Below are 144,179 nucleotides of genomic sequence, written 5' to 3'. Positions count from 1 at the left end.
GACTAACATTAGGTGGATGCTAGCTTTACTGATTAATCTTACTTATGCACATGTCTCGTTTCTCCCTGAAGGTTTGCTGGGAGCATTTATTTCTGCTACACTAGGAACAAACTCACAGGCAGGTCTCTGGAGCATTGCATATTGCAGACTCCATCTCTTTGGCCCTCCACATTAATTTCCTTCAAACGACACCAAGGGGCCAATATCTTGCACGCACACCTTTGCTTTGATGAAAATTTTGCTTTCATTTCTAATCATTTGTGTAAAAAGCCCTGGTTTGGGTTTGTTTAGACCTTTTGGGCAGGGAATTGATCTCCAAACCACTTCCAAATTGCTTCCACTGCGGAAACTCGCTGAGCCCGGCATTTTCTCTGCTGGACCAAAGGCCTCAGATTCCTTTATCAGTCAGAAAACAACACATACCACACTGGCTGCGATTCCCAGCCCTCATCCCCAATGAGGATTTAAAATTTTTTGATTAGAGCCATGATCCCAAGGTGTTAAATGTTTGAGAAGGTTTTGCATTCTTTTCTTGAATATTGTTCTGTTCTACTGGGAGTTTTCCTGGGATACTTGCAGATTTCTGCACCCTGGCTCCGGCTTTCTACCTGCACCTTTCTGTGTTGACCCCTAGGCTAGAACAGCCAACCAGAAATAAAATACCACATTTCTCAAGTGGATAATGTGAAACTGTGACTTTCGGAAAAAACATTACCATTGGACGCCATGATGGTTATTCTGGTGAGCAAGACAGGCCGAGCTGATAGCAGGGAAATAACCAGGGGGTGGAGGGAAATGTAAGGAGAAGCAACATCAGCCACACTGAGGGAGCATGCTGAGGATGAGCAGCAGAGGCTGAGAGGTGCTTCCCCAGGAAGGTGGAGTTATAAGGCATGTGCCACCTGGTCTGGATCCTAGAGGCCACATCTCAGTGGGCACCAAGTCCCCAAGGAGCTAGAGAGACAGCCTCCTTCCTGACTCACCCCTAGGATTCTGGTTCCAGTGGTCTGAAGGGGGCCTGGGAATCTGTGTTTAACAACAACAACAATAATAAGAGCCAACACTTGGACAACAGCTATGTTCCAGCCATTGTCCTAAGAGTTTCATATATATCAACTTATTTAGTCCTTACAACAACTCTGTGGGGTAGGTGCTGGTGGTAGGCTGAATTCTAAGATAATCGCCAGTGACTCTCGCCCTTGTGTGGTCACCTGCTTTTGAATATGGGCAGAACTTCTAAACATAATCTGACTCCCATGATTATGCTAAATTATATGGCAAAGGGGTGTTGTAGATGTTATTAAGATCCCGAAGAAATTGACCTAAGGAGAGGGAGATGATTTTGGGCAGGCCAGACCTAATCAGGTGGGTCCTTAAAAGGGATTGGACTCTTCTTGATGAAAGAGATTTGAAGTGTGAGAAGGATTTGACATGAGAGAGATTCTGCATTACTCGCTTTAAAGATGGGGAGGAGGAGATGTGGTAAGGAACACAAATGACCTCTAGGACTTAGAGTATCTCTCAGCTGACAGCCAGCAAAGAAAGGGGACCTCCATCCCACAGCTGCAAGGAACTGACTTCTGCCACCACCATATGACCTTGGAAAGGGGCCCTGGGCTCAGATGAGGGTGCAGTGATGGCCAACATCTTGATTTTAACTTTGTGAGACCTTGAGCAGACAGCCCAGTCATGCTGTGCCTGGACTTCTGACCTACAAAGCCATGAGCTGATAAATGGTTATGTTAAGTGGCTAAATTCATGACACTTTGTTGTGCAGCAATAGAAACCTAAGACAGATTTTGGTACTATAGAGTGGGGCACTGCTGAAGCCACCTTTGCAAAAATTATGACAGTGAGAGAAATCTTACATAGCTTACTCCATCTTGCTTCTAATCTTACAAGCTATCTTTGCTCATTCCTGGGCATAAATCAAACTAACTATGGGAGGCATTTAGTGAAAAAGATGATAACAGTTCTTTCCAGAAACTAACAGTTCTTTCCAGAAATGAAACCCCTCCTGTCTTTGTAGGATTATGACTTAGGAGTCATGTAGCCAGAGGTCACAAGATTTGTAACTTCTCCAATTGCTCCTGTAGATAACATCACTATTATCAAAACCCAAGGTTGATCTTTGAGATATTTTTCAGACTTTAGCATTCTGGTGACTCCACCTGGACTTGTGACTCATACCATGGAATGAATTCAACCTCTTTTGTGACGTGCCCAGCCCCCAATCCAGGAGCTGCCTCAGTGCAAGGAGACAGGTTTGATCCCCCATGATTTCATCCCTGACCCAACCAATCATCATTTCCCATTCCCTAGCCCCCTTCCTGCCAAACTATCGTAGAGAAGCCCTGGCCTCTGAGCTTTGTGGGAGGCTGATTTGAGTAATAACTCCCATCTTCGGCTTGGCTAGCCCTGTGTTTATTAAACTCTTCCTCTGTTGCAATACTTCTGTCTCAGTGAATCAGCTCTATATGTGCAGTGGGCAAGAAGAACCTGTCAGGCAATTACACCAAAAATGTGGAAGTGATTCTGGAACTGAGAGTGGGCAGAGGCTGAAGAGAATTTGAGGAGAATTTTGAAGATCATGATGGAGAAAACTTAAGTCACTTTGAACAAACCTAGTAGAAATCTGGTCTTTAAGGGTGCTGCCAGTGAGAGCCATAAGGAAGTGAGGAACATTTTATTGGAAATTGGGAGGAAAGGAATCCTAGTTATGGAGTGGAAGAAAGCTTAGCAGAGTTGTCTACTCCAATTCTTTGGAAAGTGGAACTTATAAGTGATAAACTTGGATATTTAGCTGAGGAGATGTCCAAGGGAACTATTGAAGTGCAGTCTGGTTCCTTCTTCCTGCTTATAGTAAAATGCCAGAAAGAAAAGAGATAATTGAGGGAACAACAGTGAAACAAAAAACTTTGCTCTTGATGATTTGGGAAATTCTCACTTTATTCAGCTGGCAAAAATGCTAAAGAGAAAAGATTGCATGTGAAAGTCTGGCAGAGAGAAAAAGCCAAGGGTGTGACTGCACAAACTTTTACTAAAACCTCAGAAACACCAAAAGGTCAGAATATTCAGTCATGCAAGGGAGTTTTTCAAGTTGAGGTTAAGGGTGTGCCTCACGGATCTTCTGGGCCAAACCAGAGGGCTTCTAGGCTTAAAGGTGTTGTCCTTAGCTATCTCAGCAGGAGACAAAAACAGAGAAGGGATCATCTTCAAACAATGTGTGGGTGTGGGTTTTGTCTAATGAAAGGAACCCTAATGTAATACACAAGACCATGAAATTCTTAAGAAAATTATTTTGGCAGAAACACTACCAGCTTGGACTAAAAGAGTCCTAAAAGACAGAGAGTGCAAAATGAAAGATGCCTGCTGAACCCCTGAGACTCTCATGGCAGGAAACAGGGTGAGAAAACTGCAGCTGATCCTTGAACAATGTAGGTTTGAATTGCGTGGGTCCACTTACACCCAGATTTTTTTCAATAAAACTTACTTTGAGTGTCCCTGCCTCTCCTGCTCCCCCTTCTACCTCCTCCACCTCTTCCACTTCTGCCACCTCTGAGACAAGACCAACCCTTCCTCTTTCTCCTCTACTTCCCCCTGCTTAATCAATGTGAAGACAGTAAGGATGGAGACCTTTATAATGATCCATTTCTGCTTAGTGAATAGTAAATACATTTTCTCTTCTTTATGATCTTCTTAATAATATTTTCTTTTCTATAGCTTACTTTATTGTAAGAATATACTATATAATACATATAACATACGAAACAGTCGTGTTAATCAACTATTTACATGACCAGTAAGGCTTCCAGCCAATAAGCTACTAGTAGTTAAGTTTGGGAGGAGCCAAAATTATACATGGATTTTTGACTGTGTGGGAGGCCTGTGCCCCACCCCCAAAATTGCTCAAGGGTCAACTGCTGTCAGCTGTGCTACCTTTCACAACAAAGGATGAATGATGAGGGCTGAACCAAGAGCCCAGAGGGTCAAACCCATAGCAAGTAAGTTTTGGCCAATGGCCACCCCCAATGGGAGATAACATGAAGGAAAGAGCCATTTCAGGGTCTTTTAAAAAAAATTTATTTTAAGTTCAGGGGTACATTTGCAGGTTTGTTATATAGGTAAACTTGTGTCATGGAGGTTTGTTGTGCAATTATTCATCGCCCAGGTATTAAGCTTAGTACTCATTAGTTATTTTTCCTTATCCTCTCCCTTCTCCCACCCTCCACCTTCTAATAGACCCCAGTGTCTGTTATTCCCCTCTATGTGTCCATGTGTTCTCATCATCTAGTTCCCACTTATACGTGAGAACATGCTATATTTGGTTTTCTGTTCCTGTGTTAGTTTGCTAAGGATAATGGCATCCAGCTTCATCCATGTTCCTGCAAAGGACATGATTTGGTTTCTTTTAATGGCTGCATAGTATTCCATGGTGTATATGTACCACATTTTCTTTATCCAGTCTATCACTGATGGGCATTTAGGTTGATTCAATGTCTTTGCTATTGTGTCAATACTGCTGCAATGAACATGTGTGTGCATGTGCCTTTATAATAGAACGATTTATATTGTTGGGTCACTCTTCTACAATGGGTCACTCTTCTACAAATGGGCCACTCTTCTACAATGGTTGAAGTAATTTACCTCCCACCAGCAGTATATAAGTGTTCCTTTTTCTCCTCAACCTCACCAGCATCTGTTATTTTTTGCGTTTTTAATAATAGCCATTCTGACTTGTGTGAGATTGTATCTCATTGTGGTTTTGATTTGCATTTCTCTAAGGATCAGTGATGTTGAGCTTTTTTTAATATGTTTGTTGGCCACATGTATGTCTTCTTTTGAAAAGTATCTGTTCGTGTCCTTTGCCCACTTTTTAATAGGATTGCTTGAGTTTTTTTTTTTTTTTTTTTGTAAATTTGTTTAAGTTCCTTACAGATGTGGATATTAGACCTTTGTCAGATGCATAGTTTACCAAAATTTTCTCCTATCCTGTAGGTTGTCTGTTCACTCTGTTGATAGTTTCTTTTGCTGTATAGAAACTCTTAAGTTTAATTAGATCCCATTTGTTAATTTTTGCTTTTTGTTGCAATTGCTTTTCGTGTCTTTGTTATAAAATCTTTGCCCATTTCTATGTCCTAAATGGTACTGACTAGGTTACCTTACAGGGTTTTTATAGTTTCGGGCTTAACATTTAAGTGTTTAATCCATCTTGAGTTGATTTTTATGTATGGTGTAAAGAAGGGGTCCAGTTTCCATCTCTTCATATAGCTAGCCAGTTACCCCAGCACCATTTATTGAATAGGGAATCCTTTCCCCATTGCTTGTTTTTGTCAGCTTTGTCAAAGATCAGATGGTTGTAGGTGTGCAGCCTTATTTCTGGGTTCTCAATTCTGTTCCATCGGCCTATGTATCTGTTTTTGTACCAGTAACTGCTGTTTTGGTTACTGTATCCCTGTAGTATAGTTTGAAGTTGGGTAATATGATGCCTCCAGCTTTGTTCCTTTTGTTCAGAATTGCCTTGGCTATTTGGAATCTTTTGGGGTTCCATATGAATTTTAAAATAGTTTTTTCCAGTTCTGTGAAGAATGTCAATGATAGTTTAATAGGAATAGCATTGAATCTATAAATCGCTTTGAGCAGTATGGCCTTTTTTACTGATTCTTCCTATTCATGAGCATGGAATGTTTTTCCATTTGTTTGTGTCATCCCTGATTTTTTTGAGCAGTGTTTTGTAGTTCTCCCTGTAGAGATCTTTCTCCTCCCTGGTTAGCTGTATTCCTAGGCTTTTTTTTTTCTTTGTGTATTTGTGTATGTGTGTGTGTGTGTGTGTGTGTGTGTGTGTGGCAGTTGTCAATGGGATTGCATTCCTGGTGTGGCTCTGGGCTTGACTGTTGCTGTCCTGTATAAGAATGTTAGTGATTTTGGTACATTAATTTTGTATCCTGAGGCTTGCTGAAGTTGTTTTATCAGCTTAAGAAGCTTTTGGGCCGAGAATATGGGGTTTTCTAGATATAGAATGGTGTTGTCTGGAAACAGGTATAGCTTGGATTCATCTCTTTCAGTTTGGATGCCCTTTATTTTTTTCTCTTACCCGACTGCCCTGGCCAGGACTTTCAATACTATGTTGAATAGGAGTAGTGAGAGAGAGCATCCTTGTTTTGTACTGGTTTTCAAGTGGAATGCTTCCAGGTTTTGCCCATTCAGTATGATGTTGGCTATGGGTTTGTCATAAATGGCTCATTATTTTGAGGTATATTCCTTCAAAGAGGCCAGGGTCTTTACTCTCTGGGCAGGTTTGCCTCATGTTGCAGCTCCTATCAGGAAGTCCTCTCCATGAGGCTCTTCTTCCTAGCTGCAGCCCCACTGTGACTTCTCTGCCATTCAGTGACCCTTGGCCATGTCCTCTCCTACAAGGTCTGCATCTCAGCCTGAGGGACCTCTTCTCTGGCGACTACATCTCAGCCCTAGGGGTGGTAGCTGTTCTTTATAGCTGCCATTCTGATGTTATTTCAAGTTCTCTTGACTTTTTACCAGAGAATCCTTCATCACGCTCATCCTCTCATATATTAATAAATTTTTCTGTTGAATTTTTTCCTGATAAAATTACTGTCTGGTTTTGTTCTTCTGACTGGATTCTCACTGGTACAGAATGGATATCAGGAGTTATCCCAGGAGAGAGGCCACACAGGCAGAAATTGGCACTGGTTTGGTCAGGCCCTTGGGCTTAAGTGCAGTTCTGAGCTCCTTGCCAATGGGCAGTGGAATGCTAGAAACCCATGGCATGTGGCAGTGCCACACTGAATCAAGCTGTCACCTATGGCTGATTGTGATGAAGAACCAGCAGAAGCAAGAGTCTTGGGAACCCCAGTGCCACTGCACTGAACTGCGATGGCAGTAATGATGACTATGAGGACTGCGATGTGAGGCAGATTTTGTTTTTAAGCACACTTGGGCACTTACAAAGAGAAAATGGGAAGCACAGTTCTGTTCACTCTCAGCTTGAGTCACAGTCTGAAAACTGGAGAGCCCTAAAAAAATCTCTTATTTTTTGTAGCTGGACTGATAATGCTGAAAATAAAACACCAACTTAATTTTTTGCCGAATTGCACTGGAAATTTAGAACACTGATTGGTAAAGTATGGGATTCTGAAACTTTGAATGGGAGCTTCTGGTTGAACCCAGAAGAAACTGACAATCTTAGACCTCCAAGTCACTCTGATATTCCTTTACCCATGGAAGGAGCCTGCCCTCTGGTGTCTGAGAATAATAGCCTTCCTTTTCTTTGTGAATCTTGTGATAAGCTCACCTGAGGCAGATGCTTTGAAAGGGGATGCCTTTTCTCCTCAAGACCCAATCAAACCATATGCACATAGACCCATAACTAGTGTCAAATCTCAGCATGCTCCAGAGAACAGGTAGACACAGTGACCCAAAAAGAAGTAGCTTACACACAGAAAGAATGATAAGGTTTTGTTAATGTATATTGTCAGAAGCCTAGGATACATGTGTGGAAGTGCATTCTAAGGGCGTTACACCAAGGAGGGTGGAATCTAACACTAGATCAGCCCTGATTGTGAATATGGGTGCCCTTATTGGAGATTCTGGATTTAGTGTGTTTGCTCATGCTCATGCAGCTCATTAGAATCAGAAGGTGATTCTAATGGCTTACCTGGTTGGTTGACTAAAATTTGGACAAAATAGTGGCCAATATGATTCGATAAATGGACTCCAAAGGCTATGGAGATAGGAGTGTTGGGCTGGATTTATCATTCGCAAATGTGTATCTACCCCCAACCTATGTTCCAGCAGGAGGCCCAGAAGACACTCCCTTGACTAAGGCATTGAGAAATGCATTAGTAAGCAAAGCATCTGCACCCTTGGTCAGCTCTGCAGTAGATTTCTTCTGCAGGGCAGATATGACTGTAGGGGATGTTGCATTGAGATGGGCTCTGGTTTCAATAGGGTTGAAATCCCAGAGGATCATAGGCCAAGAGGCAGCACCTAACTGCCAAAGGCACATTCACTGTAAAGGGCAGCAGGGCTATGCAGGCAGTCAGAATGCCTTGACCCACAAAGATATTTGGCAGTGGTCAATTGATATGGCATTCCCAGGAATCAAATAGATGGACAGCTTACTACATTGTTTGATCTGTATAACAGGAAAAACTCCAGGTCTGGTAGCCAAAAGTCTGGCTTGAGTCACAGCTCCTCATCCCATTTCTAGACCTAAGGCAATTTATGTACTTAGCATGTCCCTTGAATAAAGAAGCCCCTTGAGGAGGGACCCTGCATCAGTATTGCAAATTTCCACTGTAAATCTTACTTTAAGTCTTCTCCAAAGCGACCTGTGGCTGTTTATTAGAGTGACTGCGTTTGGGAGAAGAGAACTCCCAGACCTTTCCAAGATTATGACATTGGCTCTGAGTTGACACTGATTATTGAGGACCCAAAATACCACAGTGGCTCACCAGTCAGAGTGGGGGTTTATGGTGTCAGGTGATGGAATCTTAGCCCAGGTCTGACTCACAGTGGGCCCTGTGGTCTACAGACCAAGTCTGCAGTTATTTCCTCAGTTAATTTTTTGTTTTGTTTTGTTTTTGAGACACGGTCTTGCTCTGTTGTTCAGACTGGAGGGTAGTGGTGGGATTCATCACAGTTCACTGCAGCCTTGACCTCCCTGGGCTCAAGTGATCCTCCCACCTCAGCCTCCTGAGTGACTGGGACTACAGGCATGTGCCACCCTGCCCAGCTAAAGTTTTGTATTTTTTGTAGAGATGGGGTTTCACCATGTTGCCCAGGCTGGTCTCAAACTCCTGGGCTGAGGCAGGCTCAGCCTCCCAAAATGCTGGGATTATAGGCATGAGCCACTACATGCAGCCCTCAGTTCTTGAATGTATAATGGTAATAGACACACTTGGCAACTATGTGGCCTTTCTAATTATGATTGGAATGCCTAAGAACTAACTAACTTCTAGTAAATCAGAAGCCATATTACATCCTTGGGAGAATTGCAGAGATTGATGACACTATAAAAGACTTAAGAAGAGTAGGGGTAATGACAGCTGTCACATCTCTATCTAATACATCAGTGAGGCCTGTGTAGAAGTCAGAAGAATCTGGAGAATGACTGTGGATTGCTGTAAACTTAAATGGTGACTCCAATTTCAGTTGCTGTCCCAAATGTATAGCTTTACTAGAAAAAGTAAAGTGTTCCTAGTACTTGGTATGCAGCTGTTGACCTAGCTGATACCCTTTTCTCCACACTTATTTGTGAGGACCACCAGCAAATCAGTTTGCTTTTCACCTGTCAGGCTCAACTATGCTCCTTCACACTCTTGCCTCAGAGCTAGTCAATTCTGCTGCTGTCTGCCACATTACAGTTCACAGAGGTCTGGATAATCTTGACATCCGATGAAACATCACAGTAGCTCACTGCATTGATAACATTGTGCTGATGAGATCTGAGGAGCAGGAAGTAGCAAGTTCTTTTGATGCCTTAGTAACACATATGCAAATTAGAGGGGAGGAGATAAAACCATTCAGGGTACCAATTCAGTATCAGTCAAGGCTCAATCAGGAGAGAGAAACCACACAATAATTAGAATGCGGGGAGTTTAATATAAATAATTATTAACTATAACAGAGGAATGGAGAGATCGGGCAGTAAAAACTAAAGAGAATGCTAAAGAACACAGTGGTAGCAGATACAAGGAACAGCCTGTACTTCTGGGGCTGACATAGAATGCTCGAGATAATAGTTCCTTAAAGCTGGGAGATCGTGTGTGATTGCAGGGGGACCTTCTTTCTGAGGACCTGGCCTCTCTTTCAGTCAATGGGTTTCAGGTCCCAAAAGTGTCTCAGGGCCAAAAACTGGGCAAAAGTTTATGTTAGAGCTTGACGTTTGTGTCTTCTACCTGCAAAGCCATATGTTGAAGCCCTAACCCAAATGTGATGGTATTCGGAAATGGGATCTTTGGAAGGTAATTAGCATTAGATGGGGTCATGAGGGTGGAGCTGTCATGATGAGATCAGTGCCCTTATAATAAGAAATACCATAGAGCTTCTTACTTTCTCCCTGACTCATGCAAGAAGAGTTCATGTGAACACATAGTGAGAGGTGGCAGCCTAAGCCAAGAGAAGAGACCTCAGAATAAAACCCACCTTGCTAGCACCACGATCTTGGACTTCCAAGCCTTCAGAACTGTGAGAAATACATTTCTGTTGTTTAATCTACCTGGTCTACAGTATTCCATCATGGCAGACCACACTATGACTAAGACAAATTTTGACTTTTATTAAAGTGGCTTTCCTCAGCCTTCTGCCCATCATCCTAACTTTCTTTTGATTGTATAGATTGAGCAATGCCTTCACTGACTTCCCTCCTCTCTTGTTCTTAGGAATTCAATATTCTATTGCCTCATGTCCATACCTTTCTGCAAGTCTGGTCACCTGTCCACACTATCAGCTTCTGTTGGTACATGGTGGCTAGGTCTTAAATTTCCTTTTCTTCCTTGGTCAACTCAGCACTCATAGCCAGGATATATGTTGTGCTTTCACACTAGTTCTTGGTCTGGTGATTAGGAGAGAGGGTAAGGGGAGATCCTGAAGAGGTCTATATTCTGTAGCAAGGCAGATACCTTCCCCTATTTTTAAGCAAAGGAGAGTTCTAGCCTTTAATAAGGAGGAGTGGGCCACTTCTGAAGACCCAGAGAGTTCAGGGGGCAAAGTCCTTAAATGCATCGATCCAGATGTCCCTGTCCCTCAAAGTCTCACTCCTTCCCATCTCAGGCTTTTGTCTTGGAACTGCAGACTTGCTGGGGGTGAGAATTCAACTTCCTTAGAATTCTACTACTTTTAGAGTGAGTCAACTCCCAGGCCTGATCTCAGCTTTTTTCTGCAAGAGATGAGAATCTCTTTATGTTGCCAAGAAGGCTTTCTGACTTTCACACCATGCCTTTAATTGATAATCAATCACTCTGAGGTCTTTCTTCGATGTATCAATGGCACTCAATAAGGGTCAACCAGTTTGGCTTAATAATTACTTTATGGTGCCTGAATCATTGTGCCTGCATTATCCCTTCACTGCTGTTCATGGCCCATTTCATGCTGTTCAAGTTCATGGCATGTGTGTTAATAGTTGCCCTGCTTCTACATGCTTGGGACTCTTGACTCCACCTGTCCCAGTTATGGGATCCTCAGTGTCAACCAGTGGGCGATACAACCTTGAAATCCCATTTTAGAGTCTACTTCCTTGAACTACTCCTGGCCTCATTTGTTTTAGGTCATGTTTCCTGGGAAACAGACTCTCAGGCAGAGGAAGTTCATTGGGAAGTGCTTTTGATAACAGTACAGTGTGGAAGGGAGGGAAGCTGGACCAGGCAGAGGGAGAAAGTTCCATTGGAATGCAGTTACAAGAAAGGCAGAGGCAGTGGCTGGGAAATCCTGCAGGTCATCTTGTGTGAAAAGAAAATAAAAATGTCAGGACCCCAAACTCACTATGTCAAAGGGAAAAGTTAGGCTTAGGAACTGAGTCACGCAAAACTGCCTCCCATTTCCTAAATGGATAGCTGCAAAGATAGAAGCCACACACATCCCCAGGGGCCTCCTCACAATTCGCTTACAAGGAAATTCCTGTGGGCCCAAGATTTTTACCCTAAAACCGACTTCTGTTGAATTTCACTCTGACAATTTAATCAACAGCCTATCTTCACAGGTACAGGACAGACAGGACTTGTGTTCGTCCCTCTGCCCGCCTGAGACAAATGCATATTTGACTGCATCTTTTACTCTATATTTCCTTTATTTTATGTAAAAAACACAGATTCGCTGAGCACAAGACCAGTGCATAGTTGACTGTTCCTTTACCCTCTCTTTTCACATGTGCAATGTGGATTCTGTGAACGCTGATCAAAGCCTGGCAAGAATGCAACCATTTGCCTCTTTTATCTACCCTCCCCTTTTTCTCTTTCCTCTGCTGCCTGCTCATTGCTCTTTCAATATTGAAGTATCCAAATCCTCTTTGGAAAAAACATGGATCACAGATATTCCTGTGATTTTTGTTCCTTTTCCCATGCACATCCTCAACCTTGGTAAAATAAACTTCTGAATTGATTGAGACTGACTTCAGTCATTTTCTTTGATTTACATGAGGAATCCTGCCTACCATGCTACCTCTGTGTTCAGGTCAGGCCTGGACTCCTACCTTCATGGCCACCCAGCCCAGACATAACAGCAGGTGGGAGAGTCAGGAAACCCTGGTAAGGAACACTCTTGAGCTTCCTTGAGAGGGTGCGGGGGCACAGAATGGGGGATAGGAGCAGGCAGCCAGCTGGGTGGAGGATTTAGACTGGGCCCATGTGCCCAGACTGACAAGCTGCTCCAGGGGCCCTGACATGGCTTCTCGATATCTCCTAGGACTTGAACCAGAAGTGAGGGGTTGATGGGGACTGGGAACAGGAGCAGCAGTGGAAGAATACATTCTCCAAAATCCTCTTAGCAGTTTTCCCGGCCATGTGTTGACATGAGCAGGGATCCTCTCAAACTCATCTGCCCAGTTCATCCATTTCTCTAACAAATATCTCTTAATACCTTCTAAACACACACACACACAGTTTTTCCAAAGTCAGTATAATGCCCTCACTGAATAAAAGGAAAGTAATTTATAATAAAAGAATATTGGCCAGGTGCGGTGGCTCACACCTGTAATCCCAGTGCTTTGGGAGGCCGAGGCGGGTGGATCATGAGGTCAGGGGTTCGAGACCAGCCTGACCAACATGGTGAAACCCCGTCTTTACTAAAAATACAAAAATTAGCTGGGCATGGTGGTGGGCACCTGTAATCCCAGCTACTTGGGAGGCTGAGGCAGGAGAATTGCTTGAACCCTGGAGGCGGAGGTTGCAGTGAGCTGAGATTGTGCCACTGCACTCCAGCCTGGGCAACAGAGTGAGACTTTGTCTCAAAAAAAAAATATTCATTTCAACATCTAAATATTCAGGCAGGCCTGGCCTTGAAGACAAAGTGAATAGTAAGATGTTTGTACCTGTGTGTAGAGTCAACATGAGTGGGGCCATGTCTGCTATAACACATTGCATCAGTCTCGGATGCAGACTGTCACAGTGTGCTATACCAGAGATGTGAACACTAGGAGGGGTGTTTCCATCAGGGATGTGGTTTTAAAAGTGCTGCCAGTCCCAGCTTACCTCACTCCACACAGTAGTTGCATTTCTAGAAAAATGGCTTGCATAGAAAACTGTGCAAAAAGGAGTTTATGTTACATGGAGTTCAGATCTAGGCCTAAATAATCATAAAAACATTTCTCTGCTGCATGAATGTCTGGGAAAGCATGTGAAAGTCCTGTGGGATGTAAGACAACTCTTTCTGCATCTTACACGTGGAGAATGTTAGAATTCCTCACCCCGTCCACTAAATGTCTATGGTGTTGCCCCATCCGTGTGTCCACTGTTCCCCTTCACAAGGACCATGACATTAAGAGGTGCCCAGAGAATGGGCATCCTGTGTGTGGCCCTGTCATCAATTTTTTTGGAAGGCCTAGAAAACGGAAACAGTTCCTGCAGAATGTATTAACAAGATACACCCAAATGGAGATTCCACCAACTTGCAAATTGCTACGGGTGGAGGAGCTCTCTACGGCCTCCTTTCTGCTGCCCTCACACTTCTGCTAAAGCACATCACTCGCTGGTGACACGTTCATTATTTACTTATCTCAGGCTCAAGAGCAAAGCAGCCAGGCTGGTCTCCACTCACTCATTCATTTTAATTAAACTCTCTAATTTTATTTATGCTGCCACAAACTGATTAACAATTTGCCAGCAGAGAGTAGGAAGCCTTAAAAAGCACCTTGAAGAATCTGTGGGTCTCAAAACACAAACCTCATAGAAATGAGGTGGGCTGTGGGTGGGGGCTCCTGCAGGCTGGAGGAAGCAAGTTGTTGAAGCTTCATCACTTCCTACAACCTTGGAACAGCTTCTGGCTCTGAGATCTGGGGCCACCAAGCTGATGGAGGGAGAGACTTTCTCTTTGTCTGACATCCCTGAAGCTGTGGGAGAGGGGTTGGGGCTGGCATGGTATCCTGTGTCCCTGGAGGACTGAGATTGTGGGTGGGGGCAGCAGAGATCTCAATCCCCAATCAGTGGGAGAAATGGACGTTGATCTAGCCAATTACAAAACACTTTGGTTAAGTGTTGAGGTAGAGTTGAGTCTTGGGTGTTGGGAAAGCTTAGAAAAGGGCTGGAATTTGAGTTAAATCATGGAGGACTCCTAGAATATCACCAGACTGACTAGCTGGAGAGGACATGAGCAAAGACTCAGACATTCATCCCTCCATTCTCCAAAGGCCAGGCATGCCACTAGTTCCAAATATTAGGGAGAGAAAAAGGAATGAGAGACTGTAACAGGCTGAATTGGGGAATTTTAATCCAGTAATGTGCAAATGTGGTTTCCTCCCCTCCATGCCCCTACAATAACCACTACTATCAGGTTTGCCTTTTCAGATTATTTTTCTGATCCTGAAAGTGGGACGGAAAGAAAACTTGATCTCTTGCCCAATAAGTTTGGCTAGTATTCTGATTCACAGTTAAAACCTTTACCCCCTTTCAGGCAAATACTTAGTTTACTTGGATGTGATGATCCTCTGCCCTGGTCTTCAGCAGTGAGCTGCTGGCAGAGGAGATCACGTGGCTTGCTCTCCCCACAAGCCTCTCTCTCCTCCCTCTCCTCTGTTCCCTGCCCTAGCCATACAGAATTCAGGGAGGCATGAGGAGAGTCTCGTGTAGGGATCACTGGCTGGTGGAGGAAGTGGCCATTGCTGGCTCATTCCTGCATCTCATCTGGATGCTGGTGATCTGTGCAGCCTTCAAAGTCCCGAGGATCTGCTTGCTCCATGGTGATTGTGCAGTGACCCATTGGCTGCCCCAGTGCTTTTGTGCAAATGGCAGGTCCTGTCTGGTAATGTAAGCCCTCAGAGGGAGCCAATTTTTTGTCCTCCACCTGTTTGGCAATGAGCATGTCACAGCTTTCTGGGTCACCTCCCATGTTTGTTAGCTTTTGCTGTATGACAAGGTATTAGAAAACAGTGTTTAATATAATTAATATGCATGAGTTCTTACAATTCTGTGGGTCAGCTAGGAATTTCTCTGGTTTGGGTCAGCTTTCTGACAGCTGAGATCAGCTAAAGGCTCAGCTGGGCCTGCATGGTCTAGGATAACTTCACTCACATGCCCTGAGTTGACCTGACACCCATGAGACCCATGTTGGACTTCTGCCTTACAGAACTGTCAGATAATAAATATAGGTTGTTTGAGACAAAAATAAAAAAAGAAAAGTATCCATTGCCAAACTCCAGGTTATAAAGACTCACCCCTAGGTTTTCTTCTAAGAGTTTTAGCACTTACATTTAGGTGTTTGATCCATGTTGAATTAATTTTTGCATACGGTGTGAGGTAGGGGTTGAACTTCATTCTTTTGCATGTGGACATCCACTTGTCCCAGGATCTTCTGTTGAAAAGGCAATTATTTCCTCATTGAGTGGTCCTGGCACACTTGTTGAAAGTGAATTGAGCACAGATATATGAGTTTATTTCTTGACTGTCAATTCTATCCCATTGATCTATATGACCATCCTTATGCCAGAATATTTTAAAAATGTAAATGTAATCGTGTCACTTCCTTACTTAAAACCCTCCAACAGATTTGATTTGCATTTAGAATCAAATTTTATGCCTAGGTTACAGAGCTCTAGGTATTTGGCCCCTTTCTATCTTGGCTTCAGCCAGAGTCCCAATTTCTAGTCTGAAAACTTGCCAACTTTGTGCCTTACCCCCTTCACACTACTGCTTCCTGTCAAGAATCTTCTTCTGCCTGATCCTTCTATAGCTATCTTCTTCCTATTATTTGGACCACAGTTGAAATGTCTCCTATTAAGAGACCACTTCATACCCACCAAAGAGGCACTTGTTCTCTGTTATTCTGTTTTATGTTCCTCAATAGCATTTATTACTTTATATATTTGATTTGTATAGTGCACTTTTAATTTTCTTCCTCTGCTAGAATGCAAATGCCATGAGAGTAGGGACTTTGTCTGCCTTGTTCATTTCATGTCCCCCACAACCAACAGAGTACCTAGCTCCAAGTAGCCACTCAATAAAATGAATCTGTTGAAATGGAAAATGCCCACATCCATTAGGTGGTATTCTGGTCTCTCTCACAGCCATTTGCTGAATAGCAATTCCTGAGAGTAGGCTAATTTTAAAGGGAGTGACACTGACAATTAAAGAACAAACAATTACAATTGCCCCATGGTATACAGTACAGTAAGATCATGTGATAGTTGATTTTAGGTCAATTTTATTGGATTAAGGAATATCTAGAGAACTGGTAAAGCATCATTTTTGGGTGTGCCTGTGAGGGTGTTTCCAGAGGAGATTGGCTGTGAGTTAGTGGACTGAATGGGAAATATCCCCTCTCACTGTGGGTGGGCCCCATCCAATTGGCTAGGGACCTGGCTAGAGGTAGAAGAAAGGCAAATTCTTTTCTCTCTCTCTCAGAGCTGGGACACACTTGGTCTTAGACATCAGAACTCCAGCCTTTGGACTCCAGGACTTATGACAGTTGCCTCCTGGGTTTTCAGGCCTTTGGCCTCAGACTGAGAGTTAAACCATTGGCTTCCCAGGTTCTTAGGCTTTAGGATTTAGACCTGTCCCAGGGTCTTCAGCTTGCAGATGGTCTGTTGTGTGACTTCTTAGCCTCCATAATCACATGAACCCATTCCCCTAGTAAATCCCTTCTCATACATCTCTATCTCTATCCCTAGCTCTGTTTCTATCATCTCTATCACTATCTCTATCTCTATGTCTCTATCTCTATTTCTATCTCTATCTCAGCTATCTCTATCTCTATCCCTGCCCATATCCCTCCCCCATCCCTATCTCTATCTCTACCTATCTCTATCATCTCTATCTCTATCTCTATCTCTATCTCTATCTATCTCCATCTTCATCTCTATCTCTCTGTCTCTATTTTATTGGTTCCATCTTTCTAGAGAACCCTGACTAATACAGATTATATGATTATATTTTCTTTCTACATATTTTATCTGGAATTAAATATCCTGAAAACATGTCCATGCCCTCAGGTTATTCTTTACTGTTGCTACATTCTTATTTATGTTTACACTTGCAGTCAGATTCCTCTGATATGAATAATAGATCAGCAATAACTTTTCCTCTTGTGTTCAGAATCATTACAATTTCCTTCAAAATCTCTTTCATGTATAACTGCACATATTAATCACAATGCTGGTTATTAATGATAAAATTACATTGAAACAGTGGAGCTGCTGAAATTAAGGTACTCTGAGATCAGCCCATGTCTTCTTCTAAAGTTTGAGCAGAATTTTGCTCATCCATCTTTTAGATCAGCTTTGAAGGTAAGATGATTGCTGGATGATTATGAAAATGACTCTAAAAATTACCAAAAAACAATGCCCAAATTAAGCAGAGAAGATCTTGACAAAAAGTCAGAGCAGAGAAAAAGTTGGACAGAATATATGAAACAATGAGAAAAAGAGTAAAAAAGGCACAGAACACCATGGTAGAGGTGGGACTAAAAAGTTAGGGGACTGTTCCTCATTCCTACTTTTCACCCTTCCACTATACACATGCACACACACACACATACACATGATTCAATGGAATCATATTTTTTTTTACTAATGAAAAACTGCATTTACTTAGAAGCATTCAGAATGTCAACAAAACTGAAACCACCTTTGCAAAATTATGACAGTAAGAGAAATCTGACATAGCTGATTCCATCTTGCTTCTAAGATATCCTTATTCATTCCTAGGTGTAGGCCAAGCTAACTTTGGGAAGAATTTAGTTTATGGTTTAGCTGATAAGAGCCCTTCCCAAAACTAACCTGCCTTTGTAAAACAAATAAAAGTCCACAAGATTAGGACTGTGAGAGTGGCCTGAATCTTGCTAAGATGCAGGCATAGTTAAACGATTACCAGCCATTGTTCTGGAGGTCACAAGATTTGTAAATTCCTCAATTACTCCTGTAAATAACATCACTATTTTAGAACCTAAGATTGGCCTTTTGAGATGTCTTTTCAGACTTTTGCATTTCTCATAACCAGATGGCTCCATCCAGACCTGCCACTCAAGACAACTAGTCCTACAGCCCCCGCCAGAAGCAGACTCAGCACATGAGGACCATTTTCCCACACCCATATGATTACATTCCCAACCAATCAGCAGGACCCAGTCTCTAGTCCCCCACCTGCCAAACTATCTTTAAAAAACTCTAGCCTCCAAATTGTTGGGGAGGCTGATTTGAGTAATAACAAAACTCTGGTCTCTGATTTAGCTGGGTCTACGTGTATTAAACTCTTTCTCTATTGCAATTCCCCTGTCTTGTTAAACTGGCTTCATGTGGACAGTAGGCAAGAAGAACCAATTGGCAGTTACAAATTAGCAGCAACTTCTTCTTTTTTCTTTTTTTGTAATTACAGAGTGTTATTCAGTTAACAAACAATTATTTCATACAAGCCACATCAGAGCAAACTGAAGATGAAGAAACCATCATTCCTATATGTAACTGATTTGTGCTGTGCACCAAAAGAACCTGCTTTAAATTTCCATGCCAATTTACAACTCCCATACTGTACCAGGCAAGGTTAGAGTCTATTGAAAATACCATCAAGGCTATCTAAAGACAAATTTGGTAGTGGGTCGGCTATACAAACAAAAGACACTGTATAGTTTAAATACAAATCTTACACATTTCAATTGTTTTCCTTAAAATGAGTGAGTTGTATACAGAGGGGTTAAATGCTTTATAGATAAGAAAAAAAAAGCTGGGCTAGAACTGATTTATTCATCATCATCATTTTCATCTTCTATCTTCCTCCTCCTCTTCATCTTCCTTCCATTTTCTTACTTTCTTCAGCCTTGATGACTCCCTTTTTGGCAGGCTTTCCTTTAGCTTGGTATGCAGTAATTTCCTTTTTGTATTCTTCCTTCAGCTTCTCAGCCTTCTTTTCCTAAGGCTGCTTGTTATCTGCAGCAGTATTATTATTCCTGAGAAAAGAAAAATAGCTTAGAGCATTCTGAGCTATGTGAAGTATGCAAAATTCATCCGGTCCACAGAGACGTAAGTATGGGACTTCAGTCATGTCCTCTACACCCATGCCCGAGGGCAATTGTTTAAAGACACCTTGTTCCTGACTATCTGCCTCACTCTTTATCTTCATGTTCTTGGAATCTGAATTATCTTCATGTTCCTACACACAGAACAATATATAGACAATCAATAGCTTATGTTATTTTAATGTAAATTCTTGGTAAACAACTTAAGAAGCTCCTCTTCTTTTCCTTTAAAAACCTACTTTTAACAGACCGTATATCTAGGACAACTTGAATCTGTGCTCCCAGGTTGCAGTCCTCAATCTTGGCCCACATAAACTCTCTACTTATATTAATTTTGCCTCAGCTGCTTCCTTTCAAGCCTACTCTGCTTCTCTCCAAGCTTCTTTGCAACATCTCCAAAGGATAGTCCAGGTGTTTTCCTTTGACTCTGGGGTGACGGAATAGAATAAGAAAAATCCCTGAGGAGTCATCTTGTGCACACTGAAAATCCTGAAGTTTTTATTTGTTTCTCCCTTAGGAGGAAGATAGGTTTTCATTTCTCTCTCTCTCTCTTTTTTTTTTTTTTTTTTGAGATGGAGTCTCACTCTGTCACCCAGGCTGGAGTGCAGTGGTGTGATCTCGGCTCACTGCAACCTCCACCCTCCGAGTTCAAGCGATTCTCCTGCTTCAGCCTCCGAAGTAGCTGGGATTACAGGCGCCTGCCACCACGCCCGGCTAATTGTTCGTATTTTTAGTAGAGACGGGGTTTCACCATCTTGGCCAGGCTGGTCTTGAACTCCTGATCTCAGACAATCCACCCACCTCAGCCTCTCAAAGTGCTGAGATTACAGGCGTGAGCCACGGCGCCTGGCCTTCATTTCTCTTTTATAACAGGCCTTGTCTGCCTTTGGCATGTCTTCAGATTTTTCTTTCCCTTTAACAGATATGGACTTCTGCATCTCTGATCACTTCTTAGTAAACTCTGAGAATCTGACTGAAGCATCTGGGTGCTTCTTCTTCTGCTTCTCCAGGAAAGCTTGCACAAAGAATGCATGATAACATTTTGCCTCTCAGCTTCTTAGGGTCTCCTTTGTCCACATTTAGTTGTTTTTTCTCCCAGTGCCCATCTGGCTCTCACTTGCCCTGGCTTAGTCTCTATGGAGCTCCATGTACTGCAATTGAAACTGCCTTTGCAAAAATTGTAACTGAGGCAATTACTACGGGAAAGAGATCTGACCTGATTCCATCTTGCTTCTAACCTCCAAGAAGTCCTTGTTCATTCCTGAGTGTAGGCCAAACTAATTTTTGGAGGAAATTAGTTTATGGTTTAGCTTTGAAACAAAGATGATGATAGCCCTTTCCCAAAACAAACCCCCTTCCTGCCTGGGGACTAGAGTGACTTTACAGGACTAACAAATTAGCTGCAAGATTAGAAATTATGGTTTAGGAGTCATCCAGTTGGAGGCTGCAAGATTCTAAACCTCCTCAAATTGCTCCTGGGGATAACATCATTATTGTAAAACCTGAAATCAGTTCTTGAGATATTTTGCTGTACTCAATGAATAAGCTGGCCCCACCCAGATTGATAAACTGGCTAATCTGGTCTTGTGGCCCACACTCAGGAACTGACTCAGCACAAGAGAACAGCTTCGACTCACTGTGATTTCATCTTTGACCTGCCCAATCAGAACTCATGACTAACTGGCCCCTACCCACCAAATTATCCTTAAAAATTCCCATCCCCAGCCGGGCACAGTGGCTCACACCTGTAATCCCAGCACTTTGGGAGTCCCAGGCAGGCAGATCACTGGAGCCCAGGAGTTCAAGACCAGCCTGGCCAACATGGTGAAACCCTGTCTTTACTAAAGACACAAAAATTAGCTGGGCTTGGTGGTGCTTGCCTGTAATCCCAGCTACTCAGGAGGCTGAGGCACGAGAATTGCTTTAACCTGGGAGACGGAGGTTGCAGTGAGCTGAAATCACAACACCGCACTCCAGCCTGGGCAACAGAGAGAGACTGTGTCTCAAAACAAACACACAAAACAAAATTCTGGTCTCTGAATTCTTAGGGAGACTGATCTGAGTAGTAATAAAACTCTGGTCTCCTGCATAGCCAACTCTGCATGAATTACCCTTTCTCTATTGCAGCTCCTCTGTCTTTATAAATTGGCTCTGTCTAGGCAGCAGGCAAGGTGAATGCGTTGGGTGGTTATGTCAGAGGTGTTTAAACCAGAGCAACTCTATCTTGTATAGGGTCTGGGTAAAATAAGGCTGAGACCTACTGGGCTGTGTTCCTAGGAGGTTAGGCATTTGTAATTACAGGATGAAACAGGAGGTCAGCACAAGACACAGGTCACAAAGACCTTGGTGATTAAAGGATGCAGTAAAGAACCCAGCTAAAACCCACCAAAACCAAGATGGTGGTGAAGTGACCTCTGGTCATCCTCATTGCTCATTATATACTAATTATAATGCGTTAGTATGCTCAGAGACACTCCCACAGCACCATGACAGTTTACAAATGCCATGACAACGTCAGGAAGTTACCCTATATGGTCTAAAAAGGGGAGGAACCCTCAGTTCTGGGAACTGCTCACCCCTTTCCCAGAAAACTCATGAATAATCCACTCCTTTTTTAGCATATCATCAATAAATAACCATAAAAATGGGCAACCAACAGCCCCTGGGGCTGCACTGCCTATTCTTTATTCCTTTACTTTCTTAATAAACTTGCTTTTACTTTACTGTATGGATTTGCCTCAAATTTTTTCTTGCACAAGATCCAGGAACCCTCTCTTGAGGTCTGGATTGACATCCCTTTCTGGCAACATCTTCCTGGTGAACCACAAAGGGACTATGCTGAGGAGACCCTGACCCAAATGAAATAGACTGCAGCACCAATTGGCTAACTTTGGGTACATGGTGGGGTACATTTTACTCAGGTAAAGGATGAGATTGGGTTAGAGGCCCAACTTTGGAATGTTAGAGTCTCTCCTAAGACAGAGAGGGTTAAAGGCCCCTCTAAATAAAAGGCAAGGATGCTTGACTGAACTTGGGTTTGAGGCCCAACTTAGGAAGGTTAGAGTCCTTCCTAAGATTTAGGGGGTTAGAGGCCCCTGTCAGTAAAGTCCTTCTTGGTTAAAAATGGATTTGGCCCTGCGGGATGTTAACTATTATTCTCTCTGGATTAATCTGTCTTGCAGTCTTTGCTGATGGCTGTGGGTGACAGAATTAAGCATGTACAGGACCATGGGACATGGGGAGCTTTTTCCTCCCCAAAGGGGGACAATTGAGAGCTGATGGGCATGCTGGAAAAGATCCCTTTGTGACTGACAAGTGGCCACTTGAACTTCTGATTCAGTGTCACTGCAATGGGTGGGTCTTTCTCTGGCCTCCATGAGCTCTTTGCCTTCCCTACCCCACTGCAGGCAATGCTTTTCTCCCTTCCCTTTCCTCTTTCTCTGCACAAACTGGTTGTAGGAATGGTAAAAATTACCATCTCTTGCACTATCTCTTGCAATTTTAGTTAATGAGAAAAAGGATTTCTGAGGCTAGTCTTAAGCTGTAGTGAATCTGATGTATTTTGTGCTATAAATTTGTCTTTCTGTATCATTCTGTCATAAAGAAGAGTACCTTAGGAGAGAACATGGGCTTAGGATCCCATAAAACCACTGTTCAAGACACTCCAGCAAACTGGTCAGTAACAAACTTTGCTGCAGGTCCCTGAAACAATGAAACTGGATGAAGTTTCCCTCTCATCTTGTTCTACATTCTTGGGAGCTTGATCTTGTAACTGCAGGGCAGTAGTTTCTCTTTCTCCACCATCCGAAGAATAGGAATTTTGGAATTCATGTCATAGCCCTAAAAATTGTCTTGAGCAGTTAAAAGTTTTTGCAAGCTAAGAATTGGCTGCTTCTAGGCTCCTTCTGGGAAGAGTAACAGAAACTGTCCAGTGCTGTAGCTTAGTGGCTAAGGCTTTGTCTTTTCACAATGGGGGCCTGGGTTCAGGGTTCAATTCCTGGCCTAGGGAATGAGTACTTTTTGGTTCATATCTGTGTGAACACTGCCATTTGTTGATTCTCTGCCCCTCTGTGAACAACTTCTGACTTCCTTCTTGAATTTTCCTTTCTCTGAGGTACCTTTGGAGATTTTAGATTTTGTAAAAACCGCTAACCATCTCTTTGAAAAAAACTCATTGACTCGTGGTTAAGTTATAACCTTAGTTAAGGCTTACTGGTTTTGCCTGAGAGGTTACTGTTGGTAAAATTCAAAAGCCAGAAATATTGGCCATTTGGCCTGGGTGAGATCAGTAACAAGAAATTTAAAAGGACTTTTTAAAAAGAGTGCTATAGTTAAAAGTTAACTTAATTAAAAGTGGATAGCCAAGCTTTACATATATTTAAAAGGACTTGATGTTTCTTCTCTTCTTGGAACGTGTTTTTCTGGAAAAAAGGTTTTTTTTTTTCCTTCTCAGTTGAATGAACTGTTTTTCTCCATTTTGTCTTCTTGCCACTCTTGATGCACACATGAGAGGACCTAAGAATTTCTAGCAGCATGGGACTCCTTGGGAAAAACACAGGAGGTGCCACAGACCTCATTTTGGGAAAAATCTCCATTTTCCTCATAAAACCTCAGGAATTGAAAGTGGATAGATCCCTCTAAAATATAAGGCTCTGTTCTCTTTTGCATTGCATTATCTGATGTTTTTGACTTTTGGGGGTATCAGAAATTTGCACTGTGAGAGAACTTTAGTGTACAATAACAAGGGAGGAAATGTACTTTTAGGGATGGTTAATGACAGTTATGGGGGGATACTCAACTCTTTGCACATTTGGATCAGAGAAACATGCTCTTGGCCCCCTGGAAGACATGGATACCCACTCAACACTGAGAGATAAGACTCCCATGGGAAATGGGCTGATTTCCTCTTTTTGGGATCCAGGATCTGGTATAAAAATGGGACCCTCAATTTTGGGGAATCTGTTTTGCCTTCCAGCTGTGCCTGCTTATTAGGCCCTAGAAATTGCATACTTTAAAGAGAAACTTAAAAGCTGGCAAATGAAAAATCTTACAACTACTAGATCTGTCTGTCTATTTAAATGTGTTGTATGTGTGATATGTATAAATGAAAGAGCTCTGGTTAATTGGCTTAAAAATAATAAGAGCTTAAATCAATCAAGCAATCTTTATTTCCCAAAGATTATTTGATTTACTCTTTGGGAAATAAAGACAGTTTTACAGATTATTGGTAAAATTAAGACATTTGGTCTAAATTACACTGGTTGCTGAATGCTTTAAGGTCAATTGCTTCTTTCACTTTTAAAAATTGTTCTAGTACCTGCTTTGGAGCCATTAGATTCTAAGTAAGGCCTGAGGACATGTGGAGTTAGCCATGCCTCCTGGCTATGATAGAAAGAGTCAGACCTTATCTACACTTCTGTCTGGTGTCTTAAGCTCCAAAGCTGGTACATAATTAGAATCACTTACTTACCAGGTTTTTCACCAAAAGTAAAAGTTGCTAAGAGTTAACATTGTAACATGTAATTAAGACTACTAGAGATATACCAGGCATATGGCTTATGCCTGTAATCCCCAGCACTTTGAGAAGCTGAGGTGGAAAGATCGCTTAAGCTCATGAGTTCCAGATTAGCCTGGGCAACATGGCTAAACCCTGTCTTTATAAAAAATACAAAAAGTAGCTGGGCATGGTGGTGATGTCTGTAGCCCCAGCTACTTGGGAGGAGGCTGACGTGGGAGGATAGCTTGAGCCCAGGAGGTGGAGGTTGCATTGAGCTGAAATTGTGTTGCTGCACTGCAGCCTGGGTAATAGAACCAGACCTTGCCTCAAAAAAAAAAAAAAAAAAAAAAAAAAAGGACTGCTAGGGAAACAGTTTTACATACAAGGTATGTAAGGAAAGTGAAATGTATTTTTGGTAAAATATTATAAGAAGGCATAGGAATGTGGACTTTTTTTTGGCCTAGTTTAGAGGGTTAAAGGATTGGTTTAAGTTAGATACGATAAAGCTGAAGGTTTGAGCAAGTGGTGGAAGGTTTGTGAAAAATGCATATTGTAAAAGAAATTCTATGTGTGAACATATTGGCTAAAGTTAAAGCGGTATTATTCAGTTTTTTCATAAATTGAACATTGGAATAAAAACACAACAGGTTTTTCTTAGAGTACTTATCTACTCTTTGACAAAAATTTGTAAAGGGTTATAAAAGATTTATGAGAATCTTACCTTATGGTCAGACATTAAAATTGGATAGATTCGTCTTTAAGGTTTTATTAAGAATTTGGTTTAACATCAATAATGCACAAATGCCATGGTGAAATTTGGCTTATTTGGTATAAAAAGCATACAGAAAGCACTGTCAAATATGAAATGGTGTTTGGCTTTCTTTGGGCTGTATTTTTATAAATATTTATTGGTATCTGTTCCAAAATTATGAGAAACTCCTATAATTCTTTTACTTTTTTTTTTTTGTGAGACAGAGTCTCACCCTGTCACCCAGGCTGGAGTACAGTGGTGTGATCTCTGCTCACTGCAACCTCCACATCCTGAGTTCACACCATTCTCCTGCCTCAGCCACCCGAGTAGCTGGGACTATAGGCACCCGCCACCACGCACAGCTAATTTTTTTTTTTTTGTATTTTTAGTAGAGATGGGGTTTCACTGTGTTAGCCAGGATGGTCTTGATCTCCTGACCTTATGATCTGCCTGCCTCAGCCTCCCAAAGTGCTGGGATTACAGGCATGAGCCACCACACCCAGCTGAGAAACTCCTATAATTCTTGTATGACTTAGTGTATATTGTTAGTAATTATAATTATGACAAGTCTTTGTATGCACAAAAGTAACCAAAATTCCTAGTCAATTGTGACTTTAATAGTGACTGTCCTAAGGCTTTTTGTCATCCACAGACAAGTGTTATCTTGTATTGTTCCTCTTCAAAAGGTGGTTTATAATCAACTATAGGACTTTGACAGGTGCTCTTAAATGCAGGTTTCTGATAACTTGGGAGATTGTGACATTAGAATAGAAGAAAAAACATTTAGGACTCTCATGGAGAGCTGAAATATTCATGACTATCAAGCAGAACAGGAGTCAACTGCATGGAGTAAACTAACAGAAGCCTGAAGTAATCTTTTTGACTTTTTTTCTTAAAGTGTTGCTGATCCTTTGTTTTGTTTTTCACAGTCAAGAAAACTTTTATTTACAACTTGTAGCAGCTGAGTATGCCTATAAACAAAATTTGAAGTATATTTCTCTATCCCTGATTTCTCCAGAATTTGGAAACTATTTGTGAGTATTCTTATGGCAATATAGTTATTTGCATAAGTGCAGTAATAATCTATTTTCTTTTACAACAGGACACAATTGGAGGAACTGGTTATTTTACCAAGCCTTTGACTGGAATGGCATGCTTTCAAATATAAACAAACCGCTTTAAGGAATCAAACTTGACTTATAGAGACAATAAAAGCCCCTTGGGAAAACTGGCCTCATACCTTGTCTACACAGTCCTTGTACAGGGTTCTTGGTCTGTGATAAGTAAAGAATGCAACTTTCTGATAGGCCCAGGAGCCCCAATATCTTGGGACCTCAGGAGGAGAGGAATTTACCCAACTTACAGGTATTTGATGGCAGCAACCCATGGCTGGGCTCAGTTTTAAAAAAAGTCTTATTTAAAATTCCTTATAGAACAAAGATCCATCAAATCCAATTTACAAAAAAAAAAAAAACCCTATGTAAAAAATAATTATTCTTGCTGCACTTTTTACAAAGAATCAGGCCAAGTATAAAACTAAATTTATTTAGTTGGAAGCAAATCAGTCTTACCATGATTTGTCTTTAATAAAAGTGGGAACCTGGAGAGAGAAAAAAGTTATGTTTCAACTATGGTACACCTGTTATTAGATTCTAGTCTCATCAGTTATTTTTAAGGGTTTTTTTTTGTTGTTGCAATTTAGACTAACCCTACTTATTCCTGCCAACTAAACAGTCATCTCTGGCTGCTGCTTAGAAAAAAAATAACAGAAATGGGTAATGTAAAAATTTGGATCAATATTCTAATTCTAATTGGAACGTATAGCATGTACAGCAACTTCATATCAGCTTGCCCAGTTCCAACTGTTGCCGAGTTCATGGAAAGCCTTCTAATTTAGTTTACTTGGGATAGTTTTACTTATTTTTCTTTACCGTTGTGGAATTATATTGCTGTTGTACTCTGTGTGGGAGTGCAGGATAAGCTTACTCAATGTTTAATTAAATTGAATACTTTTTAATCTTCCAGATATCACCTTTTGCCCTCAATAGTTATGAATGGCCCTCACCATAGTAACGCCTTCTGACTGAGCTCCTTGCTACCCTGAATACAAGAGACCATAATAGTTAGGTAGGAATAGCATAGCCCTTATTCAGCTTGAAGAAGTTACAGAAGATGGATTTTTGTCCCTCTGCTACCCTTTGGATTGGGGTTCCCTTGTAAAAGGGAAGGGAGAAATATGTCAGAGGCATTTGAACCAGAGCGACTCCATCTTGAATTGGGGCTGGGTGAAATAAGGCTGAGACCTACTGAGCTGTATTCCCAAGAGGGCAGGCATTCTAAGTCACAGGATGAGGTAGGAGGTTGGCACAAGATACAGGTGACAAAGACCTTGCTGATTAAACAGTTTGCAGTAAAGAAGCTGGCCAAAACCCACGAAAACCAAGATGGCAATGAAAGTGATGTCTGGTCATCCTCACTGTTCCTTATATGCTAATTATAATGCATTAGAATGCTAAGAGACACTCCTATCAGCACATGACAGCTTACAAATGCCATGGCAATGTCAGAAAGTTACCCTATATGGTTTAAAAACGGGAAGAACCCTCAGTTCTGGGAATTACCCACCCCTTTCCTGGAAAACTCATGAATAATCTACCCCTTGTTTAGCATACAATCAAGAAATAACTATAAGTATTCTCAGTCAAGCAGCCCAAGTTGCTGTTCTGCCTATGGAGTAGCCATTCTTTATTCCTTTACTCTCCTAATAAACTTGCTTTCATTTTACTCTATGGACTTGCCCCGAATTCTTTCTTACTCAAGGTCTAAGAACTCTCTCGGCATCTGGATCGGGAATCCTTCCTGGTAACAGTTCACAATGGATGGTTTTTATACATTCATTGCTTTTAAGGTTGCTGGTTCATTTATTCAACATACATTTAACATGTTTTTCTAGTGGTTGCCAACACAATTCTAAATAATATGCTTTTGCTTCTTTTTTGATTTAGAATTTTTACAAAGTATTTATTGTGCTTCTAATACATCTAATTTTTTTCATGAGTTTTTCCCCATTTATAAGGATCAGAGAACCAAATTGGTTTTGTTGCACTGCCGTTACCCAGAAGTTTTGAAAAGTGAGAGTCAACTCAGACCTCTGTTCTGTAGGGTCAGTGGGAGAGTTCCTTACACTGAACGCTAAATGTGAAATAAAGGCACAAGGATGAATATGGTCATAGTTAAACAAGTTAACATTAGTAAAGCACTCAAGACAATGAAACCACCTTTGCAAAAATTATATCAGTTAGAAAATCATGAGAGTGAAAGAGGTCTGAGTTAACACCCCCTCTCCAACACCCATCTTGCCTTTCCCTTAATTATTTCTAAGCTACTGGGGCCAGCTAACTTGGAGAGACAATTAGGCTATAGTTTACATGATAACAGACCTTGCCTGAAACTCAACTGTTTTTGTAAAGCTAATGGGAAGGCATCAGGCTGTGGAGGAGGAGAGGAGCCTGAGTCCTGCTAAGGCGCAGATATGAACGATTGTCAGTCATTATTCTGGAGGTTATAAGATACTCAACTTTCCCAGTTACTCCTGCAAATAACACCACTGATATGGTTTGGCTGTGTCCCCACCCAAATCTCATCCTGAATTGTAGTTTCCATAATCCCTACATGTCGTGGGAGGAACCCGGTGGGAGGTAACTGAATCGTGAGGGTGGTTACCGCCATGCTGTACTGATAGTGAGTTCTCACGAGATCTGATGGTTTTATAAGGGGCTTTCCCCCTCCTTCACTCTGCACTTCTCCTTGCTGCCACCATGTGAAGTAGGACATGTTTGCTTCCCCTGTCACCATGATTGTAAGTTTCCTGAGGCCTCCCCAGCCATGCTTAACTGTGAGTCAATTAAACCTCTTTCCTTTATAAATTACCCAGTCTTGGGTATGTCTTTATTAGCTGCATGAGAGCAGACTAATACAACCACTATCTGTAGCTTTTTGAGATATCTTTCCAGGTTTTTTGCATGTCTGACACCCATGGCTCCACCTGGACCACCAACCCCACTCCCACAGCTCCACCCAGAAGTGATTCAGACTGCAGGAGGACAGCTTTGACTCCCCCTATGATTTCATCTCGGCCTCAACCAATCATCAGCAAGCACCTGTTACCTGGCCACTCCCACCCCTTCCTCCAAACTGCATTTGAAAAACTCCCAGCCTATGAGCTTCGGACTTTAGATCAGATGATCTGAGCATGCACTCCATCTCCCACCTGGCATGGTCGGCCTCGTGTCTATTAAGCTCTTTTTCTACCACAATGCTATGGTCTTTCTTTATGCAGTGGGCAGGAAGAACCGCTCAGGTGGTGTGTTTAAAATAATGCCCAGCTTAGAGTAAGGGCTAGAAAATGGTAGGGAAAATGGATTAAAATCCAAATCAATAACTACTATAATAATGACATTAGAAATATTGGTTTAGGGGTACACAGGAGCTGCAAGAGCCCATGGCTGTCAGAGGGTAGGGGAAAGCTTCAGAAAAGAGAAACTTTGTCTGAGTTTGGAATGGGTAAGAGAATTCTAAGCAGAGGGACCTGCTTGTAAGATCACAGAAGCAACAGAATAACAAGTAGGGGTATGTGGGAGAAGATTAATAATTGCCTCTCCCCCAAAGTTCCAGTTTATAGTTTGTCCATTTCTGTGGTATAAATACTCCTACTATGACTGATATCAAGCTATTAATGTGAAGTCAACAAAGGCAGAGTTGGTGCTATGGGCTAAACTGGGTGCCCCCCAAATTCATATGCTGAATCCCTAACCCTCAATGTGACTATTTGGAGACAGGGTCTTCAGGCAGTAAATCTGGTTAAATAAGATCATAAGGGTGAGTCCCTAATCCAATATGGCTGATGCCTTAGAAGAAAGGGAAGAGAGAGCCCGCTCTCTCCCCCAAGTAAGGACATAGTGAGAAGGTAACCATCTGCAAGCCACGAGGAGAGCTCATGAGGAGAGCCCCTAAATGAGCTAAATCTGCCTGCATTTGATCTTGGACTTCCCAGCCTCCAGAACTATGAGAAATAAATGCCTGTTGTTTAAGCTGCCCAGTCTATGGCATTTGTTATGGCAGCCTGAGCTAAGACAGCTGGGAAGAGGTGAACAGTATGCTTGCTAGGCCGTAGGAGCCAATTGTAGCACACGCTTCCTGGGAGAAGAGTAAGTAGTTCCCTAAATCCTGAGCATAAGCATCCAGGGAGTGGAGGACACAACTGATGCAGAAAAATTAGATGGGGCAGGAGAATAAAAGGGCTTGGACGACTTGCTAAATAACTTGGGACCTCATTTAACGAAATTCCCTCATTAAAGACCCTATCTTCAAATACAGTCACATTCTGAGGTCCCGGGGTGGGGGTGGGGAGTGGCGGTTAGGACTTCAGCATATGAATTTTGGGGAGGGGACACAATTCGGCCCTTAATAGCTCCAGTTGTGCCACCCTGAGTTGTTTTCCTGAACCCCGCCCACATCTTTGTAAATAATAACTCTCAACTTCCCCTTTTGAGTGGACCATTTTTTCCTGTCCAAATTCTGATATAGGAAGGGTCTCCAAAATAGTACACTGCAAAGGGAACCTCAGTCTCAAAAGTTGGTATCCACTATATATCTGCTTTTACTTTCAAGCATTGAAACTAATGTCAACCAACTGCCCTTCTATTCTTAATATTTTATCCAAGAAATCGCTAGAATTCTTTCTCCTTTAAAGGAGAAAGGCCGGGCGTGGTGGCTCACACCTGTAATCCCAGCACTCTGGGAGGCCCAGGCGGGTGGATCACCTGAGGTCAGGAGTTCACGTACAGCTTGGCTAACACGGCGAAACCCCGTCTCTACTAAAAATACAAAAATTAGCTGGGCATGGTGGCAGGCGCCTGTAATCCCAGCTACCCGGGAGGCTGAGGCAGGAGAATCGCTTGAACCTGGGAGGAGGAGGTTGCAGTGAGCCAACATCGTGCCATTGTACTCCATCCTGGGCGACAAGAGTAAAACTCCGTCTCAAAAACAAAAACAAAAACAAAACAAACAAAAAACCCACTACCACCAACAAAAACAAGTTACATTGTGGGTTGGGGCCTCTGACAGGAGGAATACGATGATGTTATGGAGCATTTCCTAGTCCCCTTTCCGAACCCATTTCCCTATTGTCCGACTTCAGGCTTCCAAGTGAGGACAGCACTTCCCAGGCAGTGACCCGCAGTCACTGCCCTCCCAGAAGACGTCCTCGGGGCCCTGGAAAGTCCACCTTCTCCTAGCGCCGATCCTGAGCTGAGAAGCTCTCGGCTCTGTCTGGTACAGCCATCCTGCATCGTGGGCTGCTTCTTTCCCCAGGCGAAGCTCAACTTCCTCCCATTGTTCTGAACCTCTGTGTGGACATCTTCTTTTTCAAACGCTCCACGGTAAAATTGTCGCCTACCTCGAAACCCCGCCTACCTCTGAGATCTGAGGACGGATACTAAACGCTGGACTTAAGGCAATGTACACATGTAAGCAGGCTCTGTAGGCACTCACTCCGCCCAGGCGCGCGCAGGGCGGAGGGGGAACAGAGTAGCAAGACAGCGCTCCATCCTTCCCGTGTTCAGTCGTGCGAGATAACAAGAGAGGTCACAGCCTGGCGACCAAAAGGTGCGGCTAACTCCCCCGCCCAAGCTGACTTTCTCTGCAGGGTTCAAGGTTAATTGTGAGGATTTACATTCGCATGGCACACCCACATCCCCCTCTACGTGGAAATATGTCTTAACTTTCACAACTGCCTTGCTAGCAGGGTATTTTTCGCTAGGGGCGAAGCGTCCTCAGCAAGCCGCCCAGCTGACCGGCAGCGGAGACAGCTTTCTCGCCCTGCTCGCACGCAAGTACAAAGGCGCGGCAGAGCACGTCCCTCCAAACCACGTGGTCTTGCCCGTGCTTAAAAACAAACGCTGAGCCAGGCGCATGCGCCGCGAGCCTCCCGGCACCCGCAGAAGTCGGAGTTGCTGTTGGGGGCGGTGTCTATGGTTGAGCTGAGGGCGCAGGCGCCACGGCCCGTCGAGCTGGGTTCCAAGGCGGCTGGCGGCGGTAGCGTCTCCGTTTCCTTGTGGGCGGCCGCGCGGCCCTGGGTGAGTGTTCGGGGGGCCCGGCCGAATGTCGGGCAGGGGGTGTCGGGGCCCGGCTCAGGCTCCTCGGGCAGCCGCGGCCCCGCGCCTTGGCCTCGCCGTGGTGATTGAGCCTGTCAGCGAGGACGGACTGTAGCGGGTCTTAGGGCCAAGGGCCCGCTTCCGGCGGCCTCACCTGAGACCGGAAGTAGCGTCGCGGAGCTCTAACCTGAGGCGGCAGAAGTCCCTGGCTGGCCGGCGACCCAGCTACTTCTCCGACTTTGTATAAGGCCCCTGCGCGCAGGGTCAGCTGGGTCCTTTTTGATCTCGATTAAAATGCTGGAGCTGTTATTTTAAAGAGAGTCGGGCTAGATGTACGTCCGACGTTTTGGGCGTTGATAGAGTCAAGTTGATAAGAGTGTGGGCGGATGGGGCAGGCCGCCTGTAAATGCTGCTGTTACGTGACTTCCACGCAGCGTCTTAACTGCTGTCATCCTGTGACAGGCAGCCCTCGCTTTTCTCCTCAACTTTTCCCATCATGTTCTTGTTGGTCTGTCTCCTCCAATCCATTATCCGCACAGTTGTCCAGGTGGTCTCTGGCATAAAGTAGGTCATGCCATCATCTCCCTACTTAACAGTTTTCAGAGTCATTCCATTGCACTGGGAGTGGAATCCATGCTCGTGTTTTCCCAGGCCTTGTGTGATCTGGCCCTTGTCTGTCCCCTCTCAGAACTGTGCCTGTGTCCGACCAACCCTCCAAACCAGACCCAGCTCGCCCCTGGCTGCGGGAGCCCCAGTGATGGGGGGAGGACGGTGAAGATACTAGTGTCCCAGATGATTAAGCCTTAGAAGATACTCTGCAAGACTTAGGCCAAGAACGGAGCCCTTTGCTCTTCTTAACTCAGAGTTAAAAATAAAGTAAAAAATTCGGTGTTCCAGCCTTCTTGCATTTTCACAAGTGTATCAGCTCTTTCTAGTCTTAAAAGTTACACACGTTGTTGGGAGGCCGAGGTGGGTGGATCACCTGAGGTCAGGAGTTCGAGACCAGCCTGACCAACATGGTGAAATCCTGTCTTTACTAAATACAAAAAATTAGCCGGGCGTGGTGGCACATGCCTGTAATCCCAGCTAATCGGGAGGCCAAGGCAGGAGAATCGTTTGAACCCAGAAGGCGGAGGTTGCAGTGAGCCTGGCGGAGGCTGGCGGAGCCTGGCGGAGGTTGCACTCCAGCCTGGGCAACTGGAGCGAAATTCCGTCTCAAAAAAAAAAAAAAAATTACACACGTTGTTTCCTTGCAAGACGTTCACTTTACTTTCGACCTAATTGACTCAGCAGATGTCACTTTATCAGAGAGGCCTCCTTGACCCCACACCTACCTCCACAATTTCAATTTGGTTTCTCTCATTTTGTCGGAACGCCTTGTACTTTCCTCTTAACAGCAGTCACCACAATTATATTTGTATGTGTGTACATATATATATATAGTTTTTAAATGTCTGTTTTTCCCATGAGACTCTAAGCTCTATGGGGACAGGAATTAGTTAACCTAGTACATTGCCTGGTGTAATTAACTCTCAGTAACTATTTGTTAAATGTATGATTTCTTTCTTTCTTTCTTTCTTTTTTTTTTTTGAGACGGAGTCTTGCCCTCTCGCCCAGGCTGGAGTGCAGTGGTACGATCTCGCTCACTGCGGCCTCCGCCTCCTGGGTTCAAGCGATTCTCCTGCCCCAGCCTCCCGAGTAGATGGGATTACAGGCGCGTGCCTCCATGCCCAGCTAATTTTTGCATTTTTAGTAGAGACGGGGTTTCACCATGTTGGTCAGGCTGGTCTCGAACTTCTGACCTCGTGATCTGCCCGCCTCGGCCTCCCAAAGTGCTGGGATTACAGGCATGAGCCACCGTGCCCGGCAAATGTATGATTTATTTCATTTCTGAAATTCTTTAACCTGATAAGAGCCTTCTGGTTTCCAACTCTCACTTCCAGAAGACTTGGTTTTCTGGCCATTGCCAGATACTAAGTGACTTCTTGACCCCTTTCTCCGATTTCCAGGCCCCGTCTGTTTTTTTTTTTTTTTAAACCTACCCAGCTTGGACCCTGAAGTCAGTTACTTCAGCTACTCTTCTCAGCATCTTCAACCCCATGACCCTTTTGCGCTACCATTTCTGCTCTGAAAACCCTCAATAGTGACATTTCCCCCAGGACTGCTAATTACTGAAGGAGGAGATTGTACAGCCCCGGAGATTGTTAGCAGTCTATAGCTTTGCGGGGCTGGGGAGGATCCTCAGGTAGGTCCTCCACAGCAATCATCAGTGTTTGTTCCCTGTCAACTCCCTTTTCTCTTGTATAGGACATTTATTCCAGACTCTTAGTCTTTAGCCCTTGTGCCAACTTTGTCTCCTGACTCAGGAACTGCCCAACTTGCTACTTTGTGGGATATTTTGTCTGTAATCCACTTCAGCTTCCCTCCTCTCCACCTGCAAATTTAGATCTGTGAGGAATCCTCCTTCTGCCAGAGTCCGAGAAAGATGTGTTGTGCCTCCTGTTCATTTCTGCTTGCTACCTTCCACTTCTGCTGTCTCTTTTGGTACACCTTTCTGGGTTATCTCCTCTGTCTCCCTCCAGCCATTATGTGCTCTAGTTTTTCTTGCCCTAGTTCTCTCCCCACCCCCAACAAATCCATTATTACTTTATCACTGTAGCTGTCTCCCTGCCACAGGCAAGCTCTTTAAAGGACAGGCCACTCTCTTGTGGCCTCCATTTCCTCATCCACTCCTTACACACCAACTACATTTCAACCACTACAGTCTGGTTTTTGGCCCTATCGCTCCACTGAAACTTTTTAATTTTTTTGAGACAGAGTTTCACTCTTGTTGCCCAGGCTGCAGTGCTGTGGTGCGATCTCAGCTCGCTACAACCTCTGCCTCCCGGGTTCAAGCGATTCTCGTGCCTCAGCCTCCTGAGTAGCTGGGATTACAGGCATGCACCACCACGCCTGGCTAATTTTTGTATTTTAGTAGAGATGGGGTTTCACCATGTTGGGTCAGGCTGGTCACGAACTCCTGACCTCAGGTGATCCACCCGCCTTGGCCTCCCAAAGTGCTGGGATTACAGGTGTGAGCCACCAAGCCTGGCCTGAAACTTCTTTTACCAAGGTAAATGGTGACCCATTAGTATCCAAATTCACTCAACCTTTTCTAATTCACTGGACCCTCTTCCTCCTTTTTTATTATTAGAAGTTTTCCCCAAACTTCTTTATTTTTAAATTTGTCTTTGCACTACAATACTGTTGCTTTTTGATACTATTTTACAGAAATAGAAAAATGGTTACTTAATATTTTTGGTTGAATTGGCATCCTTTTTTCTTAAAAAGAAATCCTCGTGTGTACAAATAAGAAAAATGAAAACAGAATTGTTAACTGCCAGCTAGGACAGAGACTCTGAGCTGGAATCCTGCTCCCTCTGTTGGAAAGTGAGGTGAGCTGAGCCTTCCTCTTGAAAATAATCAGCAGGCCCCAAAAGGAGGAACTTTCTCACTATGTTGTTCACTTTTTAACCTTTCCAATGTTAGCCTCCTCATACCCTCCAAAATGACTTTGGGTACCTGTCAGAGCCTTGGGAACCCTGGAACTGCTCACTCTGCTGATGTGTCCACGTGTCACCCAGACTTTCCCTTGAGCTCAGATTTGCATTTCTGACTGCATGCTGCACATGGTACTGATTACATGTAAGCTGCTTGCCAGTCCTGCTTCCTATCTGCTTCCTTTTTGAGAGTCTCATTTTTTGTGACTGAATTCACTGGTGACTCATTTGTCCAGACCAAACTTTTAGCTCTGAACCTCACTTCCTTTCAGCAGATATTGAGCACCTCCTATATATCAGACCATGCATGGCCCATGTGTTCAAATCTCAGTTCCTCCGTGATATTTCTTGGGCCCCAGACACCATATATAGTTCCCTTGATGCTCGTGTGACCTCTTGTCCGTGTCCCGGGCTAGCTGACCTGCCCTGCTCTGTTGTTAACTGACATGCTGCTGCTCCAGTGGATAGCCACTCGGGTGTAGAAGATGCTGAATTCTTTGTATCCCAGTGTTTTTTGCTGGGCTTATTTTACTTAATAAGGGATGAGTGGGGCCCATTGAGGTAACTTGTCATTTAACAGAAAAGTTACAGTGCTCAAAGAAATCTTATTCACAGTTAAACAAAAAGCAAGACTGATTTTTGGTTATCGTGTTGCTTTTTAATATATTTATTAGATGTGATAGTTGTACAGGTAATATAGTGAATATATTCTCCTTAAAGCAGCAGTTCCTGAGTATGTGGAGTACAATGTAAACATTCCCCCTTATTTTTCCCTGTGCTTTCTCTTCCCTCTCCTGACTTGCAGGCTTAGTTTGTATCCTGCCAGATCATTCTGTGTGCAGGATACATACTTTTTTCAACATAAGTGTGTTCATACCATGACTTTTTTCACTTAACATGGCTTTTATATCAGTACTACAGAATATACTTAGTAGTTACATTAAACTATTAAAAATGTGCTGCACTAAACATCCTTGTACCTGTGTGTGACTAGTTCTCTGGAATAAATACCTAGAATTGCTTGACAAAGGTCATGTGCATTTAATTTAATAGATATTGCTAAGTTGTCCCCCCAAAGGGCTTTACTAATTTATATTCTCAGCAGCACTGTGAGGGGGGATCCTTCTCCTTGTCTCTGTTGGATTTATCAGGCTTTGAATTCTTGCTAACTTGATGGGGGAGAAATTATACTGTGTATTAAATGGAGTGTTTTTTTTTTTTTGAGATTGAGTCTCACTCTGTTGCCTATGCTGGAATGCAGTGGTGAGATCTCAGTTCACTGCAACCTCCGCCTCCTGGGTTCAAGTGATTCTCCTGCTTCAGCCTGCCGAGTGTCTGGGATTACAGGTGCTCACCATCATGCCTAGCCAATGATTGTATTTTTAGTAGAGACCGTGTTTCACCATGTTTGCCAGGCTGGTGTCAAACTCCTGACCTTAAGTGATCTGCCCACCTCAGCCTCCCGAAGTGTTGGGATTACAGACGTGAGCCATCGTGCCCAGCCTATTTTTGAGAATATTTTAATTAATCTTTTAAAAAAACTTTAAATTTACAGGGTCTTGCTCTTTTGCCCAGGCTAGAGTGCAGTTGTGCAATCATGGCTCATTGCAGCCTCCATCTCCCAGGCTCAAGTGATCCTCCTGCCTCAGCCCCTTGAGTAACTGGGACTATAGGTGCACATCACCAGGCCTGGCTAATGTTTTAAATTTTTAGTAGAGACAAGGTCTCATTATCTTTCCCAGGCTGGTCTCGAAGTCCTGAGCTTGCTGTGTTTCCCTGGCTGGTCTCTATCCTCCCGCTTTGGCCTCCCAAAGTGCTGGGATTACAGGACTGAGCCACGTGCCTGGCCTAATTAATCTTCTGAGCTTCTGATTTGTTCTGATTTGCTCCTGTTTACTGGATAGGTGTTTAGCCTAGGAGTTTCTAGTCTCAGATTCACATAGAAGCTCTTTCCTAACATCACTGTTCCTATGCATTACAGTTGATCTTGCCACTATAATATAAATCATTTGTGTCATAATGAAATGAAGATGCTAACTTGGAAAACAGCAGCCAAATGACTTCAGCTGTTTTGAGGAATATTCCATGGCCATCACCCCAGGATTTTGGTGGCTGGCTTTCTTAGCTGGCTGCCTAAATGTTCTTTGTTGATGATACTACATTTCTTTTTCTGGTTAATTTTTCTTATTTATTATCAGAACTCACGAAGATACACTGTTTGTCCCTTTTTAGTAAATTAATACTTGGAAACTTGAATTTATATAGTTGGAAGATTATTACTTGATCTTTTGAGAAATCAGTCTGCTCTAATTATAAAATATTTAAGAACTACAATGAATTCTATATAACGAAAAGGCTTATAAATTTTTTTTTTCTTTTAGATAGTCTGTAGAGAATGCCAAATGAGGGAATCCCCCACTCAAGTCAATCTCAGGAGCAAGACTGTTTACAGAGTCAGCCTGTCAGTAATAATGAAGAAATGGCAATCAAGCAAGAAAGTGGTGGTGATGGGGAGATGGAGGAGTACCTGCCCTTTTGTTCCGTGGGTGACGGGCTGTCCACCTCTGCTGTGGGGTGCGCATCAGCAGCTCTGAGGAGAGGGCCAGCCCTGCTGCACATCGACCGACATCAGATCCAGGCGGTAGAGCCTAGCGCCCAGGCCCTTGAGCTGCAGGGTTTGGGTGTGGACGTCTATGACCAGGACGTGCTGGAACAGGGTGTGCTTCAGCAGGTGGACAATGCCATCCATGAGGCCAGCCGTGGCTCCCAGCTCGCTGACGTGGAGAAGGAGTATCGGTCGGTCCTGGATGACCTCACGTGAGTGCAGCCCATCTTCTTTCTTTCAAAGCTGTGGTAAAACATGACAGGGATATTCAGGTAATGGAGAGTTCTAGTATTCCAGAAGTTTAGGAGATGTGTAGAACCTTTTATTTGGAGGACAGAGTCAATAAGGGCAGTCCTCAGCCTCATCTTTGAGCCCCAGCCCTTCCCCTTAAGAGTGGCATTGTACATGGTAGTTAGAGTCTCCGTCCAGCTCGTGAAAGCCAATTGCATGCATAATGTCCAGAAGAGAAGGACTGTTCACCAGCATGTGCACAAAGTGATCTCAGGAGAGAGTGCACCTAAAATTTGGGTGTTTCCTATTCGAGATGCCAGGAATACATTGCGCCCCCTTCACGTTTTTCTCTGTGCGGTAGCTTCTTTCTAGCTTGCTGTCCCCAAACTTAGTGTTCAGTCCTTGGGCAATTTTTCAGATTTGCATTTCTAGAAATAATAAAGACTCCCTGGTTTTCTTTTCTTCCATCCTTGTTTTGACTCTGGAAATGGAGATTTTATTTGTGTCTTAGAGAGGGAGAAGACTTGAGCTGTTTTGAGCATAGCACGTTAATGGGGAAGAAGGGGAGGCTGTGGACCTGAGCAAGGGTAGGAGGTGAGGACAGGAGACGGGAAGTGGGAGGGGTTGAGCTCACTTATCATTGCTGCTTGGCCCCTTTTGAGCAGTGTTCTGGGCAGTGTCAGGTAAGCAAGAAAGTAGGCGAGGGCTGAACGGGATAGAGGATGGAGCAGTGTCACGGAGGATAGCTGGGGAGGGTGGAGTGTGGAGCTGTCATGAATGTGGCTGTTGGTACTTCAGAGACATGTTTTCTGCTAACCATTCCCTGGTGTGTTCTTTTGGCCTCCTCAGGAGCAGGTGCTCGTTCATGGTTATAGTCTGAGTGTTGAGGACCTCAACTCTTTATAATGATACTTTTACATTTGATCTTGGAATGTGTCCTCTTTCTCCAGAGGTGACAGAGGAGAGTTGTGGGGTCTCCATGCAGAGTGATGCTAGATGGCTGGTGGCATGTGGTGTCTCAGCCAGTAATATGCATTGTTTATCCTGTAATCCACAGAGGATACAAACAGCAGATTACACAAGCATCAAGAAGATTGAATTTGTGTTTTGAAAATTGGAAGCTAGAATTCTATGGTGTCTATTTTAGGAATAATTTATTTTAAATTGATTTGTTTTCTTTGCACCACAAAGTTTAATGCTGTAGTAAGTGAATCTTCCATTTATGTAGAAGAAAAATATTGTCGCAGATGTGCGATTTATATAAGAAAATGTTTAAGCATTTTTAGGATGCTTCCACACTTTGGAAGGCTTCCGTAACGGGCTTAAAAAACCCATGTATGCATTTTTTCATGTAAAAGGACAACTTATTGCACATTTTTCTAGCATAGTGTGTTGAATAAAGTAGGCACTTAAATAATGCTTGTAGAATGAATGAAGCAGCTTACAAATGGGAACGAGCTGATCTAAATCAGCTAGACTAGCAGTCATCTGAAACCTCTAATGATCCTACAAGTTTTATTTGTGGCCAATAAGGGTATGTATTCTGGTTTAGTTTCCTTTATCTTTTAGTTAATAAGAAGTAAAAGGGACATGTTTTTAGCATTTTTCTCTTTATATTATGCTATAAAAATGTTATCAGAGTGGAAAATAGACAATTTATCTTATTTTTCAGGTCATGTACGACATCCCTAAGGCAAATCAATAAAATTATTGAACAGCTTAGCCCTCAAGCTGCCACCAGCAGAGACATCAACAGGAAACTAGATTCTGTAAAACGACAGAAGTATAATAAGGTGATTCAGAATAACATATTCAGTATTGCATTTTTGAAAAAGTCATCATTTAGGGGCACTTAATTTAGGAAGTATTTTAAAAAGTGCTTATAAGATGTGAAGCAAATACTCATAATTACAATAGAGAAATTTTGGGTTTCTTTTGTATGTTTAATCTTTCTGCTGTTTCCCTTTAAAATCCCATTCTATTGCATTTAAAAAAACACACATACATAGACACACACATCCATACGTATACAGTTGCTCCTTGATTTACAACAGGGTTACATCCCAACAAACCCATCGTAAATTGAAAATATTGTTAGTAAAAAATGCATTAAATACCCTGAAAAACCTATCTTAAAGTCAAAATATTGTAAGTCAAACCATAGTTAAGTCCAGAGGCTCCTTCCTCAGTTTATAATGGGGTTATGCCCTGATAAACCCATCACAAAGTTGAAAAATTGCAAGTCAGACCATGATAAGTTGGAGACCATCTGTGTATTTGATAAAAGTTCCTTTTTGGTGTTGCTTGCCTCACTTGGGTGCACTTCGCTAGTTTTCCTGCATCACCATTTCTTTGGCCTGGCTTAGGGTCACACTGGCCTCAGTCTCCTGGTCTCGTGTGAACTCTTTTCTGCTTAGCCCTTGCTTCCTCTGATTATCTCCACTCTGTTTCTTGGCGGTGCAGCCGTTGACCTTCACACACCTTTGCTGACTGTTGCGAGAGCTTGGCCCTTCATCCCACCTTGGGTGTTACAGTCAGCACCCAGCCACACTGGGGTTGTACTTAGCTTTGGAAAACTTAAGGGTAGGGAATATTTGTTACTTAGGATATTATTTTTATGAAGTTTGAAACTTTTTTTAAGGATTTATGTACAGCTTTGTGAGGTCTGAAACGTTTTTTAGGATTTATGTACCCCTTTGTGAAAATCCATTGCAATAGATAGGAATGACTAGTTGTAACCATTTCAGTTCTGTCATCCCAACTTGTGCTTACAGTCGATTCACTGCAGTGAGTAGAGTCCTTGCATCTTTTCTTTAAGCTCTCCAGGGGCAGGGCTGTGCATTGACTCAGTTCACGTGGCCCTCCTTTTATTATACTTTCCACTCACCCGTCTGTTACCTGCACTACCCCATCTTCTCTCACTTGCTTCCAGAATAGCAGCCCAAAGGTCAAAGCTAGCAGTTGCCCAAGGCAGGTGGGTCCTCCCAAATCAGAGAGAGGACATCTGGTCTCTTGTGGGAGCATGTGAAATTGATGTGCAGAGACCTTCTTGGGCTTCTAGTGGGCTGGAATTTCAAGGGTGTAGAGCATCAAACTTGAGACCACTTCAGGTCCTAGTCTAACTTAATTATGCATTCTTGTCTTTAGCAGCTCTTTAATGGTTAGAGGTAGACTATTCAGAGGCAAAGTGCTTTAAACAGAATGTTGCTGAGAGAAAGACTGAGAAAAAACAAACTGCAAGTCATTGCAGTGTGGCATTTATGTTCAGGATTTCCCCTTGTCCCACACTCATATTTGAAGTTGAAACATTCTTGACCTTGGAAAGATGAACCATGTACCACAGGCCCAGTTCATTGGGCCTCCCCAATGAAGCCCAAGGGCACATATATGAGTTCTGGTGATGTGGAAGGAAACAAGACAAAGAGGAGTCTGGAGTGGCCAGGGTGGAGAAGCACGGCAAAATATATTTTTTTCTTAAAGCTTTTTGATTAGGTAGAATACTAAAAGGACACTCATAAATATGGTAGGTTATCAAAGGAGACTAACTTTTTCATCTGAACATTTGTGTTTTTATTTCTTATCTTATGGCCTATTGACTTCCATAGCCCATTGCTTCTGAAGATCAGAAACACAGAGTAGTTTAGGGATTTGCCCAGTGTGTAAGGGGGAAACCAAGTAGAACAAGTCCACCTTTCAGGTCAGTGCCCGTGTATTTAAGGGCTCGGGCACATAGAAGGCGGTCTGCCGCCCTCAGGAGAGCATGGGGGTGCAGGCATGCCTGTCTGCTGGGAATATTCACGGCCCCTTTACTCCTAGAAAAGTGGTAGTTGCTCACATAGGGCTCTCTAGTCATAGTAATGTATGGAATTTTTATATAGTGTAATGTATATTTTATTTTTATTTTACTTTGGATTAAAGTTTAAAATTTCATAATGCTATCTTTTGTATTTAACAATAAATCACTTCATTGCTATTTTCTGTCTTCTATATTTACCATTCAAGGAACAACAGCTAAAAAAGATCACTGCAAAACAAAAGCATCTCCAGGCCATCCTTGGAGGAGCAGAGGTGAAAATTGAACTAGATCACGCCAGTCTGGAGGAGGATGCAGGTGAGGATGCTAGGAGCAGTTTCTCTGTGTTCTTGAATTGATGCTTGATGCCTGTAGTCAGTGGAGGGTGTCTCTTTAGTCTTTGCCTGGGTTTTGAGAAAAATACGTTTCTTTGCCTTAGTGTCAAAACAGATTTAGGAAAATTTTATTCTCTACACCTGCAGAACCAAATCCCTCTCAAAGAGAATTAAAGTAAACTTTTAACTCAGTTCATAGGAGGCTGCTGGTGCACATTTATTATTACATTTAATACATTGGAAATCTTAAACATTCTTATATTGTTAATTTGATAAAGACAGCTAGCATCATGATTAAATTACATGTCAGAAGCCCAACATCATTAATTGCATTTGTAGAATGGCTCTCACATGTCTTTAAAGAGCATATTTGGCAGGCTTTCCAAGCATCGGTTTAAGAAAAGACATCTTCATTCAGGTACTCTGGGCAGTATTTCATTTACATTACTGTCTTGGATGGTTGTCTTTTGGAAGACCTTTTGGAAAAATTCATAAGCTCTGGAACTAAATTATCTTTGCAGTCATTGTGTGTGTGTGTGTGTGTGTGCAAATTGTTGGTGGCTGCATAGGCATTGACTATTTGAAGTACAGATTAAAGCTGCTTAGCATTAAATTCTCTAAGCAACTATTTTCTACTAGCTTTAGAAGTTTATTCAGTAAGATGAGAATTGTTATGAAGAATTAATTGAAGCAATAGAAAAAAAAAATGTATATTTTTGAAACAGAGTTTCACTCTTGTTGCCCAAGTTGGAGTGCAATGGCACCATCTCAGCTTACTGCAACCTCTGCCTCCCGGGTTCAAGCGATTCTCCTGCCTCAGCCTCCCGAGTAGCTGGGATTACAGGTGCACACCACCACGCCCAGCTAATTTTTTGTATTTTTAGTAGAAACAGTGTTTCACCATGTTAGTCAAGCTGGTCTTGAACTCCTGACGTCAGGTGATCTGCCCACCTTGGCCTCCCAAAGTGCTGGGATTACAGGTGTGAGCCACTGTACCCAGCCCAAAAGTACGTGGTTTTAAAGTTCAGCCTCTCAGAATTCATTAGGCCTATGACCAGTGCTTTTAACTGCTGTGTACTATGTTTCTCATTGGTAACAGATGTTTGTTTCTGTCTGGCCGTCTCAGATCTGCTGTTGTCTTTCACCTCCTACTGTGACTTTGGTAGTAGGGTTAATAGTTACCTCTTAGGGTTAATAGCTAAAACTTTGGTAGTAGGGTTAATAGCTACATTGTCTAGGGTTAATAGCTACCTCCTCAAATCCAAGAGCCCCTTTTTATACTTGTTCCACTCTGCCTGTGCACAGCAGCTGACACTTCTGCTCCTTGTGGGATCCCTGCTTCTCTACTGGTTTTCTTTTTAGCCCTCAGACTACTTCTGCATAGTTATTTCTGGCCCTGTCTTAAATGTTGATGTTTCTCAGGATTTCTCTGAGCCTTCTTCTTCTGCTGCTGCCTCTCCCTGGTTATCTATTCCCCATGGGTTTTGCAGCCACCTAGGTTCTACTAGTACCTTATACAGATCTGTAGACATCTGGCTTTGCTCTTTTTTTGAGTTCCTGGTTCCTATTATATCTCTCCATCTGCACACCAGCCAACACTTGAAGACATGAACTGAAATTGGAAGTTACACCATAACTGTAAAGTCACCCAGAAAGTATCCCTCTTTCATTAGTTGAAATTCATCTCCGGCAAAATTACCACATAACCCAAATACCAAAAGACCTAAGGCTTAATAGGAAGCAAAATACTCAGTGTAAAGACCTAAGGCTTAATTGAGGCAAAATACTCAGTGTAAAGGAAAAGAATTGTTAAATGGGCTATATATAAAACCAAGAACTTCTGTTCATCAGAAGATAGCATTTAGGGCAGGATACTGAGCTGGGGAAGATATTTGCAATACATGTGTGAATCAAAGGACTCAAATCTAGGATGTATAAAGAACTAGAAATCATTTTAAAAAAATAGACAAAAATGGGCGAAAGCCTGGAACACTTCCTACACAAAAAAGGCTGTCAAAAAGATAAATTCATGAAAGGCACCTATTTTGTTAGTCATCAGGGAAATGTAAATTATAGTCATAATGTGGTACCACTACACATCTACCAAAATAGCTACCATGGAATGGCAAGAATATACACCAGTTGGAACTTTCTGACACAGTTGATGGGACTTTGGAAGGTAACACTTTGGAAAACTGACAATGTCTGCTAAAGCTTAGCATACCCAGATATATATATGTGTGTATATATGTATATATATACACACATATATGTAAATATATATATATAAAACCAAAAGATGTACATCAGAATATTCATAGCAACATTATTCCTAGTAGCCAAAACCTGGAAGCTACTCAAATGTGCATTAACAGTGAGAGTTAACAAACTACAGCTACATTCAACAGTAAGGATGCAGCTCAAAAGCATAATGTTGCATGAAGGAAGGTGGACACAGGGCACAAACATTTCCACTTACGTAGCGTTCAGAGACAGGCACAACTGGTCTGTACGTTAGGAGTCCAGGTCCATCATTATCTTGGGGGGCGTAGAGGCTGGGAGGTAGCCTGAAGGGCTCATCTGGTGGTGCTAGTAATTTCTGTTAGTTGATATGGGTGCTAGTTTATGAGTATATTTTTTCTGAATATTCACTGAGTTCTACACTTAATGATTTGTGCACTTTCAGATGTATGTTTTATTTCAGTGCAAGTTTAATGAAAAACTGGGTATCATTGGCCTGCAAGAATTGTAGATTTTAGAATATGGATTCCTTCCTATTAAGCCTTAGGTCTTTTGGTATTTTGGTTATGTGGTAATTTTGCCAGAGATGAATTTCAACTAATGAAAGAGGGATACTTTCTGGTGACTTTACACTTATGGTATAACTTCCAATTTTAGTTCATGTCTTCAAGTCAGTTAACTTCACACATCTAACACAGTGCTGCTGTCCAATAGACCTTTTTGCAGTGATGAAAATGTCTCTGTGTTGCCCATTATAGTAGCCATTAGTCACGTGTAGCTCTTGAGCACTTGAAAAAGGGCAAGTGCAACTGTGGAACTGAGTTTTTAACTTAATGTAATTTAAATTTAAATAGCTACAGGTAACTGGTAACTGCCATGCTGGGCAGCATAGAGCTGACATTTATGTTTTTCCTATTTAGGTAAACGGTGATCCCTGTTTTTGGTTTCACTGTCTCTTGAATTTAAGTCCATCTGAATGTTGGTTTTAGCAATGACGTGAGAACTTCGGAGCTTGCTTCCTCATGGACTACTCCTCAGCTGATAAGGAAACACAGCTAAACTTGACTATTTATAACTGTATTTATAGAGTAATAGGCCTATCTTTGGATGGCAGAGAGTGTATTTATAGTGAAATATTTTGGAGAAAAGTTACTGAGAAGTCGTCTTTTTGAACAGGAATATATTAAATATAGCATGATGCTATAATAAATTTTATTCTGTTCTTCATATGTAACATGCTTTAGTACATGGATGATTCTTTTTTTATATGAGTTACTTGTAGCTGCCTAATATTTCTTGAAAGAGTGAGCATTTCTTTTGTACCCTCAGAAAGTTTCATGCTAGTGCGAAATGCGTTGCTATTGTTCTTTCAGAGCCGGGGCCATCCAGTCTTGGCAGCATGCTCATGCCTGTCCAGGAGACTGCCTGGGAAGAGCTCATCCGCACTGGCCAGATGACACCTTTTGGTACCCAGATCCCTCAGAAACAGGAGAAAAAGCCCAGAAAAATCATGCTCAATGAAGCATCAGGCTTCGAAAAGTATTTGGCAGATCAAGCAAAACTGTCTTTTGAAAGGAAGAAGCAAGCTTGTAATAAAAGAGCAGCTAGAAAAGCTCCAGCCCCAGTCACGCCTCCAGCCCCAGTGCAAAATAAAAACAAACCAAACAAGAAAGCCAGAGTTCTGTCCAAAAAAGAGGAGCGTTTGAAAAAGCACATCAAGAAACTCCAGAAGAGGGCTTTGCAGTTCCAGGGGAAAGTGGGATTGCCAAAGGCAAGGAGACCTTGGGAGTCAGACATGAGGCCAGAGGCAGAGGGAGACTCTGAGGGTGAAGAGTCTGAGTATTTCCCCACAGAGGAGGAGGAAGAGGAGGAAGATGAGGAGGTGGAGGGGGTGGAGGCGGACCTGTCTGGAGATGGTACTGACTATGAGCTGAAGCCTCTGCCCAAGGGCCGGAAACGGCAGAAGAAAGTGCCAGTGCAGGAGATTGATGACGACTTTTTCCCAAGTTCTGGGGAAGAAGCTGAAGCTTCTTCTGTAGGAGAAGGAGGAGGAGGAGGTCGGAAAGTGGGAAGATACCGAGATGATGGAGATGAAGATTATTATAAGCAGCGGTTAAGGTCGGTTTGTGGGGATTATGAATACATTGTACTGTTTGCTTTATCTTAGGTGATAGGTTTATTAATATGTAAGCATTCTAGATCCAGCTTAATATATTAGATGCCCCGATTATACAGAGGTTGGATTTCTGCAGCCTTAACCTGCTAGAAGCAGTGGGGCCCCTGGGTCCTTAATGGTGCTGGCCCCAAATGCATGTACTTCTAGGTCTTTAGTTGGATTTGGAGGCAAGTCTAAGATGAAAAACTTAAGGGAAGGCTGGGGCAAGAGGCATACAGGGGGCTGAGTGTGAGCTGTTTCGCCTTTATACCGACAGTCACCCTGGAATAAGTATCAGGAAAAAGAAAAGGGTGAATTAATGCATACTGGATAGGGGTTTCTGTTTTCCCTTTTGAAGCAGAAAAGTAATTTTAGAGAACTTTTCTTCAAAAAAGAGCTGAAACTTAAGCTTTGGCATAGAAAGAATAAGCTTGCTTTTGTAAATCCTTCCTTTGTCTTGAGAAAATAGTCATCTGCATAATTATAAGCCATCATAATGCAAAAAGTGTACTTTGTACGCACAGCATACCTTTCTTTTCACTGTTATTTTTTATGTTAGAGACTGACTTTGGCTTTTAGCTCCATGACATTGTCATTGTGTAAAGCAAGCACCATAAAAGGGAAGGTGAACATGTGAAACATGAAGTCTGAGTTGCATATTGCCACACGTTTTCTATGAGCCAGGAAAAATAATCTGCATTGCAGGCCTCCCCATGGTGGCCCACTGAACACTGTGCTACTGCCGCACATTTCAAGTCTCCTTGATTTAGAGCTCACTTAGCTCTAAGGAAGTCAAAGGGAAAAAGGAACCTTATTACTTTTAAAATACTTGATAGTGGGATGGCTTTTTCCCAATCCTCAACAGTTTTTTTCTTATTTCTTAAGGTGAAGAGACCTAGTTTGTTGTATTTATTGGCCTTTGTGAGTGAAGGCTGACCTGGTGTTTTTTCTTATTACTTAGAACTGCTCATTAACCCCTGTCCAGACACTACAGACATTCCATAACCTTTCCAAAATAGATGTGTCAGAATTCTTTTAAACAGTAATTTGAGGACCTGTGACTTAAACCCTGTTCTTTAGAGTTGTGGCACTCACATTCTAGTAGCACCTTATGTAGTAATGCACAGATGAGGGCTGGCTTATATTTGTCATCCCTCAGCACAGCTTTCGTTTCTGTGCATGTTTATTACCTGTAAAGTTGTTTGAGGAATGTTGCCCAGTACTGTTGAACAGTAAGCAGTGTCAGACTTTTTCTTAACTACTGCAAGGAATTAATAAAAGTGTTAATCTCAACATATTGATTATAAATGGAGCAATATATATTTTTCCAATTAAATTGGGTCAATGTTAAATATGTTTAAAGTATATCAGTATTTTGATCAAGAGCAATTTGTTTTGATTGAATTTTAAATGTGGGTTTAGTTTAATTTGATGGCAATAAGTTTTTCTTAATAATGTCAAGATTGTAAAACAATTTATTATTTCCAGAGCCAATATTTTGCTAAAGCTACAGTAAAATCTCAAATGAATTTCAGAAATATCAATAACTCTTAATTGCCACCAAAATATGATAGCTCTTAACATTTTATAGCTACAGTTATTAAGGCTGTTAAACTGCAGATATCCACATTGAAATATTTGTATTACATCTCCTTTGGTGCTGTTTGGATTGGGGGATGAAAGAAAATAAAATGCTCAGGATTGAGAAGCGTATTAGAACTGCCAGTCTCTCTGTATTTTGTTACTCATTGCTGATCTTTGTAGACTAATTGAAATGGTAATGCTATTCCCTTGAGAAACAAAAAGACCTTTAGGGTCGCTTGTCTTAGCAGTGGTTTGATGATGGATGATTAGAATAAAGTCATAGAGTTTACAACATAGAAAATTAGTTTTTTTTTTTAGTGGTTAGAATTTAGGAATAGTTCCCAGGGTAGGCACCCTTTGCTGAACTTAACACCTTTTACTGAGGGTATAGCCTGTTAATTATAATGCTCTTTTCAACTCTAGGAAGTGAGAGTGGGTGACTTCTGGATATCTCATCCTCTTTATTCTCTCAGCTTGAGAGCCATCAGCCTTTCACTGGCACTAGGTTCACCCTAACTAGGTACCTTTGTTTTAGCTGATACTTACTAGGAATTTTCCGTCAAGCCCTTTCTATAGCTTTTTTATGGAACTGGGCAGTCGCACTTTGGATCCTGCTTTCCTTCATTTGGCTCAAGCCCTCAGCTCAGTCTTTGAAGTTTTAACCATTTTTCAAACCGTGTATTCCCCCTTCCCATGTGTTTCTCCTGCCTCCTCCTCTGCACTGAACTGTATCTCGAGGCCGGCTCCTCAGTGGGTTCCCTGGTTTTCATACCCTTTCATGTCATACAGGATGGATGAGCCACTGCTTAAAAGTAAATGTTCTGTCGGTTCTATGGTCAGTGCTATACAGGTCTTATAAAACATACATTATTTTTTCATTTTAATTTTGTGCTACCATGGTTTCCATTTGCTTATGGCTGTTGGTTGTGAGGTCTAGTGCTTTCTTAAAATATACTACTGCTTTGCACGTTGTGGGCCTGGGAGCTCCAGGTGCCAAATAAAGATTTAATAGGACTAACACACCTTCAGTGTTTGAGTGATGTGGATTCCTGGTGAGCACCTATGCTGCTTACCTAGTCCAGGCTGTGCAGCCAAGACAGCCCTGTGTGGCCCAGAAGACCAAACATTTCATATGAACCTTTCCCCTTTAGGGTGATAAAGATCAGGGCGCTTGTCCCCAGTCCTTGTTACCTCCATGTTATTGATTCACTTCCCAGTTGACATATTCGAGGTCAGCCTCCATAGCTTTATCTTTGCTTTCATGTCAGCAATGCATGTCTGCATCCTTGGACTGGCTTCAAGGGTTTCTGGCAAAAAATTCGCAGTCTGTTAATAGACTTGGGCACAGGTAAGACCTAACCAAGTGTGAAGGGAATAATGAATTCAGACTGAGGTATTTGGGAGAGACTGTGGAGGAAGTTCATCCAGTGCAGGGCCTCGTCTTGTTGGGTGGCTCAGATATATTAATATGACCCTTATCCAAATTAACAACGTTACGCATTTGCCCCTAAACTCCAGGTGCATCATTGAGAAGGGAAGGAATTTGCTTTGCTTTGGAGGCACATTATTGCCTCAGGGTTCTCATTTGGATTGCCTTGGAGGTTGGTGTGATGCCACAGTGTGCAGAGAGGCTGAGGACAGGGAGGGCAGGTGGGCTTCACTTTCCAGCCAGCTCTGATTTCTGGGGAGTGGTAGTCTATTCAGGGGGCTCCGAGGCCCTGTTTGGGTGGACTGGGAAAGAGTGTGCAGTTCCTTAGTGATGTCTGTTATAGGCACAGTGGGGAACTAGCAACATTCATGCTAGGTATTTGCCAACCTTGACATAATAAAACAAATGTCACTGACTCCTGCCTCTTTGTCCAGCAGTGGTCAGCACTGCTTGGTCAGGCTGCAGGGCATAGATGGGTTGCATCCTGAGTGAGAAAATGCATTTCCAGATATGTTTTTGTCTCTTCTTGCTGGCAGGACTAGGGTTAGCATTTATCATTTGACTTAAACTCATTCCCCCAAGTTCTTACTCTGTTTTCATCTGCCGGCAGTCATTATTTAAGTTGCTGCCCTCACAGACTGTACTTCCTTGGCAACGAGCACAGACTAGAGCAAAGCTTCCCCACCCACAGACTGATTATGCAGTGTCACTGGGAGCCCCCAACACTGGAGACGCCGACTTAGGAAGTGTAGTGTGGGGTCACCGGGCAGGACTTTTAAAAAATGTTCCCAGATGGCTCTGATCACTGTCAGGTTTGAGAGCTAGGGATGGAAATAAGTCAATCTTATGTATTTCTTTTTTTGGGGGTTGCAGCTTTTGGCTGATGCAGTTTGTATATCAGTTTCTCAAAAATCCTCTTTTATGTGCCCTGCACAGTTGTATGTACACAGGGGAGGGCCTGGCAGGGAGCCTTAGCTAAATGCTGTATGTCATAGATCATCTGGTTCTTGTGGGGTGTGTGTGTCAGAATCACATGGGAAACACCTTCAGAGGGTAGGGGCCTGGGCTCAACCTGGGGAGTCTGAGGCAGCAGGTGTGGGGCAGGAGGAGCTGGGCACAGCACTTGTGCTTTGGCCGAGCTCCCGCTGACTCTGAGGGGAGCTTGGTGACATTCTTCATGGTCCATAGGCCCTTGTTCAGAAAGAACTGTGTTCTCATTTAGGAGAGCTTTGAGGCAGTTGGAAAGCATTGTTGGTAAGGATGTTGAGGCTTGAGAATGTAATGCTTTTTTCTTTACTTTGGCCCACACTCAGCAAATCATTGCCTCTGGGATAAATCCCCGACCTATGCCCATTCCGATAAGGGAAACACAGTGGGGAGTTCAGAAACGGACTCTTCAGTAGGTGGTGCCTGAGTCTCCTCAGATGACCTGGTGCATTGGGCTAAGCTGCTAAACGCACAGCCTGAAATGGATTTGAGTTGGTTCCTCTGCATGGTTTGAAGGCTCCCTCGCCACCTTTCAGCACTTCTGATGAGTCCCTATTTTTATTGTAAAAGTATGACAACAATATTAAGATGAAAAAATGACCTCTATTTTTTTATGTTTTTATTTTCTACATGTCATTCCAGTCTTTGGTTCTGTGAATACACATCTTTACGTGGTTGTAATCACGGCCCCTCCAGTTAATTGGCTTGCCGACAGTCTTACTGTGAAGTAGAGCTGATATTTGAAGTCGGCTGGGCCCTCTGCATACATGTTTCCTTCCCTTTGTGGGATTGAGTAGAAGGTGCAATATTTAGGTATGACCACAGGGTGGTGCCAAGAATCAACACATAGCTGCCCCCACTGGAAACCAAACCAAAAACCTAAGCCTGTCATCTGGGAATTTGGATGAGGATATAGGGAGATGGCTCAGGAGTCTGGAAGACCTGGCAAGTATGGTGTGGATGGGGATAGAATTTACTTCATGGTCTGGTGTAACCTGAATCTGTAGTCTTGATGCCTGTTGATATAATTGGTTTTTAATAAATTTTTGATTCTAAAGGTTTTTCTTGTGCCCTATTTTTTTACCTTTTTTACATGAGTAACTCTGAGATGTAAAGGGCTGATAAAGATTCCATTCATTGTGTAAGTCTTACAGCATGTCTTCTAATAGTCTGTGAGACATAATCTCCTGCGAAGATAATACTCTTCATTGTCCTTCCCCTGAGCACTGGGCCTCTGTGGCCAGGGCCCCATTGAATCCTGGCTTGGGAGGGTTGGGTTGTGCACATCCACTGTTCGAAGGAGGGAGCTCTCAGCATTTCAGATGCTGAGGGGTCAAGCCAAGTAGAATGACTGTTATGAAGAGAGTCTTGTGGATTTAGAACGTTGCAGCCTTTAGGGCCTGAGCAAAGGTGGCATTAAGTGGAGGTGGGGGCAGGGGCGGGAGTGGTGCACAAGAACAATGATGGCTGACATGTTTGAATGCGTACCACTTAGTGGTTCTTGTGGTTCTTCTTGTTATATAGGTTAATTCGTTTAATCCTTACAGCCACCCAGGAGATAGGACTTTGAGCCCAGAGAGATGAAGTCATTTGCTCAAGGCAGCGGTCAATGGAAGGGCTTGGAGAAGGAGAAGGGGTCTGAAGGTGGTTTGGGGCACATGAGAGTGATCTCGCAGCTTGGTTTGCTGCAGCAGACTCGGACAAGCATTGCTTCAGTGCCTGGTTTCTCCCTCCACTTAACGGGGGCCAACTCCAACCCAATGTCCCATTCCTATCCTGAAATGCTTCTAAAGGCAGTGCCCTGAGAACCACCAACCTCACAGCCTGTCTCCATTTTATTGTCTTCCGGGAACCTTTCCCTTCTGTCTAGCACCTGTTTGCACTGGGATTGTCCTGTCTGTCCTTCAGTTGGATCCTGGTTTGCACCCGATGAGGATTTAGCAATTTTAGGCTGTGCTTCAGCAAAGGCCAACTCACAATGTGGAGGTTGATTTGATTGTACCTTTTTTTTAAAGCCCAAATTAAAGAGAAAAAACAAAACTCTCCCAAAATCTGAATTTAGTAGAAGTTTGAGATTTTATCCAGAAACCTAAATACAATGATTTTAAGAATGTTCTTAACATCTCTGAGAGTTCATTTTTCTCAAGAAATAAGCCTGGCCGGGCACAATGGCTCATACCTGTAATCCCAGCACTTTAGGAGGCCAAGGCAGGAGGATTGCTTGAGCTCAAGAGTTCGAGACCAGCCTGGGCAACATGGTAAAACCCCAAAAATAGAAAAAGTTAGCTGGGTGTGGTGGTGTGCGCCTGTAGTCCCAGCTACCCAGGAGGCTGAGGTGGGTGGATCACTTGAGCCTGAGAGAAAAAAAAAAAGAAAGAAGCCTATGTTCATTTTCTTTTAGGAATCTATAAGAAAGAAAAAGTTACACTTTTAAAACCTATTTATGCCTAGTGTTCCATTATTGGAACGCTAAGCATGTGGGAGTTGTTTATACCCTACTGCTCAAGGTCATTGCCAAGGTCTGATTTTTCACGTCTGCCTCCTGAGGGTACATGTTATCACTTGGTGCACAGAGTTAGTTACTGCTACAGATACTGGCATGCTGGGAGCTTGTCAAAAAGTGATGTGAGTTTTCAGAAACATTTTTGAGTATCCAAAGACAGGTACATATAACTTTACTGCACTACATCCTATACTAGTAATTTTTTAAAAATAACTTCTCTACTAGTTATGCTATTGTGCGGTAAAAAGAAAATACAGAAAGTATTATTGTTGCATTAGTTACGGGTTTGACATTTTTCATGTTCCATTTTTGGAACACTAGGCAAAACCACTACCACTAGGACTAATAATACCTTTTTTCCATTTTAGTCCCAAGATGCCTCGAACACTAAGTTTACATGAAATAACTGACCTTTTAGAGACAGATGACAGCATAGAAGCAAGTGCTATAGTGATACAACCACCTGAAAATGCTACAGCACCTGTTTCTGATGAGGAGTCAGGAGATGAAGAAGGTGGAACAATAAATAATCTGCCAGGTTCTTTGTTGCACACAGCTGCGTATCTTATTCAAGATGGCTCTGATGCTGAGTCTGACTCAGATGATCCCTCATACGCACCTAAAGATGACTCTCCTGATGAAGTTCCATCTACGTTTACTGTGCAGCAACCTCCACCATCGAGGAGGAGGAAAATGACAAAAATTGTTTGCAAATGGAAAAAAGCCGACTTAACTGTACAACCCGTAGCAGGTAGAGTTACAGCACCACCAAACGATTTCTTCACCGTAATGAGAACTCCCACAGAAATTCTTGAACTTTTTCTTGATGACGAGGTCATTGAACTCATTGTCAAGTACTCCAACTTATATGCTTGCAGTAAAGGTGTACATCTTGGCTTGACTAGCTCTGAATTCAAATGTTTTCTGGGAATTATTTTTCTGAGTGGTTATGTCTCAGTTCCTAGAAGGCGTATGTTTTGGGAACAAAGGACAGATGTGCATAATGTACTGGTTAGTGCTGCCATGAGACGTGACCGGTTTGAAACTATATTTTCTAATTTGCATGTTGCTGACAACGCAAATTTGGATCCAGTGGACAAATTTTCCAAATTGCGACCTCTCATAAGCAAACTTAATGAGAGATGCATGAAATTTGTTCCAAATGAAACATATTTCAGCTTTGATGAATTCATGGTTCCTTATTTTGGTCATCACGGGTGCAAACAATTTATTCGGGGAAAGCCCATTCGGTTTGGCTATAAGTTTTGGTGTGGTGCCACCTGTCTGGGCTACATTTGCTGGTTTCAGCCGTATCAGGGTAAAAACCCAAATACTAAACATGAGGAATATGGTGTTGGTGCGTCACTTGTTCTTCAGTTTAGTGAGGCACTTACAGAGGCACACCCTGGACAATACCATTTTGTATTCAATAACTTTTTCACCAGTATTGCACTTCTTGATAAGCTCAGTTCAATGGGACATCAGGCAACAGGCACAGTGAGAAAGGATCACATTGACAAAGTTCCACTGGAATCAGATGTAGCTTTAAAGAAAAAAGAAAGAGGGACATTTGATTATCGAATTGATGGCAAAGGCAATATTGTCTGCAGATGGAATGATAACAATGTTGTCACTGTTGCCTCATCTGGTGCTGGTATCCATCCCCTGTGTCTTGTCAGTCGTTACTCCCAGAAACTGAAAAAGAAGATCCAAGTTCAGCAGCCAAACATGATCAAAGTGTATAACCAGTTCATGGGAGGCGTAGACAGAGCTGATGAAAACATTGATAAGTATCGGGCGTCAATCCGTGGAAAGAAATGGTATTCAAGCCCTCTTTTGTTCTGTTTCGAATTGGTCTTACAAAATGCTTGGCAATTGCATAAAACATACGATGAGAAACCAGTGGATTTTCTGGAGTTTCGTCGACGTGTGGTATGCCATTATCTGGAGACCCATGGTCATCCCCCAGAACCTGGCCAAAAAGGAAGACCTCAGAAGCGTAACATTGACTCACGTTATGATGGCATAAATCATGTGATAGTCAAACAGGGAAAGCAAACGCGATGTGCTGAATGTCATAAGAACACAACTTTTCGGTGTGAAAAATGTGATGTTGCCTTACATGTGAAGTGTTCCGTTGAATATCACACTGAATAGCAGGTGTCACCACCTCCTGAGACAAGAAACATAATTTTATACATTATGTACAATGTAGCAGTGGTTTTGCCTAGTGTTCCAATTTTGGAACGTCACATAACAATGGAACATAATAAATTTTTTTTCTCTTCAAATTTTTGTTCCTTGAGTTTTTCTAGGTAACGTATATGAATTTCATGCAAAAATTCTAAAAATTGTAACCTCAAGACATAAATGGGTTAAAGATGTTTTCTGAGAGAACACATTGGCTTCTTTTAAATAACAAAGCTGAGACACAAATGAAGACTAATTCTGCTTCCTGCTCTGCACACACCTTTCATTCTTGGCTCTGGGCATAATTGTCTGCATCAGTCTTAATTTACTCCATGAGATCTGCACTCCTAACTGAGGGTATTTCATCTGCTCAGATGTGCCAATTAAGTTTACCCAGATAGACCATAAAAAGGAAGATAAGGAAAGTAAAACACCAAGTATCTAAATTTAGCAAATTAGACTAATCTGTAAGGGATTCTTAGCTGTCTGAAATAGAAAACCTATCATACTACAGAATGCAAACTATATTAAATACCCAGCTTGGTGCCTGAATATATTTTTAAAAATCAAATTGTACTCATTGTGCCTCTGTTGTTGAATTTCTTAAATGGATATTGCAATAGGTAGAGAATGATCTTGAGGTTGAAATGTCACTCTGTATTAAGAATGATTTAACTGTATGATACACAGCTTTTTCCTTACAGACGGTGTAGATTTAAACTGCTCTGTGTACAATGATCCTTGCAACATAAAAATATTACAATAGACCAGTAAGGTCTGTTTTGAATTTTGAGCGCCACGGTAGGTGACCTCCTTGAAGTTTTGGAGCGGGCATGTTTATTTTATTAATATGATCTCAGGCAACTAATATTTGATAATTCCCATTAATATGTGTATTCTGTCCCTTTTGTATGTGGGTATGGGCAGTTGCGTACATTGATTTGTCTAGTATAAAATGTGTATTACATGATTGTTCAGCCTATATTATGTATAGTTCAAAGAACTGCTAAACTGATTTTACTGTTACTTGGAAAAGTTTGCAGGGGTGTAGTGAAGAGTGAGTTTTGACTTACTTTGCACACTACTAAGGTGGGGAAGGAATCATGTTATTGTACAAAAATGAAGGCAATCTTTCCCTTCTTTAAACCTTAGTCCTGATTTTTTTTAAGACAACATTTGGATTGAAGTTTTAGAATTTAGTTTGTTCTTGTGCAATTGCTTTCATTCTGTGGCAGTTAGAGGACCCTTCACTGGCACTGTGAGAAAAGGAGTGGTACTAGGGAGTTTGGAAAATACTTTTTGAAGACAGTATTGTGTAACAGATAGGAATATAGACTCTGGAACTAGATTATCTGGGTTTGAATGTTTTCCTTAACTCATTGGTAATCTTGGACAGCTTCCTTTCTCCCTGTCTGCTTTAACTGTTAAAAAAAAAAAGAGAGAGAGAGAGAGAATAACAATAGTATTGATATGGTTTGGCTTTCTGTCCCCATCCAAATCTCATCTTGAATTGTAGTCCCCATATGTCAAGGGAGGAACCTGATGGGAAGTGATTGGATTATGGAGGCAGTTTCCCCCATGCTGTTCTCACAATAGTTAGTTTTCATGAGAGCTTATGGTTTTAAAAGTGCAAGTTTTTCCTGTGCTTGCACTCACTTCCTCCTGCCGCCTTGTGAAGAAGGTGCCCTTCACCTTCCACCGTGATTGTAAGTTTCCTGAGGCCTCCCAGCCGTGCAGAATTGTGAGTCAATTAAACCTCTTTCCTTATAAATTACCCAGTCTCGGGTTATTTCTTTATAGCAGTGTGAAAATGGACTCATACAATATAGTATCTTCCTTATTAGGTTGTAAAGATTAAATGAATTAATAAATGTGAAATACTTAAAATAGTGCCCAGTACCCAGTATCACTGTCAGTCATAATTACTATTTGTTTTCTGACCAAGTTAAAAAATAATGTATGTATGTGTGTATATGTAATCTCAGAACAAAACTTGTCCAGAGCTAGCTAACTTTCCTTAAGGAGGCAGTATATAGCATAGGGGTTAGACACCACGGGCCATGGAATGAGTGCCAGAGCCTAGCCGAGTAGCTCTGAGGTCTTGTGTATCCACTCACCTGTAAGATGGGGATAACAACAGTACCTTTTTCGTGGGTGATGATATGTATAAGATATTTGGCATACATCAGGCACTCAATAAGTATTAGCTATTCTTGTTACATGCCCACTAGCTAAAAGTTACCACAAAGATTCCACCAAGGCAGTAAGATGCTTCAAATGAGGGTCTGTGAGAATCATGAAGGAGGGTATATAATAAATACTCATACATATGAAAAGGTGACCTTTCACAAGTAAAGGCAGTTTAACAATTGATATTACAGGTTGACCATCCCTAGTCCGAAAATCCAAAATCTGAAAAATTTTTAGCAACGTGATGCCACAAGTGGAAAATTCCATATTTGACCTCATATGTTGGGTCTCAGTCAAGACACAGTCAAAACTTTGTTTCATGCACAAAATATTGTATAAAATTACCTTCAGCCTATGTGTATAAGTTATATATGAAACATAAATGAATTCATGTTTAGTCTTGGGTCCCATCCCAACATATCTCATTGTGTATATGCAAATATTCCAAAATCCAAAGCACTTCTTGTCCCAAGCATTTTGGATAAAGGCTGTTCAACCTGTCATAGGCATACTAAAATCATTAGCTGTTACAAACTTTGTTTTATTGATGTTATGCTTTTGGTACCTTTCAGACTTTTTAAAAATAAGCTTAAGGCCCACTTAATGATAAAATATCTATAAAAATATAAGTACAGTATCAATATTGGGAAGAAATATAATTATTTCTCCTTTGAACACACTAGGGGGCACTAGACATCTGTCTAGGGGACAAACTGTGCAACATGCCCCTTGATTCTAAGTGTAGGTAGGTCAAGATTGTAGTGTGGTTTCTCACAGTTGTATTCTGAGGTAGATGTACCAGATCCTTCTCTTGTATCTCTTCTGTGTCTTCTCTTTTGGCTTGATTTCCAGCCTCCTTGCTGTCTTGGATAATAGGATGTCCTGACTGGAATGTCCTGCTGATCTTGACTGACCAGTATGGAGTGAGCTAGCATGACAGTCTTCTATGCTTGGGGGTTGAACTGAGCTCCTGCTGGCTCAAGACTGCAATAGGTGTTTTGACATTTGTTATTTTTTATTCACATTTAACCTGCAATTAATTAAAATTTCTCAATGTTTTTGTGTAATCTGCCAACTGTTATAGCATCTGAAATTTATGTAGTTTCAAAAGTATAATGTACATACGTAATTTCATTTAGTCCTCATAAAAAGTCATTATTTGGCTCATTTTGTGGTGGAGGAGGCAGATTCAACAATGTTACGTTATGTTTTCTAAAGTTCAGGCCTCCCCTTACCGGTTAAATGCCTGTAATGCACCTCTTTTGCCTACATTCGGTTTTCACTTCTCTGTGGTTATCTTAAATCTGTGTCTGTTGTTGGGTTCTCCTCTAGTGGCCACCACTGGAGCCTGAGAGGGGCTTTAGGAGTTAGAAAATGCCCTGATGGGTTGGGAATGGTGGCTCACGCCTGCAATCCTAGCACTTTGGAAGGCAAGGCAGGCAGATCACTTGAGGTCAGGAGTCTGAGACCAGCTTGGCCAACATGGCAAAACCCCATCTACACCAAAAAATACAAAAATTAGCCGGACATGGTGGCACACGCCTGTAGTCCTAGCTATTCTGGAGGCTGAGGCACAAGGATTACTTGAATCTGGAAAGTGGAGGTTGCAGTGAGCCGAGATCGTGCCACTGTACTCCAGCCGAGGTGACAGAGTGAGACTTTGTCCCAAAAAAAAAAAAAGAAAAAGTAAAAAAGAAGATGAACAACACACTTACTTTATTTGGGTGCAGCTGTGACTTTTACATGTATAGATTAAAGAAAAAAATGAAAGTGGGAACATCAAAAACACTGTTTCCTTCCTAGTAATGTAAATATAGTTTAAGTCTAGACTTTTTTCCCATCATAAGAATTTTTTCATAAGAAGATGCTTCTTTTGCCCAGCCTTTCCCACCTGGTCCTGGGGAAGCTTGGGACGAAACTCAGGGCTCCTGGTTCTTTCCATCAGCTAGCGTGCAGAAACCAGGCTCCTTCCAGAGGAGACCTACTGGTGATGAACCCAAAAAATGGAGCTCAGACTTAAATCACTCACACAATTTTTATTTGTTTACCTTTTTATTGTTCAAAATAATGAGCTTTCCTTCTCCTTTTTTTTTTGTTATAAGATTCTAAATTAAGAACTTCTCTGATGTTGCAGCCACCCTCATTATGGGTCATTTTTTTGTAGTGAACCTTAACCATTTTTATCCAGTGGACAGAGCTAGGAGCAGTGCTTTAAAGTCATATGGGTAGGAGTAGGAAATGCAGCAAGAGGTAGGCTCTAAATGAGACAGAACAGAAAGTTTCCAGAACCCACTTCTGGATGACCCCATTTGACCATTTTCAAGCCACGCTTCTCTGTCTGTGTCTTCCTTTTCCCTAACCCAATTATGAACTTCATTCATTCATTCAGCACTTACGGCCTGCCATGAGGAGGTAGTATACCAGTCTCTAGTGCTATAAAAATGGCTAAGACAGTGTCTGTCCCCAGGTGGCTTCCAGTCCAATGGAGGACACTGGTATGGATTTCACAATATTGCTACACTTGATGGGCACTGTAGTAGAGATCCCAGGTGTGTCCAAGATGTCACGGGATTGGGAGGGCTCTTGGAAGACGGGACGCCTAAGTCTGGCTGGTCATGGGAGGTTTCTGTGCGTGGTGGTGCTGCATGAGTGAGGTTTGAAAGGTCTGCTGAATGTGTGGATATGTGTGTTAGGGGAAGGATTTGGGGACAGTACAGGAATGCAGGTGCACAGAGATGAGGAGGCTGCATACATGGTATGGCACGGTGGTAGCTAGCTGTGTCTTTCCACTTATTTATTTTGAACATCCTTGGAATGCTGAAAATTCTTCTAAAATAAATTAACTTTAAATGGCAGCAACTAGCTTTCAGGGTTCCATTGACGAGGCACCCTAATAGGTTACAACTGGAGGAAGCATTGTTCCTGGTGTCGTTCAACTGGTTGTGCTGGGTCTGAGTCGCTTCTGACAGATGATTATTGCAGTCTCAGCCCCAGGCCCCACAGCCTGGGCCAGATTCTCATTCCTGCGTGAATGTAGGGAAACCAGGGAGTGTTTTCTCTGTCTGCATCTGACTGGAATTGTAGGTTTATGTTTGTTCCCAGCTTCTCTTATAATTGGCTGCCAGTGGAGTTGACAGCAGGCTGAATCTGGCAGTTGTGTGAGGAGTTAGAAACACAGCCAGTGAACACCATGCCCACCACTTCGTTTTATGTGGCTGCAGCTGTGACAATTACGTGTGTGGATTTTTTAAAATGAGAGAATAGAGAACATGAAAAAGTTATTTGTTTTCTAAAAGGGTAAATATTGGACTATTTACTGCCCCCTTCTGCTTTTTCTCAGTTAACTGGTCTACTTTTTGAAATAACAGAATTTAGACATTTTGAGGTCATTTCTAATTTTTAATATTTCAGCTCACTTGGCCCAGATTTTAATTCTTACCCACTCTCTACCAATTTTAAGTCAATCTGTATCTATTTTTGTTACTATCACGTAAAAGACTGCTATACTTAATGACAGTTTACTATTCACAAATTTGTGACAGAATTTTTAAATTGAGATATTCCAGCAGGTACCATCTGAAGACTAGGTGTCTTTACTCCTATGGTGAGCACATTATTCATAATAATTAACTGAGCATCAATTTGATGAGCTATCATAGTTTCTGTTCAAGTATACATGTTCAGGTAGTTCTGTTAAACAGAGTACGTTGCAATATGCACATTGCATTGGGCCACATACATAACCTGCTTTCTCTTCTTTCAGTGAACATAGTATCTGCTGCAGGGTTGTTGTGAGGATTTCAGAAAATGTATGTGGTTTTATATAATACTATATTAGTTTATTAAGCACTTCCTAATCTAGGTTCTGTGCTAAGGTGCTTTATATGTGACACCTTATTTAATCCTTCCCAGAACCCGGTGAAGTAGGTGCTGCTGTTCTCCCCATCTCACAGTGGAGGAAACTTAGATGCTGATGAAGTTAAGTTACTTGCTGAGGGTTCATGAGCTAGTAAATGGCACCAGGATTTGACTATAGCCAGTCTGAGCTCAGACTTTTGTGCCTGGGCCTGCACTTCTGCATATATCAAACCCAGTGTGTTTATATACAGAATCCTTTATATCTGCTGGCCAGACAGACTACTCAGCCTGCCAGACTACAGGACAGGCTGGTTAGACATGTTAAGGAGAGCCCTTAAAGTCTCTTGGCAGCGTCTGGGATGAGGAAGGCATGTTTCTGTGTATGTGCAGATGAACTTGGTTCTCCCCCTTTCCCTAGTGTGCTGCGGTGTACTTGTAGGCCCCATCTTCAGCTATGCTGCTTCAGTGGACCCTCATCAGATGGTCAGGTCTATTTTGGCTACAAGTCACATGAGGAAGTATTGCTTATGTAACAGAAGAATCTCTTCGCCTGAGCTCTGTATGCATGTGGTTTTATAACCATGGTATTTTCTGTTTTTAATATGTGTATAATTCTACTGGGGCAATTTGTCTTCACAATGATACAAATAGTTGCAGGCAATAATGATTTTCCCCACCACTTTTAGTCATCCTTTAGCCAAACTGAATAAATGTTTGGCCCTTTTCATCTTTCTTTATGAAGCGGAAGGCACTAGAATGCAGTCGTTCCTGTAGTGGCTTATGTGGTTTGCCAGGTGCTGAGTTCTGTGGCGACAAGATGCCTGTATATTTTAGAAGGGAGGGAGGAGGAGGAAACTGAATCTTGTCGATGCAGAGTGATGTGGTGGGAAATTTAACAGCCACAAAGATTGACTGGCTAAGTCTAAGGAAATAGTCGTCATATATCAATGAAGTTTAAAAAGTGATACCCTGTATATAAAATATTTAATGACCTTGTGCCAAACTTCTAAAGGCAATGTATTCTGGTGTTTTTATTTCTCCTTCTGTAAAATTATCTTGGAGAAATTGCAAAGTGAAGTATGTTTAAGTGGCTGTGATTCTTCCAAGGTTTGTGTTATCCACAGGTTTGCTAAATACAAGTATCCTTTGTTATGCAGAAGTTTGGCTCTGCGTTCACAGTTTTGATACCGAGGGCTCTCTCATTATGTAAACTCCTCGACTGCTGAATTTCAGAGTGAGTAGCAAGAATTCAGATATGTGTATCAGGAAAGTGTATATATATCTGTTCAGTTTCTAAGTTTTGATAGTAAGGGATACCTATATGCCAGGGCTTCTTGGCTTTGACATTATTGACATTTGAGACTTGATAACTTTTTACTGAGGGGCTTGGGGGCTGTCCTGTGTGGTGTAGGATGTTTAGCAGCATACCTGGACTCACCTGCAAGATGCCAGTAGTAGTATATCCTCCCGACTCCTTCCACAGTTCTAACAACCAAGAATATCTCTGGGCATTGTCAGATTATCCTAGGGTGGGGTTGAAGGGACAGAATTGCCCCCTGTCAAGAATGATTGTTGTACACCATTGCATTTAACTAAATTTGTAAATAACATGAAACCCAGAAGACTCTTATAGCCACCTAGAGATAATTCATTTTGTCCATTGCACGGAGATAATTTTTAAGGAAAAAAAATACCAATAGAGAAGAAGAGATTGCCTTTAGAAGTTAAGCACAAAAAGGACATTAAATTTTTATATAAAAATATCACTTATTAAACTATTGTTAGATGATAGCTATTTCCTTAGACTTGGCCATATACTGCCTCTTCCATTTGCTGTTCTTCTCTGGAAATGACCAACAATGCTTCATTGATCTTATTTATAGGTCCTTTACTACCGTGCAGTGCAATTTCAGATCACCAGTTCTTATTGATCACAAGTAAATTTCAGCTAGCCCTTCCTTTTGTTACCTTGAAGAGGTTGAAATTTTCAACAAGGCAAGAGTTTATCAGAGGATGTGCTTTAAGGTCCACCAGTAGCTACCTACATACTAGCACTGGGATCTGTGTGGTTTTGTAATGGATACTGGACAACACACCATACCTCTGGCAAGGCAGCATGTGTAGTATTACCCTTTCATTTTCTCTTGTCTTCCCTCAGACATTCTCTCTTACTCTTGCATAGTCAGTGGCAGATAAATGCCTTATATGTGTTGCTGCTCTTACTTGCTTCCTATGAGTTTTTTTTTATTGTAGTTTGAAAGCATTTCTCTGTATTATTGTTTTATTCCATTTCCACCATTTTGTGAAATTCAGAGCATCAGTTGCACCATGCTGAATGAAAACATCATCTTTTTATTTTGAAAGTGAATAGAATTTGAGGCCTTTTTTTTTTTTCCCACCCATGACAACTAGGGTCCATTATAGTTATATAAATGCAAAATTAGTCTGGTTAAATGGGTGCACCTTCTCCACAACCTTGGTGTATTGCTAAGACTTTCAGATATTTAGATGAAATATATTTCCTTCTGAAATATAAGTGTTTACCGTATTTTATATCTGAAAGTATGATATTACTAAATTTGTAACTTAGATTTTATTCAGTGAACACATTTTTTTGAGTGGTAGCACTATCAGTGCTTGTATATTGCTGATGCGTCTTCCTCCAGTTAAGTAATCAGTAATGTGAACCTGATTCAGTGATTTTGACCCAAAATTTGCTTTATGTTTAAGGTACTTTGTTGTTTTATGCTGTGACTATCATATCTTTAGAACAAAAATAGTAATTATAAATAAGATCTATTTTTTGTTACATAGTATTGTGGTTGTGAAGACACTCAATTGAAATTTTTACTGAATCTTTTCTAGGACTAATTTCATGTCTTATGAACTAGCAGAGAAATTTTCCCTTAGGGTATGCCAGAAGAGGAGCAAGTAGTTTTGATAATGAAATGAGACCTTAAAGAAATATTTCTAGAGCAGCTATAATAATTTACATAAGAAATGAATTGAGATGGCCGGAGAAGAGAATTGTTTTTCCTCTTTGAATATCAGTGTTTTGGGTAATAATGGCAGCATTAACCTAAGAGACCATTCTAATTTGCCGTTTTTTCTTGTACATTATCAGGAGCTATCTTTTTAAATCTGTCTTGTGATCAAAATAATGGAAATGTGATTTTTATTTTCATGATAGGAGATGGAATAAACTGAGACTGCAGGACAAAGAGAGACGTCTGAAGCTGGAGGACGATTCTGAGGAAAGTGATGCTGAATTTGACGAAGGTTTTAAAGTGCCAGGTTTTCTGTTCAAAAAGCTTTTTAAGTATGTACCATATGTTCTTTCCTTTCTATTTGCTATCAAGCCATTATGTACAAATTAACATTTTAGGAATTACATAGTAGTTACCTGTGGGCCCTGAAGGTACTTGCAGCAATTTATTGCAAAAACAGATACTGTCGAATGAAATTATAGCCATGTGCTGTTCATTAAAATTGGATGATAATAAATTGACTAAAGTGTGCATTGGGTATGTTAGTAAACTGATGAATCTATATGGATCTGTCTCAGCAGACTAAAAGCAACACATTTAAAAGCCATCTATGTTGAATAATTTTTTTGTTCTTAGTAATTTTAAGGTGCCAAACTCCAAATTTCTTAAATCAGATTAATAGGAAGAGTTGCATATTAAAATCAATATTGGGAAGGATTTTTTTTCTTCTATGTGGAAATAAAAAACTTTTGAGATATTTTGAGTGTCTATATTGTACCTGAGGGTATAATATTTTTGAGCTGACCAAATGTGCATCTAAATGTTTTATGTAGGATGTCATTCTAATATCAAAAGAGAAGATATGGGCAACACCTTGATGATTAAGTTGCTATTTGAAGCCAGGTTTCATGTGTAAGTGGCCAAGCATTGGAGATGACCGGATGCTGCCTGATAGATGTGTGCATGTTGTCTCTAAGGGCTGGCCAGTCTCCCGTGATGAATGTAAATACTGAGGAACATTTTCAGTCTCATTACTGCTGGGATTTACTTAACAAGATACTTTAGGAAGGCTTCTTAGATGCATATAGGAAGTTAAACCATTACATAGCTTCTTTCTGTCTCTTTTGTATAATCAATTTGTAGTTGGGAGCAGGATGCAAAGTTCTTTCTTCGAGATGATTAAGTTTGGTCTCCTTTATAGATTCAGCTGTCAGCCATGCCCTAAACTTGTGGAAGAAGTCTACTTAAAAACAGCATGCTCTTTATATTTTCTCTCAAAGAGCTTATATTATAGTTTTAATTTTTCTCTCCATTGGGGTAGTGGAGAGTGAAGAGTAGTTATTTTATCCCACTAAACATTATAGAAAGCCAAACTCTAAAGATATGAAGTGACTTGATGTGATTGCTTTAACTGGACAGAGGAACAGCCGTGTAGAAGTTGAAATCTGAATCTGTAGTAATATTTACAGAGGTGGTTGCTTTGTTTATTGCTTCTCCCAAATGAAAATTAACTGCAGAAAGGTAAATAAAGGCCACTTTTATTGGCAACTCTTTTTGTTTTCTCTACAGTGATTGTTTGTTAAGAAACAAGCCAAATACCATCAGTGTTGTACTAGCAAAAGGAATACCCAAATTATAGATTAAATTGATTTAAAAAAGACAGGATACTTCTGTTTATTTGTAGTAAGTGATTTGGCAAATATCCTCAAGGATCAAGTTGAGTCTGCATTTTTGTATAAATGTCAGATTTTCTAGCAAAGATATTTCACAATTAATAGAACTAAACTTTGCTTACTAAAAGTATTTAGGATTCAGTGTATTGACAAAACTCTATAGTAAATATAAATAATATTTGTTTTTTAAAAATTAGTCTTAATTGCACATTCCTGGAAAGTATTGTGTTTTTTTAATCTCTGCAAAAACAAGATTTTAAATATTTTATAAATGTCATAAAACTTCTGTTCATTTTCTTTTGCTGTATGAAAAAAATTAATAGGATTGATAGTCTCCATTTTTCTTTTACGATTACGTTTTAGCAGGGCCAATTTAATTTTAAACTGTAGATTTTTTTTTTACTGTATTTGCTGCATTCTGTGGAATTGAATTGACAGGGTATAGAGTTGTACACAAGGGAGTCAGAAGGTACAATTAGCCATTTAAGTACATTTTCTGCAAGATAATGTTTAACTTTTAAATTTCTGTTTTGAAAGTTTGCCCAGCAAGTACATTTGTCTATCTAATTTAGCAGTCAGATGACAAACTTTAATCTTTTGACCTTACTTTCAGCCACACTAGTAAATGCAATCTTGGGTTAGTGTGGCAATGCCTATGTACACCAATTATCTGTGGTCACATTGTGATGCCTCAGTCTCAAGGGATAGCAGAATAAATTTTTTTATGTTGTATATTCATAAAAATCTTTAACTGTGCCTAAAGAATAATTTTTATATGCTTTTCAAAAATTTTGAAAACTAGATTCTATAATATGTTTTTATTTAAACTATGTAATTGGTTTACGCTGTTTATTATTAGGAAGGTAAAGCAATAAAACCAAAGTCAGTTAGTGGCACAGCTGAAACCTGAGCTCAGGCCCCTTATTCCTCATCTAGCAATACCAGCTATATATACCATCCACCAGCTGTGTGGCTAGTGCTTTTAATCTGCAAGTGAATTTCCTTTAAATACCATCTGAGGGCCTTCATGTGTTGTGTGGAAAGAAAGAGCCACTCTTTGCTATCTTTGTAACTATCCCTAGTTGTTGGGGATCCTGCTAGAGATATGACTTACATGCTGCCTAGTAAGATTTTTTTAAATGTCATTTTCTTAGTGCTGTTCATCTTCTTGTAAACACACTCACATGCTGTTTGAAAGCCCTCGAGGATTAGATTTGTAGATGAGGAAACACCCAGCACATTGTATGCTGCCTTTCCTGGGCCACACAGAATCTAGTTGTCTTAACCCCCTCTCAGGTTCCTTCTGGGATCCTATGCTGTTTACCATTCCTTTAATAATTTCTCAACTGCTCCTCTCCACACTCTCCCTACTTTTAGTTAAGTTGATGAGCCCCAAGCAAAAAGAGTTGTTGGACCCATGTAGGATGGAGGCAGTGTGGTGTAGGAGTAATACACTAGAATAATCACTGGGAGATTTTGTTCCCCAACTGGAGGAGCTGGTCCCATGGTTGTTCTGTATCTCAGCAAAAAGAGGTCAACTGACTAGAATTTAGTGATTCTGGAAACTAATTGCACATCAGTCTTTTTGGAGAGCTTTTTGCAGTATGTCGTTTTCAAAAGTTGAGATGATTCTAGTGTAGCCAGTTCATGAACCAGCTTTTGTTCTAAATGAGGCTTTCTCGATCTTGACACAATTGACACTTAGGGCTAAATAATTTGTTGCTGTGGGGACTGTCCTGTGCAGTATCAGATATTGAACAGCTTCTCTGGCCTCTACTATTGCACTTCTCTGGTTGTAACAAAAATGTCTTTAGACATTGCCAAATGTCCCATAGGGAGAAGAATTACCCCTGGCTGAGAACTATTGGTCTAGATCATTTCCAGAATCACTTTGGAAACATACAATTCTGGATTTCAGCTCTGGCTTGCTCATTTTTTTCTAGCGATGTGACCTTTGGCAAGTTACTTAACCATTATGAGCTTTTGTTTCCTAATTATAAAGTGTGCTGATAATCTCCTTTGTGCAAGTTGATTGTGAGGCTGTGTCCAAACCACCTGGCCGGGTGCCTCCTCAGCAGTTGGCTCCTTAAGTGGTAGCCATTATTCTCTGATTACATACCACATATTTTTGGAATTTGTCCTTCTTCCCAAATTAAATGATCTTGTATCTGTACTACACTTCATCGTGTTTTGATTTTTAGTTCTTTTCTCCAAGGTGCATATCCAGTGTGTGTATTATAATTAGCAAACTTAATAAGCAGCAAAATTCTCATTCAGAGTTTTCCTTACGTAATAGGTAATAATGGAACAGCTAGAGTCAAACTTCTAGAATTGCTTTGCAAAATACTGGGAGAAAGTTAATTATGACATATTTACTGAGAGGAGATTAAATAAAACCAGTTAAATGAGCTGAAGTCCAAAATGAGATTTTAGGTAGACATACCTATAGGTACCAGATAGTAAATATTTGGGCAGCAAAACAACAAAACCGTCTTCTTTTAAGGTGGGTAGCCTATTAGCCTTGATATTTTCTTTGAAAAAAAAAATCCCTTATCTTGCATCATCTTTTTATTTATTTATTAGAGATGGGGTCTCACTCTGTTGCCCAGTTTGGAATCCGGTGGTGCAATCATGGTTCATTGCAGCCTCAACCTCCATGGCTCAAGCAATCCTCTCACCTTAGCCTCCCAAGTAGCTGGGACTACAGGCACGTGCCACCACTCTTGGCTAAATTTTTTTTTTTTTTTCTTGTAGAGATGAGGTCTCACTATGTTACCCATGCTGGTCTTGAACTCCTGGGCTTAAGTGATCCTCCTGCCTCGGCTTCCCAAAGTGCTGGGATTTACAGGCATGAGCCACCTCATCTAACCTATCATCTTTTAATTCAAGTGGTTTTTGCTTTAGATTTTGTAACTTGGGATATAATCTTCATACCATTCCCTGTTGTTAAGTGTTTCTTCCACTCTCCGAAAATATTTTTGTATTTTTCCTTTTTTAACTTTATTTTTAGGTTATAGATTAAACATATCATTGATGGAGAAAGAAAAATATCAACTTCTACTTTTTGCAGGGGGAGGGATTGAGGTTAAATTATTTCTTCTTTGACCCGTATTCCTTATTTAAAATCTTAATAGCTATGATCTTTTTGTACCTATGGTAAACTCCCTGAATCAATTTCTGCTTTGAAATATTAAAAAGACGTTTTGTATTGTTGAGTCTTTAAACTGTTCTTTTTTTGCATCTGCTAGTAATATGACAGAATCATCTGTTATGTCCTAATTTTGAGAGCAGCCCTATTATTCAGACTTGTTTATGGCCTTAAAATTTAATTTTTTCTATTAAAAGATAATATGATTACCAAGTGACTTTTCAACAGTATAAGCTCTAGGTTGTGGTGTTCTCTGTCCTGCTTTTTTGATGCTATTCAGATTGAAAAAATAAACATTAGTGCCCCTTTTTTGTAGAAAAATTAATGGAACTTTATATATGAAAAATATTTGGGATTTTTTTCCCCAGAAAGTGAGTAAAAAATAGTAAGTTTATGCTTGTTTAGCAAGCCATTTCTAATGTTGAAAAGAAAGGAAATAGTCTCTAATTACCCCATCTATCAGTTTAATTAGAAATGTGTTAATGTTTTGTAAAGAAAAATTTGTGATTTTTATGCCTAGGTGATCAAAAATGTATGACCTTATAAATATAATACTCATGTAAAACACACATCCCGCATGTTTCTCTGACTGGTACTAGAACCTAGCCAAATGATTAATTCATGAGTACTTTCTGTTATGATCTGTATTATCCACCATTTGCCATTTTCTTTTTTCTTGTTGGTGTTTGTTGTCGTAGGTACCAGCAGACAGGTGTTAGGTGGCTGTGGGAATTGCACTGCCAGCAGGCAGGAGGAATTCTGGGAGATGAAATGGGATTGGGCAAGACCATCCAGATAATTGCCTTCTTGGCAGGTCTGAGCTACAGCAAGATCAGGACTCGTGGTTCAAATTACAGGCAAGTGCTCCTCTGCAGACTGTCAGTCTGTGGAGCTCAATTAATATTTCATCAGATGTATTGCTGTGGAGGAGGGTCTTGTGAATTATTGATGACATTTCAATTACAATATTCCTTTAATTCTTTTAGTGGGGGACATCAAAGGAAAAATTTTACGAGACAATGGAGCTGTAGGGCAGGAGAAATTAAACATGTAACACTTTTAATGAATTCCAGGCATTGATGCTTCATTTTGCAGATGAGCCCCACTAGATATTTTGGGTCAATACGATGTCTAAGGTTAGCTTCTACAAATGGATTGTTTACAAACTCAATTATGTTAATATCAATAGTTTACACAATATGGAATTTTAAATTAGACATAATACCTTTAGTTCCATTTATTAAATTTTACATTAAAATATTTGTTCTGGCAGGAGACCAGGTGAGCATTACAGTAAGTACAAAGTCTATTCATGGGGAGAGTTGGAGCTTTGAAGAAGCCATTCTCCCTAATTTCCTTTATAATGAGTGTGCATGATAGCATTTCTAGATAGCTTGCTCTCTCTTTTGTTTTTGAATGAAGTTACTTGTCTGATCCCTGTGCTTTCTGCCCTTCCCAATCTATGAACTTTATGTAATAAATTCTAAGGCCAAAACCTAAGCGACTACCTAAAATGGTAGAAAACTATGTTTAGATGTTAATCTTTATTCTCTTTAGAAATTTAAATAAACTATTAAGGCTTTTGTATTCCAGAAGAATAAGCATTTAATCTATTTGGTATAGTAGGACTGAAATACTTTATTTTGAAAGAAAGTACTATGAGCACTTCCATATTTAATCTGTAAAGTGACTTTGTAGAAATCAGTATTAGTAAAAATATTGGTAGGTAAATTATGTAGGATATTTCATCATATTGAACCCAGATAAGTCCAAGCTCCTTGTGTTTCAGTAGGCTTATGTAAAGAGTAAGAGCAAGGTAGTTGCTAGAGGGGTGTGCCCAGGAGACCTCAGACACTCCCTATATATGATTTGGAGATAACCTTTACAGTAGTGTCAGTGTGCCTGAAGTCAGCAACTTCTGAAAGTTCTTCCTACTCTCCAGCTCATCAGCAGCGAAATGCTTAGTAGAGAGCCAAATATGAACCATAAACTGAGTCAAGATCATGTTTCTTTAGTCTCCAGAGTTTAGTGTTTTATTTCTTACTCTTTCGTTAAGTTAGCAGATCAATACTTCTGTGAGGAGTGTTTGGAGTTTTAGAATATTTTAGAATGCCAGTTGCATTTATATAGATGCAGGAAGGGGAAGAAAACACTTGGAGATTTTTAAATGCTAAATGTTTTGTTGTTGTTGTTGTTACAAGGAAGTTATATTGAAGCAGGGGATTTTTTCAAATATGAGAATTCTATTACATTTTGCTTGGAAGCATGTGAAAACATTCCAGACCAAAGGAAAAGTTGAAGTTCCAAGTGGGCATTTAGTGTGGTCTTATCTATGACTGTTATTTTTTTAATATGCTTTTTCTGTTTCAAATAAAATGCTGTTTCAAATAAAATGCTTTTTCTGTTTCAAATAAGCTTTTCTGTTTCAAATAAGCTCTTTGGTTGGCTTGTTTTCTGCAACTCCGTTGGGTGTTTTTGGTAACTAGACTACCCCAAACTCCTCCAAATGGTTTCTAAGACTCTTTCTTTCCTTAAGTGGTTTCTGGGATTTTCTTATTTCCCATTTCTTTTCTTTGCTTCCCATCCACTTATGTGGAGTCTAATCCTCAGGTCCTAGGAAAACTAAAGTCATCCCTGCAGTGTAGTTTTGATCTAAAAATTAAAATATGCTTTCTTGGGTGGTGACAATCCTACTAAGAATGAAGTCAAGGCTAATAATGAACAGCAGCTGTAATCAATTTACTATCAATGCTCATATCCTCTTCTCTATAATGAAATAATGTGGCATATTGGACTACATCCCAGATTGTCTTTATTAAGATGGTATTGGTGGAAGTGGCTTGCGAGAATGTGGTGCTGCACCACAAACACCTGGGCTCCTCATGAGTGGAAGTTTACAGAGGAGTGTGGTCCCCTCCGCTCATATGTACCGGGGCGGACTGGACCACATCTTCCTAACAACTTTATAACACATCCTTCTCTGGAACCAAATGGACTTGGGAGTTCTCTATATTTATGTCTTACAGAAAAATAGCTCTTTAAGGTCAAATGAAGTTCTGTGTGAGCTGTTATTGCCTCATTGGCTATGTATATTTCCTGTGAACTCTTACAAACTATAGAGGGGCCCTAATTTGAGATGATTTTGGTGTTGTAATTTTAAGGACCATGAACATTGAAATGGGAACAGTGTCTCTGTAATACCAAGAAACTTCATGGTAAAAGAAGTTTGATTTGTTATTTTTTAAAAATGTGTGTTGTATCTGTGTTTCTAGAAGACAGAGAAGCATATTGCTTATGGTTAATAAACATCTGTACTGGTTGCTGTGTTCCCCTTCATAATGGATACGCCACCTTCTTTTCACTTTGCCATTCATATTATAATGATAGGCCCCTCAGTCTTATAATGAAAAGGAAATAAATTGACTTTTCAAACTCAGTTAATTTTTTAAAGTCTTGGATATCATTTTGTTAATTCCTGATGTTATTGAATTTAATAAACTTTCAAGGATAAATATTTTACTTTGTAGTTCCTGGTACGTTCTGGGTATGACTAGCAGATTTCCATCCTGCAGGTTGATATATTTGACCATGGAGCTATTGGCTTTCCCTAAATTTATTAGGTAATCAATGGTAATCAAAGATTAAAGGAATTGTAGTCTGTTTAGTAATTGATGCTAATCACTGTAGTACACTTAGCCATTACTCATGTTCGTCTCACTGGTATTAAGAGTTAGGAAAGGGTGGTTCCGTTGACGATGTGACCGTTAATGGAGTTGATTGTCCTGCTGTGGTCCAGCAACAGTCTAGGTCTGCTCCTAGATCTCAAATCAGTGTGAAAATCTCCAATTTTTTTCTACTGAAGGGGAAAATGGCAGAAATTAAAGGGCATCATGATAATGCCAAATAGATGTTCAGCCAGAAGAATATACTAGCCTTAAATAACAAAATGTGAGTCATCAATGTAGCAGTTTGCAGAAGGCACATTATAAAAGAGAAAAAAATACTGTATAACATGAAAAAACATATGCATATGTTTATGCTTATTTGAATGTGAGTTTGTTGTAAAAATATTTTAGACAGCTTTTGATTGGTTGTTTCCTAATCCCTGCTAAGTGCATATTGATGATAACTCTTTTATTCCCGTTGGAGGATAGAAAGAAGCTGGTGCATTTAATCCTTTTAGAAAGGCTTGCTGCCGTGGAAGGGGCCAGGCAGAGTCCCACTCTCCTCGGGGAGCTCGAGGGGCGCCTGGACAGGCCCTGCCTTGGTGAGGAGCATGGCTTAGAAACTCTGTAGGAAGAGTGTCAGAGTCTCTTGTAGCCTCTGGCTTCTTGTAGTCTGGCCCTTTCCACCCAGTTGAAGGGCAGGGACAGTGACTGTAGCTGGAGGCAGGGAGGGTTTCAAAGTGGACATAGGTATTTTGTCACGTTGGAGTATAAGGGTAGGCCTCATTTAAGTTAGGACTTGACCAAAATTTCATTGTTTTTCTGTAGAACTACAAATTATTTTTCAGTTGTGTAGTAGATGATTTTTAATATTTCAAGCACTGTATGATTTACTCTTTAGTTATTTGTAAAAATTGTATTTTGTTTGTTTGTTTGTTTGTTCTGAGACAGAGTCTCGCTCTTGTCGCCCAGGCTGGAGTGCAGTGGCGCAATCTCAGCTCACTGCAACCTCTGCCTCCCGGGTTCAAGTGATTCTCCTGCCTCAGCCTCCCAAGTAGCTGGGATTACAGACACTCACCACCATACCTGGCTAATTTTTATAGTTTAGGTAGAGATGGGGTTTCACCATGTTGGCCAGGCTGGTCTCAAACTCCTGACTTCAGGTGATCCACCTGCTTCAGCCTCCCAAAGTGTTGGGGTTACAGGTGTGAGCCACTGTACCTGGCCAAAAATTGTTTTAAGTTCAGGAATAATTTATTTCTGAGCTCTAGTAAGAAAACAAAAATCACTTATGATTCCCCAACTCTGAAATAATCTCTTTTAGCATGTTGATATATTTTCTTCCAATCTTAAAAAATGTTTTAATTTAATAAAGCCAGCATTCATTAATTGCTTGCTATTAGGTAGGCATTGAAATCATTTGAAGAAGAGATTATCTCTGCTCTCACAGAGTTTAGGGAGGATCTCATACAATTACAGTAAAGGTGATTTGTGTTATGTCAGGGTTAATGTGGAGTGCACTAAGGAAGAGTCCTTAACTTGTTTACAGAGAAAGGGACAGGGAAGGCTTTGTCGAGGAAGCTAGAGATCTGAATGTTGAGTAGAAGGTAGCTGGAGGGGTAAGAGGGTAACCAGGACAAGGTGAAGGTCGATTGGAGGAAGGGAAGACGGTTCAGGCTGGTGGGCTGCTGGCCACAGGAGCAAGTGGTAGGATAATGGCAGTGAGAGGTAAGGCAGGAGAGATGAGCAGAGGTCAGTCTTGGTGGCCTCATAGGCCATGTCCAGGTGTTTAATCTCTGTTCCAACAGCAGTGGGCAGCCATTAGAGGCTTTGAAGTGAGGGGATGAGGAATTCAAATTTTACTGTTTGAAATAATCATCCTCGGAGATGGAGTAACCCAGATGAGAGAGGAGAGTGGCTGGAGCTGGCATAGCAACAGTGTAGATGGAGAAACATGGCGACTGAAAGGATTCAGGAGGTAAAAATGACGTGAACGCAGTGTAGTTTGCTCATGGTGGAGAGCAAGCAGGTCTGCTCAAGAATGAGGCCTAGGTTTCTGATTTGGGCACCTGGACAGTGGGAGACAATTCTTTCCATTGGTTTGGAAGCACGGGGACAGGGGACAGCCAGGTAGGGGAGGATGGTGTGTGGTGCTTTGGGGATATCGGCAGTGAGATATCTAGTGTGTGGTAGTTTGGAGTTTGGAAGAGTGATCTGGGCTGGAGACTTAGATTTGGCATTACCAGCATCTAGAATTGAAATGGTGAGGATTAGTGCGATAGAAGGGGTAGTGTATACAGTGGAGTAATATATGTGCATTTTGCTTCACACAGTCACCATCTTTGTGGGGCAGGAAAAGGGAGTGGAGGGGAGGAATGACAGTGTGCAGAGTGCAGTGACTCTGCTCCAGGTGGGTGAGAGGCAGGCGTGTGGCCCTGTGATGCCCTCAGTCAATCCCAGTTTTTAGTTGCCTCTTGTAGCATGAGCTGAGTGTTGGTGAAGAGGTTGCCATGGTTAGTTTTGACTTCTGCTTAATTTTCATCTTACGCGCTGAATGGCACCCAACCCCCAGCAAGACTGAAGGTAAATTGGCTACAGTAATGGGAGTGCCGCTTGTGGAGATACAAGCTCAAGAGCTTAGCTAAAGGGATTGGTCTCAAACAAGAAAAGGGACTCTTGTCCCATTGTCCCAGGAGGGCAGGAGGAGTGCAGATACAGACAGGGAATACAGTGTAGGATGTATCAGGATATTTGACTGCACCTAAGTGAAACCTGGCCTCAAATTGGGTTAAACATTCACAAATGTATGGTACACCTAGAAACCTACAGAGGGGGAGGCTGTGGACACAGCATGATCAGCAGCTCAGTGATGTCTTCAGGGACCCAGATACTTTAATTTTTGCCTAAGGCCAGGTCTCCTTGTAATCATTAGATCTCCTTTTCACTGTAACCCGGTGACCATTGGTCTGTACATGTAGCCAGAAAGACCAGGAGAGAAAAGTCTCTCCCAACCCAGAATGTAATTCTTCCTTACAAAGTTGATTAGTCTTGCCAGGCCAGCTTCATGGACTAGTGAGAGTTCAGGGGAGTACCATGCACTGACAGGTTATAGATGAGCCAGGATTCCTGCTCCTGAGCCAGGCAGTGGTCAGACTCCCATAAACTGTGTGTCTGCAGGAAGGAAGAAGGAGGGGCACCTGCAGAGATCTGATTCTTCAGGAAAAAGGGAGAGGGGAATGGATGTTGAGACAATGGCCACAACCAGTTTTTCTACCTATACCTATGTCTAAGGAAATTGGGGTGATTCCATAAATAATTTTAAAAAATTATGATGAACATTTTTCTAGTTTATTAACTTCTTCAAAATGATTTTAATAGTTATGTGATATTCCATCTTATTTAACAGAATCTTGTAGTATTTTGTATATGGTCCTGTTCTAAGCACTTTACAGATGTTAACTGATTTAATCTTCATAATAACCCTATAAGATCAATACTGTTATTATTCCCATTTGAAAATGAAAAACTGAGGTTCCCAGAGGTTAAATAGTGTGCCTGAGATCATACAATGTGTGCAGAGCTGGATTGAGATCCAGGTAGTGCCTCTAACCACTGGCCCATGCTTTGTTAAAGAAATGGGATAGTTATTCAGCTTTCCTCTTCTCCATGGACATAGGTAGCACCCACTTTTTCTGCAGTATAAAGAATGCTCCAGTGTGTATCCCAGTGTGTAAATGTTTGTATTGGGATTGCTGGGTCAATGCATGAGTGCTGTTAAGGCTCTTGATTTTGCTTCCCAGCTACCTGCCAACACAGCAGTGCCAGCTCGTACACTGTCGGTGTGGGCTTCCCAGGAGAGAACACTCTCCTCCTGGAAGAGGATGCTCTTCCAGGTGCTCCTCCATGGTGCTTTGGTGGTGTGGAGGAGCAGGCAGGGTGGTGTAGTGAGGACAGGCTGCAGTAAGTAAAGACTGGCTGCTAGGCAGCCCTCTGTCCCCTGATAGCCATGTCACCTGGGCCATGCCAGCCTTCTGAGCCCCCATCAGTGGAGCATTTCTGGCCTGCTTGCTTCCTAGGGCAGTGAGATTGAAATTCTGTGGCTTGAAAACTCTTGGTAGACTATAAAGCTTCAGACAAATTTAAGATCCCATTATGTTCACTTAGGTTAAGATACACTGTATAAAAACTTCACTAATCTGTAGTAGAAGGGAAAAGAAGAGTATTTTTGTTAAATAATATTCGTTTGATTATCTTTTATGTTACTATAGGTGTTATATTTCTTAATATTTAGTGTTTTCTCTTAACACCTACATCCACTAATTGATGAATGGGATTATGGAGATTTTACTTACTGGGTTTTAACCTCAGTAATTTTTCTTAAAGAAAATATCGATAAATTTCCATAGTTAGCATTTTTTTTTGAACTAAGTTTTTTGTTTGTTGTTTTGGGGGATCTTTTGAGCAGTTGATGACTGTATATGCTCTTTCATGGTTGTTTTCTTCTTGGACGTTTGGATGCAGGTTTGAGGGGTTGGGTCCAACTGTAATTGTCTGTCCAACAACAGTGATGCATCAGTGGGTGAAGGAATTTCACACGTGGTGGCCTCCGTTCAGAGTGGCAATTCTACATGAAACCGGTTCCTATACCCACAAAAAGGTAACATAATATTTCAGTACCTTTTTGTTTTGTTTTAATGCCCTCCATTTTACATATTTGGTTTTTCTCTGATCCATGTGTTTCTCAAATGTATATTCCTGTGTTTTTTTTTCCTGCATTTAAAGTTATTTTATTATTATTGACTTACTTTAGAGCTCTGTGTTTTCAGAACAGTTATGAATATAGGTCTTATTGTTCTAACAGCCTGTGGTGGTGTTGTGACAATGTCTGTTGTCCAGTGAAATACGAATCATCTCAGACAGGGCAGAAGCCTGGCAGTGTGGGCTGGAGTCATAAGTCAGGTGGTTGCGTCCAGTAAGGAGAGACTTTGGGCATTAGCGGCTTTAAACAGTTTTAGGAACGTGGATACAGAAGTAAAATAACAACTCTTAATTGGTAAATGCATTTGTTAGTATGCATTTAACCTTCCATTTTGAGAATTTCGCAAGTATTGTTGCTTTTTAGTTGTGTTTTGTTCCCTGAATCCTTAATCGTCATGTATTGACAGTTGTATTTCTTCACTTAGAGTTTGGTAATATCACAGTATCAAAAAGGAGCTTTGTCTGTGCTCCTGTGGGTAGCATAGATACATTGTATTCTTCCTTTTTTCTTCTCATCTGTCTAACCATCCAGACTGTGAGCTCTGTTGAGTAGGGACTGTGTCTGATTCATTTTTGTATCCCAGGTGACCCATAAGCATTTGCTGAATAAATAATAATCACACAGTTTCACTGTGAATTTGCAGGTTACATTACTGGGGAGAAGCAGCAGTCTCTTAGGAGCTAGTTCTTTCTTTCCTGAGTCTTCTGAGCTCTTGAGTGAGTTCTCGGGGCCCAGGAAAGCAGTGCCGGCTGCAAGGGCTATGGAGTGTTTGCCTCACGGAGTCAGAGGCACGGGGACCAGGAAACTCCAGGATTCCTGTTGTGTTTGTGTTCATGGAAAAGCAAACTTTTGATAGAAGTGACTCAGAAAAATCTATGGTTTGGTAGCACAAATAAGGCGAGATGGAATTTTGCTTACACTGTTATTGTTAAAACCAACTGACTTTGCCCAGAATTTTAAGTGATAAATGGAAAATAAACTGGATAAGATAATTAATAAATTAGGGTAAATGCTGTGAGTTATAAAAAGTGATTTTTAGCAGTATGAAGATAATAGCAGTTTAGATTGTTGTCTAGTCAAACCTTAAATTGTTTGTCAAACCTTCAACTATCCTGTCACTACCCTTGTAAAACATTTGTGGTTCCTTTTTCATTTCTGTTATCTGTTAACATCTCTTAGTGTTTTGTGCTGCAAAATCCTGTAGCAGGACTCATTAGCTGATGTTTGTCTTAAAAACGCAATTTAAAAAAATGTTATTCCTTTCATTTAGTTTTGGGGTAGTAAAGTGTGTGTATTGGACACCTTCACCTGGATCATGGCTTGACTCCAGTTCCTTTGTCACCATAGTTTGAAGAACTGCCTTCATGTAAACCACATACATGGACTCATTATGGAAATAGAATTGACAGTAAACTTGGTGAAATTTGCCTCCTTAACTTTGGAGGGCAAACTTTTAAGAAGAGATATTTCACTTTTGGTTACAGTGGTTTTACCTTCTGAGGTTGTTTTACCTTCACAGACACATGCATACATATGGTTGTTAATAATTTTTTCAGTGTTTTACAGTTTACCAAGGACTCTAACTTGAAGATTCTTAATTAACTTTTGAGGAAAAACAGCATTACAGTTTCCTTGTGTTTTTACTTAAACTCTTAACTCTTCCTACTGTTCCTTTTCCATTATAAAGTATCTTAGATCACTAAAGATGTAAACTGTTAGGCAAAAGATCAAAAATATGTACTTTTATATGTATCAAACTATATTCTTAACTTAGAAGCCCTATATTTATTACTTTTTATTAATGTTAATATTGGCTTATTATTTGTGGTGATGACACGTTGGAAATATATTAATAGTTCCTTTCCATAGGCCTTACTATTGACATTTCTAAGATCATAACTTTGGTTTCTGGATTCAACTACTGAAGGGGTATTTGCTTCCTCTGCAACTTCGATCTTCTCTGTATGTGCAGATCTTTGTCACCACACATGCATACCTGCTGGCTTACACGTGTGTTAAATTATAATAGAGTCTATGTTTCTTATTCATATTTCAAAAATTCTGTTTATGGTGATTCGTCCTCTAACTCAGCGTCTAATGCCTGACTTCCTTATCAGCTGTGATTTCTTTTTGCAGCGGATGAGCTTTCTGTGCCCACCAGCTGTCCTGTCTAAATTTAATAATGGTACTCTGACATTGGGACATTCAATACTGGATGTATTAGGAACAGGGAAGAGAAGAGAATTTCTCTTTAGAAATATTTAAAAGAATAATAATGCCAGAATTGTTTTGCTTATCATTCAAGTAGATTATCTTTATTTTCCAAATGCTTTGTTGTAGCTGGTATGACACAAATTTTGAAAATTGGCCGGGCATGGTGGCTCACGCCTGTAATCCCAGCATTTTGGGAGGCTGAGGCGGGTGGATCACGAGGTCAGGGGTTTGAGACCAGCCGGGCCAACGTGGTGAAACCCTGTCTGTACTAAAAATACAAAAATTAGCTGAGTGTGGTGGCACATGCCTATAGTCCAGCTACTCGGGAGGTTGAGGCAGGAGAATCTCTTGAACCCTGGAGGCGGGGTTGCAGTGAGCCTGGACTGCGCCACTGCACTCTAGCCTGGGTGACAGAGTGAGACTCTGTCTCAAAAAAAAAAAAAAAATTGAAAATTTTTCATTTGGAAAAATATAAAATGGTCAATTTCTCAATTGAGCACATCTGTCATTCTTCTTCCCCAAGTTGCCCTTTAGCTTCCCACCTCTCTCACCCTTTGATCCTATGTTATCTTTGTTAATAGTCTCTGATTGGCAGCATAATTTAGAATTGTCAAATGTACACCCAGCAGCCATGCAAAAAAATATACAACTGATAGTTTCAACCAAATGATGAAATCTGATAAAGAAATTTTTAGCCTTCTGAATCTCTTTTAATGGTCACTTGAAATCTCATTTAATAAAAGTTCAAGATTTCCTTCTTCTGATTATATTTTGTGATCCTTTTTTCTAATATAGAGCAACTTTCATGTGAGTTGATATTTATTTGTTAAAACAACAATAAACACTGCATTTCAGGTATTTGATGTTGCTAGGGCTCAAAAAAAAAAAAAAGGATGTTTTTAACTAACCTTAAAAAGCCAACTGTTTTCTTGGGGAAAGAAAATATAGTAAATGAAGAGATAATGAAAGAAGGCAGTCTTGTGATACCTATCCCATAACTCACAGTAGGTGGTGACATCTTTAGCACTGTCTTGTAAAGTTTATTTAATGATTAAGGATCCTTTTTTCAATTTATTGGAAGATACGTAATGATAAATTGCTTATGTTCTGAAACAGTTGTCTCTCTCCTACCTTTTTTTGCTATGTAGGCTCTAGTAGTTCTGTAACATCTTAGGTAATTTAAAGAGTTTTGTTTCGTTTTGATCAATTCATGACATGTAGATGCATAAGAGTGGGAAAAGCAACAAGAGCATGTAGTTTTAAGTGCATTAGTTTTGTGCTTACAAGACCAGGGTTTGAATCTTGGATGTGCTGTTTTATAACTTTGCAAGCTTGGGCAAATCACTTGCCTTTCTGAGCCTGATTTGATCACCTATAAAATGGGTAAGTTTTGGTAAACTTGTGAGGACTTTTTGGGCTAATATGTATGTATGAAGAGCTTAGTGTGGTCCCTAATAGGTAACATTTACTCAGGTAATTCTTGCTGTTGTTAGAAACAAAAAATATTTAGGCCTCTTCACCTCAGTAGTTGGGAAAAGAAAAGATGCCGAATGAGGCATTGCTGATTGACTCAGTATGTAGTCTAGAGAGAAGGTACACATCTACTTTATCAAAAATGTTCATGGTCATTCAACATCATCTTGACCTTTTATTCTGATGTTCAGATACATTTGGCCCCAAATGGAAACAGTGAAGTGCAGGGTGTGGTTAAAAAAGCAAATAATGGCCTGGTGCGGTAGCTCACGCCTGTAATCCCAGCACTTTGGGAGGCCGAGGCGGGCGGATCATGAGGTCGGAAGAACGAGATCATCCTGGCCACACGGTGAAACCCAGTCTCTACTAAAAATACAAAAAATTAGCCAGGCATGGTGGCAGGTGCCTTTAGTCCCAGCTACTCGGGAGGCTGAGGCAGGAGAATGGCGTGAACCCGGGAGGCGGAGCTTGCAATGAGCTAAGATCGCGCCACTGCACTCCAGCCTGGGCGACAGAGCGAGACTCTGTCTCAAAAAGAAAAAAAGCAAATAACACAAAAACTTGGCCATCTGATGAAACTCCCATCAACGTGTTCTTTAAAAGGGCCTGTTTTCTGAAACACTAGAGCAAAAAGACGTGGCTTTTAAAAAAGCTAGAAGGGAGTAAAAAACTTAAAAAAAAGAAAGAGGCCACGTTATTCCTTAAGCATCTGAAATATTTCAGACACATTCTGAGTACACAAATTATAATAGAATGCAAAGTGGTATCATTCCTATTAACTTTAGAGTCAGTGTATACACCTTATAGAAGACATGATAGATGCTGTGCTTGCTCTGCTTGTAAAATTGTGTTGCTGGAGCCCTTTTTTTTTCCTCATTGTCAGCACAAATCCTTGTTTATTAAAGATTTAGCTTGAAGGAAATTTTAATTAATTACAGGTGCAGTAAATCCTGCCTAGGAAGTGGCTGTACTGTGTTTCCTGTGAATGGCCTTCATGTGCCTGTGCTTCACTCCTCTCCCCGCCACCTGACAGTGTGATTTATGGCTGTTGTTTTCCACCAGTCCACTGTTTGCCCTCTAGGAGGGATTGGTCTCTTGAGCCTCCATAATAACAGCAGCACTTTCACAGACATCTTTTAATGACAACAGCACTGCATTCAGTAAGTCAAGCTAATTGCAGATGTACCCTATTAATTGCAAAAACTAGAGAGGTTACATATTTTACAAGCTTTTAATTTGAAACCGCCCGAGATGATTTGTCTTAAGTGTTTGGATAGAGATGTCCATAATATTCAACAATTCACCATTATTGAAACTCCAGTCTAGGCAGCTATAGAATTCTGCGATTGAATCAGGTGATAACAAATAGTCTTAGATGGGGTTTTGCCCAGTGGCTAAGTGGAGATTATATTTTCAATTGGGACATTTTGAACAATTTCTTGTTCATTTTACATAAGCATCTTTTTAATTCTGTTAATCATTAATACATCTTCCTGAACACAGGAAGTTTTGTATTTCTATAGCTAACATTTCTATACCTATAATAATATTTAGAATTTTCCAGATAAATTTCAATCCTTAAGCAAGCATAAGAAACTAAACATCATTCCAGTGGTATACATTTGGGAAGCTTGCTGTCTCATTTGGTAACTATGGGAAAGCTCCAGCTACGCTAGATGATGTCCAGAATTCATTTTGGCTTTGGCTTCTAAAGGTCGCAGGTCTGACCAGGTGAGGTGCTGGAGGTGGATGGTTTTTCTCTGGGCAGACTGCTTTCTTCACTGGCACCAGCAGCTGAGTGGGGCTGGTGGCGAGGGAGTCCTGAGGGAACCCGTACGTGTGTTTTTAAGGCTGTTGTGCACCCCAAGGTGTTTTTTGCTGTATTCTTGTGAGGTCAAAAGTCAGGAAATGGTTCTTTCAGGTGTGGCCTTCAGTATGGTATTGTGCAGGTGTTGAATTTTGTGAATGGGAAGATGGAAGATGAGTAGTCATAATAGTAATGAAAGTATGGCACACACCTGTCAAATTATTAATAGGTCCAGGCATTGTGCTTATTCTCTGCAGCAATTGTATTAACTCTTTGAATGTTACATGAATTACAATATATGAGAAGGCAATGTCTCTTTATTTTGTTCCTTCAGATTTTCTTAGCCTTTCTTGTACCCTTTTATACTCTGTTGAATTAAAACACATTTTAATCCTAGTTCTTTAAGAAGGTATAAAATTACCATTTTTTGAAGATGTTGAATTTTATAAAATTTGTATTAGATGATTGTGATTACATGAATTATATTAGGCTTCCTGATAGCTATTCTTGTATTCCTATGATAAACCTTTATTAGGTTAATATATTACTAGGTTTTATCTGTAAAATAGTGGATCTCTAGTTTAGAGTGTGTATGCACACTCGTAAGTGTGCTGTGTCAGTTTTGAAAACAGGGTTTACTAGCCTTGTAACAATGATTGGAGTCCATTCTTTTTCTGTATTTTGGAACAATTTCAGTAATAGGAGCTATTCCTACTTTACTCATAAAACCCCTTTGGGTCTGGTAGACTTTTGGTGAGAAGAGTATAACATCTTTTTCACATTGTTCAGTATTGGTTTGTTCTGTTGGTCTGATTTTTCTTGGGTCCATTTTTGCAATGAACTTTTTAGCTATCATATCTGTCAAAATGTTCAGATTTTGTGGCATGTGTATTGGTTAACACTTTTGTATTCTCTACATCTGTAATTGTGTTCCTTTGACATTTCTGATGCTGTGCATCTCAGTCTGTTCTTTTGGCTCACTTTTCAGAGGTATGTTTGGTTTAGTCTTTCCAAAGAGTTATTATTATTTTGCTTTATCAATTCTACCAGTTTTTTTAATACCCACTAATTTTTATCTTACTAATTCTCTCATTTTCCTTTTTTGGGAGGCTAAGTTGACTGCTCTCTTTGATTTCAGCTTTTCTTAATAGAGTGTTTGTAAAGAATGAATATTCTTTGTATAGTCTAAAGTGCTGCTGATCACTGTTAAAAGGAGCTCTGATGGTGATACTCAAATCCTTTGCATCCTCTTTGTAAATGTTTTATTTTCTTTGATCTGACTTTCTCTCAGAGAGGCTGTGGTCAGCTCTCTGGGTAGGCTGTGGGGTGTGTCATTTTGACAGCTCTAAGGGCCCTGCTTTTGTGTTTATTGCTGTGCGTTTTGGTAGGTAAAGGTTCATGGTTCTTTTTTATTATTGTGGCATCCCCATTAAAATATAAAATATCCCTCTTTCTGTTCACTCCTTTTTGTTTCATATTTATATTGCTAATCCTGCCCTTTTTTGGTTTGCATTTCTTTGATATATCTTTGATAATTCCCATATCACAACTTTCAGTGCCAGTCTGGTTTGGGTCTCTTTTAAACAGAAGGCTAGGTTTTTGCCTTACCCAGTGGAATGTCTCCCTGTTAATAACTCATTGTCTTGTAGTGGGTTACTACGTTTAGTTTGAAACCTGGTATTTTGTTTTCTGTTTTCTATTGTCCTGATTTTTGCTATTTTCTATTATTTTCCCCTGTAATGGTTTGAGAGTTCTACATTCTATTTATTTTCTAGTATTTATGTGGAAGTAGCAACTGTTACTCAGTAATCAGCATAAAGTTTTGGCAAATGTATTTTAATATATTTTTCTCACATGGTTAAGAATTAAATATCTATTGCCTGTGTCCCATTCTACCATTGGACAGGGTGGAATTTTTAGTCCACTTTTATTTTCCCTTAATCTCACTCCAGCTTTTATGAAACTAAACAGGAATTACAGTAGCATTTAAAAATACATACCTTTTAATATTTTAGATCCCTTCTTAACCGTTTCATTCATATTTAAGTGTTTAATATTTAGGCTTTGTTGTTATGCTTTAATGATTTATTTTAAATGGTATGTATATCACATATAATCTTCTTTTTAAACTTTTTATTTTATATTTTAGTAGGAGGTAGTGTAGCCTAGTATCAATAGTACTAGCTTTGGATTTGGCTGCCTTTCTCCATTTGAATTCTGACTCCACCACTTAGCAGCTGCATGACCTGGTACATTAGTTACCATCTCCAAGCCCCAGTTCCCTCATCTGTAAAATGGGGTTAGTGATGGCCCCTCTGTCCTTCCTTGGGGAGCTGCTGTGAGCATGGTCTGTGGTGAGAATGTGGTGCAGAAGCATTGCTGTCTTTCCTTCTTCAGGGCATGGCATCTGTGCATGCCTTCCTCTTTGTCCGTGACTGCGCCACTCCACTGTCTGGGTACAGTGCACTGTAGCTAGCTAATCTCTTGGTGACTGATCTTCCAAGTCCTTGCCTATCTGAAGCTGGAATTTGTTTATTTTCTTCATCAAGCATGACTGCCAGTTTGGATTGATGTAGAATCCATGGTCACCACTTTTCCTTCTTAGAATTACGTAAAGATTTTCCTCTTTGCCTTTGGACATTTTTAGTGTTGCAGAAAAGATGTCTGATGCAGGCAGTCTTTTTCCTCTGAAGGGAATATTTTCTTTTTCTGTTTTGTTCTGACTAGAATCTATGACATTTTCTCCTTATTTTTAAAACTACTTTTCTCTTTTGAGTCAGGTTCTTGCGCCGTTGTCTAGCCTGGAATGCAGTGGTGAGATCATAGCTCACTGTAGACTCTTAACTCCTGAGCTCAAGGGATCTTCTTGCCTGAGCCTGCTGAGTAGCTGGCACTGCAGCTGTGCACCACCATGCACTGCTAATTTTTTTTATGTTTTGTAGAGATGGGGTCTTGCTTTGTTGTTCAGGCTGGTCTTGAACTCCTGGCCTCAAGCGATCCTCCTCCCTCAGCCTCCCAAAGTGCTGAGATTACAGGCCTAAGCCACTTTGCCTGGCTGTTTTTATTTATTTTTGGAATTCCGACATCTAGTAAGATATGTCTACAGATACGTCTTTTTCTTAGTGTCTCTTCCTGACACTCTGGGAGATGTTTTGTTCTGTAGATTTAAATCTCGGCTCCATTTATGGAGATTGTTTTCTATCATTTTATTTATTTATTTTTTTTTTGAGACAGAGTCTGACTGTCACCCAGGCTGGAGTGCAGTGCTGCCATCACTGCTCACTGCAGCCTTCACCTCCTGGGCTCAAGGGATCCTCCCACCTCAGCTTCCTGAGTAGATGGGACTACAGGTGCTTGGCACCACATCCAGCTAACTTTTTAAATTTTTTTTTTGAGATAGGCTTTCACCATATTGCCTAGGCTGGTCTCGAACTCCTGGGCTCAAGCAATCCACCCACCTCAGCCTCCCAAAGTGCTGGGATTACAGGTGTGAACCACTGTACCTGGCTTTTTTTCTATCATTTTAAAATCATTGCTTTTATGTCCTTTTCACTCTGTCCTGGAATTCTTGTTATACATTGTTAGAGATCCTAGATTTGTCTGCCTTGTCTCTTTGGATTTTCTCTTATTTTCTTGCTTTTGTTTTAAATTAATATATTTTCCATCCACATTGTTGTTTTGACAAGAAGGGATACAAAGGATGTTTTGAAAAAATAAAAATAAAAATTTAATATATGTATATATATTTATATATATATGTATTATAACTTTGTCATCTTTTTGAGAGTCTCCTTCCCCAGTGATGGCTGTATTAGTCAGCGTTTACTACTTGCCAGGTTAACAGGTACACTTCCAGTGCTGATAATGTCTGTGATTGTGCATGTTATGTTTGTATTTGTGCATTTTTATAAAGTACTTTAGATTGTGTCATGATTGAAAGGGTGTCACTTCTTATTTAAAACTGACTTTACCATTTTATTATGGTCTCAGGAGAAACTAATTCGAGATGTTGCTCATTGTCATGGAATTTTGATCACATCTTACTCCTACATTCGATTGATGCAGGATGACATTAGCAGGTATGACTGGCACTATGTGATCTTGGACGAAGGACACAAAATTCGAAATCCAAATGCTGCTGTCACCCTTGCTTGCAAACAGGTATGACCTCTTTTAACGAGGGAGATTTCCAGATGGAGAAGAATATTTAATTCAGAATAAACTGTCTGCTTTTAGTGACACATTTATTGAATCTTTCCTTGTGCCAACTGCACAAGGAATTTAAAATGTGCATTTTCCTTAATGCAGAACACTCTTTATTTTTGCCCTTAATCATGTCTTTAATTCTGATTGTTCATGTTATTTAATGTCTCTTGTAGGGGCCAGTTGTTAGACTGTAACCAAACCCAACTCTAATCTATAGTATTCAGCTTCAACAATAAGAAAAAATTCTTTCTCATTTTTTCATCTGAATGTAATTAAGGATTTGTAATTGCATAAAATGTGTATGTTTTGGAGAGTACCAAAATGATGCAAGAATAATGAGTAAATGTGTAAATAATTTGCAGAGGAGCGTTTTGGGGTAGGAATGGCAATTGCTGAAAGGTAAATTTAATAAAAAGGTGCTTCCTTTCCTCAAATAGTTTCGCACCCCTCATCGGATCATTCTGTCTGGCTCACCGATGCAAAATAACCTCCGAGAGCTGTGGTCGCTCTTTGACTTCATCTTCCCGGGAAAGTTAGGCACGTTGCCTGTGTTTATGGAGCAGTTCTCCGTCCCCATCACTATGGGGGGATATTCAAATGCTTCCTCAGTACAGGTAATGTATTAGGACGATAATACTTTTGGCATTTTAATATTTAAAGTGCTCCTATTAAATACTATAATTTGTAGCCAAGTCATTCAGAATGTGAGAAAGATGGCCAGGCTTATAAATTGTTATCTGGTAAAAAAAAAAAAAAAAAAAAAAAAAAAATCACAAAATTATCTTTGCTTGATAATATTTTTTCACTTAAAACATCATGAAAAATATTCACAGAGAGGAAAGCCCTAGAATAAAATATCTCTTTGTTTAATGGAAATTAAACAGCTTCGGCATTGTTCCTGGGATGTTTAAAACGATGTCACATGTGGTCAGAAGAGCAGTTAGAAATTATGAAACAAGGACAAATTAGTTTGGAACAGCATGTAATTTAGTTCTGCAAATTGGGGTAGTACATCTTATAAAGTAGTGGTGAAACTTAGAAAAGGGGACACTAGGAGGATTGTACTGTTCAGGGATGATTTAATGAGACATGCCCCTTAACCTGATTCTGGAAATGTAGGCCATGGAGGGTGAGGGCATTCTTGATTAGGGCAACAGTGTGGATGCAGCCACCATATGTGGCAGGGCGCAGTGAAGAGACCCACTTGACTGGATTGGAGATGCTTGTGGGGGCATAGCTAAAAAGCTGTGGATGCCAGAACTGTGAGGCCTTGAAAGGGAAGCAGTGGCACTCAGGGAGGGCTGGGTTACTGAAAGTGTCTGAGCAGGACTCTGGAGGATGCTGGTTCTCAGGGGTTCCTCAGGCTACAGGGTAGTCACAAGAGGGAGGCTGGTACCGAGTGACTTGCAGGAACCACTGGGGTGAGGGCCATGAGGACCTGGACCTGATCTTGGGTGGTGGTCTGAGAAAGATGGTGGGGCAGGAGACTCAGGTGGCATTTTTAGGCAGAACAAACAAGGTTTGGAGGCTGACAGGATCAAGGAGATGGAGTAGGGGCTAAGCTTGCTTTGAATGATTGACTGACTCCTGAGGTTTCAGGCCCGGGTGCCTGATGGAATGAGGTGGTCACAGGCAGAAATGCCAGGAGGTGAAGTTAGCCATAGGATAGTTTGTGGCCTGTAGGGCAGGCTGCAGCCTGGGTGGGAGGCAGGGTTTCTGTGCAGCCCTTCTTGGGTGGGCCTGTGCCTACCAGGTCATGGCTGAGCCAGGGATGAGACCTTCCACCAAAAGGGAAGCTCTTGTATTTTGGAGTATTTAATTAGAAAAAGAATTTTAGACCTTTAAGATTAAAAGACTGTCAAAAACAATTTTAATATCTGTTACATTTTGAGATTGAATGATTTTCAGTTAACTTTTGTAAGGAGTCTCTTCTTTCTCTGAATCTCCCGTTATACCATTCTTTTTAAAAAAAAAAACAAATTTATTTTGAAATAATTTCGAACTTAACAAAAAGTTGCAAGAATTTTAAAAGAACAAACAAACAAGAAAACCCTCTTAACACTTCACCCAGATTCACTGATTGTTAGCATTTTGCAAACATTTTGCCACATTGACTTTACCATTCCTCCCCTCCCTCTCCCACACCTCTTTCCATGTAGATTCACAGCTGAGGTTACTGTTTTCTAACCATCTGAGGGCAGGTTGCAGATCTGATGCCCCTTTCTCCAAATCCTTCAGTGTGTATTTCCAAGAACAAGGATCGCCTCTTACATAGCCAGTGTAAGCAACAAAATCAGAAGGAAGTTTAACATTGATAGGAGTCTGTTATCTAGTCTATAATCACTCATATTTTGTCAGTTGTTCCAGTAGTTTCCGTGTCTCTAGTCTCCTTTAATCTGGGACTGTTTCTTTGCCCTTCATTACCTTGACATTTGTAAAGACTATAGGCCTGTTAGTTTGTAGAATGTACCTCAGTTTGGGTTTGCCTTACATTTCTTTATGATTGGATTCAGGTTATACATTTTGGCCAGGAATATCTCAGAAGTGATGTGTCTTCCTCAGTGCATGGTATCTGGAGGAACATGCTGTCTGTTTGTTCCACTATGGGTGATGTTAACTCTGATTACTTTAAGGTGGTGTTGGCCAGATCTAAACACTGTGAGGTTATCACTTCTCTTTTGGCATTAATAAGTCATTTATAGAAAAATGATTTGAGAACATGTCATTATGATCTGTTTTTTTCCTTGAAGTTCTTGTTTCAGGAATTTGTGTACTTATCTTTCTCCCCTTCCTAGCGGGTGAGATCTTTGGAAGCAGAGTGTTGGTTGTATTTGCTCCTTTTTGTTTGAGACCATGTTGCCTTGCATTATTGAATTCTAAGAAGATAGTCTGTGTGCCGGTATTTATTCTGTCATGCTGGTGCTAAAATGATGGCAGGGGCTGGAAACCAGAACCTTCCCATGAAGGTATTTCCAGTCCAGTAGGGGTGGGCACAGGGGAAAATGGCAAATAAACCTGGTCCCAGTACAGGGCAGTGAGGACTGTGATCAGGGGAGATGCCCAGTGTCAGAGCTTATGGGGCTCAGAAAGGCTTCCTGGAGAAGGGATGACTCACCTGGGGCCTGAAAGGTGAGGAAGGTGAGGGGGAGCATGTCAGCAGCCCAAATATAGACTGCTGCTGGGGTTGGTGTGCTCAGCTGGGGCAGGGCATGTGAGAACTGAGAAGAGCCTGCAGGGATGCCTAGTTGACCCTCTTTATTCCACACGCAAGGTTTTTGATTCTCAGCATTCTGGTGACTCGCCTAAGGTCACTGTGCTCAGGAAGAGGCAGAGCTCTGCCTTGTCAGAATGGGAAGGAGCATGGGTGTGCTCAGCAAGTTGTCTGTTTTCCACAGCATTGGGATGTGAGCATTGGTAGAGAAATCTAGCTGGATCTCCACCTTGTGTTTTTATGAATAGAGAAACAGACTGGGAGCCAGTTGGGAGTGAAACAGAAGATCATCTCCATGGGGTGGCATGCAGGAGAGAGCAGGAGCCACAGCCCGGCCGTTCCCCAGCCTAGCCCTGGTTTAGTTGACCAGCACCTCCAACCAGCATGCTCGCTCTTCTGCAGAAGTGGGTGTGGGTGGAGGGAGGATGTGGGGGCAGTTTTCTTTACAGACTGTACATTCGTGCTTCCTCGGGGGAACTATGTTTTTAAATTCTGAAATTTCATCATCTCTGCATCAGAAATCATAATATGTACCTCATCATCATCTTCAAGGTGATTTTCATCAGTCTGAATGATATATTTAAGGAGTTATGTATAACTAAAAGTCATTGATTAGTTGAGCTTCTTTTTTATGTATTATTCAAAGTAAAGCCTATTTTAATATTTACGCACATGCATTCACACAACAGATACACACACATACATATATGTGCATGAGTGAGGTATTTTTAGCGTTAAGAACATTTTTTAACAAGTTAATTTTTTAACTTTTTTTCTCTGTGTGTGTGGTCAAGCTCTTTTTTATTATCATTCATTTTACAGCTGACTTCCTTAAATTTAAAGTTTGGTTGGAATTTTTTCAATGAAATAATAATTTACTAAGTTGTTAAGCCTATTTAGATTTTTTTTTGAAGTGGCAATAATTTATTGACTACTTTGCCTGTAAGTGAATTGCAGAGGGAGTGGTTTTCTGGGCTGTGGGGCTTTTTTTTTTTTTTTTTTTGCGTATATTTAGTACTCATCTCATGTGGCCGTGCTCCATTACAGAACCATATGCTGCATTTTAGGGCAGAGTGACCTTTCGTTTCTGGGATCAGAGGGCTCTTGTTGAACTTACTCTTGTAAGTCTCCAGTGGGCAGTAATCTCTGCTTATTGGCTGGCTGCTCCATCACTGCAGCTTTTCCCCAGAGTTAGCTTTTGATCTTCAGCTTTGCAGAGTTCCTTTGTAGCTTTTGGAGAATACAAGATCATAAACAGAGATTTGTACAAAAGCAGTTTTTCCCCTAGGGCTGGTGGTCAAGAACGCAGTAAGTCTCTACTTTAGGGTTTAACTGTATAGTAATAATTAAAGGAAAGTGTACAAGAGAAATAAGGCACAGAATTATCAGTTTTTCTTTTGTTGTACATTTTGGTTAATGAGATAATTTTTTTAACTGATAATATTATGAAAGCTACCACCCCTTGGAGTATATGGAACTTACGCTAGCTTTTTCAAACCATTTTGCAGTCATTTCTCACTGACTTTATACAGCTGTTGGTTATTCTTTTTTTTTTTAAGGAATGGAAGCAATTGAGAGGTAGGAACAAATGTGTTCCTTAAACATATACAGTAATGTTCCCTTCTCTGCTCTTATTAAAGGTCAAAACTGCTTACAAGTGTGCATGTGTCTTACGAGATACCATAAATCCATACCTACTGCGGAGAATGAAGTCAGATGTCAAGATGAGCCTTTCTTTGCCAGATAAAAATGAACAGGTCTGTAAATCCAGGAGTTAACAAAGCATTCCTAAAGCACAAGTGTGTCTTTCCCTTCACTCTGATTCTCCTCTGCGGGTGAGAGAGTCTGGTAAGGTATGATCCTGGAACTGTGGGCAGGCTAGGCCTGCTGTGGCGTCTGCCCTCAGTGGATTCTTCTCTAGTCCGCAGGCTTTGACCTCCCTCTTACTGACACATGGATTCCTATAGCTACTCTTTTAAACATCTCCATTCTCCTTAAGCCCCTAATTCATTCATGCTACAAATTGTATTAGGTGCCAACCATATGCCTGTCATGATCCTAGGCTCTGAGATATAGCAGTGAACAAAGCAAGTTTAGTTCTCATGGGGACTCACATTTATTCTTGAGGGAGGGTGTCACAAAAAGGTATAGAAGATGTCAGGTGGTGGCAGCATTAAGTGTGGAGACAAATGAAGCAGGGTTGAAGGATAAGCTTGAGAATGCTGAGGGCAAGGATTTGGGGAAGTGGGCCGTTTATAAGGGTTGGTCAGAGAAGACCTTTGATGAACTGACACCTGAGCAGAGGCCTAAAGAAGGCGAAGGAGCAAGTCATATAGGTTTTGAAGGCAGAGCATTGCAGATGGTGGGCTGTGGCAGTGCTTTGGGGCCTCCATAGACAGCAGGGAGGTCAGTGTGGTCAGGTCTGGGAGCAAGGAGGAGGGTAGAAGAGGAGGAGCTAGCTGGGAAGACTGGGGAGGCTGGCACAGACAGGTGCATGAACAGAAGTGAAGGCCTGGGCATCAGAAGGTGAGTAGGGTGACCTGGAAAGGACCCAGTGTGTTTGGCCACTAGGAAGTCATGAGTGATGCCTCAGTGGCATCAACAGAGGTGCCCGTGAGGCTTCTCTGGGTGCAGGCTTCAGGAATGACTGGAGGTGAGGAAGTGGAGGTGGGGATTGTACCTTATTTTCTCAGGGATGCCCCCATCTTCCACTTGGAGGCTAACGGGTGAGGCACTGTACTGAGGAGAATGAGTGGGTCTTCAGATACAGTGCAGAGGTTGAAGGGTTGCCCTCCATCCTGTACAGGAACCTCTTCCTCTGGGAATAAAGGAAAATGAGGTGGATGCAGAAGTAGAGACATGTTAGGGGGTGAAAACCAGGGAATCATGCCTGATGCTGGTAGGTTCAGGTTTGATTTTCATTTTGTTTTTATTTGTCTGATTGTTTTTAAGTAGAAGTTGAGACAGAGGTGCGGGTGGCTTGGGTGGTGAGGAGCACGGGCACAGTTGCTCTGGGCTTGTGGAAGATGCTGGGCGGGCATGCAGAGAGGACCCTCTGGAGCAGGACAGGCCATGGCAGGATGCTGCCATGTAGGAGCTTTTCTCCAGCAGCACCGGCACTGACTATAGGCCTGCAGAAGACTGACAGTTGAGTTGACCTACCTTTGGAAGTTTACAGGGAAGATGCGGGGGGTTGAAAGGGGTCCAGATAGGTGGCAGAGGGGTGGCTAAATGAGCATCCATGGGAATGTAACTGGTGATGGTCGACTTCGCGAAGGAGGGAGGGTTGAGAGGTGAAGGGTCACAGAGCACGATGGCATGGAGTGGTTGGTGCAATGGGCTGGGAGGGTAAGGGTTGCCGTCCAAGGCAAGTCTGGTAACTCATGGGCCTGCACTTAGAGCTCCAGGAGAGGGAGAGCTCCAGGTGAGGTTGTGGTCTTTGGTCAGGTCTGCCGAGTAGAGCATGGCATGGGTCATGGGAGGTGGGATGGTTTGAGCACTTGGAGGCTAACATGGAGGATGGTCTGTGCACCTGGGCCCTGAACTTGCCCGTGAGCAGGAAGCCAGTCTTTGGGGACTGTGGGATGGGCCCTGGAGGTAGACAAGTGACAGAGATGGAGGGGCTGGTGAGCATGGTATGGTGAGAAGTATTGTCACCCTTTGTTGTTTTAATATTAATAATAGGGATATCATTAAAATCGCATGCATTGTGCTCTTTTGATCGGGAAGTTTTGTTGATATCTTAATTATTTCTGTTAATTTTTTTTTGAAATTATAGTTTCCTTGTTTTTCCCCTCCGTAGGTCTTATTTTGCCGTCTTACAGATGAGCAGCATAAAGTCTACCAAAATTTCGTTGATTCCAAAGAAGTTTACAGGATTCTCAATGGAGAGATGCAGGTCAGCTAAAAAATAGAAGCTGGAGAAATGAATTGTGGACCAAGAGAAGTGAGGGAGGAAAAGAAACTAGGATCTACATTGTGCCAGGCTTTTCACGTACTGTCATCTCACTTCACTTGCGTGCAGTCCCGCATGGTAGTTGTGCAGTCAGCCTATGGCCTGGAGCCGTAAGGTGCAGAGGAGTTAGGTAACTGGTGGAAGGTGGAAAGTTGCAGAGCTGTGCGCTGTGGATCTGAACCCAGACGCAAATGCAGCTGCGAGCTGTGCAGTTACTGTTACTTCCGAGGGTTACCTGGTAGGTGGGCAGGTGTCAGGTACATAGCTGCATTTTCCCAGATATTATGACCAGAATTATATATCTTGTGGAGAGGATCATGAGGATTCATAACTTTCATCAGCTTCCTAAAGGAGCCCCATTCCCCAATAAATGTTTATGAACCATTGCCATGTTAAGAACCAGATATCAATCTGGTTCAAATGTCCCTGGCTCTAATTCTCATTGTCCCCAGGGTAGGACAGTAATTTATTTATGGTGATTCTGTTCCTTTCAATACTGAGAAAGCCCTCTTTCTACTAGTGTCCAGAATTCAGAAGTTCCTAGCTAGTATCATCTCTAAAAGACTCTATTGTATAAATAATGTGAGTGTAATTAGGGCATTTCAGTTCTTTTAACCATCTCTCACAATTTCTTATTTCATTTCTTATTGGTAGCTACAGGAGGTTCTTCAGTCATTCACATCTATTCATCTCCATGAATCTCCCCTTAACTTCTTCAGGTCTCTCCAAGTTAGGGGGTCTAGATCACACTATCCAGGAAAGGGAATGCAAGCTACACTTGGAATTGTAAATTTTCTAGTAGTCACATTAAAAAGGAAAAAGAGAAACAGGTGAAATTAATTTTGATCATATATTTTATTTGACCTAATGTATCTAAAATACATTTTAATATGTAATCAAAAATTAAAAATGATTAAAAAGATATTTTACTCCTTTTTTGTTCTGTCTTCGAAATTGGCTGTGTATTTTACGTATGCAGCACATCACAATTTGGACTAGCCACACTTCATGTGCTCAGTAGCCACGTGTGACTAGTGACTACTCCATTGGACAATGCAGATTGAAAGGAAGAAAAATGAGTCACGGATGACTCTGGGGAGGTTTACCAATGTTCCTGACTTATTCAGATCATTTATTGTTAATCTGTTTACTGTTGTTTACTAGTGATAGCTACCCTACCCTTTGATTATTGGCTTAATGGTGATTTCTCCTTCTCTACTCAAGCTTTTATACCAGTGAGTTTGATTTGAGTCATCCTCTCAAGGCTGGAAGAGCCCCATTATTGAAGTTTTGTTAATGTCCTTTTGTGGGGATGGGCTGGGTCACTCACCCCTTGTCTTCTGTGTCCTTCTGCATGGACCGTATCTTTCCCATTCGTGCATTCCCATTCGTGCATTTTTCATGCAGTTTTTTTTTCTGATATAATAATAATCTAAAGGTAAATGGATCCTCAACCTCTGACTCATACTAAACTGCAGAACTTTTAGTGAGGTACTTAGGAGTGTAATATTTAAATGCATTTGATAAGTCACATGACTGATGTCTCCAAATTTAGGTTGGTAGGACATTTCTGATCCATATTTAAAAGGCGAGTTCCTTTTTTATATTAAGTTTATAATGCCGTGAACTGCATACCTTTTTTCTAGTGAGGGAAAATGAATTATCAGCAATTGAATATGACCCCTGTAGACATGTTCAGTCCAGTAGAATTTTTTTGTTTCTGAGAACTTGTTCTATCGGGGAAACAAGATGAGTGAAAGTTAATTTCTCCCAGCTCATGATAATGCTGTGACTAGAGAAGAAACTAAGAAGCTGGTGGAGAACTGGTTTTTTAGTCTGTGTTATAGGTTAAACAGCCTCCTTGCCTAGGGAATCTTACTTTACATGGGGTCATCTGAGTGTACATATACTCTTTCTTACCACAGATTTTCTCTGGACTTATAGCCCTAAGAAAAATTTGCAACCACCCTGATCTCTTTTCTGGAGGTCCCAAGAATCTCAAAGGTCTTCCTGATGATGAACTAGAAGAAGATCAGTTTGGGTACTGGAAACGTTCTGGGAAAATGATTGTTGTTGAGTCTTTGTTGAAAATATGGCACAAGCAGGGTCAGCGAGTATTGCTGTTTTCTCAGTCAAGGCAGGTGAGTGCACAGACTTCAGACGGGAAACAGGCTGGTTCTTTATGACAGCCATCAACTCACAAAATGGGATTCAATCTAAAGTAATGATTCTGAAGCAAGTCTACCACTGATGCTGAGGTGGCAGTCTGCCGATTTCTTTGGGAGTTTAGATCTTTCTCTAGAGTTTGTGTCTAAAAGTTGACTTTTTAAAAAAGCTCACCACGTGATTTTGGTCTGCAAGTAAGTTTAGGCCTGAGCTTTGGCTGTTTACAAAAGTAAGAATTAACCGTACGGAAATACCAAAAATACTCTTTTAACAGTTCTGTTTATCTGTCCTAAAGCAAGAAACTCCTTTTAACATAGGCCTGTTGGGGAAGGTGTTACCATTTACACAAATAGAGAAGCACTCACTGGGAATGTGTATTTGCTTTGCAAACTCCTATCCCCCACCTCCAAACAGATGCTGGACATACTTGAAGTATTCCTTAGAGCCCAAAAGTATACCTATCTCAAGATGGATGGTACCACTACAATAGCTTCAAGACAGCCACTGATTACAAGATACAATGAGGTAACATGTGAATGTAACAGGGAAGTTGAGCGGTGCTGCTGTACGTGGAGGGAAAGGACTAAGCGTATCCACACTCTTACCCACCGAAGCAGCGTTGACATCTGGGCTTGGAAGGGGGCCTAAGGGGAGACTTGTTGCTTTTAACTCTATGCACTGCTTCTGGATATTTGGGGGCGGGGGTGGTGGGCAGGTGTGTGTTCAAACAAAGAATGCGTTTTCTACAGCATGTATTTTCCTCCTAAAAACCAAATTTTTAAATATTTCTATTAAATATTAAAAGTAAAAACTGTGAAATGAGATTTTGATTCATCAGAGGTCTCTAGGACATTACCATTCCTTGTATTGGGAACAGCCCAGTAATTCCATGTGTACAATATATGGAGGCAGAGGCTGAGAACTGTAACTGGTCTTAAGTGTGTGTGCTCAGTGTTGTGTGTCTTACCTCTAGGACACATCCATATTTGTGTTTCTTCTGACCACGCGGGTGGGCGGCTTAGGTGTCAACCTGACGGGGGCAAACAGAGTTGTCATCTATGATCCCGACTGGAACCCAAGCACAGACACGCAGGTTTGTTTTTTATTTTTTTTTAAAAGAATGTATTAGTAGAAATATAGCTTCATGGTTAGTGCTTGTGACTGTCCTTTGATGTTCTGGTTGGCTTCAGCATACATTTCACATTTTGGTTGTCTCCTGTTCTTCAACGTGAAAGAAGACACCCTTGAGAGTCAAATGGACAGGAGCTATCTTCAGCAGTTTATCCATAGCATTCATTCCTAGAGTTGGGGTAAAAAGAACATAGGCAAAGTTACAAACAGTTTTTCAAGTAGAGATGTCTTGTCAACTGGCTGTTCATCTTCTTGAGTAGGCCTTATGTGTACTTGACATCATGAGTCAAAATTCTAACTCTGAGAGTGAAAGGTAGTGACCAGCTAGCTTTGTTTCTTAAAGTCAGTGCTTGTCATTGGGAAGGATTCTCACTGAGAGGTCTCTCTCTCTCTGTCGCAGGCCCGGGAGCGAGCATGGAGAATAGGCCAGAAGAAGCAGGTGACTGTGTACAGGCTCCTGACTGCGGGCACCATTGAAGAAAAGATCTACCACCGGTCAGTGCACACAGTGGCCGCTCTTGGCTGTGCGTTCCTAGAGTCTTGAGCAGGGAATTTTTCCAAAGTGTTGTTTTTAAAAGTCTTAACATCTTAGAATAATAGTTGCTACAACTTAAGGTTTTGGTTTTTGTTTTGTATTTTTTCTTTCCCTTTAAAATATGCTTAGATGGCTTACTGTGAGTTGTCAAAAAATGTCTTTGAACCTGATAATTTTTGTACCTTATTCTACCTCAAGGATCACGTACATGTAAACTTCATATTATTATTTGAAAGGAATATTTCTGCCTACTATGGTGTGTTGCCTTCAGAAAAATTTTAAAAAATGACAAGGTTGAATGTTACCATATTGGTATTTACATACCACATTATGCAGGTAGGATTAGTGTGGGTGTTCTGGCGGTCTTTGACTCTGATGCCCCTTATAAAGAAGTTGACAGGATGCCTGTTTCGTCCTCTGTCCATAATGACTAGGGGATTTTAGATAGTGGTAACTTCAACAGTAGAATCAAGACATTGCCAGCTTCTCCCACTCCCCCACCACAGACTTTATCCTTGAGCGATAACCCGGCTTTTATAGGAAGCTCTGTGCCCTTTACCACATGCTGGGCCATTCCTGGAACATTACATCTTCCTCAAGGGACTGTTGTGTGAGGGTGGAGGACGAGTTGGATCCTGTGAGAAGAGAGCTTTCTCTTATAGATTCATGCTTTAGCCAGGAGAATAAATGACAGGGAGGGACAGTGTGGCTGGTGGAGGTGCCTGTTCCAGAGTGGCAGTGGTGTGGGGCTTTAGCAGAGTGTGGACCTGCAGGTGGGAGCAGGGAGAGAGAGGACAGAGTGGAGACGTTGCAAAGCCCAGGTAAGAGAGTTTGCTGAGCCCTGTGATAAGAAGGTTCTAGGCAGGGCAGGACCCTTGGTATTTAAGTCAAGGAGGCTAAGAGAGGCTATGAGTCACATGATGGCACATGAAAAGGTGTTTCTTGAAATGTGTTAGATCTTGGAGATTGAAAAAGCTCATTCGGTGTAAATAATAAGGTATTATTTCTAATTTAAATTCTGCAAGACCTGGGAGATTAACTGATGTATTATGTATTTCCTGAATTGTAATTTTCCAAGGCTGAAAGTTTGGGGGATTATTTAGCCATTCATGCAGCAGCTGTTATCATCTCTCCCTTATATTGCTTTATAACTTGAATTTTTAGGTAGAGCTACATATTGTTTTATACCAGCTTATCTTTTATTTTTTTAGACAAATCTTCAAGCAGTTTTTGACAAATAGAGTGCTAAAAGACCCAAAACAAAGGCGATTTTTCAAATCCAATGATCTCTATGAGCTATTTACTCTGACTAGTCCTGATGCATCCCAGAGCACTGAAACAAGTGCAATTTTTGCAGGTATTACGTAAAATCATTTAATTTAAAGTAATCAATTGCACAAGATGATACAATATCGTATTAGTGGTGTTTTTCCTCTTTACAGGAACTGGATCAGATGTTCAGACACCCAAATGCCATCTGAAAAGAAGGATTCAACCAGCATTTGGAGCAGACTGTGATGTTCCAAAACGCAAAAAGTTCCCTGCTTCTAACATATCTGTAAATGATGCCACATCATCTGAAGAGAAATCAGAGGCTAAAGGAGCTGAAGTAAATGCAGTAACTTCTAATCAAAGTGGTCCTTTGAAAGATGACCCTTACATGAGTAGTAATGTAACTAGCAATGATAGGCTTGGAGAAGAGACAAATGCAGTATCTGGACCAGAAGAGTTGTCAGTGATTAGTGGAAATGGGGAATGTTCAAATTCTTCAGGAACAGGCAAAACTTCTAGGCCATCTGGTGATGAAAGCATTGATGAAAAGTTAGGTCTTTCTTCCAAAAGAGAAAGACCCAGCCAGGCTCAAACAGAATCTTTTTCGGAGAATAAACAAATGGAAAATAATTTTTATAAGCACAAGTCAAAAACAAAACATCATAGTGTGGCAGAAGAAGAGACCCTGGAGAAATATCTGAGACCAAAGCAAAAGCCTAAGAACTCTAAGCATTGCAGAGACGCCAAGTTTGAAGGAACTCGAATTCCACACCTGGTGAAGAAAAGGCGTTACCAGAAGCAAGACAGTGAAAACAAGAGTGAGGCCAAGGAACAGAGCAATGATGATTATGTTTTGGAAAGGCTTTTCAAAAAATCAGGTAATCCATTTGATACGTTTGTTACAGGGATGCTAGGATCAGAAAATGAGTAGGCTGTTTCTAGCAGTAGCAGTCTTTAACTGATGGTGCATAGAGGGCTGTCAGCCAGAAGTATTTTTCTTCAAAAATTTAGATTTGAAATATATTGACATTTTAAAAATTGTATTTACACCTCTTTTCTGAAGACCTAGAGTAATTTGAAACTTTGGAAAACAATAGTACTTATGGCCACTCATGGGAGGTGTGCAATTCTTAAATAGATGTGTACTACCTGAACATTAGTAGGCAGTTACTTTACATGCTATGTGCTACATTAATCTGATTTTCCAACCACAGGAGATTAAAGTAACATCATAAGGGAGAGAGACAAGCGTGTGGCTAGAGACAGACATTCTAGAAGTACGAAAGCTGATAGCTAATGTCAAGGGAGAAAAGTTAGGAGATGTAGACTCAACAATTGCTCAAGACCATGGAGTATATAGATAGCCCTGCTTAGTGATCCCTTAGTAGTCACTGTGTTCACAATGTGATGGCCTTGAGTTACCAAAGATTGCTGCTTATGGCACTCAGTTTAAGAAGGCAGGTTTATGTGTAGCATTTCAGAAAGACTTTTATTTAGCATGGTTAATTTTTTTGTTAATTTCATATTTTGAAGTAATTTCAAACTTAAAGAAATCAGTTGGGTCTCAAAAAAAAATCAGTTGGAATAATACAAAGAACTCTCCTATATCCTTTATCTAAGTTATTAACATTTTTCAGCTTCTGCTTTATCATTCACACACACACCCATCTATGCATACATTGTTTTTTTTGGCAGGAATGCCACAGAGGTGATACCGTATCTTACTCAGTGCATCTATCAGGAGACACATGTTGGTTTGACCTATTACAAGTCGATTTTTAAGATCACTTGGTTAAGGTGGAGTCTGCCAGGTTTCTCAATGCTAAGGTTAATATTTTTCCCTTTGTAATTAATTTGTGCTTTCAAGAGATATGCTTTGAGACTGTGTAAATATCCTGTTTCTCATCAAACTTTTATCCACTAGTTTTAATATCCATTGATGATTCTTTCCTCAGTCAGTTATTACTACAGTGGTTGCCAAATGGTGATTAACATTCTACTGTAAGGAAGGTTTTCCTTCTCTCTTATTTATTTATTAATTTATTTTTAGATCAGTATGGACTAATGGATTCTTTTTTTCCATGACTGTAATCCATTAGTAGGGGTATTATGATGCTCGTATTGACTTAGATTTGCCTCGTGGGTGGGAGCTCCTTCAAGCTGGCTCCTTTGTCCCTCTGGTATGTCCCCACCATTCTTTGAGCACCTCCTTTCTTCTTGGCATACTAATATATGCTGAGCTCAATTTGTATTCTGTGCTAGCCCTGGAATCAGCCATTTCTTGAAGGAACCCTGGAGAATGGTATTTAGGAACTAGGATCCGAGTTCTCAGAGTGTTCATTGCTGCTATTATGTCATTGCTTTCTTAGCCAGTAGTATCAGGAAATAGATGTATGTATGTGTGTGTATGTGTTTGTTGTGTACATATGTATACACATACATACGTGCATATATATGCACAACAAATTGCACAGATACACCTATCTCTATGTCTGTGAAAACCATGAGTTTGGCTTCCACCAAAGGCAGATTAACATTTACCCTTCCATGTGAAACAATGAAAACAATGACAAAACATGTGAAGCAGTGGTTTTCAGACACCAAAGGGCAGTGATCTCTTGAGAGATGGGAAACAAATGAACTGAGCTCTCCAGTTGCCCTGCCCTACTGCCTTGAGAGAATTTTCATGCCGTAACAGAAAGAGGGAGAACCCAGATGGGAGTCCCAGGCAGACCCTCTGTTGAAAAGGCAGAGCTGAGCATCAGGGGAGGCCAGGGTGGCTGGCATTCACATGCAAGAGACGATAGCGGAGACAGCTCTGCACAGGGAGAGAACCCCACAGGTCTGCAGAGTCTCCACTGGCATTCAGCTGAATACTGACCAGCACATTGTGCAAGAAAACTACTTAAGGTCAGTGAAAAGGCCTTTCCTCTTTAACTTTTTGAATTAGAGGAAACATGTCTGGTGCTCACCCATGGCCAGGGATAGTGCCTATTCCCACCAGCTAAGACTGGAAAAATATTTCATGGGGCATTGGGTATAATACAGAGTAGGGGGTCTTGCCTCTGTAGTAGGGAATGATGAGCCTTAGAGTGAGCACTGCTTCACCCCTACCTGAGTGTTTACAGGAATATACAAATACCCAACATCCAACAAGATGAAATTCACAATGTCTGGAACCCAATCAAAAATTACTAGCTGGGTGTAGTGGCTCAGCCTGTAATCCCAGCGCTTTGAGAGGCTGAGGTGGGTTGATTGCTTGAGCCTAGGAGTTCAAGACCAGCCTGGGCAACATGGTGAGATCCCATCTCTACAAAAAAAAAAAAAAAAAAAAAATTAGCCAGGTGTGGTAGCATACACCTGCGGTCCCAGCTACTTGCAAGGCTGAGCTGGGAGGATTGCTTGAGCCTGGGAGGTTGAGGCTGTGGTGAGCTATGATCATGCCACTGCACTCCAGCCTGGGCAGCAGAATGAGACCCCATGTCAAAAAATAAAATGTATAACCCAATTTTTAAGATGGACAAATAATTTGAACAGACTTCACCAAGAAAGATATGTAGATGGCAAATAAATATATGAAACTTGTTAATATTATTAGTTATTAGGGAAATGCCAATTAGAACCATAATGAGACACCACTACACACCCTCTAGAATGGCTAAAATGAAAGAAGACTGACCATACTAAGTGTTGGTAAAGATGTGAAGCAGTTGGGTCTCTCATACACACCTGGTGGGAATGTAAAATGGCACAATCACTTTGGAAAACAGTTTGGCAGTTTCTTAAAAATTAGGCATGCACCTTCCTTATGATATAGCCTTTTCAGTCCTGGGTGTGTATTTGCCCAAGAGAAATGGAAAAATATGTCCATACAAAGGCTTGTACATGAATATTCATAGCAGCTTTATTAGTGATAGCCAAAAATGTAGAAATCAAATGTCCATCAACAAGTAAATAGTTAAACTAACCATGGCATATCCATATGATCAAATACTAATCTACAGGCCAGGCTTGGTGGCTCATGCCTGTAATACCAGCACTTTGGGAGGCCGAGGTGGGTGAATCACCTGAGGTCAGGAGTTCGAGACCAACCTGGACAACGTGGTGAAACCCCATCTCTACAAAAATACAAAAATTAGGCATGATGGTGGGTGTCTGGAATCCCAGCTACTTGGGAAGCTGAGCGGGAGAATCGCTTGAACCCGGGAGGTGGAGGTTGCAGTGAGCCGAGATCACATCATTGTACTCCCGCCTGGGCGACAGAGCAAGACTCTGTCTCAAAAAATATATATACTAATCAACAATAAAAGGAAATAGAGTATTGATACATGCTACAGCATGGATGACTTTCGGACTAGTAAGATTAGTACATACTCTGATGCCGTTTGCATAAAATTCTAGAAAACACACAGTCATGACAGAAAGTGGATTGGTTGTCTGGGCATGGGGTATTTGACGGTGGGATTACAAAGGGACATGAGTTTTGCAGGTGACAGCTATGTTCATTGTCTTGATTGTAGTGATAGTTTCATGGTATGTACATAATGTCACAACTTACCAAATACTGTACTTCAGCAGTTATTGCATATCAGTTGCACTCTAATAAGCTCCAAAAAGCAAAATAAGATGAGAGAGTACTGTTGTCTCCAATTTCATTTCAGCACCCTAGGGCCCTTTCCATGTTTGTAGCTTCCTTCTTCAAGACCTTCATTCACAATGTACTGAGTTAACTTGTCAATCCTAGGATACATGGTAGCTTTTTAGAACTATGGCAAAAAACAGTTATACTAACTAGAATTCAATATTTGTTTTTATTTATACTAACTAGAGTTCAATATTTGTTTTTATTTCTTTTTGTCTTTAGTCTAAGTTTTTGGTCAAAACACTACTTGGGTCAAAAATAACTTAGTTCTTTTTTCTCACCCTTCATTGTATTTTCAGTGTGTGCTATCAATTTAAAATACAGTTAGGTTAATTTATTTGTTTGTATCCCACTTTAGGGTTTCCTCCCATCCTTGTTGACTCTATGTTATCCTCTGAGTAGTAACACATTAACATAGTAACAAAAGACAAAATATGCAAAAAGGAATACCAGAGTAGTGTCATCCCCCACCCTGTCCCCACCCCTTACCTTACCAGTCTCATGAGTTTCTGGCATTTCCTTCATGTGTTTCTGTATTAGTCTGTTTTCACACTGCTGATAAAGACATACCAGAGACTGGGCAATTTACAAAAGAAAGAGGCTGAATTGACTTAAAATTCCACATGACTGGGGAGGCTTTACAATCATGCAAGGAGGAGCAGGTAACATCTTTCATGGATGGCAGCAGGCAAAGAACTTGTGCAGAGAAATTCCCATTTTTAAAACCATCAGATCTCATGAGACTCATTCACAGCACAGGAAAGACCCAACCCCATAATTCAGTCACCTCCCACCAGATTCCTCCCATGACATGTGGGAATTGTGGGAGTTATACAATTCAAGATGAGATTTGGCTGGGACATAGCCAAACCATATCGTTCACCTCTGGCCCCTCCCACATCTCATATCTTCACGTTTTAAAACCAATCATGCCTTCCCAACAGTCCCCCAAAGTCTCAACTCATTTCAGCATTAACTCAAAAGTCCACAGTCCAGAGTCTCATCCAAGACAAGGCAAGTCCCTTCTGCCTATGAGCCTGTAAAATCAAAAGCAAGTTAGTTACTTCCTAGATACAATAGGGTTACAGGCATTGGGTAAGTACAGCCATTCCAAATGGGAGAAATTGACCAAAACAAAGGGGCTACAGGCCCCACACAAGTCCGAAGTCCAGCAGGGCAGTCAAATCTTAAAGCTCCAAAATGATCTCCTTTGACCCCATGTCTCGCATCCAGGTCACGCTGATGGAAGAGGTGGGTTCCCATGGTCTTGGGCAGCTCCGCCCCTTTGGCTTTGCAGGGTATAGCCTCCCTCCTGGCTGCTTTCATGGGTGGCATTGAGTGTCTGCAGCCTTTCCAGGTGCATGGTGCAAGCTGTCAGTGGATCTACTGTTCTGGGGTCTGGAGGACCATGGCCCTCTTCTCATAGCTCCACTAGGTGGTGCCCCAGTAGGGACTCTGTGTGGGGGCTCCAACCCCACATTTTCCTTCTGCACTGCCCTAGCAGAGATTCTCCATGAGAACCCTGCCACTGCAGCAAACTTCTACCTGGGCATCTAGGAGTTTCCATATATCTTTTGAAATATAGGCAGAGGTTCCCAAACCTCAGTTATTGACTTCTGTGCACCCTCAGGCTCAACACCATGTGGAAGCTGCCAAGGCTTGGGGCTGCACCATCTGAAGCCACAGCCTGAGCTCTTTGTTGGCCCCTTTCAGCCACAGCTGGAGTGGCTGGGACGCAGTACACCAAGTCCCCAGGCTGCACACAGGATGGGGACCATGGGCCAGGCCCATGAAACCACTTTTTCCTCCTGGGCCTCTGGGCCTGTGATGGGAGGGGTTGCCATGAAGGTCTCTGACATGCCCTGCAGACATTTTCCCCATTGTCTTGGGGATTAACATTTGGCTCCTCATTACTTATGCAGATTTCTGCAGCCAGCTTGAATTTCTGTTGAGAAAATGGGGTTTTCTTTCCTATCACATTGTAAGGCTGCAAATTGTCCAAACTTTTATGCACTGCTTCCCTTATAAAACTGAATGCCTTTAACAACACCCGTGTCACCTGTTGAATATTTTGCTGCTTAGCTAAATTTCTTCCGCCAGATACCCTAAATCATCTCTCTCAAGTTCAAAGTTCCACAAATCTCTAGGGCAGGAGCAAAATGCCGCCAGTCTCTTTGCTAAAACATAACAAGAGTCACCTTTGCTTCAGTTCTCAACAAGTTCCTCATCTCCATCTGAGACCACCTCAGTCTGGACCTTACTGTTCGTATCACTATCAACATTTTTGTCAAAGCTATTCAACAAGTCTCTAGGAAGTTGCAAACCTTCCCACATTTTCTTGTCTTCTGAGCCCTCCAAACTGTTCCCATCTCTACCTGTTACCCAGTTCCAAAGTTGCTTCCACATTTTGGGGTATCTTTTCAGAAGCGCACCTCCCCACTAGTACCAATTGACTTTATTAGTGCATTTTTATGCTGCTGATAAAGACATTACCCAAGACTGGGCAATTTACAAAAGAAAGGGGTTTAATCAACTTACAGTTCTATGTGGCTGTGGAGGCCTCACAGTCATGTCAGAAGGCAAGGAGGAGCAAGTCACATCTTACATGGATGGCAGCAGGCAAAGAGAGCTTGTGCAGGATAACTCCCATTTTTAAAACCATGAGATCTCATGAAACTCATTCACTCATGAGAACAGTGTAGGAAAGACTCGTCTTCATAATTAATCACCTCCCACTGGGTTCCTCCCATGTCACGTGGGAATTGTGGGAGTTACAATTCAAGATGAATTTGGGTGGGGACACAGCTGAACTATACCAGTTTCTTTTGTAGAAATAAGCAGGCACATGTATAATTTTATATTCCCTTATTCTCTTACACAAAAGGTTGCACACTATATTATCTTCTGTTCCTTTTTTTAAAAAAACTTCATATATCCTGACAGCCACTCCAGTATTAGTTAACAGAGAGCTATTCCTCATAGAGTGCTCTGCTATGTTGACCCAAAACCCGAAATCTAAAATGCTGTAAAATCCAAAATTTTTTGTGCACTGACATGATGCCAGATGTGGAAAATTCCACACCTGACTTCATGTGATGGGTCACAGTCAAAACACAATTAACACTTTGTTTCCTGCACAAAATTGATAAATGTATTATATTAAAATTACCTTCAGGCTATGTGTGTAAGGTGTATGTTAAAAATATACACATTTTGTGTTTAGACTTGGGGCCCATCCCCAAGATGTCTCATTAGGTATATGCAATTATTCCAAAATCCAAAAAAGGTAAAATCTGAAACACTTCTGGTCCCAAGAATTTTGGATAAGAGATATTCAACCTGTACCACAGTTTATCCACATATGAGGATTTAGATTGTTTATAGCTTCTTTCAGCCACAATGCTGCACTAAATAATCCTGTGCTTATACAAGAGGAATTGCTAGATCAAAAGGTAAACACATATGTAAGGTTGTTTTGTTTGTTTGTTTGTTTGAATAATGCCTAACTCCCGTTTGTAAGGTTTAGATCAATTTGAATTGTCACCAGCAGTTGTTGCCCAGAGCCTTGTCAAGAGTGTGGTGTTACACTTTTAATTTTTCCCAATCTGATAGGTGAGAAAGGATATCTTGAGTTTTAATTTCCAGTTATTTTCTTTGAGTGAAATTGAACTTTTTATAGGACCATTTATATTTAAAAAATTTTTCTTTCTGTGAACTTGTCTATTCATGTCTTTTGTCCATTTTCTAAATCAGGTTTTTGGTCCCTTTTTCCCCTTGGTTTTAAAGAGTTCTTTATATATTAGGGATGTTAGCTTTTCATTTTTCATATATGTTACAAGTATTTCCTCATTGGTTGTCCTTTATTATGATTTTTTTCCTATGAAACAGGTTTTTTTTTTTTAAAAAAACTTGTCAGTCTTTTATTAATTGGAGTTGTAGTTCTAAGCCTTTTCTACATATAGATCATATGATAATTCGCCATGTTTTCTTGTACTACTTGTATGGTTTTGCTTTTTACCTTCAGATTTCTGATCCATTTGGAGTATGAGGTGTGGATTTTATCTTGGTTCAAAGATAAAATGCCCCAACGTTTGTGCCCCAACGTTTGTAGCATCATTTATTTCAAATACGTTTTTCTCAGTGATTAGAGATGCCTTTATCATGTAGTACATTTCCAAATGCAGTTCAATCTATTTCTAGTTTCTGGTCAATCTCCTGTTGTGTCTCTTCCTTCCTCAGCACCAAACTGTTGTAATTGGAGCGTGTTTTGTCCAATAGGGTGTCACTTTGCCTTTTCAGTGTTTTCTGATCTATTCATGAAGGTTTATTGTTCTGTATGAACTTTAGTGTCAGTTTGTCTAGCTTCATAAGAAAGGTTGACATTTTTATTGAGATTACATTAAACATATAAATTAACTCAGGGAAAATGGTTATTGAGTCATTCTACTCAAATGCAAGGGATGTCTTTCTGTTTGTTTAAGTCTGATAGTCTGTCTTCCCAGGAGTGTTTTCATGTCTTCTCCGTACAGCCTTTACACATTGCTTGGGTTTATTCCTAAGTGTTTTGTCTTTTCTGTTACTGTAAATAGAATTTTCCCACCATTATATTTTTAGCTGGCTATTGTTTGTAAATAGGAAGGTTATAGGTTTCTGTGTGTGAATTTTATATTTTTTATGTTGCCTGAATTATCTTACTATTTTTTATCGTTGATTCTCTAGGGTTTTGTAAGTGTACTATCACTTTGTTTTTTGTTTACTACAGTACTGTACTTACACAGAGGAGAAAAGTGTCTTTCTTGCATACAAAGTGAAATATCACTTTGCTATTTCTTTTCTTGCTAGTTGGCGTGCACAGTGTCATGAAGCACGATGCCATCATGGATGGAGCCAGCCCAGATTATGTACTGGTGGAGGCAGAAGCCAACCGAGTGGCCCAGGATGCCTTGAAAGCACTGAAGCTCTCTCGTCAGCGGTGTCTGGGAGCAGTGTCTGGTGTTCCCACCTGGACTGGCCACAGGGGGATTTCTGGTGCACCAGCAGGAAAAAAGTAAGAGATTGCTGCATGCCATACTTGCAAGGAGGCCAAACAACTAAAGCTAGAAATAAAATCAGGGCAGGTGTGGAGGCTTATACTGTAATTTCTCTTCAGGAATAAATCCCCAGGGAGGGATTATAGCAGCCAAATCTGGATGACTTGGAGAAATACTGTTAGAACTTTGCCTTCCTCCTTGCTTTCATCCCTTGTTTTCCAAAGTGGCTTCAGGAGAAGTGATTGGTTTTATTTGAGAGATGGTGTTGTTAAAAATAGTAAGAGATACAGAATAATGATTAAACTTTAATGAGATAATTAGCCAATTTACAGCACACATTAATTACTTTGCTATTCAGTATGCTCTTTTAGAATGATTTTCCTACCTGGAATTGACAATGGTTCCCATCATCTTTTGAACAAGATACTGAGTGGTTCTCATTCTGAGATGCAGCATTGAGTGGTTCTCATTCTGAGATACAGCAGTTCCTTTTTTTTCTTTTTTTAGAGACGGAATCTCGCCCTGTCGCCCGGGCTGGAGTGCAGTGGTGTGATCTCGGCCCACTGCATTCTCCGCCTCCCGAGTAGCTGGGATTACAGGCTCCTGCCACCATGCCAGGCTAATTTTTGTATTTTTAGTAGAGATGGGATTTCACCATGTTGGCCAGGCTAGTCTCAAGCTCCTGACCTCAAGTGATCTGCCTGCCTCAGCCTCCCAAAGTGTTGGGATTACAGGCATGAGCCACTGCGCCCGGCCAGCAGTTACTTTCTAGGAGGGTGGAGTGGAAGAATCGAGGGGGATAGAGCAGAAATGGCATGGCTATGAAAGAATAAGCATGCAGATGGAAATGTTTCCAGGAAGAAGTTCATTGTTGAAAGAATATTTTGATCTCTAAGTCTCAAAAGCAAACATTTAATCTACTGTGATTCTTTTCCTTTTTTAGGAGTAGATTTGGTAAGAAAAGGAATTCTAACTTCTCTGTGCAGCATCCTTCATCAACATCTCCAACAGAGAAGTGCCAGGTAATATAGATAAGCTTTTTGCTTTCCAGGGTGAGACTTGCTTGATTGAATGCTGTGAAAATTTCACCTGATTCTGGATGTGAAGAAAGTGGTTATCTCTGGTGTAATGACACCTGATATTTGTATTGCCTGCTCTGATTTACTATGCACATTCACCTGAATCTAAAAGGACCTGCTGATTTCCTAAAGACAAAGTCTTTAACCCAAGATCCGTAGCAGCATTTCTGTTTTGCCATTAGAAGGTTGACACAGGGATAGGTGTGTCGCTGCTAGGACACCCTGCCTTGTCTAGAGGGAAAGTGCCAGCTCCAGAGACCACAACCCTCTGAAATAAAGGTCCAGAAAACTGCCTTGAATGTTGGTGTCTGTAACTCACTGGCTGCTAGAGCAGAGTGCCTGTCTTTCTCTGCTCAAGAATGCCCTGCTTGCCTTGAGTGCTACCGTGGTTAAAACTAGTCCAGACTCCACCATTCAGTGGAAGTCTTTCTGGTCTTTCTGATTAAGGATTATGTTAAAACTCCCAGATTCAGACTCCAATTTTAAGTTAATATGAACATGTTTAGGAATACGTGTACCTTTTTGACTTCCCATGTTCTGTGCTTTTAGCAGTAGGGATTTGAGACCCTTTCAGAGTTAGATTTGTGTTTTTTTAAGGAAACTTGGATTAGATGTAAGGTAGGAAAGAGTAAGAAGACTTAAAAGTGAAGAAAAAGAAGTATAGCTATGATATTGTTCCTTATCCACAGTGTACAGGGTCCATTTGAGAGGAAGAACAGGAAAAGCCCACAGGTACTGAAAGTGGTCCTGGGCCTCCTAGAGACAGATTTTCCTGAAACCTTGCCTGGAAGCCTCCACTCTGCCTTCCCGTCCACCACCGTGTTGAGTGGTGACTAAGGGAATGGCTTGGTTGCCCCCTCTTTATTTTTTTTTTAGGAAATGGTATCTTAACAGTGGGAGGATTTAGATACTGGACCCTCCTCCTTTCCCTTTTCATTAGGTGGAGTCTCAGTCTTACCCTGTCAACCTCACCACCCTGGCACATGTGTTGTCTTGTGACCCTTCACAGCCTTTGGGGAAGGAAGTGGAGGCATAAACTAGAAATTAAATATATCAATGTAGTGGTCTTCTTTTTCTAGGATGGCATCATGAAAAAGGAGGGAAAAGATAATGTCCCTGAGCATTTTAGTGGAAGAGCAGAAGATGCAGACCCTTCATCCGGGGCCCTCGCTTCCTCCTCACTCTTGGCTAAAATGAGAGCTAGAAACCACCTGATTCTGCCAGAGCGTTTAGAAAGTGAAAGCGGGCACCTGCAGGAAGCTTCTGCCGTGCTGCCCACCACAGAACATGATGACCTTCTGGTGGAGATGAGAAACTTCATCGCTTTCCAGGCCCACACTGATGGCCAGGCCAGCACTAGGGAGATACTGCAGGAGTTTGAATCCAAGTTATCTGCATCACAGTCTTGTGTCTTCCGAGAACTATTGAGAAATCTGTGCACTTTCCATAGAACTTCTGGTGGTGAAGGAATTTGGAAACTCAAGCCAGAATACTGCTAAACAACATTGCTTCCTAAACTTTCAAGTCCCTTTTTCTAACGGGCATTTCTGATTATTAATTTATTATTAATAATCATGTTTGTCAATGGAAGTTGGCTGCTCTTGATGTTTGTTTGCATGACGTCTACCTCAGAATTAAAACTTTAAGGAAGAAGAAACTCTTCTCTGAAAGTTAAAAGTTTTAATAATGCTAGCTAAAGGAGAAAATACTTGGATTGATTTTTTTTTTTTTTGGCAATCTGAATTATATTATAAAATCAGGTACCTAACAGTTACTCCTTGGAACACATTTATTCCTTTACCCAAAAGATGCTGTCAGGGAGCACAGTTAGAAGTTTGCAGAACAGAAATCTCAATAATTTTTTTTATTGGTGCTAAAAACAGGTCTTAAATTCAGTCAGACCTGTTCAATAAGTTCATCAATATCTGATAACAGCATTATTTTGATGCTTAAACTTTAAACATTTAAATTTGCCATTTGCCGCCCACAAAGGTCAGGTTTGTTATTTGTTGTTTGATTATTAATTTTCTTGAAAAGATCCTCTTTTCAAGGTACTGGTAAATTGGTGAATATTTTTATTAGTAAAGCATGAAATAGTATGGTGTTAAATGATAAGACATGTATTTGCAGAAAGCTGTAGGGTATTCAGTTTACCCTGGCTTTCCTTTAAGCAGAGGGCATCTTTTTCTCTTCTACAGTCACAAAATGTGTTATCATGAAAAAAAAATCAAAGCCAAAAGTAGGTACATAAAAACCACACACATGCATGCACACAAACATCACTGCAGCCCACAGCAGACCCAGCTGTCGTTACCATGAAGTGACACCACTCCAGGCCTCTCTTGGCTGCAGGCTGGCAGGCTGTCTTCTCTCCAGTTGCCTTCGTCTTGCGCCTGCCTTTGCATTCCTTGCGACGGGCTTTCCTGTTTCTGTGGTTTGGATTCCAGCCAAGGCTGTTTGTATCTCACTACTGTTTATGTGTTTATGGTTCTGTGATGGTGTTGCTTTGATCCTCAGTTTGTTTTCTTACCCATGTTTTTCTTGTTTCCTTCTCAGGATGATTTTATCATCTCATCTTTGAAGTGTTGTTTTCTGAAATTCATCGTATTCCTGGAATTTCTTCTGTAGCTATCTCAGTGCAGTTTGTTTCTTGGATTTGTATTCTCTGGCCTGCTCTTTTCCTCTCTCTCATTTTTCTGTAGTATGCCTGCCCTCCTACCCTGCTATTTCTTTACATCTCTCTCATGCTTAACATGGGTAGCTGTGTCCAGATCTTCTGTCTGCTCATCCCTGTGACCCAGAGAGGAGGGTTCTGGGCAGGGGGGCCTTGCCGGACTGCATGAGAAGACATGAGTTTTGCTTTCTCTGCTCTAATATTTTGCTTAAGCCAAGAATCGTTTTCTTAGAGATGTCCTATATGATTCCCGTCAGGATTTTCTAGTTTTTTTGGATTATAGCTTGTTCATTTCTTTTGTTTTTAGTTTGGTTTATATATAATGAGGGAAGAAGATGATTACATTATTTTCGTCACTTTGCCATCATTGTTTAGAAGTCATAGAAAGGATTTTTAAACAGGCCAATAAGTCTTAAACTTGAGTACTTGGCTTAGAAGGAAGTCAAAACTCCTTCCTTTTTGACTAAGTGGTTTGTTTCTGGGGAGCTCTTAATTTCTATTTTTATAGTCATTAGCCTATAAGGAAATTGTGTTTTCCTTGTTCTCAGGGTGATCTGCTGACCTTGTTCACTCATGAAGCATTTGGGCATCATACTTATAGTGTCTGAAACATAAACTATATTGAGCTAGACAAGGTATAGCCTTCTCTTCAAGTAGCAAATACTATCAAAAGCTATAATGCAGTAGGAGCAAGGTTCCATTTCTTGTCTCAGTTCTGCTGCTGACGTACCATGATCTTGGGAAGGTGGTGTCTCAGTGTGGAGATCTGACACATTGTTACCGTGCCTCCTGGATGGAGGGACTTGGAGAACAATGCAGTAAGTAGAATGGTTTTAACAATACAGAGAAATTTATTCATTTAGATAAAAATCTAATTTTTAGAACTTTAAAAGCTTTGTACAATGTAGATAGATTTAATGTATTTAACATGCTTTATCAGCACAAATAAAGGATTTTAAAATTTTGTCAAAAAATTAAATATGTTAATACCATCACCATTAAAAATGTTCAAGCAATAGTCTGTCTCCCGACCCCCACACCACCTTGCACCTGTTCCACAGCTAAGTACAGCCCTATGTTTGGTGTGTATTCTCCATGCATTTAGAGAATCACATGACACAGACTGCTGCTATAATGTCATTCTCCCATTCTTCCTTTATTAATAAAATTTTTGAGTTTTACCTGGACGTCTGGCTGCTCAGCTTAAGACTACTTCTCAGCCTCTCTTACAGTTAACTGTGGCCATATGACTAAGTTTTAAACTTCCCAATTGGCCCTTTAAAGAAGCAGGGTATGCACTCTCCTTGACATTCCCCTTTCTTGCTGGCTGGGAGGCCAATGGGAGCTTCAGTCTCAAGAGATGGAAGTGATGTGTTAAGGAAGGAGAAGTTGGCCTGCCAGTCTTGAACTGCTCTCCTTTGACCTGTTATTTAAGAGTAAAATAAAATACTGACTTGCTTAAGCTACTGTCTTTTGAAGTCTATTATAGCAACTAGTTTGCTTTAAATATGTAATTTATATTAATGGCGTTATACTGTCCTCATTTTGCAACTAACTTTTCATTTAATATTATATGCAAGACATTTCTATTCCTGTAAGTATAGCTCTACCTGCATAGAATTGTTGGATTAATGATGTAGATTTTAAATGTCAGTGGATGTAGCAGAATTGCTTGCGTCAATTCACCCTCCATAAAAGGACCCATTTCTCCAAACCCTTGCCAACAGTAAGTGATATCAATATCGGTAGATTGTTTTGTTTTGTTTTAACCAGTCTCATGATTGAAAGTACCTTGTTTTCACTTGAATTTCCCTGATTACTTACAAAATCAAACATTCCCATGTTTATTGGCCATTTGTAGATGTCTACTGTACATTGCCTATTTGTGTTATGTTGGTCTAGTTTTCCTGTGGGTTGTTTATCTTTTAGGATTGCTCCCCTAAACAAAAACAAAAAGGCAGTTATTCCAATGATCAACAAATATTCTTTTCTCCACCAGTTTAAAATGTCAGCTTTCAACTCATCACATGCTAAGTTGTGTATTTCTGACCTGTGGATCCAGGTGTTGGTTCTACCAACCACACTCCTCACACTGTCATTTGGTGCTTTGCATTGTGTTTTGCCATTCATGGGCAAGTTCCTTTTCCTTTCTCTCCCTCTTCAGTGTCCTATTCTTGGGTGTTTTCTGTTCCAGCTAAATCAAGAATTAGTTTATTAAATTCCAGTAAAATTGTGGTGTTCTTTTGACTAGGATTGCATTTGTTTACACATTAATTTGAGAATAATAGACCTCTTTATAATTAATATAATGTTTCTGATTAGTGTTACGATAGGCCTCATTTTATTAAAGTCTTTTATATTCTTGGATGAAATTTTAATAACTTTCTTCATAAATGTCTTGCACATTTCATAATAGGCTCATTCCTAGGTGTTTTATAGATTTTTAGTTTTGGTTGTGAGTCTTTTAACTTATATAAAAATATGGAGAATTAGCATATTCATGTATCTATTTTGTGATGTTTATCATACGGAAGTTTTAAAATATAGTAAATTCAGTCTTTCCATTTTTTTTGTTTATTTAAGAACCATTCCCTAGCTAGGGTCATGAATACAGTCTCATAAATTATTAATCCCATATGGATAGCTAGTTTCCCTAGCACCTTTAAAAAATAGTCTATTATTTTCCTCCTGATGTATAAGGCCACCTTTACCAATTTACATATAATTTATGGGAATGTTTCTTGGCTCTGCATTCTGTTAAATTGGTCCATTTATCTAACTTTGCTAGTAACCCACTGTTTTTATCATTGTGGTATCATAATTGATTATCACAAATGGTAGAATGATTGTCCTCAAAGTCTTTTCTGGTATATATTGATATAATTGTATAGCTTTTCTTAGTGTAGTAAAGTACACAGTTAAATTTTCTAACATTGAAATATCTTTTAGACTTTCACTTCCAGAATGGCAATGTGAAGGGCCCTGTGGACCCACTGTCCTAGGAATTAGCTATAACTGGTGAAAATTGTAACAAAAAATAAACACCTTCCTCTCATACAGAGAGACACAAACACTTAATGTCACTGGAAATTGTCCTAAAAGCATGTAGAATAAAGTAATGCTTATTCAAGAAAATCCAAATCTTGGTAAGAACGGTGAGTCAGACACTTCAGCCACAACACATTCACTCCCTCTCTCCCATTTCAGTGGGTGCAGCCAAGAAAACAGAGCTCTGTCTCCCTCAGCTCCCTGTCCAGAGGTATGGTACCTCACAGGGAGGGGCAAGATGCCAGTGTTTCTTATCCCCTCCAGCTGCAAGTGGCAAGAGCTAAATTCATGAAGTTAAAAACTATAATAAGGAAAAAATGCACTAAAGGGGTTCAATAGTAGATTTGAGCTGGCAGAAGAAATTGTCAGCCAACTGGCAGATAGAAAAAGAGAGATATGCTTTCCAAAGAACAGAGAGAAAAAAATGAAAGATGAGCAAAACCTCAGAGAAATGTGAAGCACCATTATGTGCGCCATTAAGTACACATGTAATGGGAGTACAAGAAGAACAGAAGAAAAAGGAAATATTTAAAGATACAATGACTGAAAACTCTCCAAATTGATTGAAAAACATCTAGGAAGCTTAGTGAACGTCCAGCATGATAAATGCAGAGGGATTCACAGACACATCATAGTAAAAAATGCTGAAATCAAAGGTGAGAAAACCTTGAAAGTAGTGAGTGAAAAAAAATACATCACTTAGAGAACAAAATTAATACTTGACTTCTCAAAAGAAATAATGGAGGCCAGAAGGCAGGTATAACAGTCAAAGTGCTTGAAGAAAAAAAAAAACTGTCAACCAAGAATCCTATATCCAGCAAATGTATTATTCAAAAATGAAAGTGAAATAAAGACTTTCCCAGATAAACAAAAACAGAAAAATTGTTGTTAATCAACCTGCCTAATAAGAAGTATTAAATGAAGTTCTTTAGGCTGAAAGCAAGAGAAGAGCACCAGTAAAAGCAATTATATAATTATAAAAGTCACATAAATGCATATTTTTCTCCTCTTAACTGATTAAAATGCAACTATCAAATAATATGTATATGATGTATTGGTCTATAACATACAGAAATGTCATATATGTAACATTTGTCAAAAAAGCACAAAGGAGGTGGCTGGGAGCAAAGCTGTAATAGACTAATGAAATGATGGCAGATGGTAAAGTAATAATTATAACAATGTGTTGGATTTGTAACATTAATAGATACCATACCGTATACCTAAAATATCACAAAAGGGGAAAGGGAATATAGCTATATAGGAGTAAAGCTTCTATATATTATTGGAGTTAAGCTTGTGTAATTCTAATAGATTCCGATAAGATGTATATGGTAAACACTAGAGCAACCACTAATAAAATAACTCCAGAAATATAGTTGAAAAATTATTAATAAAATTAAAATACTACCTTAGAAAATACTCACTTGATGCAAAAGGCAATATTAAAAGAGAATGAAAAGAACACAATGGATAATAGAAAACAAAAAGTAATGTGTATTCAACTTATCAATAATAAATGTTAATGAATTTAGGCAGAGACTATCAGATTGGATTAAAAATACATTCCAACTCTATGTTATCTATGGGAGACACACTTTAGGCTCAAAGACACAGATAGATTAAAAGGATACAAAAAGAAATAGTGCAAACAATTGCCGTAAGAAAGCTGGACTGGCTATACTAGTGTCAGACAAAGTAGATTTTAAGACAAAAATGCTCCTAGAGATAGAGACATTTTATAATGATAAAAAGGTTAACCCATCAAAAAGATATAACAGTTGTAAACATATGTATGAACTTAACACTATCAAAACACAGAAAGCAAAAACTGACAGAAATGGAAGAAGAAAATGGTCACAATAATAATTGGAGACTCCAGTAACCTATTTTCAATAATGGACAAAACTAGACACAAGGTTAACAATGAAATAGAAAACTTGACCAATGCTGTAAACCAACTAGCCCTAACAGACATCTATAGAACACTTCACCCAAGCGCTGCAGCATATACATTCTCAAATGCTCATGGAACATTCTTCAGGATAGGCCTTATGCTAGACCATGAAACTTCAATACGTTTAAAAGGATAGAAATAATGCAAAGTGCATTTTGTGATCATAATCACAGGATTAAATTAGAAATAAAAAATGGGAACATTTGAAGAACTCACAAGTAGGAAATTGAACAACACACTACTAAATGACCAATAGACCAAAGAAGAAAACAAGAAGGTAATCAGCACTTTGAGGCTAATGAAAATTAAGACACAAGTAAACTGTACGGATGCAGCTAAAAAAGTGCTTAGAAGAAATTTATAGGTGTAAATGCCTGTATTAAGAAGGAAGAAATAAAGCAATAACCTTTCTTCCACCTTAAGTCACTGAAGAAAGAAGAACTAACTAAACCTAAAGCAAGCAGAAGGAAGGAAATAATAAAGTTAGAGTAGAAATTAATGAAAGAATAGAAAAGCAATAGAGAAAATACTACTAGAAACTGGTAATTTGAAAAGATCAATAAATATGACAAATATTTCACTAGGTTAACTAATAAAAAGGCAATACTCAAATTACTAGGATCTGATATGCAAGAGTAGACACTACTACCAACCTTACAGAAATGAGCAATCTGAATAGACCTATAACTAGTGAACAGATTAAATCAGGAATCAGAAAATTGCCCACAAAGAATAGTCCAGGCACAGACAATTTTACCACTGTGTACTACCAAACAATCAAATAATAGCAATTATTCTCAAACTCTTTCAAGAAATAGGAGGGAGTACTTCCCAGTATTGCCCTGATAACAAAACTGCTCAAAGATATCACAAGAAAACTGCAGACCAATATGTCTTATGAAATACATGCAAAAATCCTCCACTAAATGCTGCAAACCAAATCCAGCAACATATAAAAATAATTATACACCATCACCAAGTAGGATTTATCCCAGGGATATAAGATTGGCTTACCATGTGAAAATCAATGTAATACATTATATCAATATAATAAAAAAGTCATCTCTACTGATGCAGAAATAGGTGCATTTGAATAAATCCAACACCCTTTCATCATAAAAATGTTCGAAAAACGAGGAATGGAAGGAAACTACCTTAACCTGATAAAGAACATCTATGAAAAATCTACAGCTATCTTTATACTTAATGGTGAAAAACTGAATGCTTTCCCACTGAGATTAGAAATAAGACAAGGATGCCCATTATCACACTTCTATTTAACATTGTACTGGAGGGTCTAGCCATTGCAATTATGCAAGAAGAAAAAAAAGGTTGGACAGGAAGAAGAAAGACTGTTCACAAATGACATGATCTTGTATGTAGAAAATTCTAGGGAATCCACTAAAAAAAAAAAAACTATTGAAACTAATAAATGAGTTCAGCAAGATGGGAGGATACAACATCAGTATTTAAAAATCAATTGGACCGGGCATGGTGGCTTATGCCTGTAATCCCAGCACTTTGGGAGGCCTAGGCGGGCAGATCACGAGGTCAGGAGATCGAGACCATCCTGGCTGACATGGTGAAACCCCGTCTCCACTAAAAATACAAAAAATTAGCCGGGCATGGTGGCGGGTGCCTGTAGTCCCAGCTACTTGGGAGGCTGAGGCAGGAGACTGGCATGAACCCAGGAGGCGGAGCTTGCAGTGAGCCAAGATTGTGCCACTGCACTCCAGCCTGGGTGACAAAGCGAGACTCCGTTTCAAAAAAAAAAATCGTATTTCTACAGACTTGCAATGAATAATCAAAAATGAAATTAAGAATATTCATAATAGCATCAAAAAGAATAAGGTGCTTAATAACATATTTAACAAAAAGTGCAAAACTTACACTCTGAAAACTACAAAACATTGCAGAAAGTAATTAAAGAAGACGTAAATAAATGGGAAAACATCCCATGTTCATGGATCAGAAGAGTTAATGCTGTTAAGATGACAATATTCTTCAAACTTGTCTACAGATTCAGCATAATCCCTGTCAGAATCTCTGCTGACTTCTTTGCAGAAATTGACAAGCTGATGCTAAGAGTTATATGAAATTGCAAGGGACCCAGAATAGCCAAAGAAATCCTGAAAAAGAATAAAGTAGAAAATCCCACATTTCCTCATTTTGAATTACAAAACAACAGTAATTAATAAGTGTGTTACTGGCACAAGGGTAGACATAGATCATTGTATTTTTAAAAAAATGGTGATTCCAGAAATAAATGCAAACATCTGTAGTCAACTGATTTTCAGCAAAGGTGCCAAGTCCATTCAGTGGGGAAAGAACAGTCTTTTCAACAAATAGTGCTGGGACAAGTGGATAGTCACGTGCAAAAGAATGAAGTTGGACACTTACCTTACATTATATTTAAAAAATTGGCTGGGTATGACGGCCCATGCCTGTAGTCTTAGCACTTTGGGAGGCAAAGGGGCAGATTGCTTGAGTCCAGGAGTTTCAGACCAGCCTGGGCAACATGGCAAAGTCATGTCTCTACAGAAGAAACAAGTTAGCTGGTCATGGTCATGTGCATCTGTAGTCCCAGCTACTCAGGAGGCTATGGTGAGAGGATCACTTGAGCCCAGGAGGTCAAGGTTGTAGTGATCCATGAGCATGCCACTGTACTCCAGCCTGGGTGACAGAGCAAGACCCTATGTCAAAAAAAAAAGAAAAAAGAAAAAAAGTTAAAATAGATGAAAGAGGCCAGGCGCGGTGGCTCACGCCTGTAATCCCAACACTTTGGGAGGCTGAGGTGGGTAGATCATAAGGTCAGGAGTTTGAGAGCAGCCTGGCCAATATGGTGAAACCCTGTCTCTACTAAAAATACAAAAATTAGCTGGGCGTGGTGGCGTGCACCTGTAGTCCCAGCTACTTGGGAGGCTGAGGCAGAAGGATCACTTGAACCCAGGAGCCGAGATTGTGCCACTGTGCTCCAGCCTGGGTGACAGAGTGAGACTCTGTCTCAAAAAAAAAAAAAAAAAAAAAAAGAAAAAGACCTAACTATCAAAGCAAAACCTATAAAACTCTTAGAAGAAAATGGGTAAATCTTCATGAACTTGTGCTTGGCAAAGCATTCTTAGATATGACATTAAAAACACAAGCAGCAAAAGAAAAAAGAGAATTTGGACTTCATTGAAATTTAAAGCTTTTGTGCTTCGAAGGATACCATCAAGAAAGGGAAAAGACAACCTACAGAACTGGAGAAAATATTTGTGAATCATATCTAATAAAGACTCAGAAATAACTTTAAAAATGGACAAAGGATCTGATTAGACATTTTCCCAAATATATAAAAATGGCCAATAAGCACATGAAAAGATGCTTGGCATCATTAGTCATCAGGGAAATGCAAAGCAAAACCACAATGAGCTATCACTTCACACCCATTGGCTAAAATAAAAAAGATAGTAACAAGTGTTGACAAGAGATTGTAGAGAGATTGAAAGCCACAGATACTGCTAGTAAGAATGTAAAATGGTGCAGCCACTTTAGAAAACAGTTGCAATTTCTCAAATGATTAAAGACAGAGCTAGCCTATGACCTAGAAATTCCTCTCCTAGGTGTATAACCAAGTGAAATGAAGACATATGTCCACACAGAAACTTGTGTATGAATGTCTCTAGCAGCATTGTTCATAATAGCCAAAAAGTGGAAACAGCTCAAATATACATCAATAGGTGAATGGATTTTAAAATGCAGTATATCTATACAATGGAATATTATTCAGCTCCAAAAAGCAATGAAGGACTGATACACTGATACATGCTATAACACTGACGAACCTCTAAAATTTTCTGCTAAGTGAAAAAGTCATGAAAGACCACATGCTATGATCCCATCCATATAAAAGTCCAGAATAGGGAAATCTATAGAAACAGGAAGTAGGTTAGTGGTTGCTTAAAGAAAAAGTGGTAAGTAGGTTGCTTAAAGGGTCATAAGTGAGGACAATAGTTAAAAAGTTGGGGGTTTGGAGGTGATTTTTAGGTTTTCAGGTGATGAAAATGTAAAATTGAGGTGGTGATGGTTGCATATATCTTTGAGTATACTAAAAGTTACTGAATTGTACTACTGAAATAAATGAGTTATATGGTATATGAATTATATCTGAGTACAGTTGTTAATAAATAATTAACATAAGGTACAAGATAAACGGGAGCTTAACAAAAAGACAACCCAATTAAAAATGCTTGAAGAATCTGAATAGACATTTCCCAAAGAAGATATACAAATGGCCAAAAAGCACATGAAAAGATGCTTGACATCATTAGTCTTTAGGGAAATGCAAGTCAAAACTGTGATGAGGTACCACTTCACAGTCACTAGCATGACTATAATAAATTTTTTTAAAACAATAACAGTGTTGACAAGGACATGGATAAGCAAACCCTTATACATTGCTGGTGAGAATGTAAAATGGTGCAACCACTGTGAAAAACTGTTTGGTGTTTCCTCAAAAAGTTAAACATATAATTACCATATGATCCAACAATTATACTTTGTGGAATATTCCACAAACTAAAAACTGGTGCTCAAATACTTGTATGAATATTCATAGTAGCACTATTCACAATGGTCAAAATATGGAAACAGTTGAAGTATCCATTGACAGATGAATGGATAAACAAAATGTGGTATATCTTTTTTTTTTCTTCTTCTTCTTCTTCTTATTATTATTATACTTTAGGCTCTATGGTACATGTGCGCAACGTGCAGGTAAGTTACATATGTATACATGTGCCATGCTGGTGCGCTGCACCCACCAACTCATCATCTAGCATTAGGTATATCTCCCAATGCTATCCCTCCCCCCTCCCCCCACCCCACAATAGTCCCTGAAGTGTGATGTTCCCCTTCCTGTGTCCATGTGTTCTCATTGTTCAATTCCCACCTATGAGTGAAAATATGCGGTGTTTGGTTTTTTGTTCTTGCGATAGTTTACTGAGAATGATGATTTCCAATTTCATCCATGTCCCTACAAAGGACATGAACTCATCATTTTTTATGGCTGCATAGTATTCCATGGTGTATATGTGCCACATTTTCTTAATCCAGTCTATCATTGTTGGACATTTGGGTTGGTTCCAAGTCTTTGCTATTGTGAATAATGCTGCAGTAAACATACATGTGCATGTGTCTTTATAGCAGTATGATTTATAGTCCTTTGGGTATATACCCAGTAATGGGATGGCTGGGTCAAATGGAATTTCTAGTTCTAGATCCCTGAAGAATCGCCACACTGACTTCCACAAGGGTTGAACTAGTTTACAGTCCCACCAACAGTGTAAAAGTGTTCCTATTTCTCCACATCCTCTCCAGCACCTGTTGTTTCCTGACTTTTTAATGATTGCCATTCTAACTGGCGTGAGATGGTATCTCATTGTGGTTTTGATTTGCATTTCTCTGATGGCCAGTGATGGTGAGCATTTTTTCATGTGTTTTTTGGCTGCATAAATGTCTTCTTTTGAGAAGTGTCTGTTCATGTCCTTCGCCCACTTTTTGATGGGGTTGTTTGTTTTTTTCTTGTAAATTTGTTGGAGTTCATTGTAGATTCTGGATATTAGCACTTTGTCAGATGAGTAGGTTGCGAAAATTTTCTCCCATTTTGTAGGTTGCCTGTTCACTCTGATGGTAGTTTCCTTTGCTGTGCAGAAGCTCTTTAGTTTAATTAGATCCCATTTGTCAATTTTGGCTTTTGTTGCCATTGCTTTTGGTGTTTTAGACATGAAGTCCTTGCCCATGCCTATGTCCTGAATGGTATTGCCTAGGTTTTCTTCTAGGGTTTTTATGGTTTTAGGTCTAACGTTTAAGTCTTTAATCCATCTTGAATTGATTTTTGTATAAGGTGTAAGGAAGGGATCCAGTTTCAGCTTTCTACATGTGGCTAGCCAGTTTTCCCAGCACCATTTATTAAATAGGGAATCCTTTCCCCATTTCTTGTTTTTGTCAGGTTTGTCAAAGATCAGATAGTTGTAGATATGTGGCATTATTTCTGACGGCTCTGTTCTGTTCCGTTGATCTATATCTCTGTTTTGGTACCAGTACCATGCTGTTTTGGTTACTGTAGCCTTGTAGTATAGTTTGAAGTCAGGTAGCATGATGCCTCCAGCTTTGTTCTTTTGGCTTAGGATTGACTTGGCGATGCAGGCTCTTTTTTGGTTCCATATGAACTTTAAAGTAGTTTTTTCCAATTCTGTGAAGAAAGTCATTGGTAACTTGATGGGGATGGCATTGAATCTGTAAATTACCTTGGGAAGGATGGCCATTTTCATGATGTTGATTCTTCCTATGCATGAGCATGGAATGTTCTTCCATTTGTTTGTATCCTCTTTTATTTCCTTGAGCAGTGGTTTGTAGTTCTCCTTGAAGAGGTCCTTCACATCCCATGTAAGTTGGATTCCTAGGTATTTTATTCTCTTTGAAGCAATTGTGAATGGGAATTCACTCATGATTTGGCTCTCTGTTTGTCTGTTATTGATGTATAAGAATGCTTGTGATTTTTGTACATTGATTTTGTATCCTGAGACTTTGCTGAAGTTGCTTATCAGCTTAAGGAGATTTTGGGCTGAGACAATGGGGTTTTCTAGATATACTATCATGTCATCTGCAAACAGGGACAATTTGACTTCCTCTTTTCCTAATTGAATACCCTTGATTTCCTTCTCTTGCCTAATTTCCCTGGCCAGAACTTCCAACACTTGTTGAATAGAAGTGGTGAGAGAGGGCATCCCTGTCTTGTGCCAGTTTTCAAAGGGAATGCTTCCAGTTTTTGCCCATTCAGTATGATATTGGCTGTGGGTTTGTCATAAATAGCTCTTATTATTTTGAGATACTTCCCATCAATACCTAATTTATTGAGAGTTTTTAGCATGAAGGGTTGTTGAATTTTGTCAAAGGCCTTTTCTGCATCTATTGAGATAATCATGTGGTTTTTGTCTTTGGTTCTGTTTATATGCTGGATTACATTTATTGATTTGCGTATATTGAACCAGCCTTGCATCCCAGGGATGAAGCCCACTTGATCATGGTGGATAAGCTTTTTGATGTGCTGCTGGATTCTGTTTGCCAGTATTTTATTGAGGATTTTTGCATCAATGTTCATCAAGGATATTGGTCTAAAATTCTCTTTTTTTGTTGTGTCTCTGCCAGGCTTTGGTATCAGGATGATGCTGGCCTCATAAAATGAGTTAGGGAGGATTCCCTCTTTTTCTATTGATTGGAATAGTTTCAGAAGGAATGGTACCAGCTCCTCCTTGTACCTCTGGTAGAATTCGGCTGTGAACCCATCTGGTCCTGGACTTTTTTTGGTTGGTAAGCTATTGATTATTGCCACAATTTCAGCTCCTGTTATTGGTCTATTCAGAGATTCAACTTCTTCCTGGTTTAGTCTTGGGAGGGTGTATGTGTTGAGGAATTTATCCATTTCTTCTAGATTTTCTAGTTTATTTGCGTAGAGGTGTTTGTAATATTCTCTGATGGTAGTTTGTATTTCTGTGGGATCGGTGGTGACATCCCCTTTATCATTTTTTATTGCATCTCCTTGATTCTTCTCTCTTTTTTTCTTTATTAATCTTGCTAGCGGTCTATCAATTTTGTTGATCCTTTCAAAAAACCAGCTCCTGGATTCATTTATTTTTTGAAGGGTTTTTTGTGTCTCTATTTCCTTCAGTTCTGCTCTGATTTTAGTTATTTCTTGCCTTCTGCTAGCTTTTGAACGTGTTTGCTCTTGCTTTTCTAGTTCTTTTAATTGTGATGTTAGGGTGTCAATTTTGGATCTTTCCTGCTTTCTCTTGTGGGCATTTAGTGCTATAAATTTCCCTCTACACACTGCTTTGAATGCATCCCAGAGATTCTGGTATGTTGTGTCTTGGTTCTCGTTGGTTTCAAAGAACATCTTTATTTCTGCCTTCATTTCGTTATGTACCCAGTAGTCATTCAGGAGCAGGTTGTTCAGTTTCCACGTAGTTGAGTGGTTTTGAGTGAGATTCTTAATCCTGAGTTCTAGCTTGATTGCACTGTGATCTGAGAGATAGTTTGTTATAATTTCTGTTCTTTTACATTTATTGAGGAGAGCTTTACTTCCAAGTATATGGTCAATTTTGGAATAGGTGTGGTGTGGTGCTAAAAAAAATGTATATTCTGTTGATTTGGGGTGGAGAGTTCTGTAGATGTCTATTAGGTCCGCTTGGTGCAGAGCTGAGTTCAATTCCTGGGTATCCTTGTTGACTTTCTGTTTAGTTGATCTGTCTAATGTTGACAGTGGGGTGTTAAAGTCTCCCATTATTAATGTGTGGGAGTCTAAGTCTCTTTGTAGGTCACTCAGGACTTGCTTTATGAATCTGGGTGCTCCTGTATTGGGTGCATATATATTTAGGATAGTTAGCTCTTCTTGTTGAATTGATCCCTTTACCATTATGTAATGGCCTTCTTTGTCTCTTTTGATCTTTGTTGGTTTAAAGTCTGTTTTATCAGAGACTAGGATTGCAACCCCTGCCTTTTTTTGTTTTCCATTTGCTTGGTAGATCTTCCTGCATCCTTTTATTTTGAGCCTATGTGTGTCTCTGTACGTGAGATGGGTTTCCTGAATACAGCACACTGATGGGTCTTGAGTCTTTATCCAATTTGCCAGTCTGTGTCTTTTAATTGGAGCATTTAGTCCATTTACATTTAAAGTTAATATTGTTATGTGTGCATCTGATCCTGTCATTATGATGTTAGCTGGTTATTTTGCTTGTTAGTTGATGCAGTCTCTTCCTAGTCTCGATGGTCTTTACATTTCGGTATGATTTTGCAGTGGCTGGTACCCGTTGTGCCTTTCCATGTTTAGCGCTTCCTTCAGGAGCTCTTTTAGGGCAGGCCTGGTGGTGACAAAATCTCTCAGCATTTGCTTGTCTGTAAAGTATTTTATTTCTCCTTCACTTATGAAGCTTAGTTTGGCAGGATATGAAATTCTGGGTTGAAAATTCTTTTCTTTAAGAATGTTGAATATTGGCCCCCACTCTCTTCTGGCTTGTAGGGTTTCTGCCAAGAGATCCGCTTTTAGTCTGATGGGCTTCCCTTTGATGGTAACCCGACCTTTCTCTCTGGCTGCCCTTAACATTTTTTCCTTCATTTCAACTTTGGTGAATCTGACAATTATGTGTCTTGGAGTTGCTCTTCTGGAGGAGTATCTTTGTGGCGTTCTCTGTATTTCCTGAATCTGAATGTTGGCCTGCCTTGCTAGATTGGGGAAGTTCTCCTGGATAATATCCTGCAGAGTGTTTTCCAACTTGTTTCCATTCTCCCCGTCACTTTCAGGTACACCAATCAGACGTAGATTTGGTCTTTTCACATAGTCCCACATTTCTTGGAGGCTTTGCTCGTTTCTTTTGATTCTTTTTTCTCTAAACTTCCCTTCTCGCTTCCTTTCATTCATTTCATCTTCCAGGGCTGATACCCTTTCTTCCATTTGATCGCATCGGCTCCTGAGGCTTCTGCATTCTTCACGTAGTTCTCGAGCCTTGGTTTTCAGCTCCATCAGCTCCTTTAAGCACTTCTCTGTATTGGTTATTCTAGTTATACATTCTTCTAAATTTTTTTCAAAGTTTTCAACTTCTTTGCCTTTGGTTTGAATATCCTCCCGTAGCTCGGAGTAATTTGATCGTCTGAAGCCTTCTTCTCTCAGCTCGTCAAAGTCATTCTCCGTCCAGCTTTGTTCCATTGCTGGTGAGGAACTGCGTTCCTTTGGAGGAGGAGAGGTACTCTGCTTTTTAGAGTTTCCAGTTTTTCTGCTCTGTTTTTTCCCCATCTTTGTGGTTTTATCTACTTTTGGTCTTTGATGATGGTGATGTACAGATGGGTTTTTGGTGTGGATGTCCTTTCTGTTAGTTTTCCTTCTAACAGACAGGACCCTCAGCTGCAGGTCTGTTGGAGTACCTGGCTGGCCGTGTGAGGTGTCAGTCTGCCCCTGCTGGGGGGTGCCTCCCAGTTAGGCTGCTCGGGGGTCGGGGGTCAGGGGTCAGGGACCCACTTGAGGAGGCAGTCTGCCCGTTCTCAGATCTCCAGCTGCATGCTGGGAGAACCACTGCTCTCCTCAAAGCTGTCAGACAGGGACATTTAAGTCTGCAGAGGTTACTGCTGTCTTTTTGTTTGTCTGTGCCCTGCCCCCAGAGGTGGAGCCTACAGAGGCAGGCAGGCCTCCTTGAGCTGTGGTGGGCTCCACCCAGTTCAAGCTTCCAGGCTGCTTTGTTTACCTAAGCGAGCCTGGGCAATGGCGGGCGCCCCTCCCCCAGCCTCGCTGCCGACTTGCTGTTTGATCTCAGACTGCTGTGCTAGCAATCAGCGAGACTCCATGTGCGTAGGACCCTCTGAGCCAGGTGCGGGCTATACTCTCCTGGGGCACCGTTTCCGAATACTGTTGGAAAAGCACAGTATTCGGGTGGGAGTGGCCTGATTTTCCAGGTGCCGTCTGTCACCCCTGGAAAGGGAACTCCCTGACCCCTTGCGCTTCCCGAGTGAGGCAATGCCTCGCCCCTGCTTCGGCTGGCGCACGGTGCACTCACCCACTGACCTGCGCCCACTGTCTGGCACTCCCTAGTGAGATGAACACGGTACCTCAGATGGAAATGCAGAAATCACCCGTCTTCTGTGTCGCTCGCGCTGGGAGCTGTAGACCGGAGCTGTTCCTATTCGGCCATCTTGGCTCCTCCACCCAAAATGTGGTATATCTATACAGTGGAATATTACTCAGCCACAAAAGGGATGAAATACTGATGCAACAACAAGGATGACACAAAAGATAACATATATTATATGACACCATTTATATAAAATACACAGAACAGGGAATTCTGTAGACAGAAAGCAGATGAATCGTTGTGAAAGGCTGGGGTGGGGAGGGGGGATGGAGAGTGATTTCTTTTTTTTTTTTGAGACAGAGTCTCGCTCTGCTGCCCAGGCTGGAGTGCAGTGGCATGATCTTGGCTCATTGCAAGCTCCGCCTCCCAGGTTCACACCATTCTCCTGCCTCAGCCTCCCACCTCAGCCTCCCAAGTTGCTGGGACTACAGGTGCCTGCCACCATGCCCAGCTAATTTTTTTGTATTTTTTTTAGTAGAGACGGGGTTTCACTGTGTTAACCAGGATGGTCTCGATCTCCTGACATTGCGATCTGCCTGCTTCGGCCTCCCAAAGTGCTGGGATTACAGGCGTGAGCCACCACGCCCAGCTGGGGAGTGATTTCTTAATGGATATAGGGTTCTTTTATGGGGTGATGAAAGTGCTTTGGAACTAGATGGAAGTGGTGATTGCACAACATTGTGAATGTACAAAAGGCTGCTGATTTGTACACTTTAAAAAATATCTTCAGGTGTTCAATGTTACTTTCAGTCAATTTTGGTAAGATTTTTCTAGAAAATTGTTTATTTTGTCTGTTTTAAAAGTTGTTCCTTTATGGATATCATCTGTCATTGGTGTTCTGCAGTTTCATTATGATTTATGTGTTTTTTTTCCACATGAATTTTTAAAAGTTGTTCCTTTGTGGTTATCATCTGTTTGTCACTGGTGTTCTGCAGTTTCACTCTGATTTATGTGGTGTTTTTCCCCTTCTGGTTCAGTCCTCAGAGATATGTGGATTTATTTTTATCCTGTATGGAGCCTGTGCTTCCTGAATTTAAGGATTCATGTCCTTCAACATTTCTGGAAGACTGTAGCCATTATTTCTTTGAATACTGCCTCTCCTCATTTGCTTTCATCCTTCCGGAACTTTTTATTTCTAACTTTCTGGTTAAGCTATCCATTGAGTTTTTATTTTATTTTTTTTGAGACATAGTTTCACTTTTGCCCAGGTTGAAGTGCAGTGGCATAATCATAGCTCAGATCATAGCTCACTGCAAACTTTTGACCATAGCTCACTGCAACCTTGAACTCCTGGGCTCAAGTGATCCTCCCGCCTCAGCCTCACAAGAGGCTGGGGCTACAGGCGGGTGCCACCATACCTGGCTGAAGTTTGAAAATTTTTTCAGAGAGACACTGTCTTGTTGTGTCACCCAGGCCAGTCTTGAATTCTTGGCTCAAGTGATCCTCCTGCTTTGGCCTCCCAAAGCACTGGGATTACACGTATGAGGCACTGTGCCCAGCCTGAATTTTTAATTTTATAATCATAATGTTTATTTCTAAAATTGTTTCTTCCTCCCCTCTAAGCTTCCCGATTTTGTCTTACAATGCTTTTTTCTTATTTTTTCTTCTCATGGCTATAATAATTTTAAACACCACTGTTTCATAGACTCCATCAGATTACTGCACTGGCTGCAGGTCTTGCTGTTGATCCTGCTCTTTGTGGTGTCTGCTGGCTCTCCCTCACAGTAAATTGGTTTTGTGTGTGTGTGTGTGTGTGTGACGTTTTTGTGTGTAAAGATGGGTGAGTCATCTTCAAAGGGGCTTTCTCACCAGTGTGGTTTTTGTATGTGCTTGCATCTCATGGTTATTATCAGCCTGGGACCAATTTTTTCTGTTAATTTCTTAACTTTCAATGTTTTGGATCTTGTGGTAATGTAAGTTTGGACTTCAAACTCATATGAACTTATAGTTATGAATTGTCTGAGTGTAGAGGTGGGGTGAGATATGAGGGAGGATAAGTCCCCCACTAAGAATCCAGCTCAAACAGCAAAGCTTCTCTGTAGTGTGAGGTAGATTCTATTAATATTCTAGCCCATGGTTTTTCTGAGGGCCACACCTGTATGAGGGGGTCTTAGTTCTGATTCTTTTTCTAAAACAAGCCCACATTTTTGTCTGCTACCCATGCCTTGGTGTTAAATCCAAACTTCTGTATTTCAGGAACAGCACTTTTCAGGGAGTATGGACCAGTCTATTTATAGTTTCTTTCTAATTTGTGGCCCCAGCACTTGACTTTGCTAAGATCTCAGCTATGTTGTTAAAAGGATTTTTGTCACATTCTATTTAACATTATAGATAACATTTCTTGTTTAGAAGGCCTTTTGGGTAATCTTATCTGTTACATTGCTGAAACCATTACATTTTTTAATTTGTCATGTTGGTCTAAAGAGCTTAGAATAGTGCCTTGCACAAAAATAAGAGGTGTGTGTTGTTAGCAGTTTCATTTTTATTGTTACTCTTCTTATTTTTGTTACTGCTGGATTATCTTTATAGTTCTAAAGCTTCAACAACTGGTTCTCATATTTTCTAGATATACCAATCTACAAATACCATCTACAAATAATGACATGATTCCTCTTTCTTTTCAGTATTTATAAACCTTATTCTTTTCTTACTGTGCTACCATCTTCCTCTAGCCCAGCATTTGCCAGGAATGGTGATGGGAGTGGTCATCTGTGTCTTTTTCCTAACTTGAATGAGGAACGCTTTGCATATGTGAAGCATATATGCTCTAAATTTCTGGTTGACACCTTTTAATGAGTTAAGAACCCTTTTCCTGTTCCTAGCTTACAAATAGTTTTCATTAGAAACAAATGATGAATTTTTTAGTTGCATTTTCTATGTCTAATGTTCTATGTTTAATGAAATGATAATACTTCTTTAATCTACTAGGTTTCTGAATTGGATTAGTATAGTAGATTTAGTAGGTTTTTTTTTTTTTTTTTTTTTTTTTTTTAATCAACTCATCATTCCTAGAATATTCCTAATCCTGGGATGAAGGTGGGGAACCCCTATTTGGTCATGATGTATTTCGCTTTTAATATACTGCTGGTTCTCCCTCTCCCTCTCCCTCTCCCTCTCCCTCTCCCTCTCCCTCTCCCTCTCCCTCTCCCTCTCCCTCTCCCTCTCCCTCTCCCTCCTCTCTCTCCCTCTCCCTCTCCCTCTCCCTCTCCCTCTCCCTCTCCCTTCTTCGGTCTCCCGCTGTTACTGAAGCTGGACTGTACTGCCATGATCCGGCTCGCTGCTCTCCTGCCTCGGCCTGCCGAGTGCCTGGGATTGCAGGCGCGCGCCGCCACGCCTGAATGGTTTTTGTATTTTTGGTGGAGACGGGGTTTCGCCGTGTTGACCGGGCTGGTCTCCAGCTCCTGGCCTCGAGTGATCTGCCTGCCTCGGCCTCCCGAGGTGCTGGGATTGCGGACGGAGTCTCGCTAACTCAATGCTCAATGGTGCTCAGGCTGGAGTGCAGTGGTGTGATCTCGGCTCGCTGCAACCTCCACCTACCAGCCTCCTGCCTTGGCCTCTTAAAATGCTAAGATTACAGCCTCTGCCCCGCCGCCACCCCGTCTAGAAAGTGAGGAGCATCTCTGCCTGGCCGCCCATCGTCTGGGATGTGAGGAACCCCTCTGCCCGGCCGCCCTATCTGGGAAGTGAGGAGCGCCTCTGCCCAGCCGCCCATCGTCTGGGATGTGAGGAGCGCCTCTGCCCGGCTGCCACCCCGTCTGGGAGGAAGGGAGGAGCGCCTCTGCCCGGCTGCCCCGTCTGGGAGATGAGGAGCACCTCTGCCCGGCCGCCCCGTCTGGGAGGTGAGGAGCGCCTCTGCCTGGCCACCCCTTCTGGGAGGTGAGGAGCGCCTCTGCCCGGCCGCCACCCCGTCTGGGAGGAAGTGAGGAGCGCCTCTGCCCGGCCGCCCCGTCTGGGAGGTGAGGAGTGCCTCTGCCCGGCCGCCACCCCGTCTGGGAGGAAGTGAGGAGCACCTCTGCCCGGCTGCCCCGTCTGGGAGATGAGGAGCACCTCTGCCCGGCCGCCCCCTCTGGGAGGTGAGGAGCGCCTCTGCCTGGCCGCCACCCCGTCTGGGAGGAAGTGAGGAGCGCCTCTGCCCGGTTGCCCCATCTGGGAGGTGAGGAGCGCCTCTGCCTGGCCGCCACCCTGTCTGGGAAGTGAGGAGCACCTCTGCCCGGCTGCCACCCCATATGGGAAGTGAGGAGCGCCTCTGCCCAGCCGCCCCTTCTGGGAGGTGAGGAGCGCCTCTGCCCAGCCGCCCCGTCTGGGAGGTGAGGAGCGCCTCTGCCCGGCCGCCCCGTCTGGGAGGTGAGGAGCGCCTCTGCCTGGCCGCCACCCCGTCTGGGAGGAAGTGAGGAGCACCTCTGCCCAGCTGCCACATCTGGGAAGTGAGGAGCGCCTCTGCCTGGCTGCCACCCCCTATGGGAAGTGAGGAGCGCCTCTGCCCGGCCGCCCACTCTGGGAAGTGAGGAGCGCCTCTGCCTGGCCGCCCACTCTGGGAGGTGAGGAGCGCCTCTGCCTGGCCACTCCGTCTGGGAAGGGAGGAGCGCCTCTGCCCGGCCACCCCGTCTGGGAGGTGAGGAGCGCCTCTGCCCGGCCGCCACCCCGTCTGGGAGGAAGTGAGGAGCACCTCTGCCCGGCCGCCCCATCTGGGAAGTGAGGAGCGCCTCTGCCCGGCCGCCACCCCATCTGGGAGGAAGTGAGGAGCGCCTCTGCCCGGCTGCCCCATCTGGGAAGTGAGGAGCGCCTCTGCCCGGCTGCCACCCCGTATGGGAAGTGAGGAGCGCCTCTGTCCGGCCGCCCCGTCTGGGAGGTGAGGAGTGCCTCTGCCCGGCCGTCACCCCGTCTGGGGGGAAGTGAGGAGCACCTCTGTCCGGCCGCCCCGTCTGGGAGATGAGGAGCACCTCTGCCCGGCCGCCCCGTCTGGGAGGTGAGGAGTGCCTCTGCCCAGCCGCCACCCCGTCTGGGAGGAAGTGAGGAGCACCTCTGCCCGACCACCCCCTCTGGGAAGTGAGGAGCGCCTCTGCCTGGCCGCCACCCCGTCTGGGGGGAAGTGAGGAGCACCTCTGCCTGGCTGCCCCATCTGGGAAGGGAGGAGCGCCTCTGCCCAGCCGCCACACCGTCTGGGAAGTGAGGAGCGCCTCTGCCTGGCCACCCCGTCTAGGAGGTGAGGAGCGCCTCTGCCCGGCCGCCCAGTCTGGGAAGTGAGGAGCGCCTCTGCCCGGCCGCCCAGTCTGGGAAGTGAGGAGCGCCTCTGCCCGGCCGCCCAGTCTGGGAAGTGAGGAGCGCCTCTGCCTGGCCGCCACCCCGTCTGGGAGGAAGTGAGGAGCACCTCTGCCCAGCTGCCCCATCTGGGAAGTGAGGAGCGCCTCTGCCCGGCTGCCACCCCGTATGGGAAGTGAGGAGCGCCTCTGTCTGGCCGCCCCGTCTGGGAGGTGAGGAGTGCCTCTGCCCGGCCGTCACCCCGTCTGGGGGGAAGTGAGGAGCACCTCTGCCCGGCCGCCCCGTCTGGGAGATGAGGAGCACCTCTGCCCGGCCGCCCCGTCTGGGAGGTGAGGAGTGCCACTGCCCAGCCGCCACCCCGTCTGGGAGGAAGTGAGGAGCACCTCTGCCCGGCCGCCCCCTCTGGGAAGTGAGGAGCGCCTCTGCCTGGCCGCCACCCCGTCTGGGAGGAAGTGAGGAGCGCCTCTGCCTGGCTGCCCCATCTGGGAAGGGAGGAGCGCCTCTGCCCAGCCGCCACACCGTCTGGGAAGTGAGGAGCGCCTCTGCCTGGCCACCCCGTCTAGGAGGTGAGGAGCGCCTCTGCCCGGCCGCCCAGTCTGGGAAGTGAGGAGCGCCTCTGCCCGGCCGCCCAGTCTGGGAAGTGAGGAGCGCCTCTGCCCGGCCGCCCAGTCTGGGAAGTGAGGAGCGCCTCTGCCCGGCCGCCCTGTCTGGGAGGTGAGGAGCGCCTCTGCCCGGCCGCCACCCCGTCTGGGAGGAAGTGAGGAGCGTCTCTGCCCGGCCGCCCCATCTGGGAAGTGAGGAGCGCCTCTGCCCGGCCGCCCGGTCTGGGAAGTGAGGAGCGCCTCTGCCCGGCCGCCCCCTCTGGGAAGTGAGGAGCGCCTCTGCCCGGCCGCCCCATCTGGGAGGTGAGGAGCGCCTCTGCCCGGCTGCCACCCGGTCTGGGAGGAAGTGAGGAGCGCCTCTGTCCGGGCGGCCCAGTCTGGGAAGCGAGGAGCGCCTCTGCCCGGGCGGCCCCGTCTGGGAAGCGAGGAGCGCCTCTGCCCGGGCGGCCCCGTCTGGGAAGCGAGGAGCGCCTCTGCCCGGCCGCCCCGTCTGGGAGGAGAGGAGCGCCTCTGCCCGGGCGGCCCCGTCTGGGAAGTGAGGAGCGCCTCTGCCCGGGCGGCCCCGTCTGGGAAGCGAGGAGCGCCTCTGCCCGGCCGCCCTGTCTGGGAGGTGTACCCAACAGCTCCGAAGAGACAGCAACCATCGGGAGCCGGCCATGAGGACGATGGCGGTTTTGTTGAAAGGAAGGGGGGGGGGAAGTGTGGGGAAAGGAAGGAGAGATCAGATTGTTGCTGTGTCTGTGTAGAAAGGGGTGGGCATAGGAGATTCCATTTTGTTCTGACTAGGAGAAATTCTTCTGCCTTGGGATGCTGTTGATCTATGGCCTTTCCCCCAGCCCCTGCTCTCTGAAACATATGCTGTGTCAACTCAGGGTTAAATGGATTAAGGGTGGTGCAAGATGTGCTTTGTTAAACAGATGCTTGAAGGCAGCATGCTCTTTAAGAGTCATCACCACTCCCTAATCTCAAGTACCCAGGGGCACAAACACTGCAGAAGGCCGCAGGGTCCTCTGCCTAGGAAAACCAGAGACCTTTGTTCATGTGTTTATCTCCTGACCTTCTCTGCACTATCATCCTATGACACTCCCATATCCCCCTCTCCGAGAAACACCCAAGAATCATCAATAAATACTTCATAAATTTAAAAAAAAAAAAAAAAAAAAACAAAACCCAAAGCTCACCTAAATCTGAGTACCCAACAGAGAAGCTGCACATACATGAAATAGCAAATAAGACTGTATAATAAAAAGTGCTAAATTGAAAAAAAAAAAAAAAAAAAAGTAAAAAAAAAAAAAAAAAAAGAAACCACAGATGAAGAACTAAAGGAAATCAGGAAGACAATGTAGGAAAAAAATGAGAATATCAATAAAAAGACAGAAAATACAAAAAAGAAAAAAAATAAATAAATAAAAATATACTGCTGGTTTCAATTGGCTAATACTTTATTAGATTTTTAACCTCTGAGATCATAAGGGAAATTGCTGTATAGTTGTTTTTTCTTTACTTTTTGCTTTGCTGTGTGTGTGTGCATGCATGCATGTGTGAAAGTTATTCTTGTCTTGGAAAATAAATTGGGAAATACTCCACCTTTTTATGTTCTCAGAGGAGTTCCTGTAACATAGGAATTACATGCACATTTCATAGACTACTTGTAAAACTGTGCTTTTGTACATTTTGGAAGAATGTTTCAGCTCGATCCTCGTACTCACTCAGTTGTTTTTCAATAGTGTCCATTCTCATATTCTGCGCATGCCCAGCTGTTTTTCTTTTAATTTCACAATCGACTGTTCTCTCCTAGGATTTGCCCTTGGTCCTTCTTTCGTAATGCTCTGTCCTGTGTCATGGATGCACTGGGCTCTCCTAAAGTACAGGATATATCCTCCTGATCTCCTTTTGCCTCCTCCAGTGCTGCAGTTGGTTGAGTTTTGTGGTGTTGGTTTTCTTCAGATCTTGGGTGGTCTTAGCTTAGTTTGATATATTTGAGACCCCCTGTTTGCCTGTCCTGTTGATCCTGTGGATCCTAAACTGCCTCCAGCGCTGTGGAGAGAGCTGGGTTGGGCTGCTGGGGAGGGTGTCCAGGAGCGAGTCTCAGTAGGGTGAAGGCTCCCATTTCTCCTGGTGAATTCCAGCCCTGAGGGCATGGCAAGGCCTCTTTGTCGAAGTGTCCACAGAAATGGCTGGGGCAGGGGTAGACAAAGGTCTCTGCATGGCAAGGGTAGGGGGGAGGACCCAATCCCTGGCTGATCCTAATGCAGTGACCCTGTGGGCCCAGCACACCTCTCCTTGCCAGCACTCCCACATTGGCAGCCGCCACCTGCCCCATCTGAGTATGCTTTCCTTCTTATCCTATGTGGTTTTTGATTCACAGTGGCCTTCCTTTTCCTGTCGTCCATCACTTATGAATGTATATACAGACAGGTGTCACTTAATGACAGGGATATGAGGACACGTTCTGAGCAGCATGTCATAGGCACTTTTATCATTGTGCTAGCCTCATAGAGTAACTTATCCAAACCTCAGTGGTACAGCTACTACACACCTAGGCTATATGGCTACAAACCTGTACAGCATGTGAGTGTACTGATTACTGTAGGCAGTTGTAAGATAATGGTATTTGTGTATCTAAACATATCTAAACACAGAAAAGGTGCAGGAAAAATATGGTATAAAAGATAGCAAATGGTACACCCCTATAGGACATTTATGACTGGAGCTCGGAGGACTGGAAGTTGCTCTGGGTGAGTCAGTGAGTGTAAGTGAATGTGAAGGCCTAAGACGTTACTGTACACTTTTATACAACTGGCAGTGCAGTAGGGTTGTTTACAACAGCGTCAAGATAAACACATAATATATTGCACTGCAATGTTCTGAGGGCTGTGATGTACTAGGTGGTAAGAATTTTTCAGCTCTATTATAATCTTTTGGGACCACCATTGTGTATTCCATCCATGACTGACTGAAACATCATTATGTGGTGCATGATTGTATGTATCTAAATAGTATACAAGTATTTATGAGTTTTTTTGTGTGTACATTTTTTTTTCTTTTGTCTTGGAATTTTGTCTGGAAAGGGTGTCAAGCATTTATGTTCAGTCTACCACTTGATCCAGTCTTCGTCTAATGACATTGATTTAACTTCCTTTAACCTCAGTTTATAAACACTTAATTTATGAAAGTAATTGTAGAACATATTTTTAAAATCTGAATCTTTACAACACAAATGGCAAAAGGTTTATTTCAGAAGTTAAAATTCAGTTTCCCATTCAATGTCTATTCTGTTAAATCACTGGGAACGTCGTTTATGCAAAGGCAGAAGAAGAGGTAACTTCCTGCCCACCAAGCCACACTAACGGTACATTTTATACCCTCACTGGCACAAGTGTCAGAAGTAAATGAAAACCAAATCACTCTATCTGCAGACAAAGAGTGACACTCTAACATTTTCAGTCTGTTGGGTATGTTTTAATCCTAAAATTAATGTTTGGAATAGAATTTTGAAATTGTTTTAATCTGGAGAATAAAAATTACATTTTGCTGAGCAAGTAAACTGAACTTAAAATAGAAAATATTTTTCACTAAAAATAGGAATAAAAAGATGGAAGTGAAGAATGGAAAGAAGACTGCAGTGAGCAGCTTGGGAAGGTAATTGTTCATCTGAACAGAAGAAATTCTTTTCGTCCTATGGCCTTCCTGGTTCCATGGCCACCTGCCCCCAGCATGGTCAACCATGCACAGTGTGATGTGCTGAGTATCTCACCTTGTGTGCATTGTGGGTTTCAGATTTGGAAAAAGACTGGCATCAGCTTCCATGGAGGTTATTGTATTGTTTTGCGCAGTTTCTGAATTTAAGACAGGAAAAATCTGACTAATGCATATCACCAGCATCGTGGCTGTCAAGAATTTCTATGTTGTTTCAACTTTCCGCTTCTTTGGGAGAGAGGAAGGGCAGCACCTTAGCTTTGTGCCTTGGTTTGAGGAACTGTGTTTCTCAATATTGGCCACCACCATTGATCCTTTTCTTCTTCACAGTGAATTCGGTGCCCTGTGCCTTTGCTTTCGCTTTGCAAGACAATCAAGGCCGACCTGGTCATGGGTCCCCACTCAGCGTCCCAACCCCCGCCTCCGGGCGCGGAGGAAGAGAGAGCGAGAGGGCGGGGGTCCACGTTCTTCCTCAGTGGCAGTTCACCCGTGTGTAACTGTCGTTTGGAGGACAGTGATACAAGTTAGGAAAACCAGGCATTTGTTTAACTCTTCTGCCTGAGGAAAAGCAATGTTGGACATTTGCAGTTCTGGCGATTCAGCTTGGTTTTCCTAAAAGACAGACCCCCACCCCTTCCCCCGGGGGCGCTGGTCTTGTTTGGATACCGGCAGCCTGGGGCCCGGGATGTGCTAGGGCAACAAAGATGGTTCTGGAGGAGGAGGCCCTTTGTTTCTGCCGCTCCCGGGAGTTTTTGGGCTCAACTCACAGGACAAAATTTTGCTTTCAGTGGTAAAGCACACTTTCTCCCGCCTGCTTTTGTTCCTGTCTGGTTATTGCATATGCTGCCTTTTCTCCTTTTAGTTTTTAGTTGGTCGTAAACAGTAATATAAACAAACCAAAACAAAGTGCGGTGTAACTACCTGTGACACCAGGAAAACCCTGTGCACAGCGGGGCTGGCGCTGCGGGTGGACAGAGTTGGGCGCACCCGAGCACCCTGGCTGCGAACTCTCTGCTCCCGTCCGCACCCGCTGCCACCCACAGACAGGAAATACAGCACCCCACGTGCGCACCCGCTGCCACCCACAGACAGGAAATACAGCACCCCACCTGCGGAGACGCCAGCGGCTGGGGGACAGCACGCTTTGTTGTTAAGAAATCAGAATGCAAAATGGCACACCGTGCACAACTGAGTCTACACAGGCAAGGGAAGAGGGGGAAATGTAAACAGCTGTTCCGAGTTTTCTAAGAGGACAAAGTGAGTAAATTTTTTTCATTAGTCCTGCTTTCATAACAATCGCATTTTAGAATAATTGTAACTTGTATTGGGAGGGAGGCCCCTTCTCCACTTGGTGACCACAGTGTGGAAGCTGCACTGCGGGCAGCCAGGTTTTTCCTCGGCCTCCATAGAAAGACGCTTAACTTCTCATATGGTTGTGGCAAGCACTAAAATCCTGATTTTAACAGAATAGTAGTAAAAATGCCTCAGTGACTTAATTTGAAAGCAGTACATTGGTACATGGCTCTTGTACCCAGTATCAGGAATGTACAAATGTCTTTTTATTCAAAAGTACAAAATAAATTATCTGTAGGCATGGACAATGACAACAATAAACCATTATATATTTTGTCTACTGAAACCAGTAACTGATGGTTATAGTGATTTCTTAAACATCAGCCAGCCTTTTCTTCATTTTCTCCAACTGACTTCTCTGAAGTTATTAGTGAGGAACACTGCCTTGGGCTTCCTGTCACAGCTCATTAATAAAGGTAAAGCACTATTCTAGGAATTAGAACATGCCACCTCTCATACCACCTCCCGTTCCACCCATTCCAGGTTCTTCTCTTCTTTAGGAATTTCTGTGACTACAGCTTCTGCTGTAGTTAACAGAGAGGCCATGCCATCAGCATCCAATAAAGTAGTGCCCACCACGCCTGCCCCATTCCTGTAACCCCCGCCTGGCTGCTCACCAGTTTCCTCTCAGAGATTTCCTCTCCCTATTTTTGAGTTAATTATTGACTTCTTTTTGAAACCTACCTTTTGGACTTGTGCATTTTTGAAGGCAGAATTAAATGGTGCCATTCCGCCTTTTGCAATGATGACCTTGCATCTTTGGTTTAACAGTTACTAAGATATTAAGCAAAATGTGTCTCAGATCTTTTCTTTTTCCCTTAAAGAAATACATGTGACAAAAAGAATTAGCCACCCCAGTTCCTTTTCATGTCCTCTCTCTGCAGAGGTAACTCCCTGATGTGGTGTGGCTGTGCCCCCACCCAAATCTCAACTTGAATTGTAGCTCCCAGAATTCCTATTTGTTGTGGGAGGGACCAGGGGGAGGTAATTGAATCATGAGGGCCGGTCTTTCCCATGCTATTCTCATGGTAGTGAATAAGTCTCATGAGATCTGATGGGTTTATCAGGGGTTTCTGCTTTTGCTTCTTCCTCATTTTCTTTTGCCATCACCATGTAAGAAGTGTCTTTCACCTCCCGCCATGATTCTGAGGCCTCCCCAGCCATGTGGAACTGTAAGTCCAATTAAACCTCTTTTTCTTCCCAGTCTTGGGTATGTCTTTATTAGCAGCATGAAAATGGACTAATACAGTCAGTTGGTACCAGTAGAATGGAATGTTGCTGAAAAGATACCCAAAAATGTGGAAGTGACTTTGGAACTGGTTAACAGGCAGAGGTTAGAACAGTTTGGAAGGCTCAGAAGAAGACAGGAAAATGTGGGAAAGTTTGGAATTCCCTAGAGACTTGTTGAATGGGTTTGACCAGAAGCCTGATAGCAATATAGACAATAAAGTCCAGACTGAGGTGGTCTCAGATGGAGATGAGAAACTTGTTTTGGGAACTGGAGCGAAGGTGACTCTTGTTATGTTTTAGCAAAGATACTGGCAGCATTTTGCCTCTGCCCTAGAGACTTGTTGGACTTTGAACTTGACAGCGATGATTTAGGGTATCCAGCGGAAGAAATTTCCAAGCAGCAAAGCATTCAAGAGATGACTTGGGGGCTGTTAAAGGCATTTAGTTTTATAAGGGAAGCAGTGCATAAAAGTTTGGAAAATTTGCAGCCTGACAGTGTGATAGAAAAGAAAAACCCATTTTCTGAGGAGAAATTCAAGTTGACTGTAGAAATTTGCATAAGTAATGAGGAGCCAAATGTCAATCCCCAAGAGGATGGGGGAAAATGTCTCCAGGACACGTCAGAGGTCTTCACAGCAGCTCCTCCCATCACAGGCCTGAAGGCCTAGGAGGAAAAAGTGGTTTCATGGGCTGGGCCCAGGGTCCCTCAGCTGTGTGCAGCCTAGGGACTTGGTGTCCTGCATCCCAGCTGCTCCAGCTGTGGCTGAAAGGGGCCAACATAGAGCTCAGGCTGTGGCTTCAGATGGTGCAAGCCCCAAGCCTTGGCAGCTTCCACATGGTGTTGAGCCTGAGGATGCACAGGAGACAAGAATTGAGGTTTGGGAACCTCCACCTGGATTTCAGAAGATGTATGGAAATGCCTAGATGCCCAGGCAGAAGTTTGCTGCAGGGGCGGAGCACTCATGGAGAACCTCTGCTAGGGCAGTGTGGAAGGGAAATGTGGGGTCGGGGCCCCCATACAGAGTCCCTACTGGGGCATCACTTAGTGGAGCTATAAGAAGAGGGCCAACGTCCTCCAGACCCCAGAATGGTAGATGCACCAACAGTGTGCACTGTGCACCTGGAAAAGCTGCAGACGATGGCAGCCCATGAAAGCAGCTGGGCAGGAGTCTGTACCCTACAAAGCCACAGGGGCGGAGCTTCCCAAGACCATGGGAACCTACTTTTTACATCAGCGTGACCTAGATGTGAGGCTTGGAGTCAAAGGAGATCATTTTGGAGCTTTAAAATTTGACTGCCTTGCTGGATTTTGGATGCATGGGTCCTGAAACCCTTTTGTTTTGGCCAATTTCTCCCATTTGGAATGGCTGTATTTACCCAATACTTGTACCTCCATTCTATGTAGGAAGTAACTAGCTTGCTTTTGATTTTACAGGCTCATAGGCAGAAGGGACTTGCCTTGTCTTGGATGAGACTTTGGACTGTTGACTTTTGGGTTCATGCTGAAATGAGTTAACACTTTGGGGGACTGTTGGGAAGGCATGATTGGTTTTCAAATGTGAGGACATGAGATTTGGAGGGGTTGGGGCAGAATGATATGGTTTGGCTGTGTCCCCTCCCAAATCTTGCATTGTAGCTCCCAGAATTCCCACGTGTTGTGGGAGGGACCCAGTGGGAAGTAATTGAATCATGGGGGCTGGTCTTTCCCATGCTATTCTTGTGATAGTGAATAAATTTCACGAGATCTGATGGGTTTATTGGGGTTTCCACTTTTGCTGCTTTCTCATTTTCTCTTGCCATTGCCATATAAGAAGTGCCTTTTGCCTCCCACCATGATTCTGAGGCCTCCCCAGCCATGTGGAACTGTAAGTCCAATTAAATCTCTTTTTCTTTCCAGTCTTGGGTTGTCTTTATCAGCAGGTTGAAAATGGACTAATATACTCCCCTTCTAAAGTTGACATGTATTGGTCTCCAGGCATGCTTCATTCACTGACCATGCCTTCCCGGCCGTTGCTGTCCCTGGGGTCCACACTGGATCTGCAGTGTGGTTGGATCTGCAACCAAATGCAGATCAAGAATACTTTTTTAGAAAATAACAATACAATAAAATATAATACAAACAAAAAACAATACAGTATGACAACTATTTGCATAGCATTTACATTGTATTAGGTATTACAAGTAGTCCATAAATGATGTAAAGTACACAGGAGGATGTGCCTATGTTATATGCACATGTGTCCTATTCTCAAATGGTTATTTAAATTTTGACTTTAACTGTAATTACATTTTTTAAAATATTTTTAAGACTGTTTCCATGTGTTTCTTCCCTTTATTTACCTTGATCTCATGCTGGAGGTTTGTCTCTCTTATTAGTCTCTTCAAAAAATCAGCTTTTTATTATTTATTTGATTACTCTGTTGTTAACTTTCTAACAGACCTCAGGTGCTCCGAACCAGATAAGCTAGAATTCTTGGCAGAAGAGGCTCCCTGTCATCCTGTCATGCCTGTTTTATTTTGGTTATGCCTGTACTAGT

General features: G+C 41.6%; 1 protein-coding gene across 6 annotated transcripts; it reads left to right on the top strand.

The window, feature by feature from the left end:
- The first annotated feature begins 31,759 nt into the window (after nt 1-31,759).
- ERCC6 (ERCC excision repair 6, chromatin remodeling factor) lies at nt 31,760-116,881 on the top strand. Of its 6 annotated transcripts, XM_054503622.2 has the most exons (22): nt 31,760-32,554; nt 37,337-37,458; nt 38,493-38,928; nt 40,620-40,740; nt 42,950-43,058; nt 46,690-47,434; nt 65,403-65,531; nt 70,719-70,877; nt 78,207-78,342; nt 87,929-88,099; nt 88,582-88,758; nt 92,996-93,112; nt 95,158-95,253; nt 97,236-97,451; nt 97,891-98,001; nt 98,450-98,569; nt 99,008-99,102; nt 100,354-100,499; nt 100,585-101,292; nt 109,899-110,103; nt 111,030-111,108; nt 112,245-116,881. In XM_054503622.2, exons 3-22 carry the CDS (start codon nt 38,507-38,509, stop codon nt 112,662-112,664), a joined length of 4,482 nt encoding a protein of 1,493 aa, XP_054359597.1. In that variant the 5' UTR covers nt 31,760-32,554; nt 37,337-37,458; nt 38,493-38,506; the 3' UTR covers nt 112,665-116,881. The 6 variants fall into 6 exon arrangements, with proteins under 6 accessions (XP_054359597.1, XP_054359595.1, XP_054359594.1 ...); XM_054503620.2 differs by lacking the exon at nt 37,337-37,458 and having other exon boundaries at nt 38,497-38,928; XM_054503619.2 differs by lacking the exon at nt 37,337-37,458.
- The last annotated feature ends 27,298 nt before the right edge of the window (nt 116,882-144,179 follow it).

This window comes from Pongo pygmaeus, chromosome 8 (assembly GCF_028885625.2).
Source record: "Pongo pygmaeus isolate AG05252 chromosome 8, NHGRI_mPonPyg2-v2.0_pri, whole genome shotgun sequence".
Lineage (NCBI taxonomy): Eukaryota > Metazoa > Chordata > Mammalia > Primates > Hominidae > Pongo > Pongo pygmaeus.
The sequence above is the reverse complement of the archived record's forward strand: the minus strand, read 5'-3'. Positions and strand labels throughout refer to the sequence as shown.

What these genes read in the sequence shown, in the direction of transcription:
- ERCC6 (XM_054503620.2), top strand. Translation starts at nt 38,507, where the DNA reads ATGCCAAATGAGGGAATCCCCCACTCAAGTCAATCTCAGGAGCAAGAC. An exon ending in TGCCAGATAAAAATGAACAG is followed by an intron (nt 93,113 to 95,157) that starts GTCTGTAAATCC and finishes TCCCCTCCGTAG; the next exon opens with GTCTTATTTTGCCGTCTTAC. An exon ending in GGTGCACCAGCAGGAAAAAA is followed by an intron (nt 110,104 to 111,029) that starts GTAAGAGATTGC and finishes TTCCTTTTTTAG; the next exon opens with GAGTAGATTTGGTAAGAAAA.